The sequence below is a fragment of the Cyprinus carpio genome, chromosome B2 (assembly GCF_018340385.1).
Source record: "Cyprinus carpio isolate SPL01 chromosome B2, ASM1834038v1, whole genome shotgun sequence".
In the NCBI taxonomy this organism is placed as follows: Eukaryota; Metazoa; Chordata; class Actinopteri; order Cypriniformes; family Cyprinidae; genus Cyprinus; species Cyprinus carpio.
This window is the reverse complement of record NC_056598.1, coordinates 2,119,468-2,263,646: the sequence shown is the minus strand read 5'-3', so window position 1 is coordinate 2,263,646 and position 144,179 is coordinate 2,119,468. Positions and strand designations below refer to the sequence as shown.

Sequence of the window (144,179 nt, the reverse complement as noted above, 5' to 3'; positions counted from 1 at the left end):
TGAGGACCACATGCCGTACTGCACCCCTCCTTGTGAGCGAATCCCATTGTACATCACCTCATTCCAGTCCTCTCCAGTAAGAATCTATGGTGGGTTAATCAATTTATATAAATAAAAAGTGGTTTAATGCAATGCCTGCAATGTCAATTAAATAAAATGTTTTGTACTCATACTAAATAATATAATTAAGCTGAATTTGAAGTGAACATAAGTTTATGATTCAAAATTATTTACTATGTTTACATGCTTAGTGATCTGTGGAGTCTTACCTGAAAGACAGTCATGATGGCTGCAGGAAACGTGTCAAAATTAGTAGGGGTGTAATCTTCAAAGATGAACCTGTGCAAGAGAAAGAAGTGTTTCATTGGCTTTAGTCAAAATGACATTTGTGCTTGTTATTTTATCTTTGTGAGCGTCCATATTATAGGTTGAAGCCCAGACACATCTACGCAGTTTCTCTAGTCAACTATTCAGCGGGTCAGAATGTACCTTATAGAAATCTCTCACAATATGTCATGCAGCATCAGTGTTTTTGCTGTTTCTGGAAGGTCCAATGGTGCACTCATGAAAAGTGTGTGAGCGGAGAGAATGTCCACATAACTGAGATGATGTAGGTGGGAAACAAAAGTGTGCATTTCTCCATTGACAGAAGCATGCTGCTTGCATTGTCATGTAAGATAATGTCTCATATTTCTGCATGCATGCAGTGTGGTTTGCTTATAATTAGGGGTGCGCCGATCTGATATTCAGTATCGGTATCGCTCCGATACTGGCATTTTCTGCCAGATCGGGGTATCGGTCAGGTGAGACCGAGTCATTAGTTTTTAGTCATTGCACAAGTTATGTAATCAGCTAGTTAACACACACACACACTGGATCATGTAGTTACCTGGCTGTGTGTGTGTGTGTGTGTGTGTGTGTGTGTGTGTGTGTGTGTGTGTGTGTGTGTGTGTGTGTGTGTGTGTGTGTGTGTGTGTGTGTGTGTGTGTGTGTGTGAAAATTGTGAGGTGTTAGAGTAGGTAGGTTGGTCTCTAGGCTTCATTTAAATTCACTTTTTTCCTTCAAAGTCCTTTGAACTGTATATTTGAATAAATCGTTGTAACATTTTGTTTTCACATTTGAGTACAGTATATTTTTATGTTTGTCTGAAAGAATGACTCTCTCACGTTCTCACCTTCCACCAAACAGCTGCATTCCAAGTAAAGCGAAGACTACGATAAACAGGAAGAGGAGGAAGAGCAAACTGATGATCGACTTCATGGAGCTCATGAGGGAAACCACCAAGTTCCGTAAGGATGTCCAGTACCTGATCAAACATACAAAATATCACAATTTCTTTACACTGCCATTGTTAAAGTGTCTCACAAGATTCTCACAAGAGCCTGATTGTTTAAACACAATTACATGTGAAAATGAATTTAATGCCAACCATCCAGAATAATATGGAATTATCCCATATTTAAGAGAAGAAATTAAATAAAATTGATTTGTCCTATATTTCAGCATTTTAAAGACATTTCATGATATTTGTATCTGAGTCTTACTTAAAAAATAAAACAAATTGAACAAAATAAATTAATTATGAATGCATGTTTAAACAGCCCTTTGTTGATAAATTAAGTAAAAAAAAATGTAAAAAAAAAAAAAAAAAAATTGATACATTCTTTTTAAATTGAGCCTTTATGTTGCTTTTACACGTTGCTTTTCATTATGCATTTGCTATTTAATTTAAATAATGCCTTTGGACAGTTCACACATGAGCAGCAAGAACTTATGACTGGATTTTAACGTTAACTCTCATAGTACCGATTACACCTTTATACACTATTTATATGCCTGCTGATGCCTTTAGGTGTAGTTTAATGTGAATATTTGCATTTTCTGGTGGCTATCAAGCAAAAAATTCCTTGAAAGAATAAATATGATACTACTTGGACAAATGTTAGAAACTTACTTTGTTATCTTAAAGATCCGTAGCAGACGTAAAGCTCTGAGGACACTGATGCCAAAAGACTCTCCAGGCCTGAAGAATCCCCAAACCACTTCAAAAATACTACCCACAATCACCTGCACAAAACACAACATCATGCTTTAATTAGGATTCATCAGACTTATGGGTCGTAGGATTATTATTAAATACAGTGTCATTATGATAAAAAAAAAAAACTTGCATTTAAAGGGTAAAAACCTGAAAACCAATGGATTTTTGGTATGATCATAAAAATCTATGTCAGTGTGTATAATATTTATAATATTCTTATATATAATATTTTTATGACACACATTTTTTGTCCTCTAAGGACCTCCATGTAACTTTTTTAAGTTGAAGCACATAACTTAAACATCTACAGTAACACTTAAACATGAACTCTAAAAGATTCACTCACCCCACAATCAAAGCAGTTAAAGGATGAATGGAAGTAGAGACGGAAACCAAGGCCATACATTTTCAGAAACATCTCAGCAAGAAAAAGTCCAAGAAACACGAACTCTGTGTAGTCTGAAAACCGTAAAAATCAATTAAGTGTCAAAACATTTCTGAAGAGGTAAACACTTACTGTAGGCTGGGTTTTTAAAGTATTAACACCATGACCACCAAAGCTACATTGCTCCCATTAAAATCAATGAAACTCAATGAGAGTTCTGGTGGGTTTTGTTATACAAATAGATATTTGATTTTAGTCATTATTTGAGATTTTTAGAATAAAGTATTTAGCCTTAGGTACATCCTTGTTGTCATTCATAAAAATTGCATATGATGGCAACTCTGTCTCTACTTGTCTTTTGAAATAAAAATGCAGGGACACTGACAGCTTAAGCTTTTGTGACAACACCACCTGCCTTGAGCTACAGAGTGCTGGATGTCCTGTTGTGCCGTATGGAGTAATTTCAGCAACTCTTAGACCTGCAGGGACCATTAAGTGAATGTCCGTCATCAATACACAGAACGTTTCTGACATGTGGAGCAGCAGAGTGGGGCATTTTTCTGTCTGACAGGCCTATTTTTGTGTAGCTATTTTATTAGCAGCAGTTTCACTGGAGAACATAATGTTGCCCTGAAGTGCTTCTGTTAGTTGCAGCATGTCTCCGAATAAAAGTGCTTTTCAGAGCTGCAAACAGTGCTGCAGATGTTTTTATCAGAAGCAACATTCAGACAATGCTTTGAGGAGTTTGTGATCAGACTGAATGCTAACTTGAGCACCGTACATCAGGGCTGTCCAATCCCCAGTGGAGCAGAGTTAAGCCAAAACCGCTGGAAGGCAAGCCTGCAACCTTCAGCCAATAATTAGACGTTAATTGTAATGACTATTATCACTGCCATTTGCCTTATGTTGATATAATGTATTTTAATGAATAAAGGACATTTAAAATATTGTATTATATTGTATGTTCGTTAATGAAAATAAAAATATGTTCTTTCTGTGGCTTCTAAGTAAAAAAAAAATAGACTTGAAATGTAATGACGTGTGATTGCTACGTATAACGATGATATAACACTTTTTATTAAATAAATAAATAAATAAATAAATAAATAGATAGATTGATGAATGAATGAAATGAATTTATTTTAAAAAAGGCTTCCAGATTTCAACAAATAAATTGTTAGTTAGTTAGTTTGTTTGTTTATTTGTGAACAGAATAAAGCCAAACTTAAATTGTGGCTTTATGTACAATGCAGTGACCAATAAGAAACCAGCAATTCACTCACTTTTTTTTTACTGTGCAACAGGGTTGCCAGGTTTGCGTAACAAAACTAGACCAATTGCTACTCAAAACGAGCACAATCATGGCCAAAGCTCATTTTCCCAGGGAAATTGGCTCCAAAATCTTGTTCCGGGGGTCCTCCTTGATAAATCTAGCAAGTGTGTTGGAGCTGGATGGAACTAAAATCTGCATGACGTTGGTCACTTATTCAACAACATATTAAGTAACAGATGGTGCTCCAGTTATATACGCCATGGGCTGTTTGACTTGCATTAGACAAACCCTGAGGCCGTCTACTGATCATTTTCTGAACTCTCCACAAAACTTATTTTCAAACAATGAATGTGATTAGTAAACTGAATGACACTGGTCTAATGCATCTGGTAAAATACAACCCTAAGGGCCAGATTTACTAACAGCCAGCGCAAACCCCCTTTGATGTAAAAAAAAAAAAAAAAAAAAAACCACTGTCAGGATTTACTAAAGACACAGTGAATCAGCAGTTATTTTTAGCGGCTGACCTTATTGCATATGCATTTGTATGAGTTTCCCTTTCAGATGCTTAATTTATGGAAGGAGAGTATTTAAATGAATCATGCAATGTTGCTTAGGTCTTGCGGCAGTACATTTTTTTTTGGTATTTGCACCATTTTTTATCACCCCTAAAAAATCATGTCTTAACCCATGCTCTTGGTAGATTAGATTGGTCATCATGGAAATATGCTGGTTGTGTCTGTGTTCTTTTTATTTGCAAATTGTCAGTAAATCCCCCACATAATTTTACACTTTTTTACTTTTATGGGTTTGTGCTCTCATACAAATGTGCCCTGTTTAGAAAATCCGTCCCTAAGATGTTTAAAGGAACGTTTGGGAATATTTTCTAAATGTCAGCTTTGGTTTCTTCCAGTTATTCCAGTTTCCCTCACAGTCCAAAGGCATGTGGGCCTAGTTACTCAGAGATGTTAAAATTGCCTGAAGGTGTTAGTGAGAGTGTAAATGTGTGAGTATGTATTAGTTCCAAGGTGTTTCCCGTGTTGAGATCAGCTCCAGCACTCCCCTGTGACCCTACAAAGAATAAAGTATAATGTATACGGGCATAACTGTTTTGGAGAGGACAAGTGTCTTTCAGGTAGGATGGGGCATGTGTATAGGGGTAAGAAACAGGGAGATGATCTGTTTAAGTAGCTTGAAAGCCCAGGAAAACTGTTTCTTAGGCTTGCTGTCTCCTCTTGATGGTTGTAAAGGGAACAGACCAGGGGCGGATGCTGTCCTTCAAAATGTGTGCAGTTTCTTTGGGGGCAGAGTGAATGCCTTAGACTTTGGCTCGATCTGCTGATGCGTTGTGCAGTCTATGACATCGGCTGTAATGTCTTTCGGTTCACAGTTGTCAAACAGTATAACAGGTTCTTCCATTGACACATCTGTAGAGGTTTGTGAGGATGAGTGTGCTCATGTCAGCCTTTCTGAGTCTCTTGTGGAAGTGCAGTCAATGTTGGTCCTTTTTTTTTTTTTACCAAAATGGGGATGTTTGGTAAGGTTTTTTCTGTTACAAGGATACTCCACCCAAAAATGGAAATTCTCAGATGTGCTGTATATGACTTTCTTTCTTCAGATGAAAAATAATCCATCTCTGTGAGTCCATATGCTGCAAGTGTATTGGATGCCTAAAGTTGACATCGCACATAAAACATCACAAAGTAAACATGATGGTAATTCATACAACCGCAGTTAATGAATCAATTTACGTCAAGTATCAACTCAACCCATGTGTGACAGTTGGCCGGAAGCTATGGTTTATAGTTAAAAGATTTAAAACCTTCTTTTCCCTTCAGAAAATAGGATTACGGTTTTGTTCTCTTTGTGTGGTATTTGAAGCGTCCACTTTGGAAGTGAGAAATGATGAGAGAATTTTCATTTTTGGGTGTAGTACCCATTTTACCTCTTTACTAGGGTGACCAAATGTGCCATTTTCCCAGGACACGTCCTGGCCAGGATTTCTATTTTGCCTAAAATATCCAGGTTTTGGCTTTGGTTTCCTATTTTCATACTTAATGAAGGTAATGATTGTTTGACCAATAACCTACAGACATTGTACGTAATCGAGTAATCATGGTGCGTGAGAAAGGTGGGATCTACAGAGAACGGTCAAAGCGATGCAAATACTTGTACATATTAGTGTTGGACTTGAAGCAGCACTGAGCGTACCGATCTGTGTATGACATCAAAATACTGTGAGAGCGATTCAAAAGCACAAGAAGCCGTCTGCTCTCTAGAGCTCTCACGGTACTTTGTCATACAACAATTGATCTGCGCAGCACAAACAAAGCCAAAACGTGGATATTTTAGGCAATATAGAAATCCTGGCCAGGACGTGTCCTGGGAAAATGGCATGGTGACCCTATCTTTATCTCAACATCACCTTGGTAAAATAACCATCTCTTTGGTTTCAATGAAACTTAGTGCCAGATTGTTGTCCTTGCACCAAAGCTAAAGCTCTCTCGCCTCATGTCTGCATGCTGTCTTGAAGTTGTGTGAAAACACTGCCACCACTTTGTTGACTGAGATGTCATTATCCAAGAGATCCTTGACTCTCTGTCTATACATACCCTTGAATTTCATTATTTTGTTTTGTCACCAGATCTGTAAAAAACTGCAAAATGTGTCTCAAGTAAGGAGTCAAGCAAGGAACCTGGGCATGTATCCATAGTTTTCAGTTGAGTAATATGGTTACAGTCATCTACACAACTGTCAATGTTACAATGGGTCATAATCCTCAACAATCAGTGGTAAGGCTGCTGCACATGTTGATGGATGTCATGACTAATTTTGTGGCTGATATGCATGGATCTGCAGTGCAGAAAAGAGTGGGGGTGGAGAAATGCTCTGAACATTGTTCTCATAAGTTAATGTAGATTTGACCAAAGATGCCCAAAGTAGGGATAAAGACATGCTATGGGGGCGAGAGCTGAGTCCAAATCATTAGGGCTCATTCTGCTAGATTTATCTGCTGCTTATGTCACTGTGATCCTCCTGTCAAATCAACTGGTCACTGGTGTTCCTCAGGGATCAGTTCTTGGTCCCCTCCTCTTCTCTGTATACACTACATCACCGGTACCCATCATACAGGCAACATGATTTTTCCTATCATTGCTATGTTGATGACACACAGTTTTATTCTGGAGGTCATAATATAAATGGGGAAAAAATGGTTCTATTAACACAAATTAGCATGTTTGTATAGCTCAGGAGAGGCCGCTGTGTCCAAGCATGCTTTTAACTTACCAGATGTTTATGCATTATTTGAATGCATTATTATTATTAACATCCTACACTAATCTGATGCAAATCTGAAAACAAATGCAACTTAAGATATTTGGTCAACAAAACCTCATATACACCTGATGAATGATAAAACTAGTACAACTGCTTGCACAGAGTTCAAATGTAATGCCAATGAATTCATACCATTTATGAATTATTATAATGATTATTACTATTAGTACAGTAGTAGTATTGGGGTGCATGAGATACTTACACTGAATAATAGTGAGCCATTCCGGTTGGTTGTGATGAACGATGGAAACACAAATGGTGTTGAGCGCCACCAGACTGAGGACTATCCAATAGAAGCTGTCGGTTTTAACCATGCGACGAATAGATATCCGCAACATGCGTTCCTTGCGCCGCAAGTAAGCAGCGGGCCCTCGTCTCGCTGTCCGTATACCAACCCTCGGGCGGGGGCCACCTGACACCCCCCCAAAAAATATTAAATATATCCATAGTCTCACAGAATGTCATTAGAAATGTCATCTTTGTTTCCTATTAGAATGTCAGCAGCGTTATTTCAAAAGCCTGAAAAATGGAGATGAGTTTATGGAATATGTGTTGACAGTGGTTGTTTATTTCCTTTCAGACAAATTGCTAAGATGACACATTTTGAATCGTATCTCAAACATAAAAAAGATTTCACAGTGTAAAACATGTCAAGTCAAAACAAAGAGGTGGCATTTATATTATACTCACCAACTGTAGAGACTTCAGAATATTTCTCCTCTCCTGGTCCTCGACGCCTTGCATTTTTCTTGCTGGTGGCCCGTTTCAAAACTAAAAATGTAAAGGGTTAAATGGAATCACTTGTTGGCCTTATGTTTCTTATTATAAAGGTTTAGTAGTTAGAAGAATACTGTCTGGAAGTATTTGTTGTAGCTGCTATTACCCAGCTAACTAAGGAACATTCTTTTAAAAGCTATATATGATGTTCTTTGTACCTGATGAACGTTATAAGAAACATTATTGTAACCCTTAAATAATGTTAGAATCAAAACAAGAAAACTGGACATTTTAACATTCTTAAAATTTAAAAAAAAAAATGTTTAAATTGTGCTATATTTCGGGTAAAACCATTGTAGTAGAATTTTTTAAGAAACCTTTAAAAATGTTCTAATCACAAGAAAACTGGACATTTCAACATTTTAGAAACAATGTTTGCACCACATTTTTATAACCTAAATTTGTTATGTGGGTATAGTCTGACAAATGCAAAAAATCATTTCTAACCTATGGACACATTTTCAAAATTATTTTCTTAAAATAGGTAATCTATGTTTATAGGCTCAGCCTAGAAGAAAATTATGCTATCCCCAGGTTATAAATATATGATTATTAATGCATAATAATCAACAACAGCAGTCCTTAAATCTGATTTTTTTTTTTTTTTACATTTTTAAATTCACATAAAGGTCTTGCATTTTAGTAACACATTTATTTGTACTATCAAAATGAAATTCATACCATCTAATGCTGATCTCCCAGAATTCTTGTTTTCTTCTGCAAGCATTACTTCCTCTTTAGAGAGAGAGAGAGAGAGAGAGAAAAAGAGAGAGAGAGAATTGATATGATATATTAACAATGAAGTAATATAATTAACTCAACATTAATTAAATCAATTATTGGTTTATTCACTTTGGTTTGTGGAAAAAAAAAGACAATTTGTAGGCCCCTTAACAGTGATCTGCTGTACTGTAGAAGCATCAACTATTCTGAGCACAGACAGGCACATATACAAACACTCCAGTCAGTGAGTCAGTGTCACCTTTCCGTTGACCCTTCACTGCGGTGGGAGAATGAGCAGCTTCACACACTCGTGTTCACCTGAATGTAGTGTTCAGGTGGTGGGTGGCAGGGTGAAATGTGAAAAGAGTAGTGTAGGTGTAGTACACAATCAGAGCACGGTCTGTCACTGAACCTGGGTAAAGACAGTGAAACTTCGCTAGCCTGGCTGAAATTACTGAGCCAAAAAAATGATTTCAAAAAGCCAAAGATTACAAACAATATTGCATTTTAAAACAAGTTTGATGTGATGTTTTTATCAGCTGTTTGGACTCTCATTCTGACTGCGCCCCTCCATTGCTGAGCAAGTGATGGAATGCTACATTTCTCCAAATCTGATGAAGAAACTAAATTTTTTTTGGATGGCCCGAGGGTGTGTAAACTTTCAGCAAATTTAAATTTTTGGGTGAACTACTAATTTAAAAGAATCATTCAATGCCAGGCCTAATGGTTAGAGACTTGGACTTGTAACCAGAAGGTTGCAGGTTTGAGTCTCGGTGCTGGCAGGAGTTGTAGGTGGGAGGGAGTGAATGAACAGCACTCTCTTCCTCCCTCAATACCCATGGCTGAAGTGCCCTTGAGCAAGGCACTGAACCCCCAGTTGCTCCCCGGGCGCTGGATATAGCTGCCCACTGCTCCGGGTGTGTGTTCACGGTGTGTTCATTTCTCACTGTGTGTGTGCACTTGGATGGGTTAAATGCAGAGCACCAATTCCGAGTATGGGTTATCATACTTGGCAAATGTCACAACTTTTCACTTTAATAAACCAATGCGAACACTAGAATGCATGCAAGAGCTACATACATCCTTCATTACAAACTCCAAGATACATCTATAAACATTTTATTGTTCTGTTCTTAACAAGAACAACAACAAATTGTACAGTTGTACAAATATTTTGCAAACACAGACGAAGTCCCCAAATCTACTTTTTGAAAGCATTGAAAAATGCCAAATCCGAATATTTTAGATTAAAATGAATGTCAGTACCTGCTCGGTCAATCCAGGCCCGGTAGCCGTTGAGTTCTCGCTCCACCTGTTGCTGGCGTCTGAGCTTCATGAAGGCACGTCTGTTCTCCACCCTCTCTCTCTCTTTAGCAAACTCCCTAGAGAAAGATTTAGGAAACATTCATATAATAATTCAATAAACAATCAATAGTATGGACATAATTTAAGTGCTTCTCAGGGTTTGACCTTAAAGGCGTGATCAACTGAGAAACGCTGTGGAGGCAAGAGCAGCTACAGTAATCAATCCCCAGTACACTTGTCAGCCCACCCACCACAAGGCAATAATTCTCTCATTCAGTCAATTCTTCAAAATAAGCACTCATTTTTACAAATCAAACCTTGAAATTATTGGATGAGCATAAGATTAAAAATCAGTTGAAAAATCTGTAGATGCTTTTCCTTGCAATTACAATGAATGGGGACTGGAGCCTTCAAGATTTGCAAAAGCACCAAACAAACATCTTAAACGTATAATCAAGCAGGATTTATAAATGTAAATGTAAGACTTTTTAAAGATCAATTAAAGAAAATTATATATATATATATATATATATATATATATATTATATGTCAATATGATATATATATATATATATATATATATATATATATATATATTAGGGCTGTCAAATGATTAATCACGATTAATCACATCCAAAATAAAAGTTTTGTTTACATAATATATGTGTGTATACTGTGTATATTTATTATGTATATATAAATACACACACATGCATGTATATATTTAAGAAGAATATGTTATGTTTATATATTAAATATATTTATATATAATATAAAATATAAGAATATAAATATATAAATGTATATACATGTAAATATTTTCTAAATATATAATTTATGTGTGTGTATTTATATATACATAATAAATATACCCTGTACACATACATATATTGTGTAAACAAAAACTTTTATTTTGGATGTGATTAATCATGATTAATCATTTGACAGCACTAATATATATATATATATATAATATGTATACATTATATATATATATATATATATATATATATCTATATATATATATATATATATATATGTACTGTATATATGGTTTTAGATTTAGTTAACTATAATAACCCTGCTTTCAACAGATCTACTTTGTTTCTTTATTGATTTCACAAAAAGTAAACACATAATATAAAAAAACAGATAAAACAGAAAAAACAAATAACCTACATTCTAACTACTAAACATTCTAACTCAAACATAATAATAATAATAATAAAAAAAAAAAAAAAAAAAAAAAAAATAAAAAAAAAAAAATTAAAATGATGCTTTTCCTCAAAAATAGAATGAATGAATGAATGCTGCATTTATATAGCGCTTTATTGAAACATAAGAAATCATGTTTTCTGAGAAACAGATTAAAATGCAGTAAGTTTCTAAGTAAGTTGCATCAGATCCTCCTGTCTGCTCTCATCACTGGGCATCAAAGGGATTCCACTTCTCTGGTTTGAATCCTATCTCACTGGTAGGTCTTTCAGGATGGCTTGGGGAGAGGAGGTATCCGAAGCACATCAACTGGTCACTGGGGTTCCTCAGGGATCAGTTCTTGGACCCCTCCTCTTCTCCACATACATGACATCACTGGGTCCCATCATACAGGCACATGGCTTCTCCTACCATTGCTATGCTGATTATACACAGCTCTATCTCTCATTTCAACAAGATGATCCAACGGTAGCTGCATGGATCTCAGGCTGCCTGGAGAAACATCTCTGCATGGATGAAAGATTATCACCTACAGCTCAACCTGGCAAAGACTGAGCTTCTTGTCTTCCTGCCACTCCAACTCTACAGTATGATTTCTCCATACAGCTAGGTCCTTCTACAATTACCCCATCAACTTCAGTCAGAAATCTTGGTGTAACCTTTGATGACCAGCTGACCTTCAAAAACCACATTGCAAAGACTGCTCGATCTTGCAGGATTGCATTGCACAACGTCAGAAAGATCAGGCCCTTTCTAACGGAGCATGCGGCACAACTTCTTGTCCAGGCCCTTGTCATTTCTAGGCTGGACTACTGCAATGCTCTTCTGGCTGGACTTCCATCAAACACAATCAAACCTCTACAAATGATTCAGAATGCAGCCGCACGACTGGTCACAAGTCACTTTTGCCTCCCTTTGATGCTTCAAAACTCCAGTCCTCATTTATTGTAGTTACATGGGTACAACATTATATTAAACATATTAAAATTACTTTGTTTTTAATGCCAGAAATCTGATTTGGAACAGCATGAGCATGAATAATGACAGTTCCAATTTTGATAAAATATTTGTGTAAATTCTTACCCAGAAAGGACACCCAAGACAAGGTTGAGCACAAAAAACGAGCCGATAATAATGAGAGGAATGAAATAAATCCAATTCCATGTGGGGCCCAAAGCATCATTAGTCTGTGGAGAAAAGTAAAGCTTTAGTTGAAAACTATGGAAGCCGATAGGGACTAGAAACTCTTTGGTTACTAAAATTCTATAATTTTGGTAACCAAAAAAGAAGAAATACATTCTTCTGTGTTCAACAGAAGAAAGAAACTCCCTTGTCATATTTCGCAAAGGTATTCAGTTAAAGACATCATATTGTCATATTTATCACTGCATTTTAGAAAAAATTATTCAGTTAAAGACATCATATTCTCAAAATTATAACAAAAACAAACAAAATCCTTGTCATATTTCGCAAAGGTATTCAGTTAAAGACATCATATTGTCATATTTATCACTGCATTTTAGTAAATAACTTTATATGCTAGTCGGTATATGTTAATAAAGACAAACAATGAGTATCAATGAGTATGAATGTAAATATTATCCAGTCAGTCAACTATAGAACTGACTTTTTTGAAATGTTACTGCTGTAGGAACTCACATTGTACAGGACGGCAGTCCATCCCTCCATAGTGATGCACTGAAATACTGTTAGCACTGCAAACAGGATGTTGTCAAACTGAGTGATGCCATCATTGGGCCCAATCCAGCTGCCACTGCAGGTGTATTTCTCAGGACACTTCCTCACTCCACACGCAAACTCCACCTCAGAAGAGTCCACCGTCTCGTTTTCTGAAAGAACAGCAATATTACATGATGCATTCAGTGACTACACTAATATAACAAATTAAATGATTGTAAACATGTTTTGACTGCCATCGTTTTGATAAACAGCATTATTATAATTTTTTTATCAAACGTGAATACAGGATATTTGTGATGCTTTGTTTTCTTTACAGTTAAGTTTACATTAAATTCATCAGTTAGTTGCAGAGTGATCCTCCTCATCTAAAGGGGCGGTGTCTTCTCAATTGTAAGGCTGCATCTGAGTGAAGCTTCTAGACTAGAGTCCTCAGCAGCATTAAGCACTAGAATATGCGCTAACAGGGAACTTTGGTGACTAATATCCTTTTAGTAATGTTAATAGATTGTTCATTTAAAAATAAATGCATAAATAAAAATAGAATGTTCGTTCAGAGTTATCTGCTCTTTAATAATGTTCTCTAAATGTTAGTACAAAAACATTATTTGGAACTTTTTCTGAAAAGTTTTAGTTTGGCATTGATCTAACGCTTTTTAAATGTTGCTACTTGTTTCAGAACGTTCAGAGAACATTCAAAAGTAACGTTCACATAATGTTTACAAAATAACAAAATTGAATGTTTCCTTAACATTCATGTAATTAAGAAAAAAAACGGCATTCTGAAAACTTTCTAACTTAATGGAAATGTTGGCATTTTTTTTTTTTTTCTGAAACGTTTTAGTTTAGAAGAACATTCAAAAGTAATATTCCCATGTTTGCAAAATGATGAAGTGTTTCCTTAATGTTTTTATATAGCCAAACATTTATTTATATAAATTTATCGTTTTTGGACATTCAGAGAACATTCAGAAAAACTTAATATGAATCACAAATCATTAGTTCATGGAATTTTTTTCTTCAATGTTTTAGTTTGTGTAACATTAAAAAAAAAAAAAAAGGTACTACTTGTTTTAAAATGTTCAGAGAACTTCCAAAAAGTAACGTTCCCATAAAGTTTGCAAAATGATAAAATGTTCTCTTAATATTTGTATATATCCAAAAAAAAAAAAAAAAAAAAAAATTAAAAGTTTTTAAAAACTTTAAACATTGTTCATGTAACTTTTTTTTTCTGAAATGTTTTAGTTCATCTGGGATTTTTTAAATGTTACTTGTTTCAGAATATTCAGAGAACATAATGTTCGCGTAATGTTTGCAAAATGTTAAAGTGCAATGTTCCCTTAACATTTGTATAACCAAGAAAAAAAAAAAAAAAAAAAAAAAAACCTTCATAAATGTTTCCGCCCCCACAGTCAAGGCATGAAAATACTTTTAAAAATGAATCTGGGAAAATTACAGTACAATGCAGTACAGTGAATAACAACCATAAACAGTTTATGTGATTAACTTAGAACAAAACAAAAGCAAACATACGCCTTTTTGTCTTGCATTTCATAATGAAATTGGACGAGCTCAGTGCCGACTCATCTTCTGTAAATTCTTTTTCATAATTATGTGCTAAGGACTGTGGGTGATTGGAGGACACACTTGATGAATGATCAAAATATGCTGAATGAAGAGCGCAAAATGAAGGCTGCCTTCCAAGGATCCTTCAACCTGAGACAGCCTTCGGTGCGGTCTTACAAGCACGCAGCCTTCAGATTGAGAAACACCCTAGATTTCACCTCAGTCACAGTGTGAACGATGTGCATGCTGCCATCTTTCTCCATTGATGGCAATTCAAAAAGGTTTGTTTATTCAGACAAAATAAGATTACTAATAAAATTAGATGCTGTACCTACTCTGGTTCTTTTTGGGAGTGTAAAATAGATCCACAGTATGTATTTCTTTGTCTGCTGCTTTTGATATCACAGTGAGAAGCTTGGGACTGTGGTGCTGTCAACCAATCACATTTGTCAAGATAGGATTTTCCAGTGGTGTTTGAATGATAAATCACATGCCGTTTTTGCGCACGTGATTGGCTTAGAAAACTTGGCAGCAGAACTGAGCACCCAGAATCAAATTGCATATCGCATGGCAGCTCCAGTATGCTGCAGCATTCCCGTTTCATTTGAGTTAAAGGCTGAAAAGATCCTCCATACCGAGTATATCTGGAGAGGGCAGGCAAGTGTGGTGTAATTTGCCACTGTAAAACTCCAGACCGATGATAGCGAACATCAGGATGGCGAAGAACAGCAGAAGGCCGATCTGCAGCAGCGGCACCATCGCTTTAATAATGGACTTCAGAACTATCTGTAAACCTGAAGGAATTCATCTGGATTAGTGCAAGCACTTCTGGCCAATACTTTAAATACTAAAGACTGTGTGTCATGTGTGACAAAATGATTTTAAATATTATTGATATGGTGGATAAATAATGAGATGAGATACTTACTAGGGATACCGGAGACTAGTTTGAGGGGTCTGAGCACACGCACAGCTCTCAGGGTCCTCAGATCCACAGGGATATTCATATGAGAGCCGGCAGTGGCCAGAATCCTGCAGACAGAAAATAAAAGGGGGAAAAAAAAACACAAGGAAAAGGGAAATAAGGCTTCATTCACATAACCGTTAAAGGGACAGTTCACCCATAAATGGAAATTCTGTCATCATTTACTCATCCTCAAGTTGTTAAAGTTTCTGCATTTTCGTCAAAACTCCCATTATAATCAATGACACAGTTTACACTGCTCACCGAGTCTCCTGTTTACATCATGTTTTCACTCTATTAGATCTGATGAAAGACTGAGATCATTGAAAGTACTGTGTGCTCAGTAGACATGACTGTGTTACAGCTCTGCAACCTTTGATGAGACGGAAGGAGGTCTAAATGTAATGCTACAGAATAATTAACACTTTTCACCAATAGTTTATCTAGGCAGCAGTGATAGTGAAAATGCAAGAGTCCCAGACGTAATGCTCATTTCATATGCAAAGACGTCAGCCAATCACAGCCGTGGTCATCTACACTAAAGTCTAAAGGTAGACACGCCCTTTCAACAACGATGAAATCAGAGATTCTAAATTAAATTATATCTAAATTAGGGCAGAGGGTTTGAGAGAAAAAAAAAAAAAACCTTCATAAGATTGCTAGTACACCTCAGGAAATATTATAAAATAATAATAGTATTAAAAAAAAATGCATTTAGTTTTCTTCCCTATTGTGAGGTGCATCCAAGAGAAATGGCTTTTTGAATGAGAAAAAAAAATATATATATATAGGGCGGGACGTGATTTTGTGAATCTGGGATTGATTGAATCATTGAATTGTTCTTGTTTGCTGTTGCTGGATCTCATGTGGGCGTGTTGCATTTTTGTTTATTTATATGAAAGGTTCCGGAGGCACATGCATTAAAAAAAAATTTATAAAAATAATAATGCACATGGATAATTCATTTAAAAAAAACAAAAAAAAAAAAACCCACTGCAATATTCCATGAAAAAAAGAATAGTCAGTTTTGATCTTAGGGTGACTTTAAATGAGCGGATACTATGGTAAGATGTCATGTACAGTACAGAATGCCAGTCGTTTATCCTGATATGTGCTACATTTAAAAGGTCATGTGAACAACCTCACAAAAGAAATGGGAAGTGGGCACTTTGGCATCGGTGCCAGCTGTTACAGAGTGAGCCCTTCCCAGACACCATACGGTGACAAACACATTAGACAACAGCATCTGTGAGCACGAAGACAATTACTAATATTGAGGAGGAACCCAAAGTAATGAACTAAGGGATAAATCTGAACAAGAGAATATAAATGACAGTATGGAAGAGGAAAAAGGAAAAAGCGAGCATGAGAAAGAGAGCGAGCCGTGGAGCGAGTGAGTGGGTGAGTGGATGAAAGCATTGCTCGGGGGTGTAAATGGTGTGAAAATTCAAGGTTGTGAATCTTTCTGTAGCCTCCAGAACTGCAGCACGTCCGTACTATTGTACATCATGATTTGCATCAACAAATCCTTCATATCAGGAACAGAGAGGAGCCTGCTTTATTATGCCTTTTTATAAACATCCGCTTTTCTTACGGGAGCTTTCAATCTGTGATTCAAAAGAACTTATGTAATGCTTCCTGATCAATCAATGGAGAAAGTACAAAATGTACTGCGTTTAAACCATAGGAGAGTCTGTTTAATAATAACCTTCATCTAACTGTACAGAACCTGTGCTTCCTAAGGCTTATATATTAAAGGCTTTTTCTAACTGAACCAATTTTGTTTTGTGCATGTCATAATAATCAATTACGTTTGTACCTTTGTGTCATTTCACACATTTCTATCAATCAGTGTAACATGACCAAACACTATTAATTATTTCACAATTTGATTTCTTTGTACCTGTCGGTGAAAAAGCTGAAATGCAAACATGAAATGAATATGGGCTCACCCACACATGAACACCTACACACAGCGCTGAACTGAGCTCTGAGAGCCAGTCAACGGGGAGGAAGATGGAGGAATAACATTATCAACACTTAGTGGTGAATCATCAGCATATCTGCAGCAAATGCTTCATGTTTCACACACTATGAAAGAAAGGCTTCATGCCGAGTCTACGCTGCATTCTCAACATCTGAGCACACTGTACGCTCATGCAGCTTTGAAGCAGCACACCGTTGTCCGCTTCCTCAAGACATGCAGCAGAACCTGCTACAAACCTGCTGTAATTAGACAAATGTCATTAATATTTCATCCCGTTCTATTAACCAATATCTTTGCTTCTGACCTACGATGATCCGATTCAACGATACTAATAAGCAGAAATGACACACTTGTGTTTTATTTTTATTATATTGCGGAATAGTGTTGAACTTTCTTCTCCTGCACCATATTCTTCATGCAATTCGTTCTCTGCTGTACAGACGTGAATGTACTTTTCCTTCAGCCTGAGGCCTATTCATTTCACTTTTGGAGTGAAAGGGCTTTTACATTTGAAAAAGAAGAACTTTTTATATATCAGAAGCAAACAAGCAAGCCCTGTCCAGATTTAAAAAGTAACACAATGCATTACTTTCCATTAAAATTAACTATGTAATGTAATTAGTTACTGTTTTAGGGAGTAACGCAATACTGTAATGCATTACTTTTAAAAAAAAAACTCTCCAAAACACACAAAAACAAAAATCAAAAATAAATAATTTTTTAAAAAGTTACTTTTGTTTATTGAATATTTGTATAAAAGTAATATCGAATTTGTGAAAACACCTCTTTTGCTCTTGTGATATCGCTTAGTTATATAATAATAATAATAATAATAATAAAAACCTCACTATAAAAAATACAGATCTCAGACAAGTATGGAAGTATGTAACAACAAACTCTTGCATTTTGTTGGTATTTGTATTCATTTTGGTGACATTTTTGACACAATTGCTTATTAATTTCTGACCCAGCATAACAGTTTAAATCAGTGGTTCTCAGCCAGGGGCCCGGGGCCCATGTGGCCTCAAGATAACCTAAAATTATTTAAAATAAGATTAAACAAGCATCAAAATAAGCTAAAACGACTACAAATTCAAAATATTTCTTAGTATTTGGTTATTTTTTTTATAATGAATATACATCTTTCTAGTCATGCTAAGCTCTAAGATATTTTGGAGGAGTGGAGGGTGGCTTTCAAATATTGTTGAAATAAGGAGGCTTTGAAGTCAAAAAAAAAAAAAAAAGGAGATCCACTGGTATAAATTAAATGATTTATTATTGTTATTTAGTTATTAAATTAATCGTTTTACATCTTCTCAAATTAAAGATGGTTATAAATAAATCAGACAATGCATCAGCACTTTAGGGATATCCCCACAGTTGTGGTCTTGACCAGTTTTGAAACACAATCCCAAGTCCTCTTAGTCTGAGACCAAGAGTCAAATGCATTCAAGAACGAGACAAGACCAAGACCTTCAAAGCATGGTCGTAAGACTAGTCTCAGGACCAAGACAGGTCTTGAGTACTACAACACTACAGCAGTCTCTCTATCGCCATCTGTGGCTGAAATATAAAACTGCATGTCACTTGCCCCGGACATTTAAATCTCCTTTAGGTATCAAGCACTTGTAAATGGTTATAGAGAAAAATTGGGCATCATACACTGAAGGATTAGCAGACCGTCAATTCATTCTGAAAACAACAATCTCATGCTAAAACATGTGGGTTTGTTGCTAGGAGACGCATGAAAAAATGAAAACAATGTGTTTTAAGATCAATTCAAAATATCAAACATGTTGTGATTCTACATGACAACAGTGTTTACTGTAGCAACAAGCTACAGCCCAACCACTCCTAAGCACTAACGCATACAATTTACAGACATGACCATATATATATATATATATATTATGTAGTATATATATATATATATATATATATATATATACATATATATAGTTCAACGAAGTGAAGTACTTTTTTTTCTATTTGGAATTTTTAATGTGAAAACAATAATCACACTATTTATGCTAAAAAAAAAAAAAAAAAAACAGCACAGAGTAGTGCATTTATAACCAGTGTGAGCTGGGACACACATTTAGTAAAAAGCAGCTGTGGCTGCCAGAAATGTAAAAAAAAGGAGAAAAAAAAAAAGAAAAGAAAATGGTAGCAGATTTTTTCTTTCTCAATTTTAAAGGTTGTAATCGACTTGACAGTAGAAAACATGCATTTCTTTAACTGAAATAATGTCGATATGCCAAATTACAACAACCACAAAACACAGGTGGTAATGAGAAAGTCATAAAGTTAATCAAAACTAGATTTTCCACAAGCTGAAGTAAATACTAATATATACAAACACAAAACACCATCATGATAGCACATATGACAGCAAAATAATCCAATAAATATTAATGTAACAACATAAGATGTGACATAAAACCATAATGTACATAACTGATAAGAAAATAAGAAAGTGACCTTGTTATTTCAATGAAAAGCCATCAAATGTGAGCTGCCACAGATGGAATGTCAATTGTAAATTATGGGATGTCTTCTTTTCACTTTGAAAAACTGTACATTTAACAGTATTTTACTGTAAAATTGCATGAAATGCAGAACTCAACATTATTCAATTGACAGGTTTTCACAGTCTTTTACCATTGACATTGCAATTTTCTTTTTTACAGTGACAAACATAAACTTGGAATTTTACATAAATTCCAAACCTATAGCTCAAAATTCAATAAATATAACTTATAATTTATTATCCAAGAGCACCTTTTTCAAGGCAGGATTTTATGTAATAGCTCAGTAATTGAATTGTATCTATTTTGAATGAAAAAATAAAATAAAACCAGCAACAACATGCCACTGGGAGCCCTGACTACACGAATATAAATATTCCGAACACTTCCACTTGTATACGACATGTTCATAGTTAAATGCTTAAAATCACTTGGAAAGGTTTATGGTTTTTGTCTGTAGTTACTGTATATATTACTGTATATATCCCAACGCTACTTGAAGGATCATCAGAAGGAAACCTACAGCAGCGATGCCAGAGAGCTGTGTGTGAGCTGTCACTTCAACATTATCATACTCATATTTGTTTTATGATGTCAAATGCAAAGTTTCTCCATATGTTCCCAGCAGACCTGTGAAGGAAAAAATATCAAATTGGCCCTGTCCCAGCAGATTCGCTTGCAGCTAATCATTAATTTCAGATGAAATGAAAGCCACAAGCAATGGCCTACTGGCCTTGTTTCAGTTCCCAGATGAGAGGAATGACACATGTAGTTTCTTTTAAGTCTGACTTACTTTCGCTGTTTTTAAAGAGGTCAGGTATGTTGGAGCCAAAAGTGTGTCAGATACTGTATGTAGCAGGGACAATCGCTTTCATTTCAGATTTTAGCAGCCACTCTAAGAGACATTTTCAGGAGAAAAACTGGCATTTAAAAACAAAATGGATAATAAGGTTGTGTATAAACCTAATTATTATTAATTATTTGTAATAAGAAGTGGATCTTTCAAGGCCAAACAAGCACAGGATCAGATATAACACACACTCAGCCTCACTCACGAAGCACGAGCAGGACACATTTCTCTGTTAAACTGCTCTGCAATTAATCTGAGAGTAGATTTATGAACATTTTACACAGAAATATGTTCTGCGCATGTTTTATGAATGAAGCCCGATGGATGCACTTAAAAATGTCTATGCAACCTTATAGAAATTACACCTTTCATTGATGTGATGTGTGTTAAAATCAATGTCAGACCGTTTCCCACCTTTTAACAACATCTATTAAAATGTGAAAAAAGTCCTGGCTTGATTTGTCATAATTACATTTATTAAATGAATAAAAGCTAGGGGGCAAAATCATTTCTTGCTGCAGACACCCACATTACATTGACAACAGGGTGTCAGGGTTTGGCTGGCTAGCACAGGATATTATGTGTGCAGAAAAGCATCTTTCTCCATTCACAGCCATTCAAAAGTAGCCATGTATTTTCACAAAATACCAAATATTTTATACAATTTTAGTGGATGCTTCACCATTATTATTATTTTTTTTTTTTTTTTGGCGAGCACTTAACAGCGGGAAATATGCTTCTGTTGCTTCAAAAGGTGTTTTCTTTGCTTCAACGAGTCTTTACGGCTCAAGTGATCTGCTTAAAAAATATTTTGGAAATGACTGCCAATGAAAGAAAGCAACCTGAGCGGCTGCCAATCATGACAGAGTTCTCCTAAATTGCAGTAAAAGTTCTTAGGTAAGAGTTTCCTCTTCAAACCTATTCACAAAGCTGCTGAGAGCACATTTTACCAAGGAATGGGAGAAATCTTAGGCTATGAGAAACAGCGGGGTTGAGCGCATTGCTATGGATGATGTCATCAAGTAATGCCCACAGTGATTGGCAGACAGAGGATGGGTCTCTGTCAGTCATTCAATCATAGAAATATCAGAGAACAAGGGATCAGGTTGCCATATTTAAATAAGGATTTTAGAATAAAAATGTTGCCATTCAAACAAAGGGACTCAGATGCACATCATTGCTTACATTGCATGAATGCTTACAGAAGCAGTGCAACGGATTTAAAAGGAACAGCGTAAGCCATCGATCACTTGGAACCCGTTTTGGAGCTGATTTATTATTTACAGTTTTTTTATATTGATCTTTTTTTAATGCATCAAAAAATAAACCTCAACTTTTAATCAAAATTCCAAACTCTTAATCAACAAAAAAAAAAAGTTTGTCATAACAACTCTTTTCTCAAAATAAATACCTCTCACAACCATAATTTCATAATATAAACTTACAATTCCTAACTTTATTCCCACACTTACAAATTTACAAACAAACGCATATAAACTCACAAAACCATAACTTCTTTTTTACTTTTTTCTTACAATTCATACTTATTTTCTCAAAACTGCAAAAAAAAAAATAAAAACAAAAATAAAAAATCCAAAAATTCAAATACAAAAAATAAATCCAAAATTTCAACATATAGAAAAAAAAAAAATAAAAAAACAATTCCAAAAAAAAAAAAAAAAAAAAAAAATCCAATTCTGAGGGAGAAAAAATACAATTTTCTTACAGTTGCGAGTTTATATCTCACAATTCTGACTTTAGAATTCAAAAAAGTCAGAAATGCATGATATGCGATTACAATTTCCTTTTTTATTTTTTACTCAGTGATGGAAACAAGCGTTCATACCTGTGAGTATGCTTGGAACACTAAAAAATAAATAAATAAATAATACACAATAAAGCATGTAGTACGACATACAAATAGCTGAATTTTGGGATACAGAGCTGCCTGAAGGCTTGCTCCCTCAATCAGAACGGAATGATTGACGATCAGCAGAAACGCTCCTCGCCCACTTAAGGAAGTGGAGAAGTGCTTGGGGAAGTTCTGATTGTGCAAGCAGCAATCGAGGAGCAGATAGCAACTACAGGCCATGCCTACCATAGCCATGTTTTGAAGGGAAGCACAGGCCTGTGATCTCAAACTATTCACAGCAGTGAAGTATCAAAACCAGTGAGGAGAAGGAAAACATAAATGTCACTTACCCACTTAGCACAACAATGAAGTCCATTACATTCCAGCCGTTTCTGAGATAGGAACCCTTATGAAAAACAAAACCGAGCGCCACCAGCTTGATACCAGCCTCAAAACAGAAGATCCCAATGAAATAAGGCTCGGTCTTCTCCTAACAGACCCAATGAGAAAGAAACAGATTGAATAATTAAAGAAAAGAATCAACAGAAAATATAAATAGAGAAATGCACATTCTAGTTTGGATTTTATACTAATATCAAACTCTAATATTAATCACATTAAGGTTTGTAGTGATGACATTAGGTTTATATTCTTCACTTTCATAAAGAAACAAGAACATGGTCTTCTTTTCAGTAAAGTAATAAAGTATGCATACTTTATAACAAATTGCATCCATTATTCTTCATTCTTTAAAGCAGATATGTTTCTTGGTATACATTAAATACACATGAATCCTTATTCATCAAACCAAACCAAATTTCTTTCACATTTCTCGTCATAAACACTATCTAATTCGAAGTTAATAGCACCATAATCCAAGTGTGAAGAAAATAATTTTAAACCCCCACGGAAAACTGTAAAGAAAATGCTTAACGCCACAAAATAAAGTGATCGCTAAATACCAAATACCAAACTTCTGCCCACATCTGCTTATATACAGATAAGCAGATGTAGGCAGAATATTAATGCAATGTGCAAAATTGCATGTTAAGCATTTTCCTACCATAGAAAATCATTATAAAGTAAACGCTTAACGTGGCTCAGTGCATTCAGATAGTGATACTAAAACTCAGAATACTCCTTACTGTTGTTCTGGCCAAGTCTGCTTGTCTGTATATAGTGTTTTTTTTTTTTTTTTTTTTTATAAACTGCATACTTTTATATCACTGTCTTTGTCTTTTAAGCCACATAAAGTGTTTGTGGCCACATCAGCTTGCCTGTATATAGTTTGTAGCATTAATAAGATATAGTATACTGAGACTGGTCTTTTATTATAATGCATAAATGCATTAACGTGGGAATGGATTGCAAAGAATTTGTGAGTATGGTTTATAAACTGAGGGGGCGAATTGCAAAACCGTGGCCACGGATTTGTGGGTCTCTTTTTTTATTTCTCTCTCTCCTTCTCTCTCCCTCTCCTACAGGAGATTTCCCAGTGTTGTCTTTTGCCACTATCTTCTGGGAAACAGTATGCATTTTAATTTGTACTCTCTGGATGCTGGGAATCCAATAATTCAGTTCAGTTTTGTTTATTTAAAATAAGAATACATTTATATTTGTAAAGCTTACCAGCCTTTTGGACATAGGCGTCTTGTCTTCACCAGGAAGATGCTGTTCCAGGGATAAAACGATGCAGTTGGCTATGATGGTGGCCAGGATCATATACTCAAATGGAGTAATGGCACAGGGGTCAAGGCAAATATTACATCAGTGGGAAAAAAATAAAAATAAAAATGCATCAATGCATCTTCATCTCTGATGGGACAAAATAAGAATTACTGAATTTAAAAAAAAAGTTCACATCTAAACATCTCTCCTCTTCAAGGCTGACACACTGTAGTGTACACTGCACTTAACTCATACAACAATCTTGTACACCTGCCTGTATTAATACTGCAATGTTTATAAATGTTTATGTATCAGTATATGGACTTGGTTGACTAAATGCATACTAGTGATCCAGTTGACCAGTTAAGTTTAGCTTATGTAAATGAGTCAGTGCTGCATTAATGGAGAGTGTGAGAGGATGAAGTGTGCATATCTTCACTGACAGACTCACTATAGCCGTATTGTATTGCTTTAGCTCCTGTCAGCGCTGATTACCCTTGTATTTTGGATCATGTGTGAACACACTAAATGAACTGACAATGTCTGTAGAACCAGCTGGCGGTTCGCTTGTAAAAGCTCTGTGACCCAACATGTCATTCACTGTCCACCAACCTACTGTAAGTTATTAATTACTAACTGTCTGGTGCCACCCCAAATAGCACATTCAAGTAAGCCAGCATAAATGACACTGGAGTAACACACAGCAGCGTTTTGTTACTGAATGATTCCACATTACTGAACGAATCAGGTGAGTCGATGATTCATTGACCCATTCATAAGAACAGTCACTTTGTTTCTGAATGAATCAGCTGTTTAAATGAATCAATTGAATGAATGACTCAATAACTCACTCATTAAGACAGTGACTTGCAATGACTTTTAGTTTCATATTTAGAGTATCATTTCATAAAAAAATGGCAACATTGCAGCCTTAACAGTTTATGTGTAATAAATTTGATGTTGAATCAAAAGATGGTTTTTGTAATGTATTCAGTGCTTTTCTTAACTAAAACAGTAATACGATCTTTTACTGTATGTTTTACTGAAGCCATTCTTGGACAGGATTAGTTTTCTAAACAACATTTAAGATGCAGCTCTTATAGTGATTTGGATGGGACTCACATCTCTGTGGTGTGTTTTTAGATGTGGGTGTTACAGAAGGACAGTGGTGGCGTCCATCACGAATGACAAATTATTTAATTAATTGAGTCCTGCTTTATACAGTATGTGGGTGTTTTTAATTACTGTGTACTTACGGCCAAAAAAATATTTAAGGTACAATGTTGTAATCATGTTGAAATGCAAAACACTTCTGATGCTACTGAGGGGTGACAGAGGTAAGTTTAGAGACAGGTTTAGTATGATTAGGTTTAAGGGGTTAAGGTCGGGTTGACAGTGTAAGTATAGATAAGTTAATTAGAGATGTAATTACAGAAAGGTATTTTCTAATTTACGTACAATGTAAAACATGTATGTACACAATAAGTGCATTGTATCAGATAATTAATTAAAATGTAAGTGCATAGTAATTAAAGACAGAAGCGATTTATGGTAGACTTATGTAACTGAGATATTTTTCATGGGATACATCCATTTTGATTTGTTCTGGCACGTGACAATGCCATAATAATAATAATAATAATAATAATAATAATAATAATAATAAACATAATAATAATAATAATAAAAACTAGTAATAATAATAATAAACAGAATACAGCCCTATTCTTAAGGTAATTGTTCCACAGCTATACAAAAAAAAAGTGCAACAGCTACCAAATGTATGCAAACTCAGAGATGCAGATTCAGATGCAATTAAATTAACAGACAACCTTGTTTTCTGTCCAAAAACAGTTACCACAAATTAATTAATTAATTAATTTATTAGTATTATTATTATTTGTGTGTGTGTGTGTGTGGGGGGTGGGGGGGTGGGGGGGTGGGTGGATTTCGGAAAAAAAAATCACCACAAAAATCACATGGATATGCATGTAAGATGCAGAAGAAAGCAAGCCAGACAAGTTTGCTGACCTTGAATTTAATAAAATTACAAAAACAATTAATAAAAAAACTGTATAACGAGCATCACTTTAACTGTTGATCAGATTTTATTATTTGAACAAAAGTCTTAAAATGTTGCACTTACAGTAAGGCTGTGATATGGACATGAATGATACCTCAACTCATGCAGCTTGTAGAGTAAAGCCGTGCTATTACTTTTCTACGCAACCAGAGGGCTAATTTCACCATTCTTGTCAGATAAGAATATGGTTGCAAGGTAACTTACTTGGAAGCCATAATACAGCCACAAAAAAAAAAAAAAAAAAAAAATGCATTATAAAATAATAAGCATAGTAATGTCAGTTCAGTCAGGGATGCATTAACCTAGAATTTTCAGCTTTTTTATTTTTGGCATCTCTCTAGCAGCCAGGATTGCCATGGCAACCTGCTTTCTACACTTAACCTCCTCCGGGGAGGGTTGACTGCGAGTTTGGCTCACCTGAGAAACATCCAAACATTATCTCAAGTGCTGCTTGTAATGTGCTTTCAGGCTGAAGTATGAAAAACAAGTGCATTCCTCATAATGACCTGAAATCTGCTGATTGGATCAGTAGAGCTGGATTTAATTCATTAAAGTTGAAGGAATGTCAGGAAACATGAAATGTATTCAGTTTATTGAGTCACATGGTGGCCAACAACTCAACAAGTGTTTAAAAGAACAAGTAACTGAAGACATAGACTACACAGAGAGGATGGGCTTATACATGTACAAGCAATGGGAACTAAATTAGTGTGACAACTACTGTTAGTTTAGCAGTAGAAAAATAGTAGTCATCTAGTCTTATATATGTTATAATTTCCTCATATCAATATGTCTGTTTCTTAATGGGGTAACTGCCTGTTATTTGAGAGTTGTAGCATATTTATTCACTATGAACCTAAAACTGGTATAAAAAACATGTAGTAGGCTATATAACATGCTGCATAGGCTGTAGTACACATACACTATATAACAGCATGGATTTGAGTGTAATACCAGTACATTGTCTTGGGTTCTGTGCTACCGTTGCATTTTACAGACATTTTTTAGTCTGTGTTCAAAATATAAATTAAATATGTAGTCTTGCAATTGTCCAAAACAGTTTGCTATGGAAAGACATTTGCGATTTATTTTCCCCAAACCCAATCTCAGAGGCTTTGTTACAATCATAATGAAATTCTCACTATAGCCCAAAGAAATCTTTTTTTTATCATTCAGAACTTGTTCTTTTTAGAAGACTTAACTGAGTTGTCATTATGTTTATTTAAATACCAACTTTGTCTCAGATGTTTCTCCAAAAGTCCTAAAAAAACAGATCAATGAGATAATTGTTGCATACAGTAAGAATGTAGAGCCATAAAAATGAATGCAGATAGCTTTAACAGTTTTGTTGGTTCTTATGATTATCAAACTGCCCTTAGGCTCCTCCTTCATGTCACTCTGCAGAAGAATGCACAACCATCAACTACCCAGCAAACTTTTTTCTCTTCTTAGTCAAGGACAGAGACGCATAGAGGCATATGTATCATAATGGACATTTACTACTCTACCACTCCAAAAAAGTACCTACAGTATACATACAATTCGATGCAGTTTCTATCTGAAATTAAGACTACTGGCAGTACATCACCAACAACTTTAATTCCTGTTCACACAAATTATGGTTACAGGATCAGATTATCCATTAATAAAGACATATTTTTGCATGATACTTTACGAGATACTAAGTTACGACCTCAAAATACTTCCACCATAGTGTGTGATTTAGAAATAAACACATTTTCATATCTGTGTCACATAACCATCTCTGTTTGTATGTTTTTTTCTGATGTTGTAAACTTGCTCAGTAGCGCACCTGGTACAGCATTGCATTTATGATGTAAAGGTACAAATCCCATGAAGCACAAGTCATGATAAAAGAGCTCAAAGACTTGTAGAAGCAAGTTAAAATAGTACGGTACATTCAGCAAATGCATTTTAATCTCACAATTGCTTTTGTTAGTACTGTGTACACTCTAAAAAATATTTTTAACCCAAATGCTAGGTTCAGCCCATTGGGTCATTTTATTGGGTTGTTTTTAATATTTTTTACCCAGGTGCTGAGTTTTTTTATTATTTTTTTTTACCCAAATGCTGTGTTTAACTTGTTGGGTAATTTTATTGGGTTATTTTTTTTTTATTTTTTACCTAGGTGCTGGGTAGTTTTCTGTAACTATGATGCTGGCCAATTTTAAATGCTAGGTTATTTTTTTCTACCCAACCGGTGGGTTGAGCCTGTCTCCGATAAATCAAACCCAGCTGCTGAGTTACAGTCAGAGCATGGGCTTTTTGAGTCTACAGGAGAGTGGTTCTCAGCGTCACAACCAATTTGGTGTACTTCTTCAGGGAAATAAAGGTTTTTATACATTTCATTTTATTTATAAAGTCTTTACTGTGCTGTAAATTGTATTTTTTTTTTTTTTACGCAACACAACATAAGGTCACTTCACATGATGGAAACACCTTTTGCCTTGCATAGCATAAATGGATTTTATTTGTTATAGTACTGAGTTTAATTTAATTTGATGTTAAAATATGTTCTCAGTACTGTTTGTTTTTGGGCAGGTTTTGGAGTCAGTCACGGTATCTTCCAGCTACGAGTGAAACATGAGGGTCGCGGTCTGAGTTTCGCAGTTCCCCCGCGAACAGCTGCCCTTCATCGGACAAGATTTTGGTGACACACCGACATGAGAATTAGCACTATTTCAGTAAAAAGCGATTACAGAGAATGGTTGAATACGCTTAAATTAAAATGCTACTTTTAAATATTACATTTTTATGTACTTGTAATATTGTAAACTATGCTGTATTCACCCAAATAAATTAAATTCATCTTGTATTTTTTTCCATGCGATCTTGCTAAATAAATGTTCATCTTTTGATTATTGCTGTTGCCTCTATTAATTCAGTTTTTTTTTTTTTCAGTCCATTTTAAGCCAGCAATATAATAATTTTTAAACAATAGATGACACAGCATGTTTGGTAAAACATTAAACCCAACTAGCTGGGTCAAAATAGCCCAGCATGTGTTCTATCCAATATTTACCCAGCGCTGGGTTGCCAAATAACCCAAATTGGGTTGTTTTTAACCCAGCATTTTTTTTAGAGTGTATGTGCTTTATTTTACCTTTTTAGCGCCACTCACCGGACATTTCATTTCCAAACTGCTGCAATACAGACAATTCACATTGCCAGATTTATGTCCATCTGATTTGGACACAATTAAACATGTTTTTAGTGCCACTCACTAAACATTTCATTTTGAAAATGTCGAAAAACATCCAAAAAGCAACATTACAGTATATCATAAGCAGAAATGGCACCACAGGCTCACTCTTCCAATAGGCCTGATTTTTGTGACATTTCTCATTTGATAGATTTTAAGGAGAATGCTCTCAAAAACATTTGTCTAAATGAGCCAGTCTAATTACAGGCACAGTCAGAATTTTCCCTCAGTTTGGCCCAAGAACGTCAGATTTCTCACCTCCATCTGCTGTCACGTTCACAGCCATGAGTCCACGCTCATGCCCACCACAGACCCTGAATCAGCACCCATATCTGCTACAGATGAGGTCATGTCCATCTCAAACCAAACTTGTGCACTATCAGCGCCCAAGCTGTTCACATCTTCTCAAACTCCCTGCCTCAAACCAGAAGATTCCCTTTTCTGCAGCCTCTCCAGAGTTCTCAGTTATGCCAACTTATGCGTTCCTTGTCGTAAGCCGTGTTTATTAAGATGCGTTTTGGTCAGTTGGATTATGACCAGACCAGAGAGACACATTCCCATTTACACCTGCTGTTTTAAACGGTCACTTTTGAGTACTTTTCTGATTTCTTTGAAGGGAGGGTCTATGGACAGATGTATGTATGGAATTTTTCCTGATCTTTTGAACTAATTTTGCAAAATAAGCTTGCGCAGTTGACATATGTACACTAAAGGAGACAACAGAAAACGATAGAGACAGCAACAGCTTTTATTTCTTCTCTGATGGCCGCACAGAACAACCCCAAAAATGTGTGGCTTTGTGTTATAACCACTACAACACAATAAACAACCTTACATTTTTGGCCATTCGGCAAAGTTTAAATCTCACCTGGCCAGTGTCCTAATGTTAACACTCAGTAGGCAGAGAGGATGTGGTCTTTCTTTCGTGGCTGCTCTAACACACTCAACAACATGAGCTTTTCCACTACGAAAGCAATCTAGTTGAATGTGTTCTTGACTACCTCTGGACGTGGTCAAAAGTGGACAAGCTCAAAACATTTCAGACCCCATTTCCAATACATTGTACTGTATTTAGCATTGTCTACTTGTGATTGGATTGACTACAACACATCTTCAAGAGCTCCTATTATGCCTTTTCAGCGTTAGTTAATATGTAATGTTGCTGTTTGGGCATTAAAAATGTCTGCAAGGTTTCAAAGCTCAAAGTTCACTCTAAAAGGAGATATTCAAGAAATCCAACAAACGGCTTGTTTGGACTACAGCACGCTTCTTCCAGATTTTGTGACATTACAGAGTCTCTCATTGAAATAATTTCCACCCACAGTATACAGTAAAAAAGGGGTGGGGCCTGGGTGAGCTGCACTAGAGAAGACGAAAAAGAGCGGCTGCTTTAGTAGCGTGTTGTCGCTATGTCGCGATTATGATAAGGCCGTGACTTTCTGGCAACATGTTCAGAGCGGTTCGCCAATCACAACACACTGGGCCAGCTAACCAATCAGAGCACATTTGGTGTTTCAGAAGTAGGTTGGTTATGTCCCTGGGTAACATGTGACGGCTCTTGTCCCAGGTCAAAGTGAGAGCAACCCTGCAGTCTGCTATAGACTGTGTTCATGTCCCTGGTGCTACAGCTCCTGCCACCAATGCCTGCCACATCCGCCCATTCTCATGTCCACCACTGCTTCTTCATCAGCCAAATCAAACCTTGCTCCCAAATGCATCTCTCCTGCCCATGCACTCTTGCCAGTTAGTTTTGAACAATGGCTTGTCACAGGCACCGCCGGTTCTGCATGTCAAATCATGTCACTGTAATTGATACCCCAGCCCATCTGCTTGTGTTTGCAATCACAGAGTCACTTTCTACAGTCAGCGTGGATCACTATCCAGCACCACCACGATGTCACAATCCAGAAGTCAGATACCTGTGGTCCTGGCCCACTTTAGCATCATGCCCAATGGCAACAAACCCAGATCACAGCTGTCATCATCCACCAGCCTTAAGCTATCATTAAGATTGCATTTTTTTTAAAGTTTAGGTTGTTATGCAATGTTTTAACCATAAGAAATCCACCCCTACACTTCCAAAACGGCACTAAAATGTACCATTAAAGTACTAATACATTTCTTATAGGTACTTATATGTATGCTTAATGTACTTACCCACTCTTTGGGGTAAATTAGGTACGAAACGTGTACCTTTTAAAAATGTACTGCCCCAGTGACAGCTTTTACACCTTTTTTTCCGAGGGTTTACCTAGAACCTAGTCTTGTTATTGGACATGAATTCATCCAATCCATGACAAAGAACTACATACAGACATGTAGGTTCTGCATTTCTTTATGTGCTGGATGAATTCACGTTCATTCTTGAACATGAATTCATCCAGCACACAAAGGAATGCACATTTCCCACATTTTCACGTCAGATGTACAGATAATTCAGATTAATTGGTATTGGAAGACCATGAAATGTTTGCATTTGTATATAATTGTCTATCTTTTAAATGCTTGGCAAATATGACAAAGGAGACTCAGATGATTATTTTTTCTTTTTTCAAATAATAACCTGAGAAGCTGAATATCTCCACATGCTTTCAATTAATCTCATCGTGTTCATTTCATTTTGGATAGATTCATTAGATTAAAGCAAATAAATATTTTTAATATAGTTTTAATGTAGTAACTGTGTGTTTATAGAGGTTCCCCAACTCATTTTAGTATTTCATACAATATTTAGCTATGTAAAGCTATCACAAGCGGTTTGGACTATGAACTATGATTTGATAAACTGTTGCGCCCCAGAATGAGTGTCAACCACAAAGTCTTACTTTTTAATGGTAGAAATGCAGACCATTTTGCTAGGAGTCTAGAAAGTCTAGATAAGCCTAGAAACACCAAGTGTGTCTTTTAATACAGAACTAGATGCCGACAGATGATTTTTGTAACTTTTTTCTTTCTGGCTTTTACTAAATGCATCTGAAATGTTTCCACAAAACAACTGACAGCAAAAAGGCAGGTCACTTCAATCAAAAGACAAAACAGGTACGACAACACAACCATCAAACAAGTCAATAAATCGGTGATAATTGCATGCAATATTTAATTGTATTATTTGCAAAAGGCTTATGGAAGGATATGGCCACTCTATAATTCTCTTTGCATATTTTCTGATGATATTATTCTCAGCGAAGATAAAGAGGGACCTGTTGACGGTGAGACAGTTGTGTTTGGCTGGGATGGGGTTGTACAGAGCCATGGTCCGAGCCCGTTTGATCTCCCCGGCGGACTCGCTCTCTCCCTTCTCCTCAGCGCTCACCTCCTTAGGCATGTCTTCAGACTGAGCCATGTCTCAAGATCTGGAATAATCAATCCCAGCTTTCATAGACGATCCCAGCTTTACTCCATTCTTCTAACGGCAAGCCAGCTTGAAGAATATCTCACGAGGTTAGCTCAGTCCTGCCTGTTGCACTCCAAAAGAAACTTTTTGTGATTAAAAAATAAAAAGATGTTTTAAAAAATACAGTCCTGTTTATCAGAAGGCTGCATGTCTTTTTCGAAGCCTTGTATCCTTTTCTTGGAAGTGTTCTGCCATGTTTCTCTTGACAAAGATCATGAAATCCTTTTCAAATGTCCAAAAATGACACTTCTAAATCTTAGGCTATTGAATGTGAAATTCAGGCAAAAACCAGCCCATTTTTCTCAAAGCGCAGATGAATGGTTTGTAATACCTGTTACACTGGGACTGTGCTCTATAACAGTGAATGTGGTCTTTTACCATCACATATTGCCTCATCTCTCGCACTCACCCGCCCCCATTTCTCTCTCTCTCTCGCTCACTACATATCAAAACTGGTTACCATGGAAACACACACACACACACACACTATGGGAAATCAGGACATAGGAAAACTGGTTACCATGGAAATGTATTTTACATCTTATAATGTGATTGTGAGAGTGGCTTATCATTTAGTTTGTCGGATGATGAGCTGAAACAGATTTGTAGCACATTTAAGGCGTCTGTAACCTCAACAATGAATATATTTGTCTCTCTCATTTGATCATCAGCAAGTTACAAAAAAACGTAATTATCGCCTAGATAAAATGAGAAACACCTTGTAATTTGAATTTCATGTTTATGAAAGGTACAGTCCCTTAACGTTGAAATGTTGCTCTCACACCTGCATCTAATAAATGCCTAATTGGATTAATATGAAAAATGTACATTTATTTTTGCTCATCTTACCCTGGAACAGCTGTAAGTGTTGTAGTAACTTCATAGTGATCACATGATTGAAACAGGCTACAAAAATGTAGGTTAAATTCAATATTAGGATTTGCACAGCTTGTACTTTTCAGCCGTCCCGGAAAATCTCAGCTTGAGTTTGTCTAAATGCCTTTCTCCCATTTTAGCACTTGATGATTCTGACAACATTTATATTCAGTGCTGGGTAGTGACTAATGTTTACATGTAATCTGGATCACGTCATCATATTCCAAAAATGTAGTATCTGTAATTAGAATATATTACATTTTATAAAATGCTCATAATCAGATTACAGTTATTTTTTATGGATTGCATGATTGCAAATTATTCACACAGTGGCAGTAAAATATTCATTATTTATCAATTCTCCCTAAATCTTCTTTTTTTCTCGTTTAAATAGTTTTCTTTCTAAAAAATTGTACTGTGTCATATTGTTTAGCTTTGAATGTTCACAGTATATACAGAACACGTGAATGTCATGCAAAGTCACGAGCACCTTTCATGTATGAGATGATTCAGATGAATAATTATTAAAGTTACTGCTGATACATAACTGAGACAAATATTTAGAACCTAGAAGACTTTGACCATGTCATCGCTGTTTTTATGTTAACTAATGCTTGTTCATGTAAGTTTTTTGTCAGTCAAACTCCTTTGAGCTAAAATAATTACTTGAAGAATTTACTGAAATTTAAATGTAATATTTCAACCGTTTGAAAAATTTGCATGTTTATAAATATGTTTCTGATATTGGTCACATGCAGGTAAACAAATAAAGTATTTCAGATGTGATTTAATTTATTCATTTTAATTTTTACATTTTTATGCTTTTATTAATTACTAGTTTTGCATCAACTCATAAAACTCCTTTTTTTTCTTCTTCCTCTTCTTCCTCTTCTTTTTTACGCTAGTTCGGAAAACCCTGAGGTGATATAATGTCTATTGAATTCCATGATGTCAATAACAAAGAACAGAACATATTTTATTTCTCTCTCTTTTATAACAAGGATCCCAGTAAAATCTATCAAGAAGTTTGGTCAAAAGTAATCCAAAGAACACATTACCTACAACAGATTACATTTCTGACTACAATTTGTATAAACACATGTAATCAGTAAAAGACTACAATTTGTAGGTAATCTAGCCAGCACTGTTTGTATTTTTATAGCATTAGTGACTAAGTTTTCATTTCATTTCAACTACTGAACCTGCTACTTATTGATATGTCTGTTTAATAATCAGCATGTATTGCTTTTGGTGTTTTTCTCCTGCAAGTCTTTTATTGTGGTATCACAAATGTCTTCTCAATACAAAATAAACTGCAAAGAGCTGCTTTATTGGCCAACTTCACAAAAATATGCGCTTGGCTGCATGAAACTGCTATATATCTATCTACAGCATTTACACTTACAGGCAGATTTCTCAGTGTTTCAAACAGTAACACCAAGAAACCATAATCAGAGTGTGAACTTTAATTGTGATGCAGAGAACAGGTGTAAAGCTAAGGGTTTTTAGTTTTAGTTTAGGTGAGAAATGGTGAAAAAGCTGAAAGTGTATCCGGTAACTAACTACTGATGGGTTGAAGTGCTCCTCGATCATGTTCAGTTTGCTCAAACATCATGTGGGCCTATGGTTTATTAGAGTAAGTTTCCTCTGAGTCATCACCGAAGACTTTCAAAAGATTTTAAAGACTGACCTTGCTTTGGCAAGGAGTCCCTGAACATTTCTCTCCTACACCACATTCTCCAGAAGCTGTGTCACGCATACGCTATCTAATTATTTTCCATCGTTCCTATAGACTCAGACAGAAGAGAAGAACTACACTGTGATGAAGAAAAGGGAGCCGTAATAATGGCTACGCTCACAAATACAGATTCACAATTAAAGGTTTGCCTGACACATTTTGGACAGTATTGCAACACAAGGCGAGTTGGAAAATTATATCATACATGTCTATCATCCTTTTGTGAAGCTGTATGTTTATGTAAAAAAATATAAATAAAATAAATGATTTACAAGTTATAAGTGATAAAGATAATGCATTTTCATCACAGATCTGGTGTCATCTGAATCAGCAGATTCTCAAAGTGAGACTGTATTGTGACGCAAGTGTGAAAGTGACTAACATGCACACACACACACACACACACACACACACACACACACACACACACACACACACACACACACACACACACACACACACACACACACACACTTTGTCTTTTGTTTATTTGTTTGATATAATGTTTTACATGAATAACACTGAACAAGAGAAATACAGTCCTCAACATACTTTAAGTGTTAAGACATTAATGTAGCCGCAACACTGACTTAAAGCCTACTAATTCATATTATAATATTCATCATTTGCATACATTTCAGGTTAACTTACAACCATTTAAATGATAATTATTCTGTTGCCATAGAAACACAGTTAGCTTCATCTGTTAGTTCATAAGGCTTCTTCTTTGATGTACGTAGGCTTTCTCTTCAAGTGCTTACAGTACATCACTGCTTACAGTTTGCTCACATTCCGTTCACTTTTATTTTCCTTTGCTTATCGCAGGGGGATATACAGTAACAGAGGAAACACAGGAAACAATGATATTCATATAGAAAGTAATGCATATTAAAATCATCATGATGAATAATAAAACATCATGAATAATAATATCAGATATGAGATAACAGCTGCAGCACTTAAAATAAAAAATCACAGAAATCACAGTTTTAACAGCTTTAGAATTTAAGTGACAATAGTTTGGAAATACTGATACTTTTATGCATTTGAACAGAATTCTGTAATTCTGCTCACTTTCATTAATGTATTCACTCTAAGAAAAGTCAGCCCAATGTATCATGTAAATATGAAGGAATTTTCTGTATTGATTTTGTAAAAGGTGTTTTACCCATATTTTGGATTATGCATTACATTGTGTTTTAGGGTTGAATGAAATGACTTAATGGAAAATGTGCAATTATTATTATTTTTTTTTCAGGATATTATGCTTTTTTTTTTTTTTCTGGAGATTTTTTTTTTCTTTCTTAGAATGATGTTTTATTGAAGGCACTATTGTAGGAGCTGTTATATTATACATAATTCTAGTTCTCACAAGATTCTGAAAATAAGATGAATCCACAGTCAAAAGACACATTTGCTCCACAAATCGCCCCCGTATTCACAATTTACCTCTCATCTCTGTCATTTTTTTGGATGCAAATTTTGGATTAAGTAACAGAAACTGTTGCATTAAAAGTATTCTGCATCTTCCTCCTTTTATATGTTTAATGAATGGTCTTTGACCCCAATAACATCTGATTACAAAATTTTCCAACTTTTAACACTTGCTGAAAACCTACTGATTTTATTGTGAATTTTCATCACATAACACACCAGATATTAATATGTTATTGGATGATCATATATTCTGCAGTGCACATTGATTAACTATTGAGGAAAGTGTTGCGGTGGGTTTTGTTGCTATATTCAGAGATAATCGACAGGCTTTAGCCCCATTGTTTTCTGAGTTGCGCTCTCTTTTACAGCATCTCTAGCATGCTGTCATTTACCACACACAGTTATTTTGACTCATCCCTCAGTTCATAAAAACATCTATTAGCACTTTTTAATAGAGAAAATCTTCATCCACAGGAATTATATCAGTAAACCAGTTAATAGAAAAATAGTCACACGTTAACTTTACAGATACATAAACTTCACAGATTAAATAATGAACGTTTTTTAATGCTCCTATAGACTTGCTTTAGTTCAGTCTTTCAGAGGTTTCCTCACTGATGGTAAGCAGAGGACGTGCTGTATGAGAGCGACAGGTACAGTACACAACGATGACCCACTGATCCAGTTTCAGATGAAACGTGCAATTTAACACGCATGTGCCGTGCTATTAAAAGACACATTCAAGCTGTAAAGAGAAAATCAAAAAAATTGCTAATACTGATACAAAAATATACTAATGTCTAGTATAATTACAAAACAAAGCTGGACAGTTAGTGTGTTGCTAAACAACAGTACAATCCACTGAACACACTGTACTTCAGTCCCTATATAGCTTCAGTTTCATCTGTGTCAAAAAATAAATAAATAAAATTGATAAGGACAAATGATCCAAAAACTCTGATCCAAAAAGGCAGATGGGACAAACATAAATGAAAGCACAGTCTGGTATCAGACCTAGATATTCTCAGAACAAACTGCATTTAAGACATACACATTTAACCAAGTTATGAGCAGCAATGTTTACCATGGAAACTGATTATTAACTGATAACTGGATGAACTGAAGCAATGAGGACATCTGTTGGTTGCAGGGAAAACTGACTTGTGTTTAATTTTAATTGATTTTGGTTTTATTAATATGAGCAAACATGTTTACTGGCCTTTGTAAAACAGTAAAACAATACATTTACACGCACAAGTGAATTTTGGTGAATCTGACAGAGCTTTATGTTGCAGTGTGTTTTCCAGGTTATCACAAAATACATTGTAGATGATTTGTCTGCATTTTCATTAACTTACTTACAAGACTTTGATTCATAAATATTTGAACGGGAATAGTAACCTAATAACACCTGAAAAAATATGTTGCTGTTTTTTTTTTTACATTAGATTTTACATTAGATTATTTGATGAGCATTAACTGAGTAAAATGTTTAAAATGCATTAGAAAAAAAAATAATTAATATATATATATATATATATATATATATATATATATATATATATATATATATATATATATATATATATATATATATATATATATATATATATATATATATATATATATATATATATATATATATATATATATAATTATTATTATTATTATTATTATTATTACAAATATATGCTTTATTACAAATATCATGTGAAGTTCTTTCTCTAATTTAAGACTTCTATAGATATGTATAGATAGACTTTTTTATGCAGTTTTTTTAAGCACCCATGGGTTCCTTGGTTCTATATATGTGTATATATATATATATATATATATATATATATATATATATATATATATATATATATACTAATATATATATATATATACAGTATATATATAGCCTATGAACCAGCTATTACCTAAATTCATTTGAAAGCTAAGGAATGGCTGAATAATTTTATGTATATGATAGGAATGTTGAATGGAGAACAGAACACTCTGTATTTTTTGTATGAAATTGCAGGTTAGGTTTGGTAATTACAGTCTGTTGTACTGACATGCCCAATCACACCCATGTACAGTAATATCACACAATAATTCTGAGATACTGAGCATAACATTAATCTGAATCACACACATAACGGATGTAGAGTCAGGCGTGGAGAAAGAGGTTTCATACACGATGCGGCCTGGCCACTAGTAAATACAGCCTTTGACTTACATTTACAATAAAGGACATATTGGTTTACTGCATAGGCTACTTATTGTGTATACATGTTGTTCCATTGTAGAAAGAAAAAAAAAAAGAAGAAGAAAAAAAAATTGTTAAAGAAATAATACTTCTTTCTGTTGCCTGCTGCCTACTGACAGGATTCTGGAAATGCAACAGAAATTAGTAGCCTATTATTTATTTAACACATTTATTTATCACATTGACTCCATTGTTAAAAAGGCCCAATAAAGGTTGTACTTCCTTCGCCAGCTGAGGAAGTTTAACCTGCCACAGGAGCTGCTGAAACAGTTCTACTCAGCCGTCATTGAGTCTGTCCTGTGCACTTCAGTAACTATCTGGTTTGTCTCAGCTACAAAAATCAGACATCAGAAGACTACTGAGAATGGTTCGGACTGCTGAAAGGATTATTGGTGCTCCCCTGCCCACCCTTCAAGAACTGTATAGATTCAGAGGAAAAGGGCTCAGAAAATCACTCTGGATCCCTCTCATCCAATCCCTCCCATCTTTGAACTTTTGCCATCTGGCCTGCGCTTCAGAGCCGCAAATACCAGGACAGTCAGCAACAACAACACCATCCAATCTACCTCATTAACATCAAAAACATCAAAACTTAAAAAACAAAATAAAAATGTGCAATAACTTTATATGTATTTGTTTCCCCTCCATCCAAGTACATCCCTGCATCTTACTCTATTATATTCCATTATCATCTATAGCACAACTGTTTATACAATTTATTTATTTGCAAATTATTATTATTATTATTATTATTTGTGTGTGTGTTGTTGTCTCTATGTACTGGAAGCTTATGCCACTAAAACAAATTCCTTGTATGCACAAGCAAACTTGGCAATAAAGCTCTTTCTGATTCTGATTCTGATTCTGATATAATATTAGTTTTATCACATATAATATTTTTTTAATCTTCATATACAAAAGATATACAGTACAAAATATATTTCCAAATGTCGTTGAGCAGCGAGAATTGTTATTGTTTTTCTTTATATATATATATATATATATATGGCAAAATATATTGGCAGACAGTACATTTACACAAACATAACATTAAAAAAAATATATTTTAAAAAATAATTTTTGCTTTCTTTTTTGTATATAGGAATATATATATATATATATTAAAAATAAAAAAAATATGGATTTCATGCATGTACATATATATATATATATATTAAAAATACATATTTTGCTGTATGGGTACAATAAAAGAAATATGGATTTCATGCATGTACTTATTGTGCATTTACATGTTGTTCCATTGTACTTTTTAAAGAATGTGATTATTTATAATTACAACCCTATTAAATTACAATGTGTATTAAACCCATCACAGCCTCAACAGCATGTATGTGCAATAAATAGCTACACTGTATTAAATGCATTGTCCACATGAATCATATTTTTTATTCAATAAATAAGAGACCTACAAATTGTTGAATACATATCAATTTTCAAATCGAACAGCCATTTCTGAATGAGTAGAACAATCACATTTTAATAGGCTTTAACTTGACTTTGTTACAGCAAAATAAGAACTTGTTTTGTTGGATTGTTAAGCAGCTAGCTCTCTCATTAAAAAAAAAAAAAAAAAAAGGTACAAAAGCTGTAGCAGGGGAGGAACCCTCTCAAAAGCTATACATCTGTACCTTTTTAACCCGTAAACGGTGCATATAAGTACCTTAAAGGTATTATACAGTATATAGTACCTAAATGGTAGATATTTGTACCTTTTGAATAGGCACCGCCCCACTGACAGCTTTACCTTTTTTCTAAGAGTGTACTGCATTTCCAGAGTCCTGTCTGTGTCCATATCCTTCACCACACCCAAACACATGCTGAGCTGAAGTCTGTAACCGGAGGACATGTTTTCCTACGCACGGGACGTGTGGAGACTTCTCTAGACTGGGTGTGGAAGCTGAGAAAACAAACCTGAATCATTCTGATCAATGTGTGATGGCGTCTCATTCACTCACTGTTTGTCATAGTTACTAACAATGATACGTTAAAACAGCAGACGAATGAAAGACATAATAACAACATACTGAAGCTAATGAGAGAGCTTCTTGCATGTGGAGATGAGAAGATATATTAATATTAAATAATATACACTTTAGTTTAGGGACCAGTTCTCACTATTAACAAGCATGCATGTTACTAGAACACTGGCTGATCGTTAAGCACGTTAGTGCCGTATTCTGTATATTTTAGCTCCATGAACCCTGATATCTAAACTTTACAACTAACTTCTAACTATTATTAAGCAGAAAAGCAGGTCTTTACTGATGCAAAAGTCATAGTTAATTGTTAGCTAATAGTGCAAATTGTTCCCTAATCTGAAGTGTTACCAATAATTTAATATAATAACAAAATTCGATACAATAAATTCAACAACCTCAGTTAATGCATTAGGCACAATTAACAAATACATTTTTAGCAGTTGATTGTATTGTAATGAGTAAATGCTGTATTAAAAAAAAAAAAAAAAAAAATATTACTACCCATAACTATTAGTAAGCAGCAAATTAAGGGTTATTGAGGGAAAAGTCATAGTTAATAGGAAATTGTGAGAATTGGTCTCTAAACTAAAGTGTGACCAAAAATACTTTATATATCAAAACAATGGCCATACTTCAGTTCAGGGAACAATTCTCACTATTATTTATGACTTTTCCCTCAATAAACTCTTAATTTGCTGCTTGATAATAGTTAGTAGTGATTAGTTTAGGTATGGGGTGGATTAAGGAATCTAGAATATGGTCATGAAGAATTAATATGTGACCCTGGAGCACAGAAGCAGTCATAAGTAGCACAGGTGTATTTGTAGCAATAGCCAACAGTACATTGTATGGGACAAAATTATAGATTTTTCTTTTATGCCAAAAATAATTAGGATATTAAGTAAAGATGTTCATTCATGTTCCATGAAGATATTTTGTACATTTCCTACCATAAATATATTACAACCTAATTTTTGATTAGTAATATGCTTCGCTTAGAACTTAATTTGGACAACTTGAAAGGAGAATTGTTTTTTTTTTTTTTTTTTTTTTGCACTCCAGATTTTCAAATATTTGAATATTCTTTATAAGTACTAATAGACAGCCAATATGCTAGTGTCTATGCATGCTTAATAAGCAATTAGTTAATGAGAATTGGTCCCTAAACTAACGTCTTACCAAAACAACACTGATAAAAATGGCTTGTGTATTTTTCCTCTGTCTTGGAAGTGTGAGGTTTTGGTATTTCTCATGTGTTGAGCACAGGACACACTTCTGACTCAGTTCCTGGTTCTTCTGAGGATTCGCGCGTCAGCGCGCGTCTGGGGCGTTTCGCTCCGTCTTTAAAAGCGCACCTGAGCGCGACGCGAGCTATTTCACGAGAATGTCAGGATCAGTGGCGTGGAGGAGTGCGGAGCTGAGGGCCCTTGCGCTAGGGGCCCTGCTGGCGCTGGTTTATGGAGGACCCAGACCCGAGCACAGGAGTGAACACGCAGAGTGGACGCAGAGAGTTCAGTATCCCGCGGGGAACGACGCTCAGCGCGTCCAGTTTCCATCTCTTCACGACACACAGCGCGTCCAGATCCCTTCGGTGGACGATCCACAGGTACAGAGACAGAGCTGATGAACCTTTGTGAAGGAAAACAAGTTATTAGCCTAAAAGAAATGCGTTTCGTCTATAATTTCATTCAGCTTTCATAATTGCCAGTATTTGTTCTATACTGTATACAGAGGTATGAAGTAAGTACACTGAGAAAATAATAATAATAATAATAATAATAATAATAATAATAGTGTAGTTTTTGCTCAGAAATTGCTAGTAAATTTCATTAACCATTAGAAAGAAAATGGCAAGTAAAAACAATTTTTCTTAATAATATATATATTTGTTTTTACAACTTTGAGAAATAATGTTTTACAGAGTAGGCCCTACACTTATTTTAGAAATTGTGTAAATTAGATGATTAATACTTTTTACTCGTTAAGACGTCAATATAATACTCGTTTTGATTTTTAGATTAACTACAATGAAAATGGAAAAAAAAAAAAAAAACTTATTTAAAATAGCCTATTAATAAAAACTACTACTAAAACTGTCTAAAAATAACAAGTTTATAAGTTATAGTAAAAAACTACTAAAATAACAATGCATTGGCCATACCTTATCCATTCAGTTCAGCATTTCATTATTTTGTTTCTCTCTTCTGTTTTGTGTATAGTTTTAGCATCAATCCAAAGCTTTATTGATTTAAACAAGCACCCTGTTCTCCTTGTTTCTCTCTTGTCTTTTATTTCAACCACTTGAGTATCAAAGTCATGACTTAGAATATATGCTTTTTTCAGTCAGATATGCTCATATGTTGCTGAACATTAATAGCCAATGACATTCATTTCAGCATAAATTGTATGGTCATGAAGAGATAGTTTATAGATTACTAAAGCTATAGCGTTTTAGACATAGCTGAATGTAACCGAAGTGTACACTAGAAAGTGCACCCAGGTACATTTATGCCATGAGACCAGGTAGACAACTTCAGGTAAATGGTTTCAGGACAGATTTGAGATTAATACCTAATATATGACAGCCTGGCATTGGGAACTGTGATTTAACTGGATGAGCAAATGACGAAGAAGAAGAAAGAATAATAATAAATATATGTAAACCATTTTTATTTATTTTTTTGAAGTTCATCTTTGTCTGGGAGCTTTTAGTTTTGACAGCGTTCTTTCATCTAACTATAATTGTTCAGTACATTTTCACCTCCGACAATATGTTACAATACATACAACAAAAAAAACTCTCAATATCTAAATAATACTCAAATAACACTTTATAACACACCCCCCAATCTCTCATGTTTTGTGTATTGTTTTATCACATATTCCTTTGAACACCCCCTGCTGTCTCTCATCAGAGGTGTGCTGCTGGTTTCTATCTGGACAGGAGTGGTCTGATTGCTCGTTGTGTGCGCTGCTCCTGTAACGGTTTCTCTGACGAGTGTGAGGAAAACACCGGCCGGTGTCTGGTAATGATGTGCTCTGTCTTCAGTGTTGCACCATGGATTTGTTGCCTGTGTTTGTGTTCAGTTCAGTAACACGAGTGCTCTGTGTAACAGAAGTGCAGTGATAATACAGCAGGGGATCACTGTGAGCGCTGTAGAGACGGATATTACTCAAACGCTGCTCAGAGGAGATGCAGCGCGTGCCCATGTCCTTTCAGCAACGACGGCAACAAGTAAGACTCACATCTGTGATGGAAACAGCACAGAAACACTGCAGGAGAAAACTGCTGTTTTGATATTTGTTATTACAGACTAGTAGACAGAAAACATCCAAAATACACTTTTATGTGTTTATTTTATTGCACTTTATCTATATGCATCTGTGGATTTCAGTTAAAAAAAAATAAAAATCATCAGCACAACTGTCTTCAATATTGATAATAATCAGAAATGTTTCTTGAGCAGCAAATCAGCATTTTAGAATGATTTCTGAAGATCATGTGACACTGAAGACTGGAGTAATGATGCTGAAAATACAGCTGCACATCACAGAAATAAATTACATTTTAACAGATATTCACACAGAAATTTCTGTTTAACATGACTTTTTATTTTTATTTTTTAACTGCATTTTTGATCAAATAAGTGCAGCTTTTGTGAGCAGAAGAGACTTTCTGCAGTGTTTTACTGAGGGGTTTGTTCAAATATCATTCACCGGATTTTATGCAACATTTTATTCCTAAAAAAATGGAACAGTGTGTGTGTGTGTGTGTGTGTGTGTGTGTGTGTGTGTGTGTGTGTGTGAGAGAGAGAGAGAGATAGAGAGAGAGAGAGAGATTTGTTCAGCTGTTGACAGTATTTTCTGATTTATGGAGTGATAAAAAGAGAAATCCAAAATCCCCTCTGTAAAAACTGTAATAATAATAATTTTTGTTCTGGAAATTTATGCAAAAGTGCATATTTAATAGGATAATGCCTCATTTGCATATTCAGACATAACATTTCAGAAAACATGTTTACAGTTGTTTGTATGTTTACAATCAGCTGAGGAAGTATGGTGATATATTGTGCCCACTATTTATTTAAATGTAAATATAGCTAATAAAACAGCACATGTATGTTGTGCAGTAATGGTGTCCTCTCTTCCTGCAGCTTTGCTCTGGGCTGCACTGAAACCGATGGCAGACTTCTGTGTCTGTGTAAAGACGGTTACACGGGCGAAAGATGTGAGCGGTGAGTGATTCACTTTCCTAAACTTCCCAAAACTGTAAAAATCTGTGACTTCACATCCATGCTGAAAAGACAAGCTTAAACCAGCATGCATTTCTGTGCTTGTCCAGGCGGGTTTATGCTGATCAGGTATTGGTCAATCAGCATGGCTCTTCTACTGAAGCTGGATGTTCAGTTTTTGAGTCAACATTGCCAAAATGATCCACAGATAATGCTGTTTTGCTCCAAAAATGAAGTGAATGAGGTCAGATCATTGAGGCTTGCGATTGATCAGCTCCAGAATGAAATACAAAGCCTGTGCTGATTGAAAGAAAAGAATGACTGGGAGCGCTGCATCTGTGTGCTGTAGAGATGAATCTGTCTGTGGTCATGTCTCCTCAGATGTGCTCCGGGATATTACGGCGATCCTCTGGTTTCCGGTGGACGCTGTCGTCTGTGCAACTGTCCTGGAAACCTGTGTGACTCTAAGACTGGAGGTGTGTGTGTGTGTGTGTGTGTGTGTGTGTGTGTGTGTGTCCTTATCAGTCTTTATTAATGACCCCAACACAAAACACTCTTTGTAGGTGAATATCACATTTCAACTCAAAATGATAGCAAAAAAAAGCACAATTACATTAAATTCTCACCCCCAACACAAAGCATTCTCAATACCACTGCAAAAATATTCTAAAACATCATAATGCATATGGATGTTTTCCTTTTGAGTTATTTTTATAATTCCTAATAATCATTGCTCTTACCACAATAGTTACTTTTAATTATTATTATTATTTATCATTTAAACCAGAATAAGTTAATGGCAATACAAAAAAAAAAATCACTTTTTTTCTACAGTAATGAACATTTGGTTGGAAATTTGCCATGATAGTAATGTTCTAATGCCAATAAATAGACAGACAGACAGATAAACAGACATAAATAAATATTGTGTTCTTTTAAGTAACATTTTATTTCTTATAGTAAATGTAAAATAAGACCTGAAGATGTGAAATTATTTTTTTTAATGAATATTGCAGCCGAGGGTTGAAATAATCAGTTGTGTGTGTATTTTCATTCACGATATAGTGTGCAGGAACTCTCTGGAGCTCCGGGACACAAACACAGAAGAGCAGTGTGAAGGTAGAGGATGTTATTAGCATCACACAAACCACTGGGTTTCATTGTTTTCATTATTTTATTATCTTGTCCAGTGTTCTTTTGTAACGGTGTGTGTGTGTGTGTGATTTTTTCAGAGTGTGATAACTGTGCACAGACACTGCTGAATGATCTGGAAAAGTTTGATACTGAGCTCAGAAGAATTAAAGATCAGCTGGATCTGGACTCTCTCAGGCCTTCATCTAAAGAGCATCTGAGGAAGCTTGAAGAAGCCATTGCAGCCACAAGGGTATTCCTTCCTCTCCTTTCCTCCTTTCTTATTCCTCCACCGGGGCACAATCCACATAAAGTAGTCATGTGACATTGTTATATCAAGTCACAAGTTATTACTGCACATAGAACAAGTGTGATCATGTACTTTAAGGGTCTATCACACACACACTTTTCTTGCTGTTGCATGGAATAAATATCATAGCGTTTATCATTTAAATATTTAATCTTTTCATGATCGACCCAGACTGTACTCTGAGTCTGATGGTCAAGTTTCTGTTGTGTTAGTGTTGAAGAAAATACATGAACATATCTCCTTCAGCTCTTTATATTTGTGATGGTTTTCTTTCAGAATCTGGTGAACACGTTCAGCGTCACTGTCGACAAACAGGTGCCTAAAATTAACCAGCTGGAACAAGATGTTACTTATCTGACCAAAGATATGGACAATCTGAAAGAACAGGTACTAGAAGATGTGTTTTCTGACACAAAACATGCAGGTTTCATGTAGAATACTGTTTATAAGCAAGAGAGAAAACCCAAACATATATATTCTTTCAAATTATTTTATAATACACAAAAAAGGGCCACAAACTATATTTGTTAAAATATGTCTTAAAATATATTTACATACATTTTTACTTTTATTTTTACTGTTGTTGTTTTTGTTTACTGTTTTTTTTTTGCTCTCCATATATTTTCGTCCAATAAAATATTTTCACATTTCAAAAAAAAAAAAAAAAAAAAAATCTTTTTTTTGCTATATGTTGAAACTAAATATACAGTATTTCCAATTTATAAAATATATTTTATTGAGCTTTACAGTTTACAACATATGTTAAGCATATATTTAAAATAAATTTCGGACTGTTGTATGGGATATTTGCTGCATATATCAGATCTGAGATCAATCCATTTTCATCACACTTCACACATACCAAATAACAAATAATTAAATCCCCCATCCCACGATCTGAGATCAATCCATTTTCATCACACTTGCTTTAGATCAAATAATTAATTGTTTCATCCCCCGTTGTATGTCCAGGTCAGAAAGCAGTCTGAGGATGCAGGGAAAGCTCTTTCTAACGCTGAAAACAGCCACCAAAGAGCAAAGGCTCTGGACACAGAGACACAGAACCTCCTCCAAAAAATAAAAGGTAAGAACACAAACAGATTTTTTTAATAATAATAATAATAATAATAATCACCTGTAATTCTGTGTGGTATGTGAGAGCAGGTTTGTTTTGTAGAGGTGTTCATTTAATTAGACAGCAGTTTAGTAAACAAACCTTCTCAGAAAATAAATTCAAAGCAATCAAAAGAAATAAAATCAAAACATTTAAAATAACTTATTATTTAAATACAAAACTAAATAAATAACATTGTAATAACACAAAAAAAATAAATAAAAAAAAATATTTTAAGACATAACTGTAGTAATAACATGGTAATAACACAGTAACATTCAACACTCACAAGATGCACTCATTAATAAGCGACTTCTCATTAATATTCTGATTAATTCATGAATATGAAAACACTTCAAAGTTTTGAATGTTACTGTGTTTTACTATGTTACTACTACTTTTTTTTTTTTTTTTTTTTTTTTTTTTTATAGTATTAGGTCATGACTGTTTTATAAAATAATCATTTTTTGGGTCCAAACAGACCCATAAGGCAAAAATGGAACATTATACCAATTTTGAACACATTATGCTGGTTAAACACCCACACTACATATATGGTAGGCTAATACTGTCTTTTTTAGTAAAAATAATAATAATAATAATAATAAAAATTAAGATTCCTTAATATAAATTTTAGATTTTATATCATTTTTTTTTAAATGTATTCAATAATGCTTAAGTAATCAGAACTGTATTTATGATGTGTGACACTGGAGTACAAAAGCAGTTCATTTGGACTTCATTTGAACAACTTTAAAGGTGATTTTCTCAATTTTTAGATTTTTTTTTTTTTTTTTTTTTGCACCCTCAGATTCCAGATTTTCAAATAGTTGTATCTCAGCCAAATATTGTCCTCCTAACAAACCATACATCAATGGAAAGATGATTTATTCAGCTTTCAGATGATGCATAAATTTCAATTTCGAAAAATGTACTCTTATGACTGCTTCTGTGCTCCAGGGTCACATTTATGTACATGATTGGTTCCTCAGAGCTCCTGAAGCAGCTGATGGACTCAGAGAGCAGTGGATCCGCTCTGCCTCACGCTGATTTAGTCAAACTCCTGGAGAAGTCTCAGAGCATGGTGAAGGAGATGGAGAAGAGAAGCTTCACGCCGCAGAACGACGCAGCTAAGAAAGAGCAAGCTGAAGCAAACAAATGTACATTTGCTGTGGATTCATCCTGTGCATGTCTCAGCTGACTGCCAGCTGCTGTATTAATGTTCGGTTTCCATTGCAGTTCTGGAGAATGTTAAAAACATCGCAAAGCAGTGCGATGAGAATGAGGCAGCGTCGAAGCGTGTTTACGGTCTACTGAGCAGCTATGAGGCCAAACTGAAAGAGTTGGAGGATTTGCTCAAGCAGGCTGATGATACGCTGAAGAAAGCCAGCAATCAGAGCGACCTCAACGCCGAAGGCCTCAGAGACATCCTGGTGAGAATCAAGAAGCTTACAGTCCTCCAGACTCAAAAACACATGCTGTCAAGAGCCAATACATTAGGGTTTGTTCTTTCAGAACGAGTGAAGGATCTGGAGCGTGAGCGAGACCTCGTCCAGGATCAGATCCTGCTTGCGGTGAAACAGCTGAAAGACACCGAGGACGCCCTGAAAATGTTCAATGACAGCAGAACGGTAAGCATTCAGAAACACAGAGAGAGTATAAGAGACTCGGAGGTTTGCTGGCTAATTTATAATCACACATTTATAATGTCACCCATGTATATAATTATATTTAATTGTTTAATATGAATTACAGTTATATATACTCAAAAAAAAAAAAATATATATATATACAGTACAGGTCAAAAGTTTGGAAACATTACTATTTTTAATGTTTTTGAAAGAAGTTTCTTCTGCTCATCAAGCCTGCATTTATTTGATCAAAAATACAGAAAAAAACAGTAATATTGTGAAATATTATTACAACTTAAAATAATAGTTTTCTATTTGAATATACTTTAAAAAAATAATTTATTCATGTGATGCAAAGCTGAATTTTCAGCATCATTACTCCAGCCTTCAGTGTCACATGTAACATCCAGTCTATCACATGATCATTTAGAAATCATTCTAATATTCTGATTTATTATGAGTGTTGGAAACAGTTCTGCTGTCTAATATATTTGATGAATAAAAGGTTAAAAAGAACTGCATTTATTCAAAAAAAAAAATAAAAAATCTACTAATATATATTCTAATAATATATTTTCTTTACTATCACTTTTATCAATTTAACACATCCTTGCTGAATAAAAGTATTGATTTTATTTAAAAAAAAAAAAAGAAAAAAAAAAATTACTGACCCCAAATTACTGACCAGTAGTGTATATTGTTATTACAAAATATTTATATTTTAAAAACATAGCTTTTTTTTTTTTTTTTTTTTTTTTTTTACTTTTTATTCATCAAAGTATCCTAAAAAAGTATCACATGTTCTGAAAAAATATTAAGCAGCAGAACTGTTTCCAACTTTGATAATGAATCATCATATTAGAATGATTTCTAAAGGATCATGTGATAATGATCCTAAAAATTCAGCTTTGCATCACAGAAATAAATGATAATTTAAAGTATAATAAATTTAAAAACAATTATTTTAAATTGTAATAATATTTCACAATATTACATTTTTTTCTGTATTTTTGATCAAATAAATGCAGGCTTGATGAGCAGAAGATTCTTCTTTTAAAAACATTGAAAATAGTAACGTTTCCAAACTTTTGGTCTGTACTATATATATATATATATAGTGTTATTTTAGTATAATTGAGATTATTAATTTTTGTTAATATTTTTAATCAGATTTTACATCTATGTTTTCTTCTTTCATGTTCATTTTAGTAAAAGTGTCGTAATTGTGTGTGTGTGTGTGTGTGTGTGTGTGTGTGTGTGTGTGTGTGTGTGTGTGTGTGTTTTTAACTAAGTATTATTTCAGTTTTAGTTTTACTATTTTAAAATGAGTAAATTGCCTTGGAAACTATGTATAGATGAAATAAAATAAGTTTACATTTTGTATATGTTATTTTATTTTATTTCCGTTAACATTTACTGTATTATAAGTACTGAAAATTTAATTTGGGGAGAGATCTGACCCAGACATTTCCCCATGAGATTTGAGATTTGAGCAACCTTATTTTTTATTCGCGCAATATTTACATTTAATACTACTGTATCATTCATGCATTAATTTGCTTAATCTAACTGACTGTGTACAGATCATTTATATGTTACAGGTTTAGTGATTTCACTGGTGACAAATCCTCTCATGATCCCTCAGGATTACAAACAGCTTGCGGCGCAGCTCAGCACATCAAAGACCGAACTCAAGGATAAAGTCCAAATCATCTCACAAGCAGCAGCCAAAGAGAAGATAGTGAAACAGGCAGAAGAGCATGCAGAAAACATGCACAAACTGGCCAAAGAGCTGCAAGAGTAAGAGACTTCACACTTCGATTTTCATCTCAATATAATTCCAGTTGCATTGGTTCATCATATAGACTCTTTAACATATTTTTTTCCCCCAGAGGGATGAGAATCTGCTGATATATTGTTGATATATGGCATATAATTGGTGTTTTTGTCCTGGACAGTGCTGTGCAGAATGTGAGTGGGCGCTCTGGTGTGCAGACCGCTCTCTTTGGGATAGAGGCGTACAAAAACATCACCGACGCTGTCAACGCTGCAGACAAAGCACTCAATGTAGGAGACATTCATGTCAAAGTTAGGATACATGCAGTGGCCCTGTGAAATATTAGTATGCTTTAAAATGAAACCAAAAAAAAAACATCACAAACAAAAAAATCAAGCCAAACAAAAAAGAAATAGCACAAGCACACTTTTCAAGCCAAACATTCACAAAAAGAAGTTTAAAATGCTGAAACAAAGATCAGTGATAAAAAGTCTTGTGAATTTGTTGAATGTGTTGAGGTGACACAATAGTTAATTAGATAAATTACTCTGTTTGGAGTTTCAGATTAAATGGTCCTGAAATGAATGGGAAATTAATTAGGGGGAACGCTTGGTATACTGCGTCCAAAAACTTTTTACTGAAAGCTCTTTTTAATTTTTCTTAAATATCAAGGTCAATTTTGTTTAGATTTATGATTTCGATTTTCATGCAGTTTTAGAGTAAGTCATGTTTTGGAAAATATTTCACATAATATTTGAAAATAGTTTTGTGTGTGTGTGAATTTTTCATAAGAATTAGATTAAATTTCTATAACTTTTTTCACACTTCTGCAATAATGTGGCCAGTGGCTTCTTTCAAAAGAGATCAAACTTAAGTCTGTGCTCCTATTATATTTGCACTATGTTTTATATTTGCACTATGCTTACAAAGTTGTTAGCAGATATTAAATGGATCGAGTATGGGTTACCATACTTGACAAATGTCACGACTTTCACTTTTTTTTTCAACTACTGTATAAATATAATTTAGTACAATAAAATACACAAAAAATATAAAGGATTAAATAACCTAAAAAATTTACTAAAATATAGTACATTCATGTAATTGAAAAATAATCAAATAAAAATAATAATAAAATTTAAATAAAAAAATAAAATAAAATAAAATAAAATAAAATAAAAAATATTAAAAATAAAATAAAATAAATAAAATAAAATAAAATAAATATTTAATGGGGTCATCTGAGGAACCCTGGAGGGTTAAATGTGAGTTGATTTTTATTATTATAATTTTTTTCCAGGATGTCAGTGCAGGGGACTTAATCAACAGGGCAACAAATCTGAAAAAAGATGGCAATAACCTCCTTGAAGATGCCAAAAATGCAACTAAAGATCTTAAAGGTGTGTTTGAATTCAATAAAAACCTAACTCTGTGAAGATAAATCTACATGTTGAATTTGCTTTTATATAATCAATCAATTGTTATTTAAACACTGTATTCTGTCTTCATCAGAAGCAACTAAAGACCTCAGTAATCAGAAGAAACGCCTGCAAGAGGCGGAAGAGAAAGAGAAAGCACTGGAAAAGGAGCTGCTCGCGGTTCAGGAGGGTTTGAAGGGGATTCAGAGAGGTGAGAAAAGAGCGCTGCTTGATATATGACTGTAATGATAAAACACGCCCATTCCATACATGAGACAGTCTCACATAGACCGGTTCACTGAGAGGTTTGGTTTACAGAAGCTTTATGAAACGACAAGTGCTGGCATGTTTGATTTACAACCCCTTGCTTAGACTTAAAGAGACAGTTCACCCAGACATGAAAACTGTCATCATTTACTCATTCTCACGTTGTTCCAAACCGGTTTGAGTTTCTTTCTCTAGTTGAACACAAAAGAAGATATTTTGAGGAGTTGTGGTAACCAAACACTTGCTGGTGGCCATTGACTTCCATAGTAATCTCCCTATTAAAGTCAATGGCTACCGTCATCTGTTTCATTTCCAACATTCTTCAAAATATATATTCAACAGAAGAAATTATGACAGAATTTACATGTTTTGTGGAGATCTTTCCATTTAAGACAGTTTTTCAGCAGGGATATGAATATCCTTGAATATATGTTTTCATTCTGTCCGATCACAGATGATATTGGTAACATCATCGACGCGGCTAAGAAAGCGGCAGCGGCAGCCAATCGCTCCACGAGTGACACAATGGACCAGCTAAGCAACATCAAAGCAGAAGTTACCAATATCTCCATTACTCCTACTCTCTCTAATATGGACAATGCTCTCAATAATGTGGAAATGACCGGTGAGCGCTGCACCTGTAGTTTTTAATCAGTTTCTTCATCATCTACTGTACCTTTTTAACTTATGCATTATTTTCTCGTTCCGTCTGACAGTCAGAAATCTGAGCGGCTCCATCCCGTCCCTGCTGCGTAAAATAGAAGCGATCAATTCTGAGTTAAGCACCGGGAACAACGTGACTGATAATATTAATAAGATAAAGGAGCTGATCCAGCAAGCGCGAGAAGCTGCTAACGGAGTAAGGCTATTCATTTTAGATATTCTGTGAATTCAATCCCATCAATAGTACATTCAGAATGAAGCATAACTGCTGAAATGTAAAGCGACATAACATTTGAATTGAGAAAAATCAACTAGAGTAGAAATGACTGTGACAAGACATGTGGATTGAAATAAAGATGCTGCTGATACGTTCAGGTTTTTTTTTTATCTTTTAAAAGTGAAGCATGATTTGCTGTATCAATGCATTTATTTAATTTAAAATAGGCTACCTTTAAGGTACTAATATGCACCTTTTGGGGGTAAATAAGGTTCAAAGGTGAACCTTTTGAAAAGGTTCTGCCCCAGTGACAGCTTTTGTAGCTATTTGTCTGAGAGTGCAGTTCTCCTCTAAATGTTTCAAATCTCTTGCAGATTGTTGTGCCGATGAAATTCACGGGTAAAGGGCATGTAGAGCTGCGTCCGCCGCAAGACTTGGACGACCTGCGGGCCTACACCAGTCTCACCCTGTCCCTCCAGAGACCCAAGCAAGCCCCCAGTCGGCTCGATGGGAACGGCCAGACAAGTGATGACAATCTGTTCGTGATGTACCTCGGAAACAAGGACGTGAGTGTGATTTTTACTGTGCATCAACCACAGTTCATTGAAATCTTTTCAGGCTACATCAGGTTTTTAGCTTGAGCCTCATGCATGCATTCGTTAAATGTTCTCGCAGACATCCGGAGACTACATCGGCATGGCTCTTCGCAATAACATCCTGCATGTCATCTATAAGCTCAGTGGATTGCATTATGATATCGAGGTATCCAGCATCACCGAGTCCTCATCTGACGTGGCTTTCTTCGACAAAATTGACCTTTACAGGTATAGTAGCACACACCAATTACAAAAATGACTGGTGTTTGAAGATATTTTAGGCAGAAACAGTTTAGTTTGAATTCCAGTGTTTCTCCATTACTTCCTGAAAGCTGTGTGCTATTGCTGTCAATATATATATATATATATATATATATATATATATATATATATATATATATATATATATATTTTTTTTTTTTTTTATTTATTTTTTTTTTCTCTCGGTATTGCATAGTAACTGTGATCATTTAGATGCAGTAAAAGTGGAGTTCCTGCTGTATTATTGCATCCACTTTGCCACACATGTACTACAGTTCATTTGAAAAAAGAAAAAAGAAATGCAATGTATGTTACATTCTGAATGTAAATGTATCGGTTACTATCTCCAAGGTTTTACCTATGCATTATTGTCTTTGCATTTCCAGTATAAACTTGGTAATATGCTGAATGCATAATTTCTGATCATTATGCTGAATTTGGAACCATCATCTGTGCATTCATTTATATGCATACAGCTGCATTTGTGCAGAATATTTTGTCACAAGTATCTGCAGTTAAATATGTTCAAATTTGCACCTATTCAAAGGAATAAAGTATGTTTTGCCTTTTTGGGGGGCTTTTGTTTGCTGGAGCCTTTAAAATAGTGTTGCATCTGAATTAGTATAGTTGTACTTGCATTATATCTTATGCACCTATTTTTATTTTTGCCATATGTCATCTAGAATTTATCAAGATGCACAAGTCACTCAAACAAAGCAGTTCACGTCAATCAATCCGAAGCCTCCGCTGCTGAAGGAACAATTTGGTGGAGAGATACAAAACCTGCTGGACCTCAGGCCAGACCAAGTGGTCTTCTATGTCGGAGGTTATCCAGATGACTTCAGGGTAAAAATGCATGTTTTTTATCCTATAGGATTTTGTTAGGGAAATGCATTACGATAATGTGTTTCTCCATAAAAAACATAACTAATTATGTTACTAGTTACTTTTTATGGAAAGTAATGTGTTACGTTACTTTTGCATTACTTTGTTGTCTGAGCTGTGCTTGCTTATTTGTTTTTAACTCTTTCCCCGCCTCTGACGAGTTTTTACGGCTTTTCGTGTTTTCACTGTTATACACTCGGGGGCGCTATTACACATCCTCTGAACGAGTACAAAACCTCCCGAACAAAAACACACGTGAACAGGACGGAGAAACGAGCGATCTTTCATGTAAACACATGCATGTGATAAATTAGCAATATACAGCCTATAAATGAACTAATGTTACGGCATAATGTTATGGAGTAAAATGTTGATACAGGAAGTGGTATATCTCTGTGCAAGCTTTGGAGGTGTTGATGGAAGCAATTTCCTGGATTTATGCTTTGATAATAATACTGAATATTATCCAGATGTAGTTTTTGATAGCTCAGCTATTTTGTTGTAAATTTAAAAGTAATGCAATCCTTTACTAGTTACTTGAAAAAGTAATCTGATTACGTGACTCGTGTTACTTGTAAAGCGTTACATCCAAAACTGGTGATGAGCTCTTTAATTCTTGGTGCGTTTTTAAATACATATTTGTTTTTAAAAAGAGCATTTCTCTCTTTTGTAGCCGCCAGCCCCTCTCAACTACGGCAAATACAAGGGCTGCATTGAGTTTTCCACCTTCAATGACAGATTCATCAGTCTGTACAACTTTAAGAACGCGGTTGATATTAACTTAGAAACCCCTTGCAAGAGGTAAGCTCTCAACATGTGACTGGAGATATGCTTATGTACTTACAGTATGAGTAATATTATATTCACAATCACTATTGGTTTGCATGTAGGTGTTCAGAACAGTTACTTTGAACATCACCTTCAGTAAAATCTGTTTCTGTTTCTTTTGGCTCAGACAAATCCCTCTGAAAAACTCAGATTCTGAATACTATGAAGGCACCGGTTACGCCAAATTCCTGCTTGAAAAATTCTCCAGCCTTCTGTCGATCAATCAGAAAGTGGAAACGAGAGCTAAGGATGCTCTTTTGGTGTATTTGGGAGACGAGGAGGATGTAAGAGTTTGTTCTTGCCTATTGAACCATTTCTGATGTGTCTTTCATACAAATTTCGCATAAAAGCAATTAGTTATTTTTTGAGATTTTAAATCTTGTTTAATTCATACCCCATCAGGACTTTTACTACAGCGTCTCTCTTGAGAAAGGTTACGTTGTTCTGCGTGGCCAAAACAAAACTAATATTTTGGATCCCATCAGAAGTCAGAATAAGGCAAACCTCTCTATGGTAAGGAAGAGTCAAGTTTACTTTTGTCTTTAAGATGTTGTCCAAAGTCACAGCAGTAACAATTAAATTGCACTCTGTCTTTTGCATTTCAGGAAAAAGATGTGAGAGTTTTGATTAGTGCAGGAAGAGAGTTTAAAATCCTAGTAGGGGACACCGAGGTCAGGACGGACGTCATTCCACAAATCTTCAAGCACTTCTACGTCGGCGGGATACCCAACTCTTTGCGTGAGAGGTCCGTGTCTTTCATCATGAACTGCACTTTTTTATCACTTTATAATGTTCTCTGAGGTCTGCTTATAATGTTAGCAAGAATTTTACACCTAAAATCATCATCATTTAGAAGTAATAGGCAGATCTGGGTAGATTACTTACAAATTTTAATCCAGATTACATGCAATGGGTTACAACCCAGCTCTTTTAATAGGCTGTCTTCTGTCCTGTTCTCGAGGCTCTCTGCAGAACGCTCTGTTTTTATAGGCGGGGAGCATTCGAGAATCGGCAGTATATAGTTTTGCATATTAAAATAATATAATGTGATGTAGTCTGCAATCAACTTGGGTTAAAAATGCATAAATACAATATCAAACAATCATGAACAGAGGCCTAAACACAGTTATTCACACTTATGTGTTGCGACACTGAATCAGATATAGTCAGATTCAGCACTGCATCTTCTGTCGTTTCAGTCTTTCTGAAAAGTCCTGTTTAAAACAAATCCACAGTTTCACTGACACGGTCTGGAGCTCTTTTCTAAAGTGTCCGGATGTTATGTTATTCTAGATACAACATCATTATCCCGGCTCTGAAAGGCTGTGTGAAAATCGGCACAGCGGGCAGCTTGATCCCGACCGTCCAGGAGAAAGTGGGAGTCGGCAGAGGCTGCACCAAAGAGCTGCAGGTAATCAGGTTCATCTTTCATATTTACATTCAACTGTGATTGAATGTGTCATTTAATGACCTGCACAGCTCAATCCCAGCAGCTGAGTTCTTAGCCATCTTCAAGAATTGGCTAAAAGCACATCTCTTCCATCTTTATTTGGCCCTCTAACTCTAGCACTCTCTATTCTAACTCTATTCTAAAAAACAATAAATGTCCCTTTTAGACTTTCACTCTTTTCATTTACTAACTGCTTGTTTTCATTAAAAATAAATAAATAAATAAAACTAACCCTAGCTTCTCTATTCATTTTGTATTCTATCTATTTCTTTTCTTTTTAGTGATTATAGAGTTAATTATATGTAAACAGACTATACAGTTCTTTTGTTGATTTTGATTGCTTCCATTGTCCTCATTTGATAAAAGCGTCTGCTAAATGGCTAAATGTAATATGCTAGCTTGGTTTCTCTCACAAAAAGAGAAAGGCACTCAACTATCGTGCTCTTTTCCAGATGTTCAGGAAAGCGGATTTCAGCCTCGGCAGTGCACTGGAGATACTCTATGAAGACTTCAACTTAGACGGTGTCAGTCTTTCTCTGGGCTTCAGGAGTACAAAACCAGACGGCGTCCTGCTGCAGAACAGCAACAATGTGTGTATCTCTTCCACAGTCACACACACTACATGGTCAAATGCATGTATACATTAGATTCTCAAAGTCTAAAGGCCATTGCACACTGAGTCCAAAATTTCACACATTGGAAAATAAATACGACCTCACATTGTTTCGATCATGTTTACACACTGCCTCCGAAACTTCTGTCCATCATAAAAATAAAAAAGAAATCAGACCAGGTTCGTATTTCCGTGTTTTCACATTCATAGCAAGCATTTTGATAGGAAAGATGACGAATACAAAAAACGCATACGAAAATTTCGGACTCAGTGTGCAAGGACCTTAACTCTTTAGTGTTGTGTGGGAAAAAGAAAATGTTCAGAAGAGCAGCATAAACATACAAACAAATACATACACAAAAATACATGAAATATACATTTGCTAAAATATATGTCAAAATATACAAAAAATGGCTACAAAATATATTGGTAGGAAATATATTTTTGAAAATATATTTTAAAAATATAAATATTAAATAAGCATTTAAAATAAAATAAAAAATCCTCCATATATTTCAGTCCAAGAAAATACATTCAAATTTGTCACAGCAGATGAAATACTTTATTTGTCATCTATAGGACATGTGAACACATGACACATTTTAATACAAATACTGTATATTTTATTGAGCTTTCTATTTAATATACAGTTTTACAATTATTTACATTTATGCATTTAGCAGTTACAGTGCATTCAGGCTAACTTTTTTTGGTCTAACTGAAACCATCCTCTATTTCATTGGTGGCTTTAAAGTAGACTTGTGTATCTCACTGACACTGTGACTTCTCTGTGGCAGAATAAAAACATGGAGCTTTCCATGGAGAACGGATATGTGCTCCTCAAATTCCAGGAGAGCATCTGGAAATCTACTAAGCAGTACATGGATGGAAAATGGCATTATCTCACTGTTTTCATTCAGGGCCAAAAGTAAGATTCATTTGCCTGGAAAGACAGATTATTTGAAATTGTCTTGTATATTTTTGCCTGATTGCAGTTATTAATATGATTTGACAAAGCACAATATGATTAGAAAAATAACATTTGCATTTTATAACATTTACTCAAATTATTATTTACTCCCTTTTGTTGAAAAATAGCAATGAAAACACAAGTTGCAGCCAATAGGGACTCATTAATTTAAATGAATTAATTAAGGGTTGGAGCACTTCAAAAACACTGGAATGCAATCAATTCTCTGACACATGCAATTAAGCATTTTTTATTGATTGATTTATTTCATACTGATGTTATTTTTTGTTTTAGCATTGAACTTCGCATCGATGAAGATGATGTTGGCAAGAGTGTGATAGGATCTCCATCTGGACCGTATTCTTCCAGCGTGATCCTGGCCAAAGACACCTTCGAGGGCTGCATCTCCAACCTGCATCTGAGGAGGTCATTATTAACTTTTTAAGTCTCCACTTGCTTAAACCTCCTCATAAACCTGTGTTTACACGGTCTCTTGGTTTATACCAGTGAGCGTGTGTGTCAGCTCATGTGTGTGTTTGTGTGTTTGCAGACCTGACACTTTTAACAGAGCGGAGGATCTGAGCACTTACTCTTCCACAGGAGACGTGATGTTGAACACATGCAGTGCCACACGCAATATCTAGCTGCACAGCTATTAGCAGGTTGGTTTATCATCACCATTAAAACAACATGACAGCACTGTGACAGCAAACTCAGTGTCTGTTTTGTGTTCTTTGCTTCCAGAGACGAGGAGTATCTGACGCAGACATAGAGATCTTTGGAAGAAGTGCTGTTATATTACAGCACGACCAACTCACTTTAACCATCTGCTGGATTTCATTGTTTCATTTGCATAATTAAAGATATTTTCACGGCATATCTGTGGTCGTTTTCATTTCACGGTCCCATTAGAGATGAGATGAACAGTTGTGCAGTACTGGAAAGGTTTGCTGTGTTTTTGAGCTCATCTAAACTGGCTTCAGAATGTTTGCCTGCACTTTTACACATCAGGTTTATTTCTCAACTGTTCACTTAAGACGTAACTGACGGTGTAAACAAGAAAACTCGCCAAGACGGGTATTTTGACAATTGTTAGTTTCAGTCGTTTCATTAAAAACCAACAGATGGTCAACGTCTTTTGAGGTCTTACATGTATTTACATGTGTTTAACACAGTTTCAGTCGTTTCATTAAAAACCAACAGATGGCCTTGGAATTGAGTCACTGAGTGTCTCTGATGCCATCTGGTGGGGAAGAATGACAGAATTGCATTTAAGCGTTACAGCCACTAGAGGGGCCTATATAATCCTACAGAGATTTTTAACTGAGCAAAACAAGTGAAACATGAGAAATTAGAAAATCTCGAGGCTTCTATTTGGTTGTTCATGGATTCAAATATATATTGAAAAATCCATATTTTGTAAAAAAAAAAAAAATATATATATATAATATATATATATATATATATATATATATATATATATAATATATATATATATATATATATATATATATGAGATATAAACTCATTGGTCTCCATCTCTTAAATGTAACTGTTGTGTCAAATATATATATATATATATATATAATTAAATAAATAAATAATAATAATTGGAAAAATGACAGTCATATCCCAGCAGAACCATGAAACATATTATAATGTGTTCTAATGGAGTGTGTGTGTAAGTTTTTTTTTTCTGCATTTGGGGATATTCTGTAGTCTCAGCCCTTCCTTTGGGTACAAATCTTTTCTCGTAAATTCCATTAATTCTTATGCGACGAGGGACACTTTTGTTACTTGTTTAATTGCACCCATTTAGACTCCTCGAATCCACTCACATTTTTTTTGTAGGGTTTTTTTTTTGTGTGTGTGTGTGTGTGTTTTCGCGGTGCAAGTGTGACAAAAGTAAAGAAATCTTGGACGAGCAACACATGATTTTTAGAATTTTTTTGAAAAAATAAATAAATTAAAAAAAAATCATTGACCTGAGGGACTGATGAAGATTAATTACATCGCAGGCTGCACGATGTGACAATCACACTAAACCACACTGATATCGGTTTTATTCTGATATATCGTGCTGTCCTACCAAGTACTATGTTTTTACCATGTACCATGTACCGAGTTTCCTTTTCTTTATTTAATTTAGATCAGTAAAAAAAAAAACGTAATTTCTAAAAATAAAAAAAAAATAAAAAAAAAAATCTAAGCTACTTGCTGCAAAATACCCAACACAATTATTTTATTGCTTTACCAGTGTAATATGCATTGCATTTTGGGCATTTTTAAATGATATTTTGTGTAATTAACAGTGACTGTACATTGGTAGTGTTACTGTAGTTGATGTCTAAAGTAAAGGAAAGTTTGTTTCCCTCAAAGCATCAGCTACCTAATGGAGAGAGAACTGAACTTAAATGTTGGCTCCATCTATTTTCATTAAAGAAGAAAAAAAAAAACTGGTTTTGAATGACATGATGGTGAATAAATGACAACAGATTTACATATTTAGATGAACGATCCTTTTAATGACGGGTGAAAATTACACTGACCTCAGCACGGTCAGTCAACTTGACTTGAAATTCAAAATGATTTGTAAGTGCAACATCTTCAGTGCAGAAAAAGAAAGATTTCAGTAAAGCATATGCTGATAAACAACATTATTGCGTGCTTGTAGCTAAGAGTGTTAAACAACAGTGCAAACATTTAATGGAGCTGAAACATGAACTGTCAGGGATGCAACTTTCGAATATTGGAGGAAACCAAAGGAAGCAGAAGCCAAACTAATATAAATGTCACTAATAACTGTTTCCTGTAAGTCTCGTCCTCTAGTGTGTATTTGAGAGTAAAGCCAAATCACCAGTATTTTTATGCACTAAAAAGTACAATCTCATTGTTTCTATTTATTAATTTCATACTTACCTGAGATAAAAATGGAAATCAGTTGCTGCAATCTTCATGTTTTACATAAAACTCTGTATAATATAAGCAAATGTATATTTATTCATTCACAATATGGACCAACGGCGTGAAATCTCGCTGTGATAAGTATGAGATACAGCAACAGTGATAAAGGCAACAGCAGAACTCCAAACATAGAAAGACAATCAGTCATAGACTGGGGGGCGTCCAGGTGAAGAAGTTGACACCGCGCAGTTCCTCGGGAAGATATTCTTGCTGCACAGGTCCTCTGCAGTCTGGGTTGTATTTGTATCCTTTGGCGTAGCCCAGATTCTTCATCAGTTTGGTGGGAGCGTTGCGCAGGTGGAGGGGAACGGACGGTAACGGACCCTGATGGCTCCTCAGACAGGACTTGACGTTGTTATAGGCCTTGTACACCTCCACAGACTTGGGCGCTCGGGCCATATAAACCACACACTGTGCCAGAATGACCTCAAATAATTCAGAGAATGAAGATAAACACTCCTGAGGAAGAGCAGGGTAACAACTAGAACAAGTAACTAACTTTAATCAAGTTTGGAGAGGTGGAAGCGGATTACCAAGGCAAACCTCCTCTGATTAAATTGTGGTTGTGTTAATATTTTTATTTTGAAGAAAGACTGACATGAATAGTGATGAAAGCCAAAATATTAAATGCCACGGATGAATATTTACTGTGTAATCCACTATTTTGTAGAGGAGGGTCAAAATGTCTTTAGAAAGAAGGTTTATTTTCACACAGAGATCGGTACAGAAGGTCTATTAGAGAATCTGTTGATTTCAGTCGTCTTTGCTGCATTGCAAGGTGACCGTTCAAAAATGGAAAAAAAAAAAAAAACACTTTTCACATTTTTTTTTTTATCCAAAGTTTGCAATTCAAGAAGATATTTTAATGTCCCTTTAGATGTTGGTTATTAACAAACGTATCCGTCACACTTTATTTTAAGGTCTAATTCTTGCGATTAACCACAACTTTTGCTTCAATATGCTCCTTCTTTGCTGTTTATTAACAGTAAGGTAGTTTAGGTATTGGTATGATTAGGGACGTAGCATCATACAGGTCATGCAGAATATATAAGCACTTATAAACAGCCAATATGTAAATAATAGGCACGCTAATAATCAACTAGTTCATAGTGAGAATTGCTCCTTATACTGAAGTGTTACCAATGTTTTGTGTGCTATTTTTATTTTCAAGGACCTGCATGGTTGATACTTTTTTCGTTTGATAGAGGAAAGTCTGAAGCTGAAAATAGAAATGTTTTTTTTTTTCTCATCTCAATTAATCACCCCCCCAGGACTACTCAATAAATATTCATACACTTTTTTTTCTTAAATTAAATTAAAAAAAAAAAAAAAATATATATATATATAGACGTTTAAATATAATTAAATATTAATGTATTAATGTATATTTAAGCAGTTAAACTGATTACTAAGAAGAAGAAAAATGGGCTTAAATGGTGAGAAGTGTGTAGATTCTCAGCCCTGGCAGTATCTGCGGTGTGTGTGTGTGTGTGTGGTACCTCACACTCAGGCATGCCGATGAAGTGACAGGCCTGAAACGCTGATACGGCTTGAGTGAGCGCCGCCGGGTCTGCCAGACCCAGGAGAGTCCACAACACATCTAGTCTGTCACTTCTGGATTATACACTAATCATGAAGTTTCTATTGTGGTACAACAGCGGTTTTGGAAAATGTTGAACAGTTTCCCTGTACCTCTGTTTATGTAAATTGAACTGAAAAGGAGCGTCTGCTCACCGATATCCTCGCTGGCGAAGCGGACGAGTCTGCGGGCCACATACAGCGGGTCCTCGCCGCCCTCCAGCATTCTGGCCAGCCAGTAGAGGGCAGCGTTGGGCTCGGAGCCTCGCATGGACTTGTGCAGGGCTGAGATGCAGTTATAGTGCTCCTCACCTGTGTGCGACACACACACGTCAGATTTTCCAGACTAACTGTGGATGGGACATAGTATGGCACAAGAGCATTACACAATCAATTTTTTAAGCATTTAACAATAAACACAGTGGTGTTTGCTTGCATCTTGATGTAGAGTTTTCACCAGCACCCTGCAAGTGTTTACAGTGGCAAAGAATTACAGCAGCTTACCTCAAAAATGCTAATGAATATATTTTTTTTTTTCATTGAATAACTCACCCCCGTCTCTTAATGCATTGTGTGGCCTTCCTGAGCATCAGTACATGTTTTCACCTTTTGTAATAGTTGTGTATGAGTCCCTCAGTTGTCCTCAGTGTTAAACTATGGATCTCATAATCATAGCCACTTTTGGTAAAGGTTCAAATATGCAGAAGATGCTGGAAAACCAAAGAATGTGCAGGAGCTGAAGGGTTTTTCTGAAGAACAGCAGACAGTTGAACTGCTCAAGACCAACCAGGGACTCATGAACAACTATCACAAAATATAAAAACACTCGTGGATCATCCAGGAAACGACACACAGCATTAAGATTCAAGGGTATGTAAACTTTTGAACGGAGTCAGTTTTATAAATTCAGTTATTATTTTGTCTTGTGGAAAACATATAAACATCCTTTATGTGAAATAGCTTATTCAGGACAGTATTAAATAAACATTAACATGTCATTTTAACATGCAATCCCTTTTATTTTGTCAAAATTAAAATTTTGCAATTCTGCATGTAAATTAATGAGCTGTTTATATATATATATAAATAAGGATGCAAATGTACTCTAATTTATATATATATATATATAGCTAATTAGTTAATGTCAAAACACTTAGTTAAGCTAAACACATCCAACAAGCACAAATTCAATACCCTAAAAGCTATACCACAATCAGGATGCAAATTTACTCTAATTTGTGGAAAGTGTTATAGAGCTTGTTCAGTGGCCAGACTTGAATTCTGTGGATCTGTTTGACAAAGCAGGTCATCTTTTGTTACAGGTGAGTCACAATAAGTGCACTATATGAGACAGACTGATGACTTGAGTGCAAACAGGACACACCTGCTTTATCATAAAGGATGTGGGATCTCTGAAGTCCTTCTTTAATGTGCTGCTCACGCACTGTTATTGGCTGGGGTTTGGATGAAGCGGTGCGCACCTGCGCGACACACGCCTGCACCGCCAGCTGCAGACCGTTGAGAGCGACTCGAGCGTCTCCGTCACACAGGTACGCCACCGTGTCCAGCGCCTTCTGCTCGATACACACCTGAGATCTGGACACAGACAGCACACCGAGCTCAGGCCTGCTCAATCAAACAAACAGAGTGTCTAATGTTAAGAAATACACAAAATAATCAAGAAATGTACAATATAATCAAAACATATATTTAGAATTTATTATTTTACATACATTCAAGTAAGACTGCACTATAATGGCTAAATGGTTAATCAAGATGGCTTTGCTCAAAAATTTAAATCACACTTATTAATGACGATTATTATTATTATTATTTTTTTTTTTTTTCTTATACACTGCATCCGGAGATTTGCACTTTCACATAAGCACAAGTCAAGGGAATGTCAAATCGCATGCTTTGCTCACAGTGCTCATAATTAGATTACAGTAACTTATTTATGGATTAAATGTTTACATATTATTCACACTATGGCAATAAATCATTCAAAGTGTGTTGATTCTCCCTAACACTGTATCTACAGCAGACGCAACAGTTGTCACATCCAGTGACTTTCAGCACCATCTGGATACATTTTTTTTTTTGCAAAATTTTGGTTTAGGCGTGTGTAATGTCATGTCAACGTTTATTACTGTTTGTTCATGTAATGCAGGGATTCCCAAACTTTCTAAAATGTAATATACTCTAATTACGAGTACTTGGAACCTATGATGTAATCCGGATTACATGTAATCAGGTACTCCCCAGATCAGATGTATTTAATTGTAGAGTAACCACTTATATATGCACATATCAGGAGCATTTTGATTCTCCATTTCATGACCCTTTTAATGTTTTTCTTTCCAAAAAAACAACAACAAAAAACAGGGGTGAACGAAGGGACTCACATCATAACACACTACAATCTGTTTTATTAATATAAACAAGATTTGACGTTGCAGGGCCAGATAGAGTGTCACTGGAGCACATACCATCCCAAATCACACCAGATCATTCGTGAACTGCTGCGCTGGTTCCTTTTAGACAGTTATGACACTTCTATCATAAAATATTGGCGGAGGGCATGAAGAACTGAGCGTCTTACCGGCGGTGAGTGAAATGGACACTTTGAGAGACCTTGAATCTCTGCCCTAATGTTTAACTGGGGCATGATAATGTTTAACTGGGGCACGGCTCTCATCTTACACACATTTTATTGCAGCTTCCATAAATGAAAGCGAACAATAAATAAAAATCTGACCTGGCATACAAGGCTACTGCCAACTTGAATGGAAATATGTTGAATGTTAAATTATGTAAATTTATGATGACAGTTAAGAATTCAGGTTTGGCTGACAATGCTTATGCAGTTAATCTAAGCCTTCTATGGTTTTAATTAACACATTTACATTAAAAAAAAAAAAGACAAGATGATCAATCAATATGCTAATATATACTGTATATACTTTATACTGTAGCTGTCATAAAATAATAAGTACATTTATACATAACATCTTTAGATTTTTCTTGTCTATCTCTACACTAGTGGTGCCACTCAAACTGTTTTACAGCATTTGAGAACAATTTTTACAATTCGATTTGATTTGGATTTACAAGTTTGCAATTTGATTCAATTAGTGATTTTATTTTGATATTAATTCATTTTTATAGGCAATCAGGAACAGTACATCCTTGTCAGTTGGTGCATTCATATTACAGTGATTTGTTAACAAACATTTAAATTGCACATAAGGCAGTTTTATGGTAGGATAGTATATAATAAATAATAAAAATATAATAAAACATATACAGAATATATATATATATATATATATATTATACACTGAACAAAATTATAAACGCAACACTTTTGTTTGTGCCTCCATTTTTCATCAGCTGAACTCAAAGATCTAAGACTTTTTCTATGTACACAAAAGGCCTATTTTTCTCTCAAATATTGTTCACAAATCTGTCTAAATCTATTTTAGTGAGTACTTCCCCTTCGCCGAGATAATCCATCCACCTCACAGGTGTGGCATATCAAGATGCTGATTAGACAGCATGATTATTGCACAGGTGTGCCTTAGGCTGGACACAATAAAATGCCACTCTAAAATGTGCAGTTTTACTGTATTGAGGGGTCCGGGGGAGTCCGAAAACCAGTCAGTATCTGGTGTGACCACCATTTGCCTCACGCAGTGCAACACATCTCCTTCACATAGAGTTGATCAGGTTGTTGATTTTGGCCTGTGGGATGTTGGTCCACTCCTCTTCAGTGGCTGTCTGAAGTTGCTGGATATTGGCAGGAACTGGAACACGCTGTCGTATACGCCGATCCATAGCATCCCAAACATGCTCAATGGGTGAAATGTCCGGTGAGTATGCTGGCCATGCAAGAACTGGGATGTTTTCAGCTTCCAGGAATTGTGTACAGATCCTTACAACATGGGGCCGTGTATTATCATGCTGCAACATGTGGTGATGGTCGTGGTGCCTCAAGGCTCAGTTCTTGGACCACTTCTCTTTTCTGTCTACATGGCACCACAAGGTTCTGTCATTCAGAAACATGGGTTTTCATATCAATGCTATGCTGATGGCACTCATCTCTACCTCGCATTACATCCTGATGATCTGACGATAGCTGCTCGCATCTCAGCTTGTCTAACAGACATTTCTTACTGGATGAAAGAACATCACCTTCAACTCAACCTTGCCAAGACAGAACTACTTGTGGATTCAACAAACCCATCACTTCATCACAATTTCACCATCCAGTTAGGCACATCAACCATAACTCCATAACCATAAAACCTTGGAGTTATGATTGATGATCCGCTGACTTTCTCAGACCACGTTGCTAAAACTGTCCAGTCCTGCAGATTTGCTTTATACAACATTAGGAAGATCAGGCCCTTTCTTTCAGAACATACTTCACAACTCCTTGTTCAAGCTCTTGTTCTGTCCAGACTGGACTATTGCAATGCTCTCTTGTCAGGTCTTGCCAGTTCTATTAATCCTTTACAATTAATCCAGAATCCATTAATCTTTAACAAGCCGAAAAGTACGCACATCACACCTCTGTTCATGAAGTCTCGGTTAGCCTAAACACAGTACACGTAGCAAAGTTTTAATATATATAGATAGAAATAGATGGAAAAAAACCTTGCTACAGTATGTGTACTGCGTTAGGCTAAACAAGACTTGTCCGAGACCAATACTAGTGTTAGTTTTTCTAGTTAACTATTGAGATATTTACATTAAATGGCTTTCCTGAGGTAAACACCATTTTACATATTATTATTGATCACAAGCTGTTTTACTGACGTCTTTCCACAGCTGAAACACTGACTGTGTGATTACATGGGACATGAGTCATTTTAGTAAGTTGATGTTTCTTTAAACATATCTTCTGATGTTTATTCATGTTCATTTTGTGTTATAACTAATAGTAAAGATGAAGAGATGTTCACTTCATGTGCCGCTTGAACTATGGAGCTATAGCAATCTATAAAGCCACATTAAACAGCAGCGAAGCTGTATTTATTCTTTGAATTTTGTAATACAATTAATAGAATTTAAAAGCTGAGACTTCGTTTCATATCAGAAGTAACAGAACACAAAGCTTATTGTGATTTATTGGATGTGATGCACAATACAAATAATTTTTTGGCAACGTTTTGTTCAAGCATCAGCTGAAAACACCACAGAGGGATATTTTCAACCCTGACTCATTTTATTCTCATCAGTAAGTCACAGGCTGTTCTTCAGAAACTCAACACCGTTTGTGTTTACAGCGGACGCTTCCATGACTCCTGAGGGCCCTAAAACCTGATCTGCAGCACTTCACAGCTGGCCCACTCGAGGCTGGGCTGAGAGACAACCGTTTGTCCTACTTACCAATCCAAACCACTAATAAATCATCAAAATGAGGCAGTGAAGTCAGAGGATGGGCCGTCTCAGACCCGCCGGGATAACAAGGGCACGACTGACACTTACTCTGAGCAGATCGCTGAAGCGTCCCGCTCCACAGCATCCTCGTCCAACACCTGCAGTTCCAGAAAGTCTACAGCCCGGCGCAGGATCGAGCCCATCGCTTCCACCGACAGCCGTTCCAGAACCAGAACCCTGCAGCGGCTCAGGAGCGCGCTGTTGACCTGGAAGGACGGGTTCTCTGTGGTGGCGCCAATAAGAGTGATCGTCCCGCACTCCACGTGAGGCAAGAAGGTGTCCTGAGACGAGAACAGAGGAGACATGGGAGGACAAGAGAAGATACCATACACTCCAAAACTGCAGAAATATCAAAGGTGGGTTCATTCTACAGGAAAGAAGATGACAGTGTCTTGGAAAAGCAAAATAGTTTAAATGAACTTTGCACATTCATTAGGTGTGATTTCAGCAATTTTTTCCAGCTTCAAGTAGCTTGTCTTTTTTGACTAAGACACATTATTTCATTCATTTCATGTATTTATTTAGCACCGATAAACACAACAGCGGTTGACCATAGTGCTGTACCAATACAATAAAATCTAGGAAAAAGAATAGCATCGGTAAAATCAGAAGATAATTTAACATACAAAGTTTAAAAAGCCAAGATTTCAATTTAGTTCTAAACTCGTAGACAGAATTTGAAGCTTTCACTGATAAAGTAAAGTTTATATGAATGCAGAATTAACCATTTATTGAAATTGAATCACATTGTGGATCAAATGGTTCTGAATTAGCAAAAATCATTGGTTAAAAAAACAACAACAACAATAACAACAACTTTGACTTGTGAATTGAATTGATTTGTTGTCTAACAATTTTTTTTTATTTTTTATTCGTTGTCAAAATACCTGAAAATGGCCTGTCAATACATTAAATATATTAAAATATCACTTTAGGTTACTGATACTTGTGTGCAAACGAGTGAAAACAAAACAAAAAAAAAGTTCAAAATATAAGAAACAACATGTTTTTAAGCAACCGTGACGTAATATTGTACAATAGTATGCTTTGGATTGTAGTAAAAGGTTCTTTGAATCCAGGCTAAATAGGAAGACATGAGGAGGGAATCCCTTTGGCTGGTATAATGTCTTTATTTATGAATATAATTATGGATGTATTTAAAGCCACTGGCGCTGTTCTTGACTGTGAGTCATACACAAATAAACAGGTTCCAGAGTGATCCTGTGCCAGCTCTACCTACACCAGACATATTACAAAATTAATTCCCACCTTTTGGCATACAGTGCTACCAAAATGTACTTGGAGACACAAGTCTAATGTAAAAGTTTCTGTATCTGAAATGCTACTATATAGGATCGTTGTTCACTTTTCAGAATTTTTGTCTTTGAATCAGCCATTTTTAATGCTTTTTTTTTGTTTTTTTTTAAGTCTGTTCTTTTCACATTCACACAGGCGTCCTAGCAGACAATCACACTGACTATCAAGATGTTTCACAAACATTATGGGGTGCAGTACTAGTGCTCTATGATTTACATGATGCAGAAACATGGACAGAATCACGGAACCCAGTAATAAAAACTGATTTTTCTGCAGAATGTCATGGAAATTGCCAAAGTTTGCATGAATAAATCCAAAGTAGGTCTGTACGCTTACATCTCTGTGTCTCTCTTAAAGACTCTTAAAGTGTAAATGAATGGCGCAGATGCGGGGTTTTTAAATATTTAAGCATGTGTGACACTGTTTTCAGACATAAATACATGAACAACATCTTCATATCATATACAATGATACGTAAAGATTTTTACAGCAACCTATTAAAATAAAAGTTTGGTTTAAGTTGAAGAAATTGTTGCAGAAATATATTACAATTGTACAGCAGAACGTTAAAATAATAAAAATAATAATACAATCATTAAAACATATTTTTAAAGTAATAACTCATTTTTTCCCTCCATGTTTTAGTTTTAATTTTAATATTAAGTTGTTGTGCAGAACTAATGTTTGTTTGATTAAAAGATAAATTAAATTAATGTTTTATGCCTTCAGTTGAATACCAAAAAAAAAAAGCAACAGAATTTCTGGGGGTAGGTAAATAAACAAACAAACAAATAAATAAATAAATAAATAAATAAATAAATAAAGTTGTTATGCATTTAATTAAAATACATACTTTTTGATTATTAAATTTGAAAATAGATAGATAGATAGATAGATTGATTGATTTCATAGGGCTCTACTGTACCTGTACTGTAATGTAACTGACCTGCTGGGATTTGTTAAAGCGATGTATCTCATCGATGAACAGAATGGTCTTTCTCTTAAACAGACGCAGCTCATTCTGGGCCTGTTTGATGACCTCTCGCACGTCGCTGGTGGACGCACTGGTGGCCGAGAGCGTCACGAAACGTCCCGTGCCTTTCTTCTTAACAGAACTGGCGATAATATGGGCCAAAGTGGTCTGTAAACAACACACAGACAAACAATTTTATAACATTTCCTGACACCTAACAAGCCGTACTTGTAGGCTCAATTTAAATGAATGATAAAATTTGACACAAACTCCTTAGGAAAGGAACAGACACCCAACATTTGCTCTGCTCTGCTGTAAATCCATGTGACAATCTATAAAACACCAAAATAAATAAGAGAAACCAGACACTTGACACAGGGAGGTCTGTTCCTGAATCTGCCATCACTATGATGAGCTACTAACACAAACTGCACTGTCCACTACTACAGCAATCAAACACCCGCTTCTAGTCTGAAAACATCTGCCATACAAACACTGAAGGCAAGATGATAACCTGGTGAATGTGAAAATCAAAAAACAATTAATTACATACAGCAGGCAAAAACAAAACCAAAGCCTTCTGTAGGACCATTGCGTTCCTTTACTCTGTGCCATTATTTTCATGACAGCTAAATCTCATTACTGCAATACAGTCCAGTCCAGGCTTTTTAAAAATAGCACATTCATGTTCACTAAACGACCCTCAGGGACTATTATTCCAGCACATGCACCTGTCAGCCGCTAATCTGAGCCTTTCACACGGCTTAACGAGTCACTTTAGAACAGCATACAATTGGGACAACTAGCTCAAACAAAGCCAAAGACTTCCCACGATGTAACTTCTCAATTATTAATGAATCTAATTTGAATAATAATACTGAAATAGGCTCTTACCTCCTACAAAGAACAGAGCAAATGGTCTTTACTATTAGTCAAAATATTGACTCCAAACATGGAATGGAAAGGCTGCACTGGAGTCAGATAACACTGGCTGGATCAAATACAGTGATTATTATTCCACAGCGGCTGAATTATACTGAACCACTGGCTCTGTGTTTTAAGAGTCTCGTCTTGGAAATACACAACCCTTACTGTTCCAGCCAAAGAATCTGAGTGCATATAACAGCAATCACATGCAAGATGCAGCAAGCATGCAACATTTTGGAGAAATAATAAGAAATGCAAGTTTAGTGTGGACGGAAGGCCTAATTTATTTTTAAAGATATTAACCCTTTTAATCCCACCGGTCACAATAGTGACCGCAAAAAAGGTTTTCATTTATAAAGCTCTAAAAACCTTACTGACCGATGTTTTAGTGCACTTCCTGCAAATATGGAAAAAATAACGGGTCTCAATTAAATATGTGCAGTTTTACATGATTAGTGCAAATTGTCACATGACCAGAGCAGCCTATTTCCTGTTTGCACCTTGAGAAGATGATGCTGCATCACAGCTCCAAAACTAAAGGCTAGTAAAGTGTCTTAACATAAATATATGACAAAGACTTTTGGTACACATGTTCTTTAGTTTGTCTAGTATTAATATATGCATTCACATAGATTTAGTTTTGTTGAGTGTGGTCATAGAATGAGTCAACATGTTGATGGTCACAATAGTGTCCGGTGGGATAACAGTGAACTTAGGTACACAATATAAATCTAATTGCAGTTGCTGGTGAAAATGACAATAAAATGTTGCATTGACAAAATATTGCACTAAATTAAAAAATTAAATGTTAGAAAAAATGTACAGTAATGATGTGGTAATACTCTAAGCATTAATATAAAAAAAAATATTTTATATTTTACAATTTTTTTTTCTGTGTTCCTATCAATGTTTCATAAGTTTTTTTTTTTTTTTTTTTTTTTCTGCATAATAGTAACCCAAGAATGTGATCAAACAGTTTAAAATAGCTGGGCTAAAATATCTAACCATATTTATGACTGCAGAAATATGTTATTTCAGTTCACACATTATCCCACCGGTCACAATTGTGACCGAACATAAAACACAATTTTTCACACACTTTTCCAAAACAATTTCAAAAAATAATTATTGATTATTTCAAATGGTTACTAATGACACATAATTTGGATATTTTCATGTCTGGGAAAATTTGGGGATTAAACGGGTTAAAACATTTGAGATTTAAACATTTAGTTTACCCCAAAATGACATATCTTTGTTTCTGCTCAGCAGAAGAAAGAAACTCATACAGGCTGGTGCAAAATATTAAGTTTACCCACAAATTAATACTCTGCCATCATTTACTCAGGCTGTTCTAAACCTGCATGACACAAAATATAATTGTGAAAAAAGTTTTCTTTTGTGTTCTGCAGATAAAAAAAAATCCATACAGGTTTGAAAAGACATCTAAGAGTGTAACAAATGGTTATTTTGGAGTAAACTATCCTATAGTATATTTCAAACTATGAGAGAAGATTTTACAGGTCAGATACTTGTGAAAATGTGGGGAAAAAAATAAATAAAAAATTCTAAATTCAAGTAAACAATCAGTATACCACACAAATTGATTTATTCTAAACAGAGTCTCTGGGACCACGATAAAGACTTTTAAAACACATTCTCAAGTTGAAATCCGGTTTATAACATGTTTTCTTTCAGAGATACTGGGTCAAGGACAAAACGTCTCATTTTGGTGTCCACATCAAATTCAGTTTACTAAGTGTTTTTATATACTTGAGAAGCGTATTAAATTCAAGTGTCTACTTTAACGTTTAAAATAACTTTTTCCAAAACTAAATGAAGTGAAATAAAGCTCCATCGTCATAGCAACAGATACACTTATGTAAAAATGAAACAAACTTCATCAGACCTGTGCTTATTGAAATATTCAAATAATGCGATCGCACCTAATTTTATTACAGCCTATTAGAAAAGATTAAAAAGGTCTTGCTGATAAATGTGTGAAACCTAGTGGCTAATGATTCTAGTTCTCTAAATATGAGAGTACAAGAGTTTTTAGTATAAATTATTGTTACACTTAATGGCATTTTAGATACTGTATTAACTTTTTGTTGTTTTGATGCTTGGAAACCCCTCTTCATCGTTCACCTGCATGAGTCTGATCACACCCCCCTTAATAGAAGACTTGAAGGTGTATCTGGAGCAAAAGAGTGAACCAGCTACAAACCAGAGACCTTTCCACAGCCGGGTGGCCCCCAGAGGATGAGAGACGGGATCTCCTGTGACTGCAGCAGGGATCTGAGCAGGGTCTGCTCTCCGAGCAGCTTGTTCTGCCCGAAATACTCCTCCAGAGAGCTGGGTCTCAAGACTTCTGCCAAGGGTTTGTGATTGTTCAGCCTCAGCGCTCTTGGTGGAGATGCACCAGCTCCATCTGCACACTCGGGTTTCTCCAGCATCACTCCCAGCCCTGGAGCAGAGCTTTCTGGTTCGGTCCTCTGTTTCTGGTCGCTCGCTTTGGGTCTGGACTGGAACACGGAGAAGACTGCAGCAGCTGGATGGGCGTCTGGGGTGTTAGTGCGGGCCTTTTTGGACGGAGGTCCCGATGGTTCATCTTGAGCTGCTGTGTGATGAAGAACATCACCGCTCTGTAAACACTCGTCCAAGTGCGCGTTGATTCTGTCCGGATCAAAGTCACCGGCGCAAACCGGACACTTTACTGTAACACTGTCTGACACTTTCTCCGCCATCGTCGCGCGGTATCCCCTGTTTATTCACTAAGCTCTCACAGACATTTATCCACGTGTAGTAAAAAAAAGAGCGCTCTTCCGAGAGTTTATGACGCAGGGGGTTATTGTAATCTCGCGATATTCTTCTTTACTGACACAGCACACTTCCACATGAACTTCGAACCGCAGCCACAACTTTCTGAATCAATCAGACCTTCAGTTAAACTTCTAAAACATCCTGACGGTGTTCCCTGCACGATTTGTTCACTAACTACAGCGAGAAACAGATTCGACAGAAGTCTACATCGATTCATTTCTGAATGGTTCTAATGAACCGATTCTTTTTAATGAATCGTAAACATAAAATGCAAAAGTGTAGTCCGATTCCCGGATGGAGTGATTCTAATGAGTCGATTATTTTTATTGAATCAAACACAAACAGCTTGCAACTCACAGCGTAATATACTTCATATGACAAGGTTAAGATGTCAAGTAGAGAAGTATATAAAGATAAACTGTGTCACAGGTCGCAATTAAATATTAAGCTGCATTTAAAAATAAAATGTTGAAATTTAGAGTTTTTAAATTGCGAATGCTGCTTGTAAAGTCAAGTAAAACTGGGCATAAGAAAAAGTTAAATAATAAATTTTGAATGCTTTAAAATTTCTTTATTTTGTATGTTTGTGCATACTTATAGTGATGTTTTATCACCAGACCAGGTTGATATTACTGTATGTGTATCGACTGCTAAGCTAAATAATGAAATATATTTCACAGTGACTCTCTGTTGCAGAATTGTATTGATGCACTAATTGATTTCCCCTTTGTTGTACACATCTAGCTGTGGAAAGAAAGTAAGCCATGAGAGGCCAGTGCCTGACATGATGCTGCTGAGAAACACAGAGACTCCAGATGAATCTCCTCGAGTCAAAAGGGCCAGACTGAAGGCTGTGCATCGCTGCCCTGAAAGCATCGTTCTGGGCAAACTGGCCTTTTTCCACTATCTGGAGAGAGTCGAGACCTTGCGCTGCTTCTGGGAGCTGAAACATATCGAGCTTGAAGGCAAACAGGTAGAAATACAAGTACACACACACACACACACACACACACACACACACACACACACAGCTGAAATAAATATTATTTACATGTGATCTAAGTTTTGAATTCCATGCCAGTCATGTTGTGTTGCTAAAGCATAGCACTATTAACAGCTAGGTCACTGGTTTGAATCTTATAAAATGTTTAGCTTTTAGACTGCCAGTCCATAAATGTGCATTTATGGGAAAGTTTGAGGTCTTTCTCTCAAACCTTGGCTCCACAGAGATCAAACATTATCGACTGCTGCCATCCAGTGGAAGGCTTGTGCTGCAGACTCACATTAAGCACAAACAGCTGCATGGAAATCACCTAAAAGTCTACTGGATCAGTTGTTGGTTTGTTTTGAAAGAGTGTGTGTGCATTCCAATTCAAATAACAGCACAGATATTAAACAGGTTGCGATGGTAGTAAGAAAAGCTTACGAATGCATCTTAGAACAAAGTCAGAGAATGACAATTTGTTGATGAATTGGTCTTTAATTAAATATAAGACTGCACATGTACAAACCCGATTCCAAAAAAAGTTGGGACACTGTACAAATTGTGAATAAAAACAGAATGCAATGATGTGGAAGTTTCAAATTTCAACATTTTATTCAGAATACAACATAGATGACATATCAAATGTTTAAACTGAGAAAATGTATCATTTTAAGGGAAAAATAAGTTGATTTTAAATTTCATGGCATTAACACATCTCAAAAAAGTTGGGACAAGGCCATGTTTACCACTGTGTGGCATGCCCTCTTCTTTTTATAACAGTCTGCAAATGTCTGGGGACTGAGGAGACAAGTTGCTCAAGTTTAGGAATAGGAATGTTGTTCCATTCTTGTCTAATACAGGCTTCTAGTTGCTCAACTGTCTTAGGTCTTCTTTGTCACATCTTCCTCTTTACGATGCACCAAATGTTTTCTATGGTGAAAGATCTGGACTGCAGGCTGGCCATTTCAGTACCCGGATCCTTCTTCTACGCAGCCATGATGTTGTAATTGATGCAGAATGTGGTCTGGCATTGTCATGTTGGAAAATGCAAGGTCTTCCCTGAAAGAGACGATGTCTGGATGGGAGCATATGTTGTTCTAGAACTTGGATATACCTTTCAGCATTGATGGTGCCTTTCCAGATGTGTAAGCTGCCCATGCCACACGCACTCATGAAACCCCATACCATCAGAGATGCAGGCTTCTGAACTGAGCGCTGATAACAACTTGGGTTGTCCTTGTCCTCTTTAGTCCGGATGACATGGCGTCCCAGTTTTCCAAAAAAGAACTTCAAATTTTGATTCGTCTGACCACAGAACAGTTTTTCACTTTGCCACAGTCCATTTTAAATGAGCCTTGGCCCAGAGAAAACACCTGCACTTCTGGATCATGTTTAGATATGGCTTCTTTTTTGACCTGTAGAGTTTTAGCCGGCAGCGGCAAAGGGCACGGTGGATTGTGTTCACCGACAATGTTTTCTGGAAGTATTCCTGAGCCCATGTTGTGATTTCCATTACAGTAGCATTCCTGTATGTGATGCAGTGCCGTCTAAGGGCCCGAAGATCACGGGCATCCAGTATGGTTTTCCGGCCTAAACCCTTACTCACAGAGATTGTTCCAGATTCTCTGAATCTTTGGATGATATTATGCACTGTAGATGATGATAACTTTAAGCTCTTTGCAATTTTTCTCTGAGAAACTCCTTTCTGATATTGCTCCACTATTTTTCACCGCAGCATTGGGGGAACTGGTGATCCTCTGCCCATCTTGACTTCTGAGAGACACTGCCACTCTGAGAGGCTCTTTTTATACTCAATCATGTTGCCAATTGACCTAATAAGTTGCAAATTGCTGTTCCTTATATGTACATTTAACTTTTCCGGCCTCTTATTGCTACCTGTCCCAACTTTTTTGGAGTATGTAGCTCTCATGAAATCCAAAATGAGCCAATATTTGGCTTTCAACATTTGATATGTATAAGTTTATGATATTTGTTATCTATATTCCGTTTCTATTATGAATAAAATATAAGTTTTATGAGTTCTCATCCATGATTTGTATCCCAACTTTTTTGGAATCGGGTTTGTATATGCAGGAGCAGACAACTTATTTTTCTAATCGGGTTTGTATATGCAGGAGCAGATTGTGTATTTCTATTGGTCCTAACTTTTTAATTTATCCCAGTTCTCATCCATCTGACTTATAAAACGAAGGGTTCAGACTTGAGCTCCAGGGCGTCTTGGCTGAGGGCGAAAACTCATCACATTAAATTTGATATGACTTTAATGTATCTGTCGCGTGTATCTGTGATGTTTATATTGCCTGTGTGTTGACATTCACCATGAGTCACAGACATGTCCAGATGTCCAGCATGTGAGTGAATGAAACTAAAAAATTAAAAAACATCCTTGGAGCAGCATTGAGGGAAATATATGCACAGTTAATGATATCCGATTGGGACAATATGTCAGTTTATGTACTAGGGGCTGCCCAACACCAAGACACTAACATCTTATTATAGTTCAACCTTGAGTATATATTATGTGAACTGTTTGAATCTTTATAACATAAAAATACCATGGCCAGACGTGTGTCCAAACAAAGAACTGGACTGTATATATTTGGTGTCCATAGAATGATGTTTAGGACATACTCAGCGTTTCTGTTGAAGGAGCTGAAATCTGAAGTTTCATCTCATGTGAGCTTATCATATGCACTTTATTTTTATTTGGTCAGAGCTATATGTCGAGTTGAGAATCCCTTGTTGTTAGCGACACCTTTGGCCTTTAAGTGAACTGCAGCCAGCAACTTATCGCTTGCGCTTGCGATATATTGTTAATGAACATCCAGACATTGTTCACTCCTGAGAGCAACGTTTAGATGAATATGTAAATATGTGCACGCTTTCCTCTCAATAACAAAATATGCACAACAAAAATTACAGCAGTGAAAAAAGATCATTTTTTTATGAACCTCAACAAAAAATTACATGCAATTTTCATGATCCATCTTATTTTGATTCAATTATTAACATTTTGCATATTCTGCGATATGCACGACTGTATTTATATTCGTATAATTTATTATATACAAATATATTTAATACATAAACAACATATTTTATTAAAGTGAAATTATATATACATGAAAGTTAAATATATGCATGCATGTGTGTATTTATGTATACATAATAAATATACACAGTACACACATTATGTACAAAAAAATATTTTGGATGCACTTAAATCACAATTAATCATTGCACATCACTAATAAAAAGCTAATAATTAAATGATAAAACATTTAAAATTATTATTATTATTATTATTCACCATCAAAATAAAACTCTTCAAAAATGATGTGAAATATTATAATTGTTTACCTGCATGTCATGTGACCATAGGAATAATGTGTAATCAAAAAAACACAAAAAAAAAAAAAAAAAAAAAAAAAACATGAGCTCTGATTACAAGTATTTTAAAATGTAATCTAATCTAATTACAAATACTTAATATCAGAAATCTGATTAAGCATCTGATTTTTTTTTTTTTTTTTTTTTTTTTTATGTTTTGCGACAAACTGTTCACAAATTGGAAGTAAAAAGCGATTAATACATGATAATTCTTACATACACAGTGGGTACGGAAAGTATTCAGACCCCCTTAAATTTTTCACTCTTTGTTATATTGCAGCCATTTGCTAAAATCATTTGTTAATTTTTTTCCCTTATTAATGTACACACAGCACCCCATATTGACAGAAAAACACAGAATTGTTGACAACCAGTGCCTGGTTTTCTCCACACATACCGCTTAGAATTAAGGCCAAAAGGTTCTATCTTGGTCTCATCAGACCAGAGAATCTTATTTCTCACCATCTTGGAGTCCTTCAGGTGTTTTTTCATGTGTCTTGCACTGAGGAGAGGCTTCCGTCGGGCCACTCTGCCATAAAGCCCCAACTTGTGGTGAGCTGCAGTGATGATTGACTTTCTACAACTTTCTCCCATCTCCCGTCTGCATCTCTGGAGCTCAGCCACAGTGATCTTTGGGTTCTTCTTTACCTCTCTCACCAAGGCTCTTCTCCCACGATAGCTCAGTTTGGCCAGACGGCCAGCTCTAGGAAGGGTTCTGGTCATCCCAAACATCTTCCATTTAAGGGTTATGAGGCCACTGTGCTCTTAGGAACCTTAAGTGCAGCAGAATTTTTTTGTAACCTTGGGCAGATCTGTGCCTTGCCACAATTCTGTCTCTGAGCTCTTCAGGCAGTTCCTTTGACCTCATGATTCTCATTTGTTCTGACATGCACTGTGAGCTGTAAGGTCTTATAGAGACAGGTGTGTGGCTTTCCTAATCAAGTCCAATCAGTATAATCAAACACAGCTGGACTCAAATGAAGGTGTAGAACCATCTCAAGGATGATCAGAAGAAATGGACAGCACCTGAGTTAAATATATGAGTGTCACAGCAAAGGGTCTGAATAGGACCATGTGATATTTCAGTTTGTCTTTTTTAATAAATCTGCAAAAATGTCAACAATTCTGTGTTTTTCTGTCAATATGGGGTGCTGTGTGTACATTAATGAGGAAAAAAATTAACTTAAATGATTTTAGCAAATGGCTGCAATATAACAAAGAGTAAAAAATTTAAGGGGGTCTGAATACTTTCCGTACCCACTGTATCTCACCCCTTTAACAGCAGCGTTGGCATCTGAAGCGGAGGGAACCTGGGTGCCTTGTGGAGCATGAGCTCATTGCATAACAGTTGTTTAGAGATCACAAGGATGATGAGTGAGAGTGAAAAGAGAGCAGCCCATTCAAACAGCCTTATCTCTGCACCTGTCACTCCCGTTTTGCTGGAGACCGATGGGTTCATCTCTTCGGTCCTTCCAGTGCTCACAAAAAGAGGGCGTTTTTTAAAGGGAGTCCCTCAAACTGCGAAAGCTGCATTCTGTGCACCAAGTTTCCCATAACAGTCCGAGAGAAGAAATAATGACAATGGATTGTTTCTTCAAGGGCAGATACATTTGGATAGTTGGCAGCGTGTGTCTTATGGCATCGTATCTCTGGCACAGAATCTGGGGCTTACTCTCATACAGGAGAAAATCCAGATCCTCCACTTCAGCCAGTGAACAGGTAAATGTTGTTCTTACCGCTGATAAAAGCTGGAAAGTGGTAAGAACAACAACTAGATTTGCTGTTCATTTAAACCTTCAATTTGTGGTAATAGCAATTCAAAAATGTACTGTCACCTTCTTAAGTGAATCATTATTAGAGTCTGTTGAATGCGAATACATACTGACATCTGTACTGTTACAAACCGAATGATCGCTCAAGTTTGAAAATGGTTTATTTCTTTCAAGAAGTTCATAACCCTGCATTGCAAACATTGTCATAATTGAGAGATAAGACATTTATGATGCATGCAATTCAGTTCAGTCCAGACATTTTTAATGCATGCAATTCAAATTTTCATTTGACATGAGCAGACTTGATTAGCAAATTGTAAAACAATTTTACCACATTTGTTTATTAACCAAAGTTAGCATACTAAATAAGCATACTTCTAACTGATGCAGTGCTATATTTAAGCACACTGAGTGCAGTCACGCTTATGGAAACAATGTAAGCATTTGGCAGAGCACACTAAAGTGATGTAACACTGCATGTCACTTTCTTCAAACCTGATGCATAGTAGTCACAAACTCATTCACCTGTTTGACAGATAGATTGAGAGCTGATCAGCAGTGACGTAAAGACGCTGTCAACACCTGATGCAGTGAGTCACGCAGCTTTAAGACTTTACAACATGTTGACCGATGCCCTGTGCTGAGGTTTGAATAGTCTCTCATTTCACAAGACTGTGAACTGGAGTCATGCATAATCCAATGAGTCCATTTACGAGCACCTTCATGTCAAGCACAGCCATCGCTCAACATCAGGATCAATCAGTAAACAGTTACTATTAAAGCTATATTGATTCATTTCTTTAACATATCTTACTTTTATGTATTATGTATGTATACGGATTACTAGAACCGTAGAAAGTGGGAATGCAAACGGTTGAAAATGAAGCTATAAAGCACTTTTTGTCTGTCTAAAATAATTTCTGCATTGTCACTTTGTTGCAATATTAGTGTTTGATTTTCTTATTTATGATAGTTAATTTTGTGGTTCTATTTAGCTTGATTTGCCAATGCATTTGTAGTTTGTTCTCCCGAGGCCACCAAAGTTAGGCTGAACTATGTACTCTTTGAATCTATTATTAAAGTGTCAGGTGATTCAGTGCCGCCACACAGTTGCTATGTTTCCTGTCTGCACCTCAGATGAATGAGACGAGCGGCCCATAAGTTTGTCATGAGGCTGGATTTGAAATAGTCTGATGCTCACAAACAGATGCACCATCCATCATCCAATATATACATTCACAGAATAATATATATATATATAATTTGTGGTTGCGTCTAGTTCAGATTTTGCTGAGATAAAGTTTTAGTATAGCTTTAGAAAAAATTAAAATAAAAACAATATAAACTGGAAAGTTGCAGCAATAAATGAACAGACTAATATTCATAATCATCACATACTGTTTGTAGTGCAATGCAGTTGCAAGCCGTTTGTGATCCTTATTTTAGCTATTTATCAAAAATCTCTGGGTTTTTCATCCAAATGTTGGGTTTTCTGCTGTAGAGTCCACTCCAAACTAGGACAGAACAAATGTGCCAAGACTGTGAAAGTTGACATTAGCTCAAGCTATTTAACTCCAGTGCTATTCAAAGAATGTGATGACACAGAAAAGCCAATTCTTTCTTTTCTTTCTTTTCTTATGTGTACTGTATCTGCATGAGCGTCAGAGCATTACACATGCCTCTTGTGTTGTGTCTCGGTTCCGTCACTGGAAAGTTGGCTTGATCACAGGCAAAATGATACTGGTACTGCAGGCCAGGGGTCGCAAACCACCCTCAAATGTCCTGGGACACAGTGTTCTGGCTGGATGGAGGAGGTGATCAAGAGTCCCCTCACTCACACTCTGTGTTTATATGTGTCCATCTCTGGCTGTCTTTGGCACTCTCTGTAATTCTTAAATCAGATCTTATAAACAACATAAAAGCTCCTCCTCTCTCTGAGTGCACAGAGTACATTTACTCGCTCTGATGCAAAAAGCACATTGTTGCCGCATAAAAACATACACCAGTCTTGAAATACTTTGGATGCTCTTATTGAAAATATACAGTAAATGGTGTTTTATTGTGTACATTTTGCTCTACAGAACTTTACATTTGTGTATAGTCAGTACAATAAAAAGGCAAAAAATCTAAATGTGTTGAACATGTGCTCACCCCCAGGCCATGAGTTTGTTTCTTCATCAGGTTTGTAGAAATGTAGCATTGCATCAGTGTCTCAGCAATGGATGCTCTGCAGTGAATGGGTGCCGTCAGAATGAGAGTCCAAACAGCTGATAAAAACATCACAATAATCCACAGCACTCCAGTCCATTAGTTAACATCTGGAGAAGACAAAAACTGAAACAGTTTTTAACTGAGTCCATAGTCCATAATAACACTTCCTCCAGTGAAATAATCCATCCTCTGTTAGATTCTGATGTCTCTCTCACATCAAATTCCAGCCACATATTTGTTTAGAGGTGATTTGGCTTGTAAATGGTGTTTGATCTGTGCAGATTTCTGTTTCAGATTCAGACCAGACCACTTTATCACTGGAGGAAGTGTTATTATGGATTATGGACTTGTATTTTAGTTAGAAACGTCTTAATGCTGGATATGTTTCAGCTTTTGTCTTCTTCAGATGTTAACTGATGGACTGGAGTGCTGTGGATTACTTGTGGATTATTGTGATGTTTTTATCAGCTGTTTGGACTCTCATTCTGACGGCACCCATTCACTGCAGAGCATCAATTGCTGAGACACTGATGCAATGCTACATTTCTCCAAACCTGATGAACAAACAAACTCATTTACATCTTGGATGGCCTGAGGGTGCTTAAAATACATTTGTCATTGATTTTACCAGATGACAGAAACAGATACTTGAAACTTTTTTTTTTCTCCAATACAGGGTATTCCTGTGCTTCCATCGTCCTGTTACGATTACTCTCTTGTGTGTTTATTTACTCAACTTCAACTTTTCATCTTGCCAAAAGAACAATTCGTCCTTGGACCAGATTGGGAACTTGAACTAGTTCAGGTCTCAAAATCTTTGTCCCACCTTGTCCAAGAGATGAAACATTATGCCTCAATCTCTATTTGAGAATTCATTTCGGCACAACATGTGTTATTTAGCTTTCACATCAGCTCATGAATGGTCTGAATGTGGTGTATGTCAGCTTGGGCAGCTCTGAAGCTTCTTTTCCACGTGTTCGTCACTTGCTCACCGTAGCACAGCACACTGAAACTTGGCCTTATACTCAGTATGGCTGTATTACCTCCATCTATCAGGTTTCATAGTAAACTGCTAGTGATATAAACTCAAGTGAGCTCTTCTGCTTGCTCCTGTTTACTCCACAGCTGCACTGTTTTGTTGTCTTGAAATGGTATGGGCCTCCTCTGGTGTCTTGTGTTACTCTGACTTCGGCTGTCCAAACGTATACTCTGGCTAAGAGAGCTGATGTGGTTTTCTTGGATATGCTGATGGGCTGACATATCAAATACTTTGCTGTCAGTCAAACTCACGCTGGGACAGAGGTGTATGTAGAGGACACACACTGTGTACCCTGACATCAATAAAATCATTTCTAAATCAGGAATATATGATGTAACTTTTATAATTTTAATTAATTGAATTAATATAATTTATTGAAAACCAAAAAGTTTATATAATATAATTTTATCAAAATGAAATTTGACTTAATTTTTAAGAAAATTAAGCATATTTGGCTGAAAATGACTGTCAATGAGTAAATCTCTCATTATTAGGCTTAATTTGGGGCAATTTAAATACTAAAAAAACAACAAATTATTAAATTAACAACAATTAATTAAATGGAATTTACTGTAAAACATTACTGTATTATAGTATAACAATTATTTTACCCAAATATTTTTCCTGATTTTAATGCAGTGGGAGTATGTTTTTTTTTCCAGGTTTCTATACAATGATGCATTAATGTTCTTGTTTTTATAAAGCAGATGTCCATGGATTGTGTCCCTGAACACTTTGTGCTGTCTTGTCACACAGTATCTATTTAGTCTAAGACAACATAGAATGACCGCTGTCTGCATTTCTACTCTGTTATCTGCTGGTGTCCCAGGACAGGTGATGCACACCCTTATGTAAATGATGTCTCACTTTTCACAGCACCGTCAGTGTCAGATGTCTTCTGCCTGAATATTGTTAAAATAAACAACAGAAGTTTCCTTCTCTTGAGACTTGATAATGGCCAATGCATTTTTAATTTTTAATTTTTTTTGGTGCAATATTTACTGAATTGCAAGTAAATCTATTTATTTCAGCGTATTTGTGTATGCCTTATTTTGTAGCCTGCAAATTTGTTTATATACAGTATATCCACATTGTCACCATCTATAAGTCAAATGATGCATGTGACTACGAGACGATGACTGTTGTGTTGGAGTAGCACCCCTTTCTAATGTTATTCTGGGAGAAGACATCTGGGTTTGCAGCATGTGAATTAAATCTGAGACATATGTAATTTAAGAGGATATTTGATATCTTTCAAGGACAACATTATGACTGAACTCAAAAATAATTTATTTATGGCGATCTGAACTGGGTCGAGTGACCTGTATTATAGGGCAGATGTGGGGAGGGTGAAGGGGGGCTTCATATTTCATCCTCTAAGTTAAAATTGATCCATAACTGTCATATCTGTGGATGAGTAAGCTGTTTTAGATGACTGGAGAGGGTGAATCAGTCAGAACACTGACACTGGCTCTAGTTTCAGTTGTGAGAGGGTCAAAAGTTTTCCACAGGCTCCTGTTTTCTCGTAGTAGCGTGCCATCTTCTGCCATGCTGTTTGTAAATCAGAAGAAACATAATCTTGTTTATATATAAAAACAGCCTAAGATTAGGTTGTTTTGTTTGGAGCCCCTAAAAAGGACATGGTGATGGTAAAACCATAAATAAATACATTTTTAAAAAAAGGAGATGGGAAGAAAAAAAATCTGATGGAAATAATGTGTGGTGAGAGGGAAATTTTATTCAAATAATTTTTTCATTTCTTATTTCAATGCTTCTGTGAGCACAAGCAAAGTTTCCCGGGAATGCAATGCTTGTGCAAGAGAATGCAAATGTTTTGCGAGAGAACACAAAGTTTTTCTAAAGAATGCAATACTTTTGTGCAAGAATTGTGAATAATTTTGAGAGAGTGCAAATGTTTGTGAGAGAATACAACATTTTTCGGGAGAACACAACAGTTGTGCTAAACAGAACACAAATGATTTGTGAGTGAACGCAACATTTCTTGGATGAATGCAGTATTTCTTGGGGGAATGCAATACTTTTGTGAGAGAATTGTGGAATATATTGAGAGACCATAAATGTTTTGCGAAAAGAATGCAATGTTTCTTGGGAGAACAAATGCTTGCAAGAAAACACAAATGCTTGGTGAGAGAATAGAACATTTCTTGTCTGAACACAGTACTTATGGGAGAGAATGCAAAGTTTCTCTGGGGAATGCAACACTTTTGCGAGAGAGCATTAAATGTTTTCAGATAGAATGTAAATGTTTTGTGAGAAAAATGCAACATTACTTAGGGGCAACACAGTACTTTTGTGAGAAAACGCAAATGGTTCGTAAGAGAAAGTGATGCTTTGTAGGGAAAAGCTGTTCTTTTGAAAGAGAAGTTTCTCTGGGGAACGCAATACTTCTGATATTTTGGTTCCATCACCAGGTCATCACCCTCTGTATTTTTCTTCAATTTTACCCATCATTTTTAATTGATCTCTCCATATGCTCTTGGTTTCCCCAATTCCTGTCCTCATTCCTTCTGAATTCGAGCCCTTGGAATTCCTGGCAAGTTCCATCAGTGTGAAATCATAAAAAACATGACATCTCGGATCAAACCTCTCAAGGTGAAAGAGAAGTCGGTGCTCAAATTTCTTTCCATTCATTTTCTGAGCAGCACTTTCTGGAAACCGGGTGTCTCCGGGGCCCCTTTGACACCTGGTAGGGAGGCATCTGACATGGCTTCAGCACTCAGAGCTTCTCAGATATCATACAGCAATTCCTGAGCCAAACATAGCCCCTCCCCGGGACCTGCTGACGTAAAACCTCCCCATACCGGTTACATTTACTGAGACCGGCTCATTCCATTCTCAGTGTGACATCCACTTGGTAGAGGTTCATAGAGTGTTCAATGGAGACGAAGAGATGGACGGATCAACTTGTTATTGTGGGATTTAAAATGTCTTGTTTTTGTCCGGCTTCTGTTTCGTATGAGTTTCCCACTTGGCTTATTGTTGGATTATCTTTTTGATCCAGCTACTGTACATCCTCTACAGGTGAATCTCTGTTAGTTTGTCCACAAGTCTAGTTGGTTGTAGTTAAGACCATGAGTTCTGCGAACTCTAGCACAGGTATTGACCTGCTCCAGGTCAGGATTGATTCCTTGAGCAGCAAAATGGACAGGCTCATAAGTATCCAGGAAAAAGTGCTCATCCGACTCGACGGCATGTCTCAGGACATTGGTGGAATTGAGAAAGACGTTGAAACTCTGAAAGTGGAAAAGGAGGAGATCCATTTTCCTCCAGTTATCCGTACAGGACCAGCCAATGAGATGAAGGAGATGTGCCAAGAAATGAACAGCATCATGTTGGCAGTAAATCAACGTTCGGAGCAGCAAACCCAGAAGCTGGAGGGAATGGAAAGACTGGTGATGAGCATTCAACAGGTGGTCAGCTTTATTGGAGAAACTGTGAAAACTACCAAAATCATGGATATTATGTTCAAATGGCCGGCTTCTTGGAAGAGTAAAGCAGCTTCGGCCCTCAGGTCCAAAGAGTGTAAGATCAAGCTGATCAGAAAGTGCCAGGCCTCAGATAACAATGAGCCTGTCACCATAAAGGTGAGTTAAATCTCCCGATGGAAGATCATCAGAGTATGTGCAACTAGGTGTGAAGACGACTGAATGAAAGAAGCAATGTTCCAATTCCATTCATTACATGGAAAGTAAAGATAGAAGATATGGTCTTCAAAAGGTCGACACTCACTTGGCCATTAAGCCAGTCACTGAAGTTAGATTGACTTTGGTACCTAAATTAGTCTTCTTAGTTTCTTCCTTGTGGCATCATCATGATTTAAATGATTAGAAAGGAGAACAGTGACTTGGAAAAAGGAAATAGATTAAGTCAGCTGGAATTATGTGTTGGGCTATGGTGCCACATTAGGGAAACCATGTCATTTATGCATTCATTTGCCTTATTTATATTTCATATGGCAGAGCAGCACTTTTATGCTTTAACACTTTTACAACTATTTCCAGACTAACAGTGCTTCCTAACAACCCATCTCACTCATATTGTGTCCACAATTAAAAGTTCTAAAGATCCTCTTGAATGAGGGCCCAAAAATTTTGAGTCTTATGATCTCAAACATCTTGGATAAAAAAAATTCTTGCTTCATTGTGCTAATTTTATAGGTTTATGAACCACGCGGTTGTGCATTTTACAAGAATTGTGATGTCACAGTTGGCGACCCTGGAAGAATTGCTAAAATTTGCTTTACATATTACAGTTGTGTATGTGTGTGTGTGTATGTGTGTATTTATTTTGTTGCAGAAAAAAACAAATACCTTTTTACACTTCAAACTATTTCCTTCATCTTTTGTCTTTGCTATATTTTCTTTTTGCTCCTAAGGTACGAGATCACAAAGTTAAAGATGGGAAGTTTCGTCTGAGCCTCAAAGGCCTTAAAGCACAGAAGAAGAAGAGACCACCTGATTCAGCTGGTAAAATGCAGTAGAAAACTTGAAAACATGACACTTACATTTAACACCATATAGACAAAAAGCTTATTAATATGACATGGCTGAATACCTTATGGCATATACTCGATGCAAAAATCATTTAAATCACATCGGGCACAATTAATTAGTATTTGTATATGTAAACCATTGATAAACCATTTGCACCTAGTCTTTTGCTTTACTATGTTTATATTACGGTAGATGCAGTCTCTTTGAAGAAGCAGGCACTGTTGCTTGAAGAGGTTCAGAAACTAAATCAAGAGAATGCAGAACGCTCTGAAGCATCCCAACATCTGGAGAAAGGCATGCAGAAATCAGAGGATGGCTTGGTTACTCCAATTCAGCAGGACCTTATCCTTGAGGAAGCCAAGCCGCTTGAACCTGAGCAAGAGAAGAGTTTGAAAGAAGAAAATGAGGTCACTCTGGATCTGAAAGAAGATGAGATGAAAGACGCAGACCCAAAGATAGAAGAGGTCCAAGCTGAAACACCTAAATTAGTGGAAGAAGAGAGTAAGGAGCTGCCATTAGAGACCACAGGCATACTCAAAGATCAGGAGGTAGAGGGTATGGAGGACCAGACCATTACCAATGGTCCTTCAGAACCTGATATTACTGATACAACGCCTGCTACACCAACTGAGCACTCAGTGCAAAGGTGAGTTGTGAATCTGATTGGGTTTCCATGTCATATACAAAATGACCAAAAGTATGTGAACCCCGTCTTGTAATTCATGGGTTGTGCAAGTCCAATAATTTCATTAATGACAAACCTCAATTTTACTGCATTCTAGAGAATTCTGTGCTTTCATCATTCTGGCATGATTATGTGCACAAAGCGAATGTCTGTATAGACATGGTTAACTGTGTGTCCACTGTCCAGTGTGCAAGGACTTGACTGGCCTGCACAAAGCCTAGACTTTTATTGAACACCTTGGATGTGAATTAAAAGCTAACTGGGAGCCAGAACCCATCACCCCACCTCACTGATGTTCTTGCAAATAAGATTTGAGCTTTGGTTTTCCTGTCTTCAGCCTCTGTTCTGTTTGTGTTCTTTCAGCATTGAGTCTGAGCAGACAGATGAGGTGACCACCAGCAGCAAACGACGTGTGACAGAAGAAGATCTGGGTTTGGAGGACCACAAGAAGAGCAGGGTTGAGGAGGGAGAAGACAAGAGTGAGGGGGAGCCACAGGAACCTGAAGGTCTGTGTGGTGTTTTCAAAGCCGATGGTGTGGAATTCCAGCTAGATTTCAGCAAACTGAAGAAGGAGAGCTATGAGGATGAAGATTACAGTGATCACTTCTTCATTGGTAAGTCAACTTTAAATATTCTACTGACTTTAAGTAGCTTTGCAACTACATGTCAGCTAACTCTCATTAGAGTATTAGTACCCTGTTAGGTAAGGGTTAGTAAAATAAATTGAGATGCATGTGCAAAGTTACCCATAGTCAGAACAATTTTGGGGAGCATCAAAATAAAGTGTTAGCAGGCATTAAGTTGACAGTCTACTAATATGCTAATGACTGCTACTTGACATGTAGTTGAAAAGTTACTTATTGTTAGTGGAATGTCTAAAGTGGGCTATCAAAATTAAATGATTCTAAATAGTGGAATATGTATCTTGCAATCTCATAATCCACCATTTCACTAATTTACCAGTTTGCTACAACAATTATCTACAATATATTGAGTAGGGATGCATGATATTATCGGAACGTTATCAGAATGGGCTGATAATGATTTAAAATGTAAATATCGGCCGATATTAAAAATTATGCCAATATGCCTTGCTGGTAAGATGAATAACTCACATTATGAAAACTTAAATACAAGGAGGTCTAAAAGATTAACCAAGATAAACCAAGTTTTGGTTTAGACCATCTACAAATGTTAAATCTTCAAATAAAATGTTATGGTTACCACTGCATTTGTCAAATAAATAAATAAATAAATGCAGTGATTGATTTATAGTTAATTTATAGTTATTTTCAAAGCTTTCAATGTACTCTGATTCTAAAAGAACTTAATTGGTTATTTAATTCTAACAAGTAAGTCTTTGTTAAAAACTACCCCCCCCCCCCCCCCACACACACAGCCAAATAAAAGTTTATAATCTCTGCACAGGAGAGACTTAGTGTTGTTTCCTAACAAAAGGAAATATATCGCCATTGTCTATCTGCAAAAATGAGTTGACAAATATTGGCATATCCAATATCGTGTATCCCTAATACTGAGTTGACATATAAAATATAGTTATATAATGTTTATGATTATCTAAGATCATCATAGTGATATTTCTACTAGAAATACTAACTTCAAACAGCACAGTTAACCGACGTCAGTCAAATATTTGGACTAACAATCCTCCATAATTACTAAAATACACACTTTACAAAATAAACTATCTTCACAAACAAAACCACATTCATAAAAAACATCACATTTATTAAAAATTATTTTTGGAATGAAATTCATATACAGGTCCTTCTCAAAAAATTAGCATATTGTGAAAAAGTTCATTATTTTCCATAAGCATAATGAGAATTTATTTTTTGTCTACAAAACAAATTTATATATATTTGAATAGACCTTTTTACAGCCCACGTGATCAAATAGTTGCGTGCGCATTTGGCAACGGAAAAGTGGTGTTGTTCCCCAGTGGTTCTAACGTGTTAGCAACTCAGAAAGTTTATCAAAACGGTTTCCCAGCATCAAAATGTCTGGTTGTTGCGTTTACGTTGCACTAATCGATATTATATTTCACCAATGGGCTTAAGTTTTATAGGATTCTGACAGGATCACGACTGTTTTTTCAGAAGAACCGGCGGCGCCTGTGGCTGCAGGAGATTAAATAACCTTTTCTGTCTGTGTTGCTTAATCCACTCGCGTAGCTTGACATGCTGCTGATTCTCGCCAAAACAAATTTCTAATATTTGAATAACTTCAAGTCTTTAACAAATAAAACACCAATCAACTATTAAAAAACAACTTCAAACCAAAAACGAATCAAAAACTAATCTACCATCCCAATATGCATCCCATGTTTGCAAAAAAAAAAAATAAAAATAAAAAAAAAATCAGAATAATGAGAAAATTGCCTTTGAAGTTGTCCAAATGAAGTTCTTAGCAATGCATATTACCCTTTACTTAATATCCTATTTTGATATATTTACGGTAGGAAATGTACTAAATATCTTCATGGAACATGATCTTTACTTAATATCCTAATGATTTTTGCCATAAAAGAAAAAACTATAATTTTGACCCATACAATGTTTTTGTTTTTTTTTGGCTATTGCTAAAAATATACCCCAGCGACTTATGACTGCTTTTGTGGTCCAGGGTCACATATGTGTCTGGTCAACATGCGCGTCAACTGTTTAACCTTCATGTTTGTTCTCCATCTTCTCCTGTCCTGCAGATTGCACCCCACCTCCAGCAGCACCCTTCAACCACCGCGTGGTGTCGGCCAAACCCAACCAGATTAACAACTTCTACACTATCAACCGACAGGAGGTTCTCGGAGGGTCCGTTGAAGTATTTTCTTGCAGTTTGGAACCGATTGCTGAGAACAGAATGTTTTAGAGACGGTGTTAATTCTGCTAATCCCTTCAAAGGCTAATTGCGTAACCTTACAGTCGGTCTCCACTCACTCGATTCATAACTTCAGAGTCAAGCCAGTTATTTTTACATTGAGATTTCAGGGTATGTGAAACTGTACCTCTGCGCCAGCTGGAAACTAATCACTAGGTGTGAATTCATCTCTTCAAAGGGAATGTTCTTCTTGTTGTTAATGCAATAGTATCTGAAAAATATGACACCCCCACTGCATTACAACAGAGTCCCAGAAGTCCTTCTTGGTCTGCGCCTCTAAGTTTTTTAAAATGGCGTTTTTCAGATACAGTGGCTCCAAAAAAGTATTTGGACACTTAAGCCACACTTAGAAATGTGTGAATGTCATCAAAAATATCAGAGTGTCTATATCTGCGCACAAATACTGCAGGATCTTTTCTCAGAACTAGTGTTTACGTTCCACTTGGTTACATTTTATTTTGACAGCCTACTTTAGACATTCTACTAACTATAAGTAACTATAAGCAACTGCATTAGTTGTATTAGTAGACTGTTATGGTTTGGGTTAGTAGAATATGTTGACCTGTATGTGCAAAGTTACTTTTAGGGACTATAAAAATAAAATGTTAGCACTAGTAGATATTAAGCTAACACTTAACTAATGACTGCTAGTTGATATGTAGTTACTAATAGTTAGTATAATGTCTAAAGTGGACTATCAAAAGAAAGTGTAATCGTTTTTCTAGGTGTTTTATCTGATAACTGCTTTTAACTCCTTTCAGTGGTCGATACGGTCAGGTGCATAAATGCATTGAAAATTCCTCTGGACTTACTTTGGCTGCAAAGATAATCAAAGCTAGGAGTCAAAAAGAAAAGGTACATTTGATATTTCTATTTTATTTATTTCAGTTTTTGATTTAATGCAATGTGTTACTTGTCATTTCTTTGTAATTATTTGTCAAGTTTTCGGTGGATTGGTTGTATTCCACAGGCTCAGTGGTTTACACACAGTGCTCAGTTGTAAAATCATATTTTAATGTGCTTTATCTGTCAGGAGGTGGTGAAGAATGAGATTCAGGTTATGAACCAGCTCGACCACGCTAACCTGATCCAGCTCTACGCCGCCTACGAGTCCAGGAACGACGTCATCCTTGTACTTGAATAGTATGTGCATTTTAACTGGTTCATTATTACTCACTAAATATAATAAAACATAAAAAACAATCAAATCAAATCAAATCAAAACATTTACAAATGCATAGTTTTATATATTCTTCATAATTTTGAATTTTGAATTCGTACCTGTTTTTTACCCAATTTTCATTTATTTTTTTGTAATGTGCGATTAATGTAAAATCATAATAATGTATTGTGTAATTTATTCTTTCATGTGTATATATATATATATAGTCCTACATTGCTGCAGAGTGACTAAAAGTTGTGATGCTACTTTTTCTTTGACTTTACCATTGTAATAATAAAAACTTTGTTTAATACTTACATTAACATTTAGTCATTTAGCAGACACTTTTATCCAAAGCAATGGACAATGGAAGCAATCAAAATCAACAAGAGAGCAATAATATGCAAGTGCTATGACAAGTCCCAGTTAGCATAACTAATACTTCTGATAATGAGTAAGTTGTAACCACGTTAATTAAACTGATTCTGTGCTGGTCTCTCTGAACAGTGTTGATGGAGGTGAACTCTTCGACAGAATCATCGATGAGAACTATAAGCTGACGGAGCTCGACACGGTGATGTTCATCAGGCAGATCTGTGAAGGCTTGCGCTACATGCACAAAATGTACATCCTCCATCTGGACCTAAAGGTACAAGCAGAGACCCAGCGTAATGCAACAATAAAAACACTTACATCGAAAAAATATGATCTGTCATTGGCCCTCAGAAGAGAAAAACGGCCGACATTCCTCTAGTTTTAAAGCAAACAAGCAGAGTAACCTTCATAACCCTTGCTGTTTCTTGTGGCCTGCAGCCAGAGAACATTCTGTGTGTCAGCAGACTCACAAATAAAGTCAAGATCATCGACTTCGGACTGGCCAGGAAGTAAGTGCACTCACGGCACTGATGTCTTTGTTCAGAAATGAGAAAGCGTCTGAGTTAAGAGCCGCTGGTTCTCTTCAGGTATCAGCCCAGAGAGAAGCTGCGGGTGAATTTCGGGACGCCGGAGTTTCTCTCTCCTGAGGTGGTCAACTTTGATTTTGTGTCGTTCAACACGGACATGTGGAGTCTGGGCGTGATCACGTACATGCTGTGAGTCACACGTGGTGTTACACACACTCTAACATGTTTAGCTGAACTAAAATTTGCATTTTACAAAACTTCCCCGTTTAATTTTATGTTTAAATTATGTACTGTATAGTTTATTGGAGTGCATTTTACAAGAAAATACTATTTTAGACTTTCTACTTTAAAATTTTGCGTTTAATTCAGTGTGTTTAATAGCAATTTCCAAGTGAAAAATGTTTTAAAAGAAAATCCTACATCATTTTTTTTCAATGTTTATATATTATTATATTATTCAGTCTTTTATTTTCAGATTTTCTGTTTTAGTAATTTTGTTCTGTACTTTTATTATTTTTGTTTTTTTTATATTTTTACATTTTATTTAAGTTTTTGATTTTACTCAGTGTTTCTTGTAATTAATTGTGAAATATACTTGCAATTTCTGAGTGCAACTTGTTTCAAAGTAAATCCTACACCAATTTAAAGTTCTCTGTTTATATGCTGTTGTAGTAATTAATAATTTGAATAATTGATACGTTTTTTTATTTATAAAATGTTGTTTTTATGCTAGTTTTAGTTTTAGAAGTTTTGTTTTGTGCTTGTCATTTTATAAGTTTTATTTTAACATTTCTATTCATTTTATTTTTTTATTTTATTTTAATTTTTTTACTTCATTGCATTAATTGCCATCCTTTGTAATTATTTGTGAAATTTTACTAGCTATTTTTCTGAATGAAAACATCTTCAAATTAAATCCAACAACAAAACACCAGTGTTTATAAACTATTATAATATTTAAGTAATATTTTGACTTTTAATTTGATATAAGTATTTATACATTTATTTTAACATGTTCCGTTTTCATGTTAATTTTAATTTATGTTATAGTAATTTTATTTTTGTGTTTTTGTAATTTTTTTAGTAGTTTAGTAGTTTACTAGTTTTTTATATTTCTCTATTTTTTTAATTTATTCTATTTCATAATATATATTTATTTTATAAATATGCTATTTTTATTGATTAATTCAGTGAGTTACTTGCCATTTTTTTGTAAATTATTTGCAAAATGTACAGTAAATAATTCATTCAAAGTAAATCCAACACCACTTCGTCTGTGTGTAAATTGTATTTTCCAGGCTCAGTGGTTTGTCGCCCTTCCTCGGGGACGATGACAGTGAGACCCTGAACAACATTTTGGCCTGTCAGTGGAACTTCGAGGAGGATGAATTCTCAGAAGTCTCAGAAGAAGCCAAGGATTTCATTTCCAAACTGCTCGTGGTGGATAAAAGGTGCTCAAGAGATGAATAAACACATTAAAGAGACAGTCGAGATCATTACTCTGCATGATGATGATGAGATGGTTATTTGGCCTTTAGTTGCATCATTCACATTCAATCGTAGTGCAGTGGCAGGAGATCACACATCACCCTTGCAGGACTGGAACTCAAAAGCTTGTGTTTATGGCCCAGGGTTTATCTTTGTGTGTGTGTAGCTGGAGGATAGGAGCCACCGAAGCGCTGAAGCACCCCTGGCTGTCGGATCCAGCCGTTCACTTCCGGCTGCATCAGAAGGTACAGCCTGCATTTAACAGAAGACGCTCGCAAAAATCTGTGAATTATGAGATTGCTTTGAACTTCTACAGTAAGTGTATCTTGGTTTTTTCTTCACAGAAAAATAGATGCCGCTCGCGCAGAAACTCTTGTCTGCCTCCACCTGAGACCTAATGTAAGTCCACTGTCAATAAATCACATGAACTGGGGAAATTTGCTTTTTATGTCCAGTTGATGACGTTTTATTTTCTGTTTCAGGGACCAAGCCTGCTGTGGAACCATGAGGATTTACTGGACATTATATTACATACAGACACACTGCATTCACTGAAACTTCCCCCCATAACATCGACAACATTTCTTGAATTACAGCTATATGTCATTTAAGCCTATTCCAGGATTTGAAGTGAAGATGTAATTTGATTTTGCAGAATTTCATCCGGCCTCATAAAATTCTTGTTTTGGGTTTCATTCACGGATTCTGAAATAAAGTAGAAATCAAAATGGGCAGTTCACATGAAAATAAAAAAAAAAAAAAAAAAAAAAAAAAAACACTACATGAGCCCTTAGAGTATTATATGCTATGATTAAAAAAACATATTCTACACTAATGAAAAAAAAACAACAACAAAAACAATATATATATAAGCAGTCTAAAGCAGTAAAGCAAGAAAATAAAAATAAAATAAAATAAAACATTTTACTTAAAGCCTTTATATATAATGCATAATAGAAAATAACAAACTTGTAATGAGCTTTGTAATGCATGATCTCATGTAACTACAGTTATAATACTTTATAATACTTATCTATTCATTGTTTTAGCTTTAATGCATTAAACAAACCTTCATATATTGTAATGCATTTAAACATTTGTTACAATGATTTATGCAAAGATAAAATGCATTACAATGTATAAATAATGAATACTTTTATAATGCATTTACAGAAAGGCTTTAAGTAAAGTATTTCTATAGCTTTTGACTATTATAAATAAACTTTAGCTCCATTGCTGTAACATAATTATTTCCAAGCTTCCTCTGTAGTATGCTGATTTTTGAATGCACTTATATAATGACTGAAATATACCTGAATTATGAGAGATTATTGAGTGAATATTGTTTTCACAAATGTTGTTTTTAGGTTTTTTCATACATACATACATACATACACACATATAGATATATATATATATATATATATATGTGTATATGTATATATATATATATATATATATATATATATATATATATATATATATATATATATATATATATGTGTATATATATATATATATATATATATATATATTTACACACACACACACAACAACACACACACACACACACACACACACACACACACACACACACACACACATACATATTACATATATATATTATGTTTTTTTTCACTTTATGTTTTAATGTTGAGTATGTAACACTGCATTATATGCACTTTAGAACATAATTTATTGTGAAAATAATATGAAAATGATCTTAAGAGATTCAAAATGCAAAAGTAGTAATAGAGATTTTGTTTTTATATGTTAACACAGTGTTTTTCCATGTAAACGTGAATTAAAAGAATATTGTAGAATATAGAACAATATAATAAAATAAAAGTCTTACCTTTCTTTTCCTTTGTTCAGTCTGTCTTGTCAATGAGATACGAGACAAACACAAAAATCAAAGTAAAATATATATTTATTTAGATGAAGTCTCTGTTCAGGTTTGGCTTATTTTTGTATTTTATAAATAGATGAACATTGTATTTTGATTGGTGTTTAAAATGAGTCACACCTTAGACTACTGCTTGTATAGACAGGGCACACAAATTAATTATTGAATTATATTTAACTTGTAAGTAATCATTGTTTTTGTTTTATAAAAAATAATGTTCTGTTTATTTATACACAAGCATGCAAAATGAAAGCAAGACAAGAGAGCCGCTCACACAGCTCCAGTGTCTGTGTTTGTGTCCACTAGAGGGCAGGACTCAAGACACATTTTGACCAGCTATGCTTTCTTTAGTCAGCTGCTGTTAGCATCATCAGCATTTCACTGAACAGTACAATGTTCTTCTACCATATTTCAGTCAAAATAATGATCCAAAACACTAGCGCTTCAAACTTCAACACCTCTGTCCTGATGGATTAAGGTTAGTGTGGGTAACTAGCTCCAGATAGATGATATAACTGCACCTTTCTGTGTGCAAAAGCTTGTTCCTTTGTTGTTCAGAAGTGACTGTATTCGGATTAGTAATACATTATTTACATTATGTTAATATTTGACAACCCTAAAACAAACCACAACCCAAACCAAAACCCTAACTCAATTTAAAACTTTATGTTAATTTTTTTGAAACTCAAGTTGAAACTCCTTTTTTTTTTTTTTTTTTTTTTACCAGGGAAGAAGTGGCTTTTGATGCACAAATTTGTTTTTATTGTCTCTTATAAAGGACATATTTTATTTAAACCCATGCAAATGCAGATACTGTTTAAATAATCACTTTCGTTTTAAGTTCTTCCTTTTATTAACCCCTTGGCAGAGAGCTCTTAACAAGACATTTTCATATAATTGCGTCTTTAATTTTTGTATTTCTCATATTTGTAAATTTGTCACAAGTGTTTCATTTTAAACAATTACCTTTTGGGCCATTTCTGAATAGTATTATGATCAATTCAATTTTTTTTGGCAAATGTAAAAGCCCTTTCACACCAGTTAGTGAAATGCATGAACCTCGGGCTAAGATAAATATAAGTTAACGTCTGTTACAAGAGAAGAAATTTCAGCAAAAAAAAAAAGAAATACAGTGATAAACAGACAGAATGATACAAACAAACAAACAAAATAATAACAAGTAAATGAAAAAAAAAAGTAAAGGTCAGCAGCAAACACACTGATTAATAACATGGGATTGAGTACTTGAAGGATATTTGTGTTATTTAACATCTAATTTTTGCATGTTTGCATCATATTTTGAGTTTGCTTTTTTATTTATTATGAGAAATAGTGAATGTGTTTTTGTGCAAATGAGATTAGTTGCATGTTCATATTTAGTCTAGAACTACAGTCAGATCATGTTCACACACAGCGCCTCTGCATTTACTCCTGATTTCTCTCAACATGGCAACACCATAGCTGTCAGTCAATATGGGAAACAAAGTAACTGGCATTACTTATTTGAATAGTTTTTTTATATTTGCTTGTAAATTAAAAAATTAAGGCATTACAAGTTACTTGAAAAAAGTCATCTGATTTTGTAACTTGCATTACCCCCAACACAGATTGCAACCCTTTATAAATTTGACATTTTTTTATTAATCAGCATTTGACTAATCGTATTTGCAATATGAAATTGCCCTAATATGGAAAAGTTATGTTTTGGGTTTTGAACTGTGAGATTTCGTTTATATATGTTTAAGTTAAGTGGTGTCAAACATATATATTATATATATATATATATATATATATATATATATATGTGTGTGTGTGTGCGGGTAGAGACTTGTGTGTGTGTGTGTGTGTATGTGTGTGTGTGTGTGTGTGTGTTTTTTCTCTCTAACTTTTCTCTTAATTTTTTTCCTATTTTTATGGTAAATCAATTCTGACATTTTCAACACTAAATGCATGTGTTTTTATTTATTATAACATAACTCCCACATTCCTTCTCATGTCTCTTGGACAGTGTGAGTCGACTGCAGAGATTTGAACTGTTATACAGTTGCACAAGAGACACGTTCAGACTCTTTCTCACCCTGAAGTGATCTGATGCGGCCCTTTGCTTCAACATTAGTGTGTGAAAATGCACTTTTAGGGCAGGGGTGGATAGATATAACTTCCCACTGTATTATTTTCTCAAGATCAGAGTCTGGAGGAAAATCCATGTTCATCTTTCTCTCAACATTAAGTGTTTATAAATGTCCTGTGGTGAGACTTTGTCAGTGAGGATCATTATTTCTGTGAAAACTAAGTCCTCATATTATACAGTTTTTTTTTTTTTTTTTTTTTTTTTTTTGATAATGGAAATATAAAGGCCTCTGTGGTCTGTGGAGGGCAAATGTCGCATGTCTAAACCCAGTGCTGTCAATGCCATTTTGTGATGAATATACAAACTGTCTCTTAGCCAAAACATGGTACATTATTTCTGTTCAGGTGTTTATTCATGTGTCTGTTTCACAGGTATTACGTGAGCACTGGAAAGAGAATGAAATGAGAAGAAGTGTTTGTCCACTGTCTCTCTTTCTCTTTTTCTGTCTGTTTTTCTTGATTTCTGTTTCTTCACAGTAGAAGGGTGTTCTTGAAGCACAATCAAAACCAGATGGACTTATTATGGCCTAAAGACAATAAATATCATTGTCAGAGGGACCACCAGCATTAAGCCTTCATGCGTGTACTCTACACACACATACGGTCACACACAGATCTATCTATCTATCTATCTATCTATCTATCTATCTATCTATCTATCTATCTATCTATCTATCTATCTATCTATCTATCTATCTATTTATATATTAAATATGTAATACTAATGAAGGCATGCATTTGAAACAGCTTGAAATGTGCTTATCTCATCAATGTCATTATTTTTACATAAAAAGGGTAAAAAATTTATAATATTTTGCTCGTTGATATGAACTAGTAATGAACAAAACAGTACTTACAGTAGTAACACCTTACAACCTGAAGGTATTTTAATGATTACATGCCTAAGTAGCACAATTTAAAACATAAGCATAAGCTTATTACTCACAAAAAAAAAAAAAAAAAAAAAAAAAAAGTAGCATAGATTACATGGGCTCATTTGTTAGAAAACCTTTCAAAATGGTAAAAGAATATATTTAGATTTTGCCTGTAGACTCTCACACTACAGCACTGCTAAGAAATGTTCACAGTCATGTTATGGGTGAAATTTTGTCTTGATATCTTGATATTTTTTGTCTTGTCGTGATATTTTAAAAGTTTCACCAAAAGTCCAAAAACTTCTCGAAACAAGTGACCTGAGTGTTTTGCCAGACATAAAAACTACTTACGTGTGTAAACATGTATTTTCACATAAATTTTTCCTGTGCATTGCTGTATCAATCATTGCAATTCTGAGTGATTCCTGTATTTACAGGCGGATATCATTCCCAAGACTGCAGTGTGTACATGGCCACTGGTCCTTAGCAGCACGAGTAACTAATGCAATGGTGCATGGTAAATGCAAGAGCTGACAATCTGAGCGATCAGACCAATCCAAGGATTACAGGTAAAATCATTGTAAGTAATGTTCAGTTTCTTGCACAAACCATTCATTTAGCTTCACAAGACCTCAGTATATAATCATGAGTAATAGGTATTAATTTTGTGTTGGCCATACACGCTTTTTTTTGTCTTTCTTTTTTTTTTTTTTTTTTTTGACTATAGTATAAATCACCAAGGACAACAGTTTCAGCTAAAGAAAATATCTTTCTTCTGTTCCCTTTATCCCTAACTATCCCTTTAATAGTGAATATGTGTACATTAATTTGGAGTGATACTGCCCCTAATTGTCTTGTTAATAGATCTGACAGAATACAGCCACATCTGTCACAGCTGATAAGCTAGACATAAATTGAAAGCAGAGATTGTTGTGAGAACCAGGATGTGTTTTACGATCATTTGCGTCTGTATCAGTAATTCATCTGGAATGTAACAGGATCCTGGATTTCTGCTGAGCTCAGTTCACCACATTAGAGCTTTGCACAACCATACAGCACACAACACTTGTAAAAACAATCATTCGCTCTCTCTGTGATGGCAGTGCTTTGTGCAATCTGTCAAATGTGACTTATGAAATCCAAACAAGGCGTAACGTACGCTCGTACGGGGGAGCTCTGGGCTCCGGCTGGGCCTGCTGTGCTTCAGAGGCCTGATCAAATGTAGAGACAGAACTGAAGCCACGCTGTCAGCGTCCAGCTGTGTTTGGGCTGAGGGCCAGACTGGTGGATCTGATGGTGTTTGTGTGGCACCGGGGGTCCGCTGCGCTCATCGTGCCCAGGGTGGGGTTCTGCCGGAGGGTCTGGACCTCAGCAGAGAGCAGAGTTAATTCATCGGGCAGTCGGTGGTAATGCTTGTCTTGAGTGCTGGGTTCTCAAAAGATCATGAGTGCAAATGGAGGACAAGAGACTATGAACACATGAAGAATCTGATGTGTTAGTATGAGGTAGACCTATGTTTGCGCACAATTAGGACTGGGTTGAAAAGTTCAATTTTTTTATTCTTTATTTTTTTTATTTTAATCAATTCTCATTTTGATTAACCCATATTGATTCTTAAATCCCTAGAATTGAAAGAATTTTTGTTGATTTCTTTAGATGTGTGAACTAAATTTCACTAAATGTTAATCATATACTGCACCTACTGTACCATCCAATAAACTGCAGTAAGCTTTGTGCCTTGTTACTGTTCATATGAAACAAAGTTTCAGCTTTCAATTTTTGTTAATTTTATTACAAAAATTTAAAAATAACCATTTTTGGGGCACTTTAATGGGATAGTTCACCTCCGAATGGAAACTCTGTTCATCATTTCTCACTCACCTTTACCCTCAAGTTTGTCCCACACATACATTATTCTTTTATGTTTTTCTGCTAAACAAAAAACAAAGATATTTTGAAGAATGTTGATAACCAAACAGTTTCTGGTCTCCACTGACATCCATCGATTGTAATTTTCCTTTTCTTTTCCCATACTATGAGAGTTGTAACAGACAGGGCGTGACAACAGAAAAAAAGATCCAAGTGCAAGCTTTATTAAAACAGATTGTAGTCAAGACAGGCATGGTCCAACACCAGCAAACAACAGTATCCAAGGGAAGGCAAAATAATATTCCAAAAACAGGCAATGGTCAGGGCAGGCAGCAAACAATCACAAATACAATGAAACAGTTCAAAGTTGAAAAACACATGCAAGGCAAGGTAAGCATGAAAACACTCCGAAATGTCAGCATACAGAAAAAAAAAAAACATGTCAGCATACAGCAAAAACAATAATTTGTGATGTTGGTATGTTTGTGTGCAGCATTTGTAGTCCTCCTGATATGAAACAGCTGTGTGTGCAATCAGTTCCTAGGCATAGGGAATTATGGGAAATGGAGTCTGGGAAACACTGGCAAAGGAATGAGATGGAGTGCCCTCTAGATAAGCTCATGGGCACTCCAGCTGGAGATCGTAACAGAAGTCAATGGAGACCAGCAATTGTTTGGTTACCAACATACTTCAAAATATAATATTTTATGTTTAGCAGAAGAAAGAATTAGCTACATGGCAAACATAAATCTCTCTCTCTCTCTCTCTCTCTCTTTATATATATATAGCCTATATATATATAATATATATATAATATATAATATATATATATAATATATATAATATATATATAGATAGATAGATAGATAGATAGATAGATAGATAAAAAAAACACCTACGTTCAAACAAATCACAATAGTACAATGGCTACACAAATTAATTTGTATATATATATTTATATAAAATATATTCTCCTCCCCAGTGAGGGTGCATTTGGGACAGACACCACCAGTGGTATGGTTGTCTGGTATTTTTTTTTATTGTTTAATTTTAAAATTATTCAAATGATATAATTATTAAATATTTAATAATTGAGCTTAATCATTAATTCTATATTCACTGTTTATTGCTATTATGACATCCCTTTAATTAATGCATTTAAATAAATAAATAATAAATAAATAAATAAATAAATAAAAAAAATAATAAAAAAAATAAAATAAATAAATAAATAAATAAATACATACGGCATCACGGTATTACGAAGGTATCATGTCTATGAAACCATGCTTTTACCAGAATATATGGCTAAAACCCCAAGACATTTGGTTTTTTGTATTTATTACCAGATTATTATCATTGTACCTTGCACAAAACACTGTATTACAGTAGTACATGTCCAAAAACCAATGACATTACCATGATACAATGTATAAAAAATATAAGGCTTTAATAAATATTAGTAATAACTATATCATATTATGATATAGCTATAATAACTATATAATAACTAATAACAATTATATTAGCATAGTATGTGTTCAGAGAACTCCAGTTTTAGTATAATTTATGTTTCAAACCAATCCTGATAGTACAAAATATATGTACTAAATACGTATTTAATAATTATTATAATTGGATCTTTATTTCAAACATACTGGCTAGCAGAATCATGTAATCAGTTCTGTAGTTTATTGCTATTATAAAATCTCTTCAATTAGCGAAGAGATGTAAAACATTTTTTTTTTAAAATAAAATAAATAAATCCAACTCTAAAATGGTATTACCAATTATGAATCATCATGTCTATGAACAAACCATGGTATTATCAAAGTGGTATCTCTAAGAAACCAATGGTATTACCATGATACCATATATGAAAAAAAAACAAAAAAAAAAAACAAAACAACAACAATGATATTACCATAGTATATGTCCAAAACTCATGGTAGTATCATGATATTATTTAAAAAAAAAAAAAAAACATGGTAGCCTAGTATTATATTAAACGTCCAAAAACCGATGTCTACCATGTCTAAAAAGAATGGCATTATCACTGTACTAGCTCAGAAAACTCATTTTATTACCATGGTACATGTCCAAACAAATCACAGTAGAATGATGTAGCTGTTTTTTGTTTTTTTTTCTCTTGCCATTTCTGGCTGTCCGTGGTGGGGCTCCAGCACTGTGTCGTGATGGATGTGCAGGCCGTCAGCCGCTGGAGCAGATCTCATGCCTGCGCTCTGTCTGACTCCCCCCAAGAATCACAGCCGCCTCGGGCCAACACAAACACCCCGCCCGCGCAAATGCCCGCCACTATTGTGCTGTGAAAGTTTCCCACGGAGTGACTCAGACAAGCGCGGACAGCCGTCATGTTACAGCCGCTGTAAAGAGGGGTCAATTTGTGCTCAGTGCTGTGGATTGGGTGGCAATAGGCCCCATTTACTGCAGAACAGATTGATTCATTTAATATGGTATTCAAACAGGCTTGTGGTAATTATATAGGAACAGCATGAAACACTGGATAAATCGCATCATCTTTCACACATTTATTATTACTATTATACTAAGTGAGTGGAATCAATCATATACGCAAATTACTCGTTTGCATTTGAACATTTTGCACAATCAGGGCAGGCTCATATTTTCTACTTTTATCTTGGGCAAAAATCTGTAGAATTGAGTTAGCATGCTAAAATATCCTATTGGAAATTAAACTCAATTTTTTAGCTGATACCATAATATAATTAGCCTTAACAATTAATTGACAAGTATGGGGTTTCACAATCTAATGTCCCTCGGACACCATCATCTTTATTTTTCCCAAATGCAAATTCAAGATCCATTATTTTTGGATGTGGGAGTCAGGGAATTATATGACAAAGTACTTATTTATTTATTTATTTGTAGGTAATAAGAAGCATTGATTACTTGAAGCATTCAGTGACTTAATTTTTAGTCAAAATAAGTAAAATTTGGTATGCATTTTCCACTTTCTGAATATTTTTCAGGAAGAATATGTTATTTACAGAAAAGTGTATTTGCTGTCATTGTCCATGAAATTCTGTAGAGTTACTTTACAAGGGTAATTTTTAAGTATTTTAAACAGTCCTTTTTTTTCTTTTTTACTGAAATATTAGTATAATATATTTCATATAACAGCAACAGACAAATACAAATTTCAGGCTGGGAAATCTCACACTCATCCAGCCCTACCCATACACCGACAACACATTTGTGGCCAGCCCAACCACATACACCACACAAACACATTTTGAGACCACGGACACACTATATATATATAATATAATATATATATAGATTATAATTAAAAAAAAGAATAAAAAAAAAAAAAAAAAAAGAACAAAAAATATGGCCATCATCACCTAAAAAAAAAAAATAAATAACGATAAATAAAAAATAATAAAACAAAATAATAAATAAAAATAAAAAAAAGTTTAACTTCCTAGGCTGAACAAAATAATGAAATATTTTAAATAGTGAATTGTGTGCACAATTTAGCAAATCGAGGGAACAAAGTAGTAATCGTGTGCACGTTTTAGTACAGCGAGGGAATGCATGAATTAGTAAAAAATCGTGAGCACAATTTATTTATTTTTTCTTGAAATGTCATGTGTGGGGGCTCCGTAAATTATCATTTGTTTTATCCAGAGTTTACTACAAATACCATAGGGCAAACTATATAGTATAGCAAAACCCATTGTTAATTTGTGATTACCATAGTTTAACTATTAGTAAACCATGGTTTTTGGTTTTATTTTAAGTAAAACCACGGTTAATTTTTGTAAGGGATTGTGTTGTTGTCTGCCTTAGCTCCCTCTAAACCAGTTTTAAAATGATTTGAATATTTGTCTGCTAAATTCGTACCTCGTTAGTAAATATGTCCTTTTGGTAATTTTGCAGTAATTGACTGCTACTGCATTTGCTAGTAGTTTAATGCTACTGCTTACTGGTACTGCTAAGTAAACAAAGCCAAAACTACAATAGTTTATTTACCAGATGTAAATGACCCTGCATTTGAAGGCCTGAACAAGACAGTTTGTGCCTCTCTGCTCCTTTGTTTTAGCCTCTCTGCTCCACCTGGGCACTTCCACTCCATTCTCGAGTCTCACATCTTTTTGGCAGAGCATGCGTGAGGTGAATCACGTTTGCCAGTCAAAACCAACCCATGATTTATTAAATATATATTAATTAAAAAAAAAAATAAATTATATTATCCATGGCAACCAACAACAACAACAACAATATTAAAAAAAAATAAATAAATAAATAAATAAAAAATGTAGGGCAGCGGACCAAATTGGCTGCCAGGCCACTGAGAATTATCCTGCTGCTCCCGATGGCCAGTCCACGCTTGCCATCTACTGTAAACTCTGGTAGTTTTTTGTCCCTTTCAGTCGTTCACTTCAATGTTGTGTCGAATGATATGATACTAGGGGTTGCTCTTGGGAGCCCAATCACTTCTGACATCTTTGAGAAAAGGTCAATGAAATTGTGTGAGCAGAATTTACATAGCTGGCCCCAGACATCTGGCTATAAATAGACCAGTGCAGCATCTGCTTACTCATTTTGTTTTTCAGAGCCGAATGCAGCGTCTCTCCTTGATAAACAGCTATCATTCACCTCTCATCACACATCCTGGACATTAGAAACTTCAAGGAATTTAAGATTTGGCTGAGGTGGCCTCTGCCCAAGTGGTGGCTCTTCTGGGTGTTGAAGAGTGCGGTCATACATCCTGGACATTGGAAGGTTGCAAGAAGGTGAGGTGCATTTGGTTGTGACATGCTGGGCTTGTTAAAATCTGTGCCCCAGTGCTCTTGTAATGCAGTCCAGCAGTTGTGGCATATTATTCGTCACAACGTCAAAGAGAACAACCGAAAGGGAACATCTCGGTTACAATGGTAAACCTCGTCCCTTATGCCACAACTCTGAAACTACCTCTGAGTGGGATGGTGATGCTTCTCGACTCCTCAGAACAGAATGAGTCCGCAGATACTGCACTGGCCTAGATGTTTGGGGCTTGGTCAGCTATGCAAATCTGCACACCCAATTTCATTGGCCTTTTCTTAAAGATGTCAGAGGTGTTTGGGCTCCAGTAGCAACCGCTAGTGTTGAATCATTTGACTTGACCTGTTAACCTGCATCTGGACACCGACGCACTGAACTGTATTTTGTTTGCAGGTGTCAATGTTTATGAATAGATTAAATGAAACGGGACAAAATTTATCTTTAATTAATCAAAATTAATCTAACAAACTATATATCATTATAAAGATCTAAGCCTCAAGCATCGATGACAGATCGCTGTTTTTTCAGTGGAAAGCTTATAAAGAATATATTTGCTAAATTTTTGTAAGCAGTACACATCAAAACATGAAGAATCAAAAAGCAGTGCGTACCAGATTCATCATAATAACGAGTCATAAACGCATCCACAGCTGTAAATTCTGGTTTAGTTAGAAAGGTAAGGGTCCACTGAATGACAACCAAAACACAAAGATCATTCCAAGCCAAACGAAGCAATAACATTGTGATATGGATAGTAATTCCTTTGTTTACATTTTAGTTCTTCAGGGACAGTATTGTTTGTGACCGTTATGGAATAACCCACACTCAAAAAAGTGCATCTTGGTAGTAAAAAAAAAAAAAAAAAAAACAGCATGGTTTTGTGTAGCATACAGTGTCACAAACAGAATGAGATAATCCACTAAAAACAAAAAGTCAAAGATAGGCGGAAGATTGTTTATTTGAATTCTGGCGCTCTCTCGTGATGGCTCGTGACGCGCACTGTGACGCACATGCGCATCTATGGGGTGTAACTTAGCGATCTTTTTTTTTTTGCACAAATAATACTTTCTTTTAATTTTTTTTTCTTTTTCAACATTTTTCATATATGTTTGCTTTACCTGAATTATTACCAACTGTCTGAGTGCAAATCATCACTTTATTACTCATCAATAACATAAACAAATCTATAACTACACACAAACAACTATCAATGTACTCCATCTATATGAATAGAATGTGATTATTGACTTTATGGCGCATCTGTATGATAACCATCTCTATAACTGGCCATCAGCATGTCAGCACATGATAATTGACTATATGAGCATCTATCAGTGTAAATGCTGTATTTCTAGCAATCTCAGGATGTACTGTAATTGGCATACATAGTTAATTTTTTTTTTTTCTTATTTATTTTTATTACTCAAATTATTCTTATTGTATTTTTCTAGTGCTCAAATAAATCAGATATATGATGTCTAAGATTATGTCTATTGTTTTATAATTGAAAAACTATGCAGTGGTATATTTAATGACTAAAATAGTTTGTAGAACCCTTCAGTACACTTGGTAATTATTTTTTATATATTGGGATTAGACATCGTGTCAGAAAAATGGTTGCAGGAATCTAATTTTTCATGGTATCTTCTTCAGATTTGAAATAGAAACTCATGAGACATGTGACTTTCAACCAATTACTAGATTGCTCCAGGACTGATTTAATGTATTTTTATATGAAAAAAAGAGAAAGAAATCAGTGTGGTTAAATTTTTTTCAAGGCACTTCATTTTCTATAACTTTCTATAACTTTTAATCTTTTTGAGCATTATCAACTCTGGATGGTGAAAAGTAAAGCCCAAAGGGTCTTATTTCCAAAGACACCAAAATTGTGTGTGTAGCACACTGAAGTAAGGAACTGTTGCAATTTTAAGTTAGGTAGGGCACTTTCAGCTGTGAGTGCTGGCTAACAGGTTAATGTCTTTGTTACCTCCATCAGGGAATGAGGATTGCCATACATAATTGAGACATTTGTCACCTCTGGAAGTAAGATGACTTTTCATTAAGTGTATCAAATCATTTGGAATAGCTTTTACAATTAGCTGAAATTCTTTAAATAATATGGGAAATTGTTTGAATGCAAAATCTTCATGGGACATAGTAATTCCTCTCGTAGGTTCAATTTCCAGGGAAAGCAAGAAATACATCTGACACAAGATATGTGCACTGAATAAAATTGAAGTGGCTTTGGATAAAAGCATCTACTAAATCCATAGATATGTAAGTAAATCTTATTGTTATTTTAGCATGATGAGGTTTGCCATCATTTGAGTCCGAAGATAATGATGTACAGCTAAGAGTAGAAAACTTGACAATTCCTGAATGTGGCATTTGCATGAGTCTTTGGGCCTGTGAATTAGGCAATTCTAGTCCAGCACTTCTCATTAACTAGAGCTTGAATCTCTTCCTGTAATGTGTTTTCTTTTTTCCTTCACTATGGCCACTTCCAAGCTTTATTTAGACAGCGAAAACAGGAAGAGTGAAATTTTATGGCCTATTCTTTCAAATAGACCCACTTTCCACAAGAGACATTTATAGGTCAGTCAATCTTGCTGATTTACTGTACTAGTGTCCTCCAGGATTTATTTATTTATTTATTTATAATTTTCCTCTTTTTCTTACCTAACAGTTTTTGGCATTGATAGGAAATTAGCTCCTGTACTGTATGTGTGTGGTCATTGTTATTGAGGAGTGATTCTCATGGGTGCTGTGATGTTTTATAATGACTAGTGTGATTCTACACTTTGCAATTCACTGACCACAAGTCTAGTCAACACTGAAGACTATTTTCATTCTTAAGCCGGCCAGACAATGGTATTCACAAATAAAGTTTAAGTTTGAAAAAAATAATAATAATAACGGAGCTAGAGCACAAAGTATTGTTCCACTGTGTTTGTGACGTATTAAGGCTGCAACAAACCAAGCCAGTTGGCCAAAGTTGGTGTGTTTTTTCGAGCCCAGTTTCATGAAAATGCGTATATGTAGTACGCCAAATAAAAACGAAAACTTGTGGTATTGATACACAAAAATGGACTTTGGCGTGCATATGATACGCATGTGTTTGGCATGCATATAATCCGCAGTTTTATTCAGTTTGTTTGCACTAGTCAGTAGAGCTGCATGATTTTGGATAAATTAAGAATCACATTTTTATTTATTTATTTTAAATAGAGATCCTGATTAGTCCATGATTCTGGACTAAACTAAAGTAAATACTAGAGGTTCTGATTCCAGCTCTGGGAATCCACTGCACTCCACATTTCGTAAGCTATGTCTTCCTTATTTAACATACCTGATTTAGATCATCAGCTTGTAAGGAGGGAGATCCATGTACTGAACCAAAGGACATCAGATAAAGCTGGCCGCACACTAGAGGATTTTAAGGCTGATTTTAAGCCTGATTTACACCCCTGAACAATCAGGGAGTGTGGCCCAATTCACGGCTTGTTGCAGATTTGTCCAAAAAATCTTCTACTGAGTGGTGTCATTACGATTATTTAACTGCTCCTGATTGAGACGTAGCGTCCCCGAAATCGTAAATATCAAACATACTTGATATTTCCGACTCTTGATCTGACTGCCTCTGACGTGATAACTGCGATAACCAATGAGAGTGAGCAAGCATCGACGTTGATTGTCCTCTATTTTTTTTTCTTCTCTAGTCACGTTTTATCTCGCGAGTCTCCCTACAATCAACAAGTGTGTGGTCTTGCGGTCTGCATGAATTGTCTAGTGTTTGCATTTAGAGGATTATAAGGCTAAAAATCTCTTTTCATTCTCTGCTAATGTCTCCACTGCTAAAAGGACATACTATCACAACAAAATTAACAATTTGCCTAACTCTTGCTTGCTCTTTAAAACATTTTCCTCCATCCTTTTTCCTCCTCCTCGCTCCCCTTCATCAACTCTAACAGCTGATGACTTTGCCACATTCTTCATTAATAGAATTACAAACCTCAGTGCACAATTCTCCATGCCACAAACTGGCAAACACATCTTACCAGCAAACATACACTTGTTTTCATACTTCTCTCCACTCTCTGAGGCAGAAGTCTCTAAACTCATCCTTTCCAATAATCCTACTACTTGCCTGCTTGATCCTATTCCATCTTATCTACTTCAAGCCATTTCTTCTGCTGTTGTACCTGCATTAACTCACGTTGTTAACACCTCCCTTCACACTGTTGTTTTTCCCTCAACATTTAAACAGGTTCATATAACCTTACTTCTTAAGAAACCCACTCTTAACCCAACTCTTTAGAGAACTATAGACCGGTTTCCCTTCTACCTTTCATTGCAAAAACACTTGAAAGAGTTAAACCAACTCTCTGCCTTTCTCACACAGACCAACATCCTGGACAGCAACCAATCTGGCTTCAGAAGTGGACATTTGACTGAGACTGTCTTGCTCTCATTTGTTGAAGCCCTAAGACTGGCTTCTACAGTATGTCGCTCAGAATCTATGTCGCTCAGGGTGTATCACGCCGGCCGATGTACGTGTACCCCACGATCACAAACTCTCTAGTCTGATCATTAGTCAGAGATTATGACTAACTATTTAATAGGTCGCCCATGCTTACCATTATTTAAATAGTGGTTCTGTTTAGCCCCCTACAGTCACCCATGTAACATCTTAGTTAGCTCAAATAATAATCAGCGGATATGCTAGTACTTTTTGCCCTAGACCCCGATAGTTAATATAACTACGTACAACTTAATTAAAGCTGAGACAATAACCAGAGGTCATGGCCAGTGCTATGAAGTATGCCCGGACCATGCTAATACTCCAATAGTATTTTGTCTAGCCCCGACAGTTCATGCAACTGCATAACAACTTAATTAAAGTCAAGCTGTTAGTCAGAAATCTATAATCTCACCAGATGTGCCCCATGCTCCATCTAACCTGAGATTTAGTATGTACTAACCCTAGATGCAGATTTGCGGTAACATACGCCTTCACTTATCTACTTGAGAAAATAATTACAGAGTAAAACAGAATAAATTTAACAATTTTTTTATCAGTCAGGTAAATATGTATTATGCCAATTACATAGCCAATTCAGAGATATCAAATCAATGCAAGACATCAAATTCTCAAAGATGATTCTAAGAGTAAGATGCATACCTGACTTTTAGAAAAAATGCATAGTATGAAGTGTGTGGACACACTTCATGCTATGGGCTCATTCTGGCAGCAGAAACGAGCCGACCCTTTTGCTGCAATCCTTTAAATACAACACCAAGATAAAACATCCCCCAAATGGAGGCATGTACAAACAATTAGAATTTGCATTAAGCCAGGTGCCAGACCTGGGTGATTTACACCTCAATGGGAACAGAAGGTAATTTAGATGGAAGACCCTGGGAAAGGGCACTCCCATTACAGTAAGCAAAATATCTCTTAACTCTTAGGGTCTGTATTATCTTTTATTCTACTTTTGTAAGACTGAGACCATTGTACCACTCACCCTGAGACTATTCAGATGATACCAAACATGACTGTAAATGTTACTTGCGTTCATGAAGAACATTATACTATTGACCATTCTGAATGAACCAAGTGGAGGGAGGATGGGTAATGTGAAGGAAGGGGATGAGAAGGAACTGATGCATACAGTACAGTATGTGAGAGAGGCATTGCCTGCACCTCCACTCTGTAGGGTGTCTCAAAGATGCCCGTGTATTGTCTGTTTCTTGGGAGATCAAAGTTTTTACATGGAAAGAACATCACCTTCAGCTCAACCTGGCTAAGACAGAACTGCTTGTGGTTTCAACAAACCCATCACTTTATCAGAATTTTACCATCCAGTTAGGCACATCAACCATAACTCCTTCAAAAACAGCCAGAAACCTTGGAGTTGTGATTGATGATCAGCTGAATTTCTCAGACCACATTGCTAAACCTGCCCAGTCCTGCAGATTTGCTTTATACATCATAAGGAAGATCAGGCCCTTTCTTTTAGAACATGCAACAGAACTCCTTGTTCAAGCTCTTGTTCTTTCTTGGACTATTGCAATGCTCTCTTGCCAGGTCTTCCAGCCACTACCTTCAAACCTCTACAGTTAATCCAAAATGCCACTGTAAGATTAATCTTTAAAGAGCACAAAAAGAACACATCAATTTGCACACCTAGCTGTTCATCAAGGCATTAATGCACTGGCTACAAAACCAGTAGCTGTTCGCATTTAAAATTAATACTTCAAGGCCTTAGCCATCTTCAAGAAAAGACTAAAACACATTTGTCCCATCTTCATTTGACCCTCATTAACTGGACCAACCCAATCCGAGCAGCTGAATCCTTAGCCATCTTCAAGAAAAGACTAAAACACACCAGCACCATCTCCATTCTACCCTGATTTATTTATTTATCTTGTTTTTTTTTATATAAAAAACACTAGCTTTCTATTTTTTCTATTTGATCTACTCGTTTTTCTTTGTCGATCTACTTGTTTTTGTGTGTGTGTGTGTATATATATATATATGTATATATATATATATATATATATAAACCTTGCTATGTGTACTGCGTTAGGCTAAACGAGACTTGTCCTTTGCACTTACATATTGTTGCTCTTTTGTTAGTTTTTGATTACTTATATTGTCCTCTGCTACTGTAAATGCTTATAAGCATCTGCTAAATGATTAAATGTAAATGTAAATCGGTTGAAAATGTCTTCATGTCTGTGGTCTCCCATGGTTTTAAAATCGGTTAAGATTTGATAATTGTCTACCATCTTAACAGCTTAAGAGAAAATATCAAAATAAGCAAAACACCGATACTACCCTACTGAACAGGCCAACAGGCCATTAAACTTTTCAAAGAGATAAATAAATACCTAACCTTCACTTTATTTATTTTGTTTCTTCTTCTGTGAAACACAAGTTAAATGTGTCCAGAATAGTTTGTTTTAGTGATAATAACAAAAATTAAACATCAATTATAAACCAAGTATGAAAAATGTGCAGTTTGTATCAAATGACCCCCGATGTGACAACGTAATTTGCTTTACACATTTACAGCAAAATTAGAGTGCAGACCATTAATATATATATATATATATATATATATATATATATATATATATATATATATATATATATATATATATATATATATTAGGGATGTAATGATTCACTCAACTCACGATTTGCTTCACAATTTTTTTTTTTTTACTAAATGAGATTGAAGACAAATTATAAATTAAATGTGTCCTTTTATTATTGCTTGGAAAAAATGCTGCATGTTCCTTTGTGAAAATGAAATATAACACTAAAATAATATACTAATATAACACATATTATTGCTCTCTTGTTGGTTTTGATAACTTCTATTGTCCTCATTTGTAAGTTGCTTTGGATAAAAGCATCTGCTAAATAACCCAATTTAAATATAATGTAAATAACAAAACTAAATTAAAATTTTAAAACAAGCCCCAAATTAGATTGTATCATTTCGAAATTTGAAGCAAAAACAGAATAGTTTGACTTCAGTTTTGTGAAACTATACATAAAACTATCTTCATGAAACAGCTGAACGAGCTGAAAGTGACGCAGATTCACTCTCTGCCAGCAAGTGGAGCTTAAAGCGTTGGTTTCCACTTTAAACACAGCAGCGCTGCCCTTATGAGCTTTAATATGCATTAAGCAGAGGCAAGTTGAATATGTATATGTATATGAATATATATGTGTGTGTATATATATATATATATATATATATATATATATATATATATATCGCCCCCAGACCTGTACATCTTATTTAACGCATTAACTAATTAATTAGTTATGAAAAAATAACATGATTAAAATACTTTAATGCAGTTAATGCACTGGCCCCGCTCCCAGAACTGTACATCATCTTACATTTCATACAGTTGACTGCTGACAAATATGATGCAGGACAACAACTTCCTAAATGCAGTTATGCCCTAAAATTCAAGAAAATAGTAACAAAAAAAGCCCATGTATGTTTTTTTTTTGGTCTCATATTTATTAATTATGATAAGATAAGTGATATCACATAAGCAGCGAGAGCAATATTTTGTCCACAATATCACAAGCTTAATTTAAATGGTATTTTATACAACAGTTCAGTAAATAAGAAGTTGATATTGTGTTAATTTTTTTTAAACACAAGTTTATGTGTTTTTGCTCAGTTTTGCAGAGAACATACCTTTAAAGCCATAGCAGAATTGCTGCGCGTCTGTGAGCAACACAGCAGTGTTTAGTTTCTAAATGAATCCGCGTTTTGAATGAATTGCTTGAATCAATGATTCAAAAGCCCATTCAGAGAACAATATACTCCATCCCCTAACAAATCAACTTTCTTAATTGAATTGAATTGAATTGAATTGAATTGAATTGAATTGAATGAAGACATTTGCTGCCATCTGCTGACATATTTAGTTTCTTATTTAGAGTGTAATTTATAAAGGGATAGGCCTAGTTCGCCGCCCCCCCCCCCCCCCCCCCCCCCCCCAAAAAAAAAATCCAATTCTGTCATAAATTTTCCACCCTCATGTCGTTTCAAACACTTCTGTTGTGGAACATAAAAGAATGTATTTTGAAGACTGGTAACAAAGCTGTTTTGTTCAAGGACCTTCATTCAGGTACTACCGCCAGAGTGAGGGTTAATGGCTCACTCTCCAAGGTGCTTAAAACTACCTCCGAAGTTAGGCAGGGCTGTGTTTTGGCCCCAACACTTTTCTGCAGAGTTTTGGAATGGATCCTTGAGCGAATAGCATCAAAGAATGGCATTAAGTTGCCAGAACATGATTTCACTGACCTAGAGTATGCAGATGATGTCGCGTTACTGGATGAATCTGCATAAAAATTGGTAACATCTCTTGAGCATCTCGAGCGAGAGGCTTCCCACCTGGGACTACATGTATCATGACAAAAAAACAAACTGCAGAGCCTGGGCAGCAGATCCGATATCAGGAATATTACTGTCATGGGTCAAAAGGTGGAAAATGTCACAACAAAAACCAAACTGAAGATTAAACAAAAATAACACACAAGTTGCACTGCCAACATCACAAACTAAGTTTTCCTTCCACATCAACGACAACATTACAGAACCTTTGGCGTCAACAGAGGACTCAGCTTAGCACAAAACTTCAGTTCTACTGCTCCTGCAAGTTGCCAATCCTGGACTCTTCAATCGCAAGATGCCAAAAGGCTACAGTCATTTCATATGCGCTGCCAGCGTCAAATCCCAGGATGGGATTCACACACACTGAGCAAACAGACGGCTCCTGGAGACAACAAATGTTGGTGACATGTTCAGCAAGCACCCTTTTATAATTCCAAACACCTACCTGTGATGTCACGGGGCTACATGGGCCAGTTAGAATGGAGTTGTTTCACACTTGCTTCAGACACCGGTCCTGTTGGCGGCAGTCCCCAAAGTGTCCACTAGAGGACCCAAAACAATATATATTTGCTTTGGTGGTGTACCATATGTGGATTTGTGAGGAATTTGCTAATCAGACTGTGTGTGGCCTGCTGGTCGTCCCATGGGAGAGCAGGAAGCTGCAGTGAGAGAGTAACAATAGCCCACACACATCCTGTGAGTAACACAGCGCACCGAAGACCCCACGCAAACAATCCACTGTCACATTCCCACATCCCAGTCTCTCCTCCAGTGTTCCAGCTTTTGTTCCAGTCGAAATGTTCTGCAATTTTCCATGCAGCTCATTTGTGTGTGTGTGAGTGTGTGTTTGGTTATTTTTAGCTGCTGTCAGTGATCTGACACAGTGATGGATGGGTTTGTGCGCTCAGGAGTGAGTCTGCGTGGGAACTTCACTCGCTGGGTTGGAGGATCACAGCAGCACAAATAACAGCATACAGCTGCTTTTGAAAAAAAAAGCTCATTGAACTTCATTAATTTAGGTTCATATAAGACTGCAACAAGTACAGTAGCTAGCAACAGGAAATGTTAGCATGCTAAATATAACTTAATGCATTATTGTATGGAAAGTATGGGATGATTAAGTAACAAGAGACCGTTCCACTCTTCAGCACAGTGCTAACCACACAAAACATAACTGAATATTACACACTAACAAGCCTTTCCCCTTACTCAAAAACACATCAAATACACCCTGAAAAATCTGTCAAAATAGAGCACAATTTACTGTGTTAATATGAAGGATTTTTCTATATACTGTAGGTTTTTCCAGGTGTATTTTTAGTAATGCATCGCATAGTGTTATAGGATTAAATTAAATATCTGTAAACATAACAGATAATGTTTTGGCAGAAAATGAGTACATTTTAGATTTTTGTATTGAATGTTTTTATTTTTATTTATTTATTTTTCTTGAAGTGCCCCATAACATTTACTCTCCAAATGCAATTCAGTGCGAAGCCTGCTGGGAATCCACTGTCCATTTATTGATGTAAACAAATTGATTCATGTTGTCCCTAAGTATTCAGTTAAGTTCCATTTTACAAATTAAATTTACTGTAATTTTATTACATGAAGGTAAAGTTTGTCAAACAGTTTGACTAAGTTACAAAATGCTGCCAAAACCAGATTTAACTAAAAATAACGAGATTAACAAGAATCCAACAAATGAATTTTAGTGCATATCTGTACATGTTGGATGGCAATAACTGATTGTGACCTTTCTCATGTTCTGCTTCATTAGAGCAATAAAAAAAAGAATTGTTATTTTATTTTATTAATTTATTAGTTATTATTGCTGCTCAAACCTTTAAACCTTTCACACATTTAAATCAGTTAATTTATTATAAACAGCTGAAATTCTAAGCATGCACAGTACATCATACATTTTTTTGGTTTCCATCATTAAAAATAAAACTAAAAGATACGAATAGAAATACAACAGACAAGACATGTTTTTAGCCTAAAGGAGAAAGATTCCCAACCCAACAGTCTTCTTCGTGTGGACAGATTTGACCAGATCAAGGATGGAAACGTGAACATTGTTTAACTGTTTTTGATTTAGAGTAGCTATATATCAGAATTAAAACAGGGATACTGCAGTCAGATGTTGAGATGGGTTTGATCTAGTCTCCCACACTGAAATAACCAAAGGTCAACAACATCTGCTCTTAGAAATAGTTAAGGTAGTTAAGCGATTTCTACCAACAGAGGGCGACACAGAGTGATGGAAACTAAAATATCGGTAAAACTGGAGTTTATGGTCTATACACATTCAGCTCAATGGAAGTTTCTGAGCTGGCACAGGAACAGATCTCTTTCCTCAGAACACCACAGAACTTTCTGAGAAATACATGCTATGTTACTCATTACTCATTACTCTGCTGGCAAGTGGCAGTAAAACAAAACACAACCCCAAAGTCATCTGCAGTTCAGTGTTGTCTAAAAGGGTTCTGATATAACAAAATGATGCAATTATGGCATTTACAGCAGGAATTAACTGGAACAACAAGACATAACTTGGCCTCTTGGATGGAGAAATCAAACAAGAAAGTTTCATTGGCTGCTTTGGAATTTTACATTGTTTGAAAGGGTTCGGGTCATTAGAAAATCACAGAAAAACTGTTAAATACATAAATATACACTTTTAAAACCTTACAATTTTACTACCATTTAAAAGCTTTCAGCTTATTCAAGTTATTTTATGTTGTAACAATATTTAATAATCTTTTTTTTTCTTTTCTTTTCTTTACAGATTTTAAATCTAATAAAAGCAGCCTTGCTAAGAAGAAGAGACTACAAAACAAACAAACAAAGAAAGTTCTCCTGTTGTGTATAAATATTTAATTATTGATCCATCCATTCTGCTATATAAACTATATCCTTGCTCAGAAGAATGGCTCAGACATAAATTTACACTGCATTTTGATTAAAGTTAATAAATGCTACACCCAAAAGCCAAATATCAGACGTCAGACAACTGAGCGACAGTGAGAGAGTACAGATCCTTTGTGACTCTGATATAATGATTCATATGAATCAGGCTCATAGTGCTGCTTTCATGTTGACGCTCACGGTTTCATCCGCTCATACTGAGGCCTGAGTTATGGATCTGGACGGCGTCGGGTCAGGATCTGGGGTGTAAACACAGGCCCTGACCGCAGATCAGAGGAAAGATCACTAAACACCAAGATTTTATGCACTGAGGTTTATGGGTGGTCAACGCTGAAATGTTTTTTCTGTGTTCTTTTTTATATTCCCTGGCTGAGTTAAATGACACAGCATGTTATGGCACCATATTTTCTGCTCAGTCTCCACAGCGCTGAGCTCCACTGCTGAGTTCACTTGATATTTGACCAAACACACATCTGTGTACTCTAACACCCTGTAAGATACATGTATGAGCTCTGAGTGCCTGATGCGATATTGACCCCCCCCCCCCAAAAAAAAAAACATTAAAAACAGTTATATTATGAAATATTTAATAAGTGTTTTCTGTGTGAATATATGGTAAACTGTTATTTATTTCTATGATGTGCAGCTGTATTTTCAGCATCATTACTCCAGTCTTCAGTGTCACATGATCTTCAGAAATCATAATAATATGCTGATTTACTGCTTAAGAAACATTTCTGATTATTTATTATTGCTGCTTAATAATTGGCTTAATATTTGAGTGGAAACAGTCATACTTTAATTCTTTTGAAAGTTTAAAATGTCAACAACATTGTACATTTTTACATTTTGTAAAATGTATTTATTTGTTTATTTTATTTTATTTTACATTTGTTGAAGTGCTGGTTAGATTTCTTACAAGTCAGTTACTCTGACTGACAATTACATGACAACAATTTTAGTTAGTAAAGTAATACATACATTACACATTTTTGGTAATATATTCAGACAACTTTTAAAATACTTACATAAAAATTATGTTTATCACATTAAATTAAACAGGATAATCGTGTACCATATTGATATAAAAATACATAAAGAAAGGAAATGTATTACATTCATTGTTATTAATAGAATATGCACTGAATATTATATTATGTCAAGAATCCCAAACTGGGGTTTGAAAAGGGAACTGCAGAGGGTTTGTGAGATTAATAAAAAGCTAATAATTAATTAAATCATGAAAATGTAAAGTTGAAACAAATCATTTTAAAATAACAATTAAAATAAAACACTCACTAAAAAGATGAAATATAATTAACCAACTTCAGAGAACCACAAACATGCAAATGCAATACTTAATTATTAAATTATTACCTTAAAATCTCGGGGGAATTTCAAGTAAATATATGAGGTGAGAGAGGTTTGGCTGATGTGATAACGCTAATAAAAAAGAATGTGTTTTTCAGTAATTGATGCAATGTTGAAATATTGTGAAAATGTATTACTATTTTTAAATAGATTGCAGTATATATTTTTTTAAACTCAAACTTAAAATCACTATATTTTCTGTGTGCTTGCATGGTGGGCTTCAGAAGTTCTGTGGCATGACCTTTCATCCATACAGTATTTCACACTCCTCATACATTATCCAGGGACATTAATATTTCAGCTTCTTCACGTGACGTTCTCTGCACCTCTAAAGTCTGTATAGGATGTGATGCTTATATAATTCTCTTCCACAATCTATACGAGAAAGTCTGACAACTTTTAAATCATATCTTAATATTCACTTGTTTAAATTAGCTTTCTCTGATCAATTTTAAATTTAAAATTTAATGTCATTAATTGTTGTTTGTTATATTGTCGTCTTGATTCTATCATTATCACTCAACTGTACGGTGTCCTTGAGTGCTCTGAAAGGCGCCTTTAAATAAAATGTATTATTACTATTATTATTATTATTATTATTATTATAAATCTCCTGGGCTCAGAGGCAGCTCTGATGTGGCTTTGGTTCAGTGTTAATGAAATTCAGCATAATATCTGCACTAAACTTTGCTGTTGTCATGATGCTCTGTGCATCTGCTGTATGTCAGAATCATAACCATTGTTTCCCACGATAGTGATTCCTGTATAAAACATCTATGCCAAATCTGTTCCTCAACATATTTCAGCTCGCTAAGAACCGATTCTTTCAGTTGTTATCTGTAAGTTAACTGTGATTCTGAGTGATTCTTCACAAACCTGAGAACTAGGAAACAATTCAATCTTGGGAATTTCATGAATGCATAATTACAAAAAAAAAAAAAAAAAAAAGCATTTCTGCGATGCTTAGAGGGAAATGGATATAAATAATTTATTGTATTGGCTGTTGATTGTAATATTCAAGTACACAGAGTTGGGTAGTAACTGATTACATGCAATCTACATAATCAGATTCCAAAAATGAATTACATGTAATTATATTATATTACAGTTTATAGTGCTCATAATCAGATTACAGTTAAATTTTATAGATTACATGATTACATATTATTCACACAATGGCAGCTAAATATTCACAATGTTTTTATTTGCTCTAATTATTCTTTAATGTTTCATACACTTCATGATGCTGATAACAAGAATGGAAAATATTTTCTTATGAGCTAAGTCAAATCTAATCTAAAGGTAATCAAAAAGTATTCAGAAAACATTACCTGATATGTGTAATCCAACAGATTGCATTACTAACTACAATTTCTGTTATGTAATTTGTCGGGACTGTAGATTACCTACGAACTGTTTTGTAAGTAAATAATCACCCATGCAGCACTGCAAGCGCATCTACTGTATATCAATGTTTTTTTTGTTTTTTTTTTTACATTGGGACACTAAGCAGTCGTCATTGGGCAGTGTCTGTCTCAGACATAATCAGATGATATTTCAGACGTGTGAAAGACTGTTCTCTGTCATGAAGCACAGACTCCAGTCCGCTGTCACTGGCTGTGTTTTCACTTCATCCTCATGATCAGATTGCAGTCGCTCTGTCAGTCAAGAAAAGAAAAAGAGAGACAGAAAGGAAAAAGATCTCATGCTGTCAAGCAGAAGAAACACACATAATTCATCAGAGTCACAGCACTGTGAAACATTAGAGTTATAAGTGATGACAGCGAGGAATGGGATCTACGTGAAAATATTTTAATGCATTTATTTTTCCATTTGCTGCTTTGCTACATTTGCCGTAGATCTGACCATTGACGTGCTAAATATTTTTCTGAAATGTATTTCTTTTTCTAATGTTTAAAAGCGTTCAGCTGAATGATTTAACTCTTGTGCTGTCAATATGATTGGAACACAACACGAAGGTTAATTAATTTAATAAAGTTCTTCTTTTATTCAAATCTCAAAATCAATTAAACATATCACAAATATGAAAATAAATAAATAATATCGTCTTTAAATGTCTAAGTAGAAATGACATGCAATGCATAACATTACATTATGAAAGACAAATGTTGTTGTCCAAATCAGGGCAGTGGTGGATATTTTGTATATTTTATGATCAAATCATCACAGACTCACTTCCTGAAAACCCAGACGAAAGATATTCAAAACCAAAGAACAAAAATATTGAGAAAACCTCACTCTTATTTTAAAACCTACTGAAAATGTCTAAGAAATACATAGTGTTATGTCTTCAGTCATCTCAAATAATGTGGACACAGGTATGTGACAAATAACAGGTTCTTTAAAAAGAAGTTTTAAACATTCAGATGTAATTTCTCAAGTTAAAAAAGGCCAAAAAATTATATATATATATAAAAAAAGATGTCAGTGCTTGGAAAGTTACATTAATTCCCACATATTTGACAAAACTGGAAATGAAAAATGGAAAAGTTACCATTAATACAGTGAAGGAAATCAAAATATTAGACTGTGCTAATAAAGTTCAGTAAAACAGTTACTGTGTTATCACATTAAGGATATTCACTATCAGAAATTTCCTTCAGGAGCCAGTAGTCAAGAGAGAAGAAATCTGAACATTTACATTTCAAGTCACCTTTAATTACAGAGTGCTTTGTGTAAAGCAGATTGAACCTAAAGTTACTGAATAGCAATGTCAATAGCTGTTTCCATACACAACTGTGAATTTAATTCATGCACAAATGTGTAACATTGCAAGCAACATTTGTGAATAAAGAGCTGTATATGTTCAAGAGAACACAAATGTCAATTGTGAATATTGTCATAGATCATAAATGACTAGTGCAGACAACATTCAATAAATGCTATCTTGCGTTCAGATAAATGACTAGTGCAGACAACATTCAATAAATGCTATCTTGCGTTCAGATGCCTGTGTTTGTGAATGCAATCAGTTCTGGGAGGGAATTAAGTAATTACAGCAAATCAAGTTAATTAAAGCAAATCATTTGATCTGTTGAAGAGAAGTCACATGGGTTTTTTTTTTTGTGTGCATCAAGAAATGTTTCCGCCTCAATTGAGCACATATATTTTTATATTTCTTTCTGTTTCCATCCAGCATTTGTTTTTGTTTTTTCGAATGCGATATCCCAACATTTGCATTAAAATAGGTTTATGGAAACAGTTATTATTGCAAAGTTCATCAAGTTCAGTGAAGTTCAAGTCAGTTCAATGCTGATTCCGTTGACATAGAAAAGGGTCAATAAAAATAAAAATATTTTAAAATCCTTTAAATATGAATTATTAATGGTACGAATATATAAAATCTGAATTTGAGCTTGTGCTTTCATTTTGTGCTTTGTTACTAAACTGTAATTCTAATTGCTTTTGTTCAGACACTTTCTGACATTGTGTGGTGAGTTTGGCTTATGTACTGTACATAGTCTGAGAATTCATTAATGAGTCCTATATGTGTGGCCAAGTCTAAACACACACACACACACACACACACACACACACACACACACACACACACACACACACACACACAATGCATGAAATGAGTGTAATCTGGCTCCGGAGCCGCGAGTGAGATTCAATCCTGAATCCCTGAGAGAGTCTGAGCGCAGGGTCAGAGATCCTGAAAAAAATGCCTGCCGATAAATTACATTTCACCATTTGTGGAAGCTTTCCAGAATATTCCCTGAAGCATGAATTAAATGAATTATGGTTTGGATGTGCTCCTCGGTCTCATTGTAAATTTACATTTCACGCATATCTCTTGTGTGTTTCAGTGCGTCCGCTGCGCGTTCGTTAATGGCTGTTATTTGACCGCCAGCAGAGGAATAACTGCAGTAGACTTGGATGGACAAACTGTTCCATATGTCACATCAAAATCTAATGGTTCGTTTAGACTCGTGTGTGTTTGCGAAATGTGCTGTATCACATACAGATGTGACGTTTTTGGGAGTAACTAGATACTGAGCTAATGATGCACAATTGTGATGGCAATGTCCTCATATCATGTGCAGCGAGTTATGTAATCAGATTACTTTTGCTTTCAGTAACTAGTGAAATAATGCATTACTTTTTAATTTACAATGAAATAACCAAGTTAATTTTTCAAATAAGTATTGCCAGTTACTTTACGTTAGCTTTCACTTCTCAGTATTTTGTTATTAAAAAACAAAAGAATACAAAACAAATAAGCCCAGATGAAAAAAAAAGAAAAACAAAAGTAACCTAATGCATTACTTTTCATAAAAACTAAGTAATGTAAGTAGATACTTTTTTCTAGAGTAACACAATATTGTAATGCATTACTTTTAAAAGTACAAATGTTCAAACAATTAACATTTATTCAAGTATTTATTATTAATATTTGTTTAAATTAGTTTTTACAAATACTGTTGTTGATTGTTAGTTCATGTTAGTTCACAGTGCATGAACTCATGTTAACAACACGACTTTTGATTTTAATAATGCATTAGTAAATGTTGAAATTAATATTCACTAAGATTAATAAATTCTGTAGAAGTAGGCTATTGTTTATTCTCAAGTCATTACAACAAAAATATTTAAATAAATATAAAAAATCAAAAATTAAATTATTTCCAAAAAGAATAAAAAAAAAAATTCAAAAATTCAAAAACTCAAAAAATTATTTTGGAATAAATATAAAAATGCAAAAATGCAAAAATGCAAAAAAAAAAATAATAATAATAAAATAAATAAAATAAAATAAATATATATATATATATATATATATATATATATATATATATATATATATATTTATTATATATATATATATATATATATATATATATATATATATATATTATATAAATAAAATAATATATATATATATATATTAGGGCTGTCAAATGATTAATCACGATTAATCACATCCAAAATAAAAGTTTTGTTTACATAATATATGTATGTGTACAGGGTATATTTATTATGTATATATAAATACACACACACATAAATTATTATATTTAGAAAATATTTACATGTATATACATTTATATATTTATATTCTTAATTTTTATATTATATATAAATATATTTAATATATAAGCATAACATATTCTTCTTAAAATATATACATGCATGTGTGTGTATTTATATATACATAATAAAATATACACAGTATACACACATATATAATGTAAACAAAACTTTTATTTGGATGTGATTAATCGTGATTAATCATTTGACAGCCCTAATATATATATATACAAAAAAAACATGGAAAGCATAATTAGTATTAAAAATATTAAATAAATAAAAAATATTACTAAAATACAAAAAGGAATTATATGTGTTATCTTTTTTATGTAATATTTCTTATTTTAATTAACATTAAGTGTAACGGGGACATATGTTATTGCCTATAAAAGCCACACATTTCTGTGAATGTATTACCTTATTTCATATTTGATATATTTTAAATATCTGTTTATTTTTTTGTCATTTGCAATTTGAATTCTGTAAACATTTAATATAAAATACAGTCTAGGTGAACTGTGGTTATCATTACTGCTGGAGAGCTTGGTGAAGTATTCAGCATAGCAAGTGCACAAGGCTCTGGAAACCAGGAACAATCTGCGTTTTATGAAATAATATTGATAAATAAGATGTGAAATGAGGAATTTTGCATATAAATTTCATATATAAGTTCATAATGTCTTCAGGCGTCTTTTAGCCGTAGGAAAGCAAGCAGGAGCAGCCGTGTGAGGTTCTCCTTCTGTCCCGCTGTGATCTGAGTGATGACCCAAGATTCAGACACAGAGAACACAGGAAGAACAAAAATGCCTTCCTTTATTACTGTTTACTGACGACTAAAACACACTTAAACACTTCAACACAAACTGCTCTTTCATAGGGGCTTAGACTCTACATTCACAGCTTACTGAACACTGAATGATTGTTGACATGCATGCTGATATCATATTCTAATCAGCTCATGCTTGTGATGTTGTTTTGGTAGCTTTTAAAGAGACAGTTCACCTAAAATAAAAATGGTCATCATTTGTTCTTGAACATAAAAGAAGATATTCTGAAGAATTCTTCTTACATGCTATGAATTAAAATGTGCCACAATAGATCCACTCTATACTTCAAGTCAAATCTCTCTGCATAGGCTTTATTAGATCCACTCTATACTTCAAATCAAATCTCTCTGCACTACATTTCACTTGGTTTCCTCAGCTTTGTTGTCCAAACGCAAACATTTTTGCAAGCACTTTTTCCTTTGACTGGCTATTTTGGGAGCGTTCAGACATTTGACACGTCGAGCACCAGGTTCCACATTATAAACTCTCTCAAGTACTTTCTTTGGCGGTTTCTCCTGCGTTCGGTTGTGGCAGTGAATCCTCTCTAAATTAAAAGCATGGGCTGCTTGCATTGAAGGAATCTGCATATGAGTGTGATCAGAGTAACGACGGGCCCATCAGCCTCGGACAGAACCACAGCACATTCGATCTGCTCTCTCTCTCTGACTTGCTGTTAAATTTTTACTTTTATTTATGTATTTATTGGCAGCAGAGTACTTGCGGACCTTTGTGGACAAAATGATTTAGTTTGTTCTGAGAAGACAATCCCAGAATGCATTGCAATGCACTGAATTAAAAAAAAGAGGACTGAGTTGATTAGATTAAATATAAAACCAAATATATATATTTTATTAATATATTTTATTATATAAAATTAAAAGATTTATTAATTTATAAGTTTTTTTTTTAAATCTAAAGATATTTTATCAAAGTACTTTATTAAACCTTAATTGTACATGTGTTTAGTTTTGTAATTTTTCCTTTTTAACCTGAGTGTTATTGAAACGAATAATCAAATATATTATTTTTGATCAAATTCTTTGTTAAATTCTTTATTAATGCTTATAAAATGCATATACTGTAACTTAATAACTGTATTACTTAATTTAATATTTTCTATAGTTCAATTATTTACTTTTTGTTATTAGAAATATTTAAACATTTATTACTATTCTGAAGAAGGTATATATACTGTATTATTTGTTAAAATGCATTAAAAAGCATTTCATATACAATTGTTATTATTATTATTATTATTATTACTCATAAAAGCATAAACTTAAGGAAACATATTACCTAATTTCATAATTTCTATATTTAAATGTATTTATTTATTCTTTGTAATTTGTAATTAGAATTATATAAACATTGAATATAAAATATGCATTATTCTTATTGCTTTTAAAAAGCATAAACCTCAGTAAATGTATAGCCTATTTTGATATTTATTTTTCAGTTATTTATATTATTATTATTATTTATTATTATTATTTTGTCATTTGTAATTTGTAAAATTAATTAATATTTAATATAAAATATATATTATTATTCTTTATAAATAGCTTAAACTTCAGTAAATGTATTACCTTGTTTCATATTACTATACATATTTTTTTGTAACTTGTAATATAATCATATAAACATTTACTGTAATAGCATAAAAATCAGGAAATGTATATCCTAACTTCACATTTAATATTTTAATTTGCTTATTTTATGTTGACCTTTATAAGTTGCATACAGTACAGTATCCTAATAATGGTAAGCCGTGTGTGCGTTTCTCATTTGCCAGTGAAGACGTCAAGAGAAAGACGTCTGCAGAAGAGTCTAGGCTATATGTTGATGATGAACTGGCCTATTGAGTTCTCTGCTGGCATAAATTGACTCATTCATCTCGGATTTTTGATTTATTCGCTTTGTAAATCTTTCTCTTTGTTTATCTCTCATCACATATATCCTCATCTGAGAGGATGCCTTTCTCACAGATTCTCTGCCGGAGTCTCCACGCGGTCCAGGTTCACGGAGCAGTCATATAAATCTCCCGCCGGGATCGGGCTTCGCTGTGTGGGCTGGAAGCACCAGGTTCCTCGCTGCAGTAGTCGAGGTCCAGCTGGCCGCGAGGCCTGAAAGATGTGTTTGTTGTCGAGTCGGTGTGGCCATCTGGGTGTAGACCTCCGGTCAGCGCTTTGCAGAAGAGAGCGTGGCGTCGGCTGCCAGAGAAAACACTAATAAAGCAAAAAGAGCGCTCGATGGCCGCCTCTCCCCTTCAGAGATGGATTTCCTCACCGTAATGACATTGGGGAGGTGTGGGAGGGATCTCCATTCTCTCTTTTCAAGCTCTTGTCATGGTTAGTATGGCCATCTCCATACAAGCAATGCCTCAAAAATTGTGGGGAGAAGTAAAAAAAACAAGAGAAAAGAGAAAAGAGAAAATGTGGACATTTTTTTTACCAGCCCATCTCTGATATAACCATCAAAAACCCAGTGAGTGTATTAATAGTGACTGGCAGAGGCAACCAGTAAATTCATCATCTAGTCATTTTGTATTTAAAAGAAAAAATGGTGTAGAGACAATTTTGCTAGAAATTGCTAGAGAATTGCACAATTACAAACAAACAACAAATACCCAGTGTTTCTATTGTCAAGCTGTACTATAATTAAAACCATTAAAAAGTTAGTTGAAGTAAACTATGGTAAAAAAAAAAAAAAAAAAAAAAAAAAAAAAAACTAGTTCCCAAAAAACATTTCTCAGTTTCATTTAGTTTAACTTGATGTACTAAAATAACTTATACTACAATTTAAATAAAAAAATAAATTAAAAAATCAGAAATATAGACATCAAAAACATAAAAATTACAAAAGCACACTAAAACATTATAACAAATTACTAAATTAAATTTTAAAATAAAAACTATCTATCTATCTATCTATCTATCTATCTATCTATCTATCTATCTATCTATCTATCTATCTATCTATCTATCTATCTATCTAATAAAGACCAACAAAAAAAACAATAAAATAAAATTGATAAAGAAATAAAAATTAAATTTACTCTGTATTATCCAAAAATACTCCAATTTTTTTTTTTTTTTTTTTTTTTTTTTTGTTAAATGTACTCCAATTTTTTTTTTTTTTTTTTTTTTTTTTTTTTTTTTTATACAGTGTACGATTTCAGGGCAGACATGATGTTTCATACACACATATCAGATATATTTATGTCCACCTTGCAAATAATATATATATATATATATATATATATATATATATATATATATATATATATATATATATATATATATATATATATATGTGTGTGTGTGTGTGTGTGTGTGTGTGTGTGTGAATATGTATATAATGTACTATCAATTTCTGAGTGATATGTTTTAAAGTAAAAATACACTTTTTTTTTCTTCTTCTTCTTCTTCAGTGAGAGACCCCAGACACTGTGAATGGTAATAGCTGATGTTTTGTATCTCCTGACCAGTAGAGGGCAGATCACCTGCATCATTAACCTCAGTAAGATTAATGTTATATTTTGCCTGTTAAAGCTGCATGTTACTTGAGCTTCCAGCTCCACATTAACTGTACAGAGAGGCTGGCTTATGCTGCTGCTAAATGTGTTTCTCAAGAGGACACTGATGACAGGAGATCTCAGCATCTCTCTATTTCACATCAGCATCTTGTTTTAAGAGCACAGGTCTTTTCTGTTCTCCACAATAAAACTTTGCTTATTAATGCATATTTGTGTCTTTATTATAGAAAAACCCAAAGCAAAGAAATATAAAATCAAAATAATTAACAGTTTTATTAAACTACTGTGAATTTCTTTCACATAATAACAAGGTAACAATAATATTTCTATTAATAATATTACATGCTATCTATACAAATGCATTTTATATTGTGTGAATATATGGTTGAAAGTGTCCATGATCAACCAAATTCAAGCTCAGTATGAATCTCATGAATTTTTATATGAATCTAAAACATTTTTGGCATGGTTTAACATTAAGTGAGCCTAATTTCAAAAGAACACCTGAAAATGTGTCTCAAAACATGTAATCTTAAAGCTCATTGATATTATTTTTGTGCTTTCACTTCCCGTTTTTTTTTTTTTTTTTTTTCCTCTGAATCATGTTTTCAACTTTTGGCTTTTTATGCCATCGTGGCATTGTGCTTGGCATCCGAGACTGAACCCAGCACGGCGTTTATCAGGACCTGTGTGTGTGTGTGTTTGACAGACCAGACCCCTGCTGTGTCAGCCAGGCATGCAGGGAACAGATAACCGAATCTGTGAAAAAAAAAAAAAAAAAAAAAAAAAACAGACCTAAAGGGTGAACAAAAAATCAAAACTAAGAGGGTGAAAATAATAGGTCCAGTAATCTTACTTCACAGCAGAATTCCAGCAGGGTGTGAAGAAAAAACAAGTTCTCACTGTTTTGTGTATTTGAGCACAGATTGAGTGCGAACATGAGAAAAAGCAGAGTAGACAACGCAGATAGCCCATGTGATCATAACATCGTCCATGATATAATATATGGTGAAACTGAGGGTGCTATTTGAGCTTAAACATCGTTTTAATAAGGAAAGTACTTTGTCTTGTTTTTGTCTCGTTTTCCAGTACAAATATTTAAACATTCTTAAATCAAGATACCGTACATTCACTTGAGAAGCAAGTGTTTTTTGAAATAAGTATCAAAATGAAGTGTTTTTTTCCTTAAAACAAACAAACAAACAAACAACCAATAAATAAAAATAATAATAATTCTGCAAATTGGGAAAAAAATAATCTTGTTTTCCCTTTGAGTTTTATTTTTCTTGCCCCATTGTTCCAAGCAAAAACTCACTTTGTTTTGATATATTCTTCTTATTTTTCCTGATTTAGGAATGTTTAAAAATGCAGTGTATTCCTAGAAATTAACACTAGCACTTCAGAGGCCTTTAAATTGTTTTACACTTTTAATGATCGCAATTTACAAATATATGTGCTTTTGATGTTCACAATATACTGTACAAGTTGAACTCAATCAAACCACAAAATTACCTAAAATGAAGTGTAGACCATGCATGGTTCATCTCTGGCCCTTTCAGGGGGGTCTGAAATCATTTGGGTTATTCATACTGTATATGACTATTATATCAGCCGGAGACCACTTGGAGGTCTCAAATTAGCCAATGTTACTTACATGTAGTAGCATGTCTAAAGTGGATTATTGAAATAAATTGTAACCAAAAAAAATCCCAAATTTTCAATATGCTCTATACTTTTGACTCAGCTATACCTAGTTTGAATGTCTAAGCAGCACAATAGTTTAGTTTATCAAAACTCTGTTTATCATAGCATGGGTGTTCCACAGGGCTATGTGCTCGGCCCTCTTTGAATCTTAATTAAACAGGCACGTGCGGCCATAGAGGTCTGCCACTAGGAAACAATTCACTGAAGTGTCCACTCCAGCGACACCACGGCAAGCATCATGAATCATCTACAAACAGCACTGATGGACCCGCCAGGATGTGCCCTTTCAAAGAAACTGTTTGTTATTGCCGGGCCTGAGGTGAGGAGATAAGATATGAAGATGGGTTTTGACCTCTTAGCCAGAAATTATGTGGAAAAGGATGTGTTGTAGGGTCATTATGAAGGATTAATGGGAAATGAAAGTACAGTACAGTGGTTATGAAGGATTTGCCAAGTCAAAAACGCAGACATCGGGGTGGGTGGATTGTGAATGAGATTAATGCGATTAACGTTTTATTAAATAAGCCTGAAACCTACACCACAGCATGGAGTTATTCTTTGGTGGCAATATAAACTGTGGGGATCTCAAACTCTGAAATCTAAACTTGTGTGTCCCTATTGCTATTAATCTTATGCGTTTGGTACATTCATAACGTGTCAGTGTGTTAGGTAACCTTATCAACTGCAAGACCAAGAAAGAAAACGTAAAAGAAAAGTAGATTAGCTTGGTGGAATTTCACTGAATCCCCGCTTGCACTCCCCTTTCCTGCCTGCTAATGTAATCAGAGGGAAACAGAGGTGCTTCCCAAAGCTACGGCTTCCAGATAACACTCGTTTATCACACGTTGTTCCACTCGCTGGCCTGTTCAGACCTCCGGCGACTTTCAACCCCAGCTCCCCGCAGCCCCAGTCAGGATATGATAGCATAGTGGCTGGTCACGTTTGCAATACTGAGTCAGTCTTGTTGTCGATTTTGAATATGTATCACCATATAAAAATACTTTTATGCTGTTAATGGAGAGTAGTGCAGTTGTAGTGCAGTTTAGTGCTCTAAACGAAGTATTTAATGAATCTGTGACTAGCCTTAATGGAACCAAACTCAGAAATGTAATTGGCTTTCAGTCTAACAAGTAAAAAAAAAAAAAAAAGCAAATGTGCCAGTGTCATAGAAAGGCCTCCTAATCTTATAAGTGAAATGCCTTGAGCTAACAAATGAGACGCTTTGCCTGCCATTTGTCAAAGAGCACCAGGGGGAAAATATGCTGGAGCTGAGCTGATTTGTCTTCTCAGTCAGTCCACAGTGGTGGCAAAAAGCCAGACAGAACACACACACACACACACACACACACACACACACACACACACACACACACACACACACTTGCTTAACTCTGTCCAGGAGGTTCCCATCTAGATTTCTTGCTCAGGCCTGGGTTTTGGCATCCTTGATTGAAGCAAACAAGCTCCTCATATGGCAAACCCTGTGGCCTCGTCGTCTCCTCGATCCCACAGAAGAGTGCTGGTTTCAGTGAGGTGTGAGTCTGGTAAGTCCAGAGCCCTGGCAGTATCAAAAGAGGTCTTGTGTTTGAGGCTCTTGACTCAGCTGGACCTACTCCCTCTTTTTCTCCATGGAAATATTAAAGATCCTGGCACAACATCAGGAAAGTATTACCTGTGGATTGACTTTTCTTTAGTGGGTTAAGGGATGCCAATCTTCATTGGTGGGCAATGCTTCAGGAAAGCCTGGTTAAAGCTTCCCATCGTTCTGGAGCTTCCCGTCAGATCCAATTCTCTTATGAAGGGCTGAAGAGCTAAAAATAGAGGCTTCTAACCTCGGGAATGTTTGAAAAACAACTCTGCTGTGTGTGCATTCACTTTACTTACTGAAACTCTAAGCCAGAAAGACAGAACAACTAGGAAACGTGCATGTTGAAAAATGCATTGCGTTGCTCAATACGACAGCAGCAGGAAAAGAAGCCTTACTTCTCAATTAAAAGAGAACAACCCATTAGCTTTCCCATTCATCTCAGTGACAATTGCTCAGCTGGTGCAAGCAACACATAGTGCCAACTTTATTTTATGTGCTCTCAGTTCCATTCGTTTTTATGTACGGTATTTACTCCTGAGCCGTAAATGAAAATCCTGGCATGGACATAAGCCTATTTCACAATTTCCATATTGGAAGATGTAGTTCTGTACTTGTCAAAACATTTGTGTTTTTTATTAGCGTTTACATTTTTTGTATTAATTTATGGACAAAACCGCAATCATATATTTTTTTTTTCCTTAAGACCCCCATTATCTAGGTTAACCACCCTGACTATAAAACAAATGATACATCCATTGTTTTCAGGGTTTCTATGAGCTGATTTCATTGGTGGATAACAAGCGACCTCACTTCTCCTGGGTTCAAGGGTCATTTACGTTTTGTCAGTCAGAGAGTCAGGATGCTTTCTGGGTGTGGGAAGCTTCATAATAACTTTAGCAGAGGGTGTTTGGCTTATGGCGTAAGGAGCATGCATTCTCTAAAACCTGTTTTGAACTCTGTGTGGCGATAAGCCACAAGTATGAATGTTGTCATAACAGAAAAGACAAAATGAGGACTAGTCTACTAAAGATGGTTGAAGAAGATGTTTTGGGGGGAAGGCTGGAAAGACTGAGGTGAGGTCAGCAAGTCTTATTTTGGAAAAAATTGAGGTGGGAAACTGGACAGAAGGATCATGACCTTATTGACAGAATTTCTTATCAATAATCCCTCGAAAACCTGATTGGTAACATTTTACAAGAAGTTAATGCGTTATTATTGACCAGGATGAACGCTTACAATTTATTTCAATATATTGAGTAAAGATGAAGGTTGTAACTCAAATAAAGAAGTATTTCAGTCAGAATAAAAATGTTAGCCATGTTGTTCCAAACCTATATGGCTTTTTGAATTTTTTTTAAAGATTTTTTGGTTATTTACACTATAAAAACCCACAAAAAAGTAACATGAAAGTAGTCAATTATGCCAAAATTTAACTTCAGCGTTCATACTTTCAATACATGTCAAATCTTGTGAACTGACGCTGTTGCATACATAAACACATACAGTGTTTGGGGTAATGCATTACAAGTAAAATAACCGGATTACTTTTTTTCAAGTAACTAGTAATGTAATGCATGACTTTTATATTTATAACAAAATATTTTAGTTACTTTTCCAAAAAGAGTAATGCAAGTTACTTTATTTTCCCATTTACTGACTCTCCTGTCCTCGTGTTAAGAGACATTGGGAGTGAGGTGCACAGGCACTTCCTTCAGCCTGAGGCTCAATTTCACTTTTGGTGTGAAAGGGCCCTTACAATTGACAAAAAATATACATTTTATATTTTTGTTATTAAAAAAATAAGCAAGCCCTGCCCAGAAGACAAAATGTAACACTGAAGTAAAGTAATGAATTATGTTATATAAAAAGTAACTAGGTAATGCATTTAGTTACTTTTTTATCGAATTATATAATATTGTACTGCATTGCTTTTAAAAGTAACTTTTCCAGTTCACTGAACACTCTTATTTTAGTGTTCTTGTTGAGACTGTACCTTTAAGGATATTCTGTAACAGGAAGTGATGTTGTTCTTTTGTCTGTCGCATTTCCGAGTCATTTCTAAAGATTTAACAGACACCTTTAAATTTTTGAATTGAAGACTTTGAGAATGCTTCCGAGCATCTTTCAAAAGAAGCAAGAAAATCTGACCATATGTACAACAAAATCACATGATCAATGTATTTGAAGAGTGTCCAAGAAATGCGATTTCCAATGTCATCTCAGACTCTTTGACTCCTCTGTATGTGACATTCGGGAATGCAGGCCTTTCCAGATTTGATTACACCATGACTCTCGCATGAGAAAAGGAAAGAGTGATGAAAATACTTTCCAGAAGAAAGAGATCGGTCTCTGTTTCACCTCAAGGCCGCCGCGTGCACTAAAACCGAGCTCAGAAGGCCCACAGTTCACTGCACAAGCCCAAACAAACAGAGGAAGAGCACAGAAGAACAAAGAGAGACAGAGGAACGCCAGTAGCCTGATGTGGGTTGATCGGTGTCAGTGGCGAGTCAGTCATCCAGACCTCTGTTTCATTTATTGTGGGAATTCAGAGGGACAGGGATAAAGAGAAACAAGGGAGAGAGGAAGAGGTGAAAGAGTGCAGTCTGATGAGAGCTTCCTCTGGGACGCGGCGTGTTTTCCAAAGGAAGCGCATGAGGGCTAATCTCTGGCCCCTGGAGAAGACAGCAGCTCCTGCCGGCCCTCAGCACATTGTTCCGTTATCATCAGGCATGGCAGATGAGTCTCGACTCATTCAACCACTTGCTTATCGGTCAACAACACCCAAATGCATACACAGAGTTTATAATTCTGAAACATCACACATGCATATGCGCGACGTTCCTGCACAAACTCTTATGGGCTAAAGTCTTGGTCTATTCTCAGCTGCTTAGTATACAGCCCACTTCCTTCCCGCTTTTCCTACACTCTTGTGTGAGGAAGTGCTGAAGAAGACAAGGATTCCATGTGGTCAGTATATACTATCTCCGGCCTTTCCTCAGGGACTCCTTCATTTTCCACTGAGTGTCCGCTGGAAGTCACATCTGCTGTGTGACAATGAACAGAACGACCTGGACCTGCTGCTGTAATTATCTGTAATTAATGCAATCATTAGTAGTCGGCAGCTGCAGAGCACAGACAGCGGCGCACGATTCTAGTTTCTCTGCAATATGCGTAAGGAAAGGGAGGGTTTATTCATAGGGGTGTTGTTACGGCATTATTGTTTTTCAATATGCTGAGCAGGACGGTGGGTTAGGACTGACGGCTAAAGAAGGACTGTAGATGAGGTCAGATTGATACTTTGTTTGATAAATGGATGCAATTAGTAATTATATGAAGTAGTTTTCTACATTTTTTGACAAAACTTCACCACAAGGCAGGAGTGTCCATTCCTGAAGTCTCACCTGACTCATACTGGAAAACTCTATGGTTACATTTCCAGTCTCAGGTGTTTGGAGTCAAGTTAGCTTATTTTCCTAGCTAACTTTAAACCTATGGAAATGGCTATTAAAAAGCATATGGCTCTAGATTGCTGACACTTTACAGTGTTGCAACGATCATCTGTTGGCCTTGCCATCAAAAATCAGTGAGTGAACCTTTGCATCAAATTACAAAAAATAAAATAAATAAATAAAATGGTTACAGTAATGCTAATGCAAAGGTGTTTCTAATGCAGAGTCTATGGGAGGTACTTTAAATTTCATTTTTTTTTCTAACTTTTTGAAAGTGTGAAAAAAATATTGTGGAGTTTTTCTTTTGCAATTTGAGAAAAATGGAATGCAAAAAAATAAAAAATAAATAAATATTTATTGTTATATATATATATTATTATGAAAGTGTGTGTGTGTGTGTGTGTGTGGAGTTTTATGTGTGTGTTTATGCTAGTATATATATATATTATATATATATATATATATATATATGCTGGGAAACCAAAAAAACCCAAAAAAGACGATTTACATTTTGTGGTATACTCTCCCATTTACTGCTCTCGAAATTAACCCAACTAAGACGACTTCCGTTTGCTGGGAAACCCGGAAATGTGAAAAAAGTCTATTAACATAATGAGAAGACAAAAGCTGTGGGTTTGTAAGAAAAATAAAAAAAAATCAAAATAAAATACCACTAATGTTTTAACTTCAAACAGCTGCTTCCGACTAAAATAAAATTTAAATAATCCACAATAACGCTTCCTCCAGTGAAAAAGTGTTCTGGTCTGAATCAGGAGAGAAATCTGCACAGATCAAGCACCGTTTAAACAGCTCTTAACAAATATGTGTCTGTAACTTAATGAGACATAAAAATGAATAATAAACTCACACTGGAAGAAGCATTCTTGTGGATTATGGACTAGACACCTTCAACCATGAACCTTCAGACTAGGTCTTTTATGCAACACAGGCTCATCTTAAAAAAAAACATGTCTCTACCAAAATTTTTGCAAAACTCAAAAAATGTACCTATACATACATTTCACTGCAGTTTTCAGCTGAAATAAAAGCTAGTGGCAGTAAAACGGCAACAATGTTTATTCCTTTTCACACAAATTATGATTATGGGGCAGATTATCAGTTAATAAAGACTAAATTTCATGCTAATCACTTTCCTGTCACAATACTATGACCTCAAAATGCTTTTACCATGGTGCATGATTTGTAAACTTAAACATTTTGACATTGCATCACATAACCAGCTCCATATGTATGCCATGTCTGTTGTAGTAAACTTGCTCAGTAGTGCACCTGGTACAGCACTCAGATAGGAGTCCTGTGAAACACGTGTCACAACAATCAATCATAGAGCTCAGAAACTTGTAGAGGCAATATAAAATGGCATGGTTGCTTGAGCAAATGCATGTTTTTTACCTCATGATTTCTTTTGTTACTACATCGGTTAGGTTAGGTTAAGTGTTGGGTTTGATGTAGGTACATTAATCCCAAATGTGACAGTGCATTATCCTTTTATCGCCACTCAATGGACATTTCATTTCCGAATTGCTCTTATATGTACAACAGCAAAAGGAGTAATTTTTTTCCAGATTCACATTCATCTGCTTCAGATAAAACTAAATGCATTTTTGGTGTCACTTACTGAACATTTCACTTTGAAAGTGTTGAAACATGCAAGAACCAACATAACATTTTTGCAGAAATGTTGCCACAGGCATGTTTTCCAACAAGCCAGGGTTGTTTTAAAGACATTTTTATTAAAATAGCTTAATTTCATAGAATTTTACATTCACTGCACTATACATTAATTATAATTTGTGTATTATTATTATTTTTTTCAATACTTCAGGCCTTCTAACAGATCAAACTTCCACCACAGCCCACCATCTCCTTCTATGAGATCAAAACAGCACATCTTTATCCTCTCTCATGTGACTATAAATAATACACACCATCACAGTTAGCCATGTGTCTGTCAGTGCAGAATTGCAGTGCGCCTACAAATGAAGGATGAGTTCGGGAGTGTCAGGATGTGTCTGGTTAAGCTTGTATACACAACTAGGGTTAGTTACGCTCCATGAGAGTCAATGTGGGCACCTGTGTCAGATCACTGGAGCGAAATGTTACCATACGCTTGCTCTATCCCTTCAATCAACTCCTCATTGAGGAAATCTGCAAAGGAAACTGGATGTGGAACTCTGACAGGTATGTTGGGATAATCCGGTCAGTGGGACAGACCAGAGCCATTTATCAGACATTCCTGACCAGATTAGCACGTGTCAACCAACAAGAGAGAAAATCTCAGCTGTCAACAGACTAAATAGAGAACAAGAGATCAGGCCCACACTTGGGTCTGTGGGTAATATTTTTATATTGGAAACATGTTCTAATGCATGCCGTATGTGCAGATGGTATGTCCGTTTTACTTAGTGTTTAAATACCCACACCAAGATGAACAGTTTTAGGAGTAACATATTATGTAATCAGATTACTTTTTTTAACACTTTATTTTGATAGTCCACTTTAGGCATTCTACTTACTTAAGTCAACTAGCAGTCTTTAGAGTATTAGTAGACTGTCTGCTTCGTATCTTCTAACACTTTATTTTGATGGATCCACAACAAACAACAAACTGACTATGAGAAATTTTGCAAGTATATGTCAATTTATTCTACTAACCCTAATCCTCAGCTAACAAGGCTACTCTGAGAGTTAGTAGACATGTAGTAGCAAATTAAGTAAGGAATAATTGACGACGGGCCGTTGAATTATTAGAAAAATAATACACACGTGAGGTGTTTTTTTTTATTTTATTTTTTTTTTTGTATTTTGAAAACTTTAAAATACTCTAAATAAAACTGCACTGGGCAAAATGTAACTTTCAGTTTAAACATATGCTGAAACTAGAGACTAGTGAACTAGAGGCTAATGAACTGTAATCATCATTACAGAGTAAAAGTAGCAGTGGTCTTTTTCCCAGAGGTGACGGGTGAAGATTGAGTAGATTTGTGTTTGTGATGGTGTGATGTCCTCTGAGACGTGTGAGAGCAGGAAATCAGGATGGCTGCTGTCTCATTAAACACCACTGCACAGACAGGAAATGGCAGTGAATACAGGAAGTGAGGGCAGAGTCCTATCACTCACACAATACATACACATACACGCTCATGCTCAATCTCTCATCTTCTCTCTGGGACTGTCATTATTACACACACACACACACACACACACTCACACACTCACTCACACACACACACACACACTCACACACTCACTCACACACACATTAATGTCGGTGTTGTTATCTTCTTTTCCCAGGGTTTCCTATGGATTCACGCCCAGCCAAGGTCTCAAATCATCATCACGGATCACTGCGGTACAGGATACACACACCACCATGTTAACTCCCATTATAATTATGGTCATTGACTAGAGTTTAGCTTATGTGTACAAATACATCATTGTTACAAGTCTGATTGCTTCAGAAAACCTCTGCTCTTTGCAAACAACACTAAAATAATACCTTCACATTTCCTTCAAATTGCAACATGAAATAAAAATTAAAGGGCTAAGTCACCAACACAAGATGGGCTTTTAATAAAACTTGGCTCTCTATGAAGTAGAAAGGCAAAAAAAAAAAAAAAAACCTGGTGCTACATGATTAGAAAAAAGGCAAGGGTTAGGGTTTTAGAATTATCTAAAGCTTATCAGTACGAGTAAAGAATTATCAGTATGTGTGCTCCCTGGGACTGGCTCATGATCGCTGCTACAATGCTCTGTCAATTGAACTACATGAACCCCAAATTATAATGCAACGCTCCTATGGGTCGTATTTCAGGGAAGTGTATGGGTTGGAGGACATGTTGGGAAAATTGGCTGTGGTTTTCTCTTTTACCAAAAAGGTAGGAACAAATCAACACCCATAATGCACTGGGCTGGATCTGACTGTCCGTTAGCGGGGATACACAAATGCTGAAATATGATCTGTAGTTTTCACAAAAGCCCTGGGGCTGTCAAAAGTCATTTTGCTGACAAATAAATGATACTATCTGGGTGCAGACACTGACACTGTAATAATATAAATCTGATTGAAAATCTGCAAAGTTAACTTTTGCATGCTTTTTACATTTTATGTGTCTTTTAACACACATGCAGGTCACTTCATCAAAACAAGTATTTTCCTCATTTTATTTGTACTTAACATTATTATATAATATTTATGTTATATAATATTTTAGCTTTTAAAACTAAAATCTACTCTCATTCCCCTTTACTGTTATTTCATTTCTACATTATGCAGGTATGTAATCTACATCAGGGTCATTTAAATTAGGTGAAAGGCATCCATGTTGAAAATAGAAATGGGTGTGGTGTCCTCAGTGAGTTGGGGAAGTGAACTTTGGGTCATGCAGAGGACCATTTGGTCCAGATGCGAAGGGGCAGGCAGCCATTGTCTCAGTGGTCCTTTCCTGCACCTCAAGGCCACCTTGTATTGGGTGAGACTTTTTTTAGGGGATGCTGCACGGCTACAATTATGACATACAACAACCAACCTCTTAAATGTATAGTATTTATAGTAGTGTTTCTCAGCTACAGTCCAAACTACCTGAATGTTTTAGATGTCTCACTAATTAAAATACCTGATTTAGCTCATTAACTTCCTAGTATGTTGAATATGGGGGGCATCTTATTCATTCTGGGAGGTGGGTGCCGAGGCTGGAGTTGAGAACCACTGATATGATAGTTTTTTTCTGCATCACTAGAATATAATATACATTAATACTGTTAATGCCTTCATATATATGTATTTATTTATGTAGACCACATTTTAGTTAGGTGGCGGAGATGCATTATGTGAATACTAAATATCAATAAATTATTAATAAATCTGGGTTTAAGTGGGACGGAAAATTAAACATTGGTACATAGAACCACTGTACAATTTGACACTGTGAATATTCTCCAACCTGGGCATCACAGATATGGTACTTCGGTGTCTTCACAGGCAGATCATTCAAGGTTTTGTGAAGAGGAGGAATATCTGAGTCACAACAGCATTATTGGTGTGCCACAAGGTTCAGTGCTCGGTCCCCTCCATTTCTCCATATTCACAAGTTTACTGGGCATGATTATAAAGGCACATGGGTGTTCTGCTATTCAGACTATATGCAGCTCTACCCCACTGTGTCAGCTCATATCTTAGATATTGCAACTTTAAAGAAAGGGACATCATCTTCAGCTCAACTTTGCAAAAACAGAGCTCCTTTTGTTTCTGAACTCCACAGCTCTCACAAACATTCATGACAAAGTTATATAGTTGGAACTAGCTATCCATGTAGCTATCCAAATCCTAACATATTTACTCATACGGTTGAAGTCAAAATTGACATGCACCTTGCAGAATCTACAAAATGTTATTAATTTAACCAAAATAAGAGGCATGCTATTAGCCCCATTTCTGCCATAGGAACTTTCTCCAGGAATAGGGACTTTGGGCCGGTCCTCGGTGTGTTTCCATCGCCGATTTCGGAGACGTGAGCTCCGGGTGATCAGCAGGCGCTCAGTGCTCATGTTTCCAGACGAGAGTAGCCTCAACTCGGCTAGTCCTTCTGACATTTGCCTCTGGCTCTGATGGGTAAGTCCAAAATAAAAAAAATGGTCTTTATTCTATTAATATCAAAAAATTAAAACCAAAAAATTCAAATTCATTGAACCTTCTGTAATTGCAAAATAAGAAGAAAAAATTACACATCTTCATTCCGTTCAAACATTTTCACCCCCCAACTTGTAATGCATTGTTTTTCATTCTGGAGCATTAGTGAGCATTTGAACCTTCTGTAATTGTTGCATAAGAGTAACAGTAGTGTATCATTTAGGTAACAACACAGTATCAAGGGGATGTCAACATTTGAACAGGGTAATTTTTTGATAAATTTAACTATTACTTTCTCTTGTGGACTATATGAAAACATCTTCTATGTGAAATATCCTATTCAGGTCAGTACTAAATAAACAATAGCATGCATTTTTTATGATCCCTCTTATTTTGGTAGCATAGTTATCATTTCTGATTCAGATTCTGCAAGGTGTATGTAAACTTTTGACTTCAACAATAGTATGTAAATAACCATTTGCAATTTTTATGTATTTTACACAGCGAAAACAACATTTATTTGATCAAAACTATTTGACTATGTTGATAGCATGATGAATGTATACTGTGCAATAGCATTTGTTCAAAATCCATTGGATATTGATAACATATCTGTATTTTGGCTTTTATGGGATTTTCCACCAAAATAGGCAAGAATAAACCAGGTGTCCTCCATGATTCCTATGCTTTCTAACAACAAAGCATTTTAACATGGAACACATCCTCCTCCCTTAATAAAATTTTGTGTTTTGTGTTTGTGTTCACTCCAAACATGTGTCCAAATAACTAGCTTTGGATAAAGTTATCTGCTAAATTAATAAACATGAATGTCCACCACAATTTTCCACCTTCATACTTATAACTTCCATACTTCAAACTTATATTCTGAATTCCCTGTCATAAAGTTTGGATTT

The 144,179-nt window shown here is 35.3% G+C and overlaps 5 protein-coding genes across 9 annotated transcripts in view; 3 read left to right on the top strand and 2 right to left on the bottom strand.

Moving 5' to 3' along the window:
• cacna1eb (calcium channel, voltage-dependent, R type, alpha 1E subunit b) overlaps positions 1-33,247 on the bottom strand; it is a 76,197-nt gene extending 42,950 nt beyond the window's left edge. For both annotated transcript variants that reach the window (XM_042717704.1, XM_042717705.1), the window contains exons 1-16: positions 32,612-33,247; positions 24,133-24,238; positions 22,854-22,993; positions 15,251-15,354; positions 14,958-15,116; positions 12,718-12,908; positions 12,142-12,245; positions 9,805-9,920; positions 8,497-8,550; positions 7,729-7,809; positions 7,241-7,450; positions 2,388-2,500; positions 1,955-2,067; positions 1,175-1,306; positions 270-339; positions 1-84 (exon numbers count right to left, since the gene is read on the bottom strand). The exon at positions 1-84 is cut by the window's left edge and continues 34 nt beyond it. In XM_042717704.1, coding sequence (XP_042573638.1) covers positions 1-84; positions 270-339; positions 1,175-1,306; positions 1,955-2,067; positions 2,388-2,500; positions 7,241-7,450; positions 7,729-7,809; positions 8,497-8,550; positions 9,805-9,920; positions 12,142-12,245; positions 12,718-12,908; positions 14,958-15,116; positions 15,251-15,354; positions 22,854-22,993; positions 24,133-24,238; positions 32,612-32,820 — 1,986 coding nt within the window. In that variant the 5' untranslated portion in view covers positions 32,821-33,247. The remainder of the gene's footprint in view (positions 85-269; positions 340-1,174; positions 1,307-1,954; positions 2,068-2,387; positions 2,501-7,240; positions 7,451-7,728; positions 7,810-8,496; positions 8,551-9,804; positions 9,921-12,141; positions 12,246-12,717; positions 12,909-14,957; positions 15,117-15,250; positions 15,355-22,853; positions 22,994-24,132; positions 24,239-32,611) is intronic.
• A 9,287-nt stretch (positions 33,248-42,534) lies between these two features.
• Positions 42,535-49,058, top strand: LOC109074149 (laminin subunit alpha-3-like). The gene is made up of 10 exons (XM_042717703.1): positions 42,535-42,782; positions 44,092-44,202; positions 44,293-44,411; positions 45,331-45,411; positions 45,790-45,884; positions 46,474-46,527; positions 46,641-46,792; positions 47,126-47,236; positions 47,822-47,933; positions 48,924-49,058. The coding sequence occupies exons 1-10, from the start codon at positions 42,561-42,563 to the stop codon at positions 48,941-48,943; spliced, it is 1,077 nt and encodes a 358-aa protein (XP_042573637.1). The 5' UTR covers positions 42,535-42,560; the 3' UTR covers positions 48,944-49,058.
• A 198-nt stretch (positions 49,059-49,256) lies between these two features.
• Positions 49,257-60,416, top strand: LOC109103706 (laminin subunit alpha-3-like). Its single transcript, XM_042717702.1, has 21 exons — positions 49,257-49,396; positions 49,479-49,594; positions 51,240-51,394; positions 51,553-51,661; positions 52,672-52,771; positions 52,884-53,000; positions 53,511-53,681; positions 53,773-53,915; positions 54,311-54,502; positions 54,612-54,760; positions 55,477-55,639; positions 56,352-56,479; positions 56,634-56,790; positions 56,909-57,019; positions 57,112-57,251; positions 57,800-57,917; positions 58,409-58,546; positions 59,367-59,497; positions 59,834-59,965; positions 60,090-60,201; positions 60,284-60,416. The coding sequence occupies exons 2-20, from the start codon at positions 49,574-49,576 to the stop codon at positions 60,181-60,183; spliced, it is 2,469 nt and encodes an 822-aa protein (XP_042573636.1). The 5' UTR covers positions 49,257-49,396; positions 49,479-49,573; the 3' UTR covers positions 60,184-60,201; positions 60,284-60,416.
• A 1,627-nt stretch (positions 60,417-62,043) lies between these two features.
• wrnip1 (WRN helicase interacting protein 1) lies at positions 62,044-75,780 on the bottom strand. Of its 2 annotated transcripts, none has more exons than XM_042717700.1 (7): positions 74,978-75,780; positions 71,790-71,984; positions 69,575-69,807; positions 65,466-65,707; positions 64,238-64,393; positions 64,003-64,082; positions 62,044-62,929 (listed from the first exon to the last, which is right to left on the bottom strand). In XM_042717700.1, exons 1-7 carry the CDS (start codon positions 75,488-75,490, stop codon positions 62,648-62,650), a joined length of 1,701 nt encoding a protein of 566 aa, XP_042573634.1. In that variant the 5' UTR covers positions 75,491-75,780; the 3' UTR covers positions 62,044-62,647. The 2 variants fall into 2 exon arrangements, with proteins under 2 accessions (XP_042573634.1, XP_042573635.1); XM_042717701.1 differs by having other exon boundaries at positions 65,466-65,677; positions 74,978-75,779.
• LOC109103275 (myosin light chain kinase 3-like) lies at positions 69,747-97,409 on the top strand. Of its 3 annotated transcripts, XM_042717698.1 has the most exons (15): positions 69,747-69,882; positions 76,311-76,539; positions 89,381-89,471; positions 89,691-90,144; positions 90,547-90,797; positions 92,909-93,014; positions 93,843-93,936; positions 94,115-94,224; positions 94,751-94,892; positions 95,057-95,127; positions 95,206-95,334; positions 96,444-96,596; positions 96,800-96,878; positions 96,978-97,032; positions 97,116-97,409. In XM_042717698.1, the coding sequence occupies exons 1-14, from the start codon at positions 69,830-69,832 to the stop codon at positions 97,029-97,031; spliced, it is 2,016 nt and encodes a 671-aa protein (XP_042573632.1). In that variant the 5' UTR covers positions 69,747-69,829; the 3' UTR covers position 97,032; positions 97,116-97,409. The 3 variants fall into 3 exon arrangements, with proteins under 3 accessions (XP_042573632.1, XP_042573633.1, XP_042573631.1); XM_042717699.1 differs by lacking the exons at positions 69,747-69,882; positions 76,311-76,539 and adding an exon at positions 81,400-81,681; XM_042717697.1 differs by lacking the exons at positions 69,747-69,882; positions 76,311-76,539 and adding an exon at positions 87,820-88,589.
• Positions 97,410-144,179: the final 46,770 nt, after the last annotated feature.

Bases quoted from the DNA above. Each gene is read 5' to 3' on its own strand.
- wrnip1 (XM_042717700.1), bottom strand. From the start codon at position 75,490: ATGGCGGAGAAAGTGTCAGACAGTGTTACAGTAAAGTGTCCGGTTTGC. The intron at 64,083-64,237 runs GTGAGCAGACGC...GGACTCTCCTGG, and splicing joins CTTCGCCAGCGAGGATATCG to GTCTGGCAGACCCGGCGGCG. The intron at 62,930-64,002 runs GTACCACACACA...GAATTATTTGAG, and splicing joins TCGGCATGCCTGAGTGTGAG to GTCATTCTGGCACAGTGTGT.
- LOC109074149 (XM_042717703.1), top strand. From the start codon at position 42,561: ATGTCAGGATCAGTGGCGTGGAGGAGTGCGGAGCTGAGGGCCCTTGCG. The intron at 46,528-46,640 runs GTAGAGGATGTT...TGATTTTTTCAG, and splicing joins CACAGAAGAGCAGTGTGAAG to AGTGTGATAACTGTGCACAG. The intron at 47,237-47,821 runs GTACTAGAAGAT...TTGTATGTCCAG, and splicing joins TGGACAATCTGAAAGAACAG to GTCAGAAAGCAGTCTGAGGA.
- LOC109103275 (XM_042717697.1), top strand. From the start codon at position 88,077: ATGAGTTCTGCGAACTCTAGCACAGGTATTGACCTGCTCCAGGTCAGG. The intron at 93,015-93,842 runs GTCCGTTGAAGT...AACTCCTTTCAG, and splicing joins CGACAGGAGGTTCTCGGAGG to TGGTCGATACGGTCAGGTGC. The intron at 95,128-95,205 runs GTAAGTGCACTC...GGTTCTCTTCAG, and splicing joins GACTTCGGACTGGCCAGGAA to GTATCAGCCCAGAGAGAAGC.
- LOC109103706 (XM_042717702.1), top strand. From the start codon at position 49,574: ATGTTCAATGACAGCAGAACG. The intron at 49,595-51,239 runs GTAAGCATTCAG...ATGATCCCTCAG, and splicing joins TGTTCAATGACAGCAGAACG to GATTACAAACAGCTTGCGGC. The intron at 57,020-57,111 runs GTAAGGAAGAGT...TTTGCATTTCAG, and splicing joins ATAAGGCAAACCTCTCTATG to GAAAAAGATGTGAGAGTTTT.